The 144,179-nt window shown below is 33.4% G+C and overlaps 1 protein-coding gene across 3 annotated transcripts; it reads right to left on the bottom strand.

The window, feature by feature from the left end:
• Positions 1-35,084: 35,084 nt before the first annotated feature.
• LOC123546718 (uncharacterized) lies at positions 35,085-137,088 on the bottom strand. 3 transcript variants are annotated; one of them, XM_045333216.2, is made up of 5 exons: positions 135,828-137,088; positions 43,509-43,664; positions 42,829-42,980; positions 38,385-38,498; positions 35,085-36,600 (listed from the first exon to the last, which is right to left on the bottom strand). In XM_045333216.2, the coding sequence occupies exons 1-5, from the start codon at positions 136,744-136,746 to the stop codon at positions 36,367-36,369; spliced, it is 1,575 nt and encodes a 524-aa protein (XP_045189151.2). In that variant the 5' UTR covers positions 136,747-137,088; the 3' UTR covers positions 35,085-36,366. The 3 variants fall into 3 exon arrangements, with proteins under 3 accessions (XP_045189151.2, XP_053407002.1, XP_045189152.2); XM_053551027.1 differs by lacking the exon at positions 135,828-137,088 and adding an exon at positions 100,992-102,318; XM_045333217.2 differs by lacking the exon at positions 135,828-137,088 and adding an exon at positions 60,953-61,978.
• Between the last annotated feature and the right edge of the window lie 7,091 nt (positions 137,089-144,179).

Raw genomic sequence — 144,179 nt, 5'->3', positions numbered from 1 at the left:
ATCCCACATAACTCAGATTCAAACCTGACCTAGAAGTCATCAAGACAAACATTCTGATCAATTTTCATAAGTTTCAGACTTAAAATTAGGTTTCTAGAGTGTTAACAAGCTTTACATTTGATTTGAACTGATGATCTAGTTTTTAACCCCACATGGCCTAGATTAGAACGAGCTAAAGATCATCAAGAATAACATTCTGACCAAGTTTCATGAAGATAGGGTTATAAATGTGGCCTCTATAGTGTTAACTAGCTTTTCGTTTGATTTGATCTGGTGACCTAGTTTTTAATTCCACATGACCCAGATTCGAACCTGACCTAAAATCATCAAGATTAACATTCTAACCAAGTTTCATGAAGATAATTCATAAAAGTGGCCTCTAGAGTGTTAACAAGCTTTTCCTTTGATGTTTTGATCTGGTGACCTTATGTTCAATCCCACTTGACTTAGGTTTGAAGCTTACCTAAAGATCATCAATATTAACATTCTGACCAAGGTTCATAGAGATATGGTCATAAATGTGGCCTCTAGAATGTTAACAAGCTTTTCTTTGATTTGACCTGGTGACCAAGTTTCTTTAAGATATTTCATAAATGTGGCCTCTAGAGTGTTAATTAGCTTTTCTTTTGATTTGACCTAGTGACCTAGTTTTTGATTTCACATAACCCAAATTCAAATTTGAACTAAAGATCATTACGATTAACATTCTGACTAAGTTTCATGAAGATATAGTCATCAATGTGGCCTCTAGAATGTAAACAAGCTTATCCTTTGATTTTGTGACCTGGTGACCTTGTTTTTCACCCCACATGACTCAGATTTGAACTTGCCCTAAAGATCATCAAGATTAATACTCTGACTAAGTTTCATGAAGGTATGGTCATAAATGTGTCATCTAGTGTGTAAACTAGCTTTTTCTTTGATTTGACCTGGTGACCTAGTTTTTGACCCCACATGATCCAGATTTGAACTTGCCCTAAAGATTTTCAAGATTAACATTCTCACCAAATTTCATAGAGATATTTCATAAATGTGGCTTCTAGTGTGTTAACAAGCTTTTCATTTGATTTGACCTGTTGACCTAGTTTTTGATCCCACGTAACCCAGATTTAAATTTTACCTAACATTTATCAAGATTAGCATTCTGACCAAGTTTCATTAAGATATGATCATAAATGTGGCCTCTAGGGTGTTAACAATATTTTCCTTTGATTTGACCTGGTGACCTAGCTTTTGATCCCACCTGACCCAGATTTGAACTTGACATAGAAATCATCAATATTAACATTCTGACATAGTTTCATTAAGATATGGTCATAAATGTGGCCTCTATAGTGTTAACTAGCTTTTCCATTGATTTGAACTGATGACCTAGTTTTTGACCCACATTGCACAGATTCAAACTTAACCTTGAGAACACTAAGTTTAACATTCTGACCAAGTTTCATGAAGATACGGTCCTAAATGTGGCCTCTCTGGAGTGTTAACAAGGTTTTCCTTAGATTATTTGGCCTGGTGGCCTAGTTTTTGATCCCACATGACCCTGATTTAAAGTTAATCTAAAGATCATCATGATTAACATTCTGACCAAGTTTCATAGAGATATCATCAAAAATGTGGCCTCTAGTGTGTTAACAAGCTTTTCCTTTGATTTGACCTCGTGACCTATTTCTTGATCCCAGATGACCTAATATCTAATTCGTCCAAGACTTTATTGAAGGTAACATTCATTTGGATTGGATCAAAATTGTGACCTATAGTGTGTAAACAGTCAAATGTTTGACAACAGACGACGGACACAGGGCGATCACAAAAGCTCCTTTGAGCACTTCGTGCTCAGGTGAGCTAAAAACAATATTAAAGAAAGATATACTATGTACTTTAAGGATTCCTGAAAGTAATGCACTGTAATTAAGACCAGACTTTGGAACAAAGAATTCTGAAAATGTTTTATCAGTTACAAATGCATTTTGAAATGTTTATGTTACCTGCAAGTGCGAGAAAACAAAAACAAATAATACAAGAATAATGTGTTTGCGGTATCATTTAGTGTAACATCTACGTCATTCATGAAGTTCATGAAGTGTCTTCAAGCATCAGCCAAAAGAATAGCTATTTTATGGCTTCGTGTATTAAACGCTATATGATACAAGTAAAAGTCAACTAGAAGACAAATGCCAGAAATTAGTTTAAATGAACATTTACGCTAATTATATCATTTATGTTTTATATTTTTACAATGTAGGCATTTACATCGTTAAGGTGTCTATAGGTAATAAAAGCTGAGACAAGAACAACCTGTAGATATCATCAGATTATTTTACACCAGTTTGTAATGCACCTACTAAACTTTGTTCGTCTGTCTACCTTGAAGTCGACCTAAGACATCGTTGACCTCTAAGAATTTGATGTCCGCGGAAGATAGGAGGTATTCTGTGAAAGAGGTACCTAGTAAGGGGGGACCAGTTCACACTATTTTGACAAAGCATTTAGGTCTGTGCTGGGTGGATACCTTATTCATTGACCCATAATCAGAAAAAGGTTAGATTATTCTGTTTAAAACTGAGACCATAGAAAACCATCTAACTTACTTACAGGAGATGAAACATGGATGTATATGTTTAAAAAGAAAAAGATGAAAAACGCCTGGTAATAGAAGAGTATCAAAAAAGCAACAAAAGGTTTTGCATACAATTTTCTTTAATTTTTGTGGCCCAGTTCTGCAGATCCCTTGTCAAACAGGAAAATCTTTCACTAGCAGTTTATACAATAATACAGTACTTAATTCCACCAAGAAATTCTATAAGAAAAACGACCAAGCACTGGTTTGAAAGACATTTTTCTCCTTCATGACAATGCTCTATCCCCAAAAAGTAGTGCTGTCATCAACTTTTTGCACAACGAAAAGGAAAACAATACATCAACACCCACCATATTCTCCAGATTAAAGGTCATGCGACATTTTTCTATTTCCTCGCCCGGAGGAAATGTTGTCTGTAAGACGATATGATAGTAAAAGTGCCATTGGAAACGCAATTCATCAGTGCCTGTAACAGATGACAAGGGCAGACTACCTGACGCTTTTAGACAATGGATATAGCATCTAAAAATGCAATTCTATTAAGGGGAAGTACTTTGAGGGTTGGAATAGGTTTATGTAGGTACATTTTCTCGTTTGCAGTTTTTGGGCCTAGTATCAGAAGTTTTTGAAGCACCCTTGTACCTGTACCACATAGCGCGTTGGAGGCACAGTGACATAGCTGTACCTACCTCTAACAAATCATTTATCTACAACTGATGCCTTTTTTAACTCACGGGATATACACTAAGGTTTTTCTCCGAGGGATAGTTTTTAGCTTCGACAGACGTAATCTCATAAATGTGTTTTTTCTTTTTTCTTTGGTGTCTATTACGTTAAAAAGCCGAACGTTTCAAACACCTTGTACATCATTATTTTGTTTATAAAGAAAACTGTATACGTAACCGACACCAAGACGTCCGCTGCCCTTATGTAAGGATTCAAACAGTATGTTTCTACATCCCAGGAAGGTGCAGAATTTTTGCAAGATTTACCTATACTTTCAGTCAGTTGCCAAAAGTTAGGGAAAATGTATTAACTTTTAAATAATTAATGAAAGCCTTACTTTAGCAGCGCATACACCAATATAAAACAGATAAAAATGACAAAAAGCAACTATTGTCAAGAGAGCACAAAATATAGCGCGCGATGTTGTGATTTAGTTTATTTATCCGACTTCAGCGACTGCTCAAACGTAGGGCAAATATATTCATGTATTTAACAGAAAATTGCCAAACACGCATGAATTAGTAATATAAAACATCAATACGACTGCTAACGCAGATTTTTATCTTTGCATGTTTCTCGTGCTGTACAATTTACTCTGATGTTTTTGAAAATAATAAAATTGTAGGTTAAAGTGCCATTAGCGTTTGTTTATGTACTAGTGCGTTTTTGGAGAGATATTTTATAAAGCAATTTTCGGCTGCGTGGGGCATTAGATCTTAACATGTGTTAAATTAACAAAATGCGCATAGTATTTGAAGTTGAGCTTTAGAAATAAGAATCGGATCTATACAAATTAATACCTTTTTCTCAAGCTTTGAGTAGTGATCTTCCTTTACTATAGGCAGATATTTCTGTAGTGGAAGGGAAGCAACTCCTGCATGCAGTTTGACTTTTCTTAAAAAGACTGTCCCATCCAAAATAAGAACCGTGATGTTTGGAAACTTATTATTTACATTTACAGTTTTGATGGGAGTCGTACTTTTAACAGGAAGAGTCTGGTATATTGAGTTAAAAGCTATAATTTCATCCACCATTTTTACACGCACATCTATTTCAGCTGGATTTTTTACTTGAAAAATGCGCATTTTTCCACTTTAAGTAAAACAACATATGGCGATGCATTTTAAGTGCAAAGCAACCTTATGTTGTGCCAATACATATTACGTTGTATAGATCAGACCAGCTCAGGGAAACATGTTTTTGTTAGATGTCTTCTTTTCTTACCATCGTTTTGCATTAACACAACGATTACCTAGGGGTTTCACAGATATTATGGTGTGTATAATTTCCACCAGCTGTTTTGCTGTCCGGTTTTTATTCATACCTACTTTTCAACCGCGCATATGCCAATGATGATATCATTTAGACTTAGAATCTTGAATGTACACTCAATAAGTTTCTGTACTTTTATTTCATAAAACAGAGCTTTTACTGAAAAACAACACATTTATAAGTTATCTTGCTGTAAAATAAGCGTCTGTTATCCCCTTCCTTTATAGTCAGTATTGTATCAGATAGTCACTTGGTTTGTGTATGTTGCTCTAACAATGTTAGGTGTGTGCAGTTCTTCCGAGAGCAATATTTTGTTTTTTATTCTTATGATACCATCAATGTTTGAAAAAAATGTAAATATGTCAAAATACGATTATTTTAACAGTACCTTGATAATTCTCGAGTGGAACCAACATAGCAAAATCCATGAGAGCTGAATGCATAATTCCAGATCAATATACTTCTTATAGCATTTTTACAATTGTACGTCTACTATTTATAGAATAATGTCAGCCAAAATTCATCATAATTGTTAGTAAATGAAACAAAACGCTGGCTTGAAACGATAAACACTTTGTTGTATGAAATATCAAGACGTCACCATTATATCCTTAATTTTGTAACGTCATACTTGACGTTACGACTGAAGCAAATATACTCACCACTAAGTTCTTTTTCTGTATCCGATAGAAGCTGAGTATATGGTTTTGAATTATTGTGTAAAATGTAACCTATATTTCAGACAAAAATGTTGTAGGCATAAAATAACTTATAATGCCACACTGGTACGATTATTGGGCATTCTCTCTTAATCCCACATAACAAACACTACATTTTACCATTTCTGTACAATTAAGCAATACAGCACATTTAATTTAGTAAATAACATGGAATACATTTTTGTTATACAATATCGATTCTATTCCCTTGTAAGTTAACTTGATACGAAAAGTCAATATTTATCCATACACTGAAGTGAATTTTCATATCAGGGTGCTGAGTAATTAGCGGTGTATTGATCTATTTTTCATTAGTTCATATTGGCACCATATTCAGCTATTGAACATATTTTAGATATTACATATATTTAACGTGAGATGGTATGATAAAATGGTTTTATCTTTGAATCGGAATAAAATGCACTCGTTCTTCAGCGGAAGAATTTTCACTCTAAACGCGCATATCCGCTGAAAATGTGATATTTCCGATAAACTAACATAACCTCATTACTATTAATGGCTTTTGGTTATGTACTACAACTTCACATACAATAAAATTAACCGTAATGTCAATAAAAGCAGCCAATTTGCCAATCACCTCCGTAAGCGTAAAGGACACAGAAGTTCTATCTGAATCACTGTCTCAAGATCCGTTGAATCAAAACATAGGCGATGAGATGTTGGTAAATCTTTTCAAAGCGATATATAGAAATATCTTTTTTAAGATGTCGGCACATTTTTGCCATATATGTGATACGTCAATACGTTTTTAATTTAAAGTTATGGAGCATTAAATATTTGTTCGTAAGGAGAAGAAATAACATAACTTTTACTGATTCCTGCTTTAATTCGAACGGTTAGTGTTCAAGTTTAGAGCTATATACATGTATTTTGAACAAAACTATGATTAAAAACAGCTGTGTACGATGTTCATCCATGCATTCGTGCAATAGCAAGGGTTATACCCTCTAGTCATAAAAATGAAACAAGTGTTTTTTTGTTTCAAAAAATCTCTGTCCGTTGTCTCAGACAAGGACTACTATTACTATATAATGCAGAGAAGCCGTATACGCATTTTTTGGCATTTAGATGTACCAATAAATCTTCAAAAGGCAAATTAATACTTTCAATTAACATTCATAATTACAGTTTTTAAGTGTCAAAATTATCATTTTAATGTTACTTTATCATTATCGAGTGTTGTTTACGCCAGTGGTGGGTTGGGTAGTCATGATTATGGCATACTATATAGTTTCATTCTCTTTCATTATATTACCTTATTCTGAATTTTCTAAAAATCAATTGCGCTGTTGTGCTCAATACTTTCAAAGGATCTTCTTATTAATTTCATTTCGACTTCCTGTCTGAATCAAATATATCTGTAAATTGAAATAGATACATATAATCTAACTGACACAATGAGACAATGAGGTAGGTAAACAACACAAATTCGTAACAAGGTTAGATTTTTGTAAAAGCTTGTCATCGGCCCCTTTAATTTTCTACTGATCAACATAATTGAGACTGAAAGATCTATGAAGTACATACATGTATACTTGTATAACTTCGACCAGTTACGCAAAAAGGAAACAGCTTTCATTTAGAAAAAATTTCTTTGGGTTAATATAATTTATATTGCAGTTACTGGTTCTCGGCTTGCCGTTGCATTGACAAGAGCTCGCGCAGGTATACAAGGTAAAAACAGCCTCCATGGGCTTCCAAAGTTTCGGTGTTTTTCGTTGTTTCAGACAGAAAATCTTATCATACTACGGGTCTGTATATCACTAACAAACCCAATAATTAGTAATATGTCAAATTTCGGGTCCTTTTCAAAGGTTTAGATATTTTTTATTTTCGACATTTTGTATCATATTACTATTTGTATCAAAACTACTAATATTTTAGAATTTTCATTGAGAAATGTATGGAAATATCTGGCTCTTGTTCAAAGCGCAGTAACAATAAATATCATTTCTTGGGACACTAAACACTCGACAACGTAACATGATCTTAGCAATGCAATCAAACCTCAATAACAACACTTAAAATATGTTTTATTATTTAAATTTATACATCAGTTAAATAAAGTGTATTTGGAAAAGCAGTCACGCTTATGTTTTAAACACGTGCGTGTATTAATTAAAATGGGTTGAGGGCTAAGCCGTGCTCTCTGTGGCCAGCCTGCCGGAAAAGACAGCAAACGTCTTCAGTATGAGAGACATTTAAACTTATCATAAAACAGATCATTTGTGCTTATCTATATTATTATAAACTTTACTGTGTTTGAAAATGTCAATAGACCATCTCAAAATGACTGTATTTCAACATCCTTACAATAAAAACCACTGACAAAACCACTGACAAAATATACAGCGAATTTCTTTTAAAGCGTTTATTTTTTGTGTAATAACATATCCGTTGATATATTATATGTGTATTACATACTTTGTAAGCGACGAGGTCAAAACGAGAGGTCTTTGTTACAGATTTGCCGCAATAAATCTTCAGTGTTTAGATATAGATACCTATAATTAAAATGATGATGGCCTGTAAATTGATAGTACGTTTTTACTTGAAATAAACGATATCGTATGGCACTGTATGATAGATGGGGGTACATTATTTTAATGGTGCGAATTCGGTGGTTTTCATTTCATGCTGAAAGATTAAGTTTACGTAGAACAAGATTGGTTTGAACAGCTGGTAACATTTTTTTTCAAACATTTATTTAATTTCATTATTTGAAAATTATCATGTGCATAATACAGCCGAAACATTGATTAAATATGATTTATTTCTTTTTGCACTTTATTCTATTATTGTAATTTGAATGCTTGTGAATTAACAACAGCAACTACGGGGTAACATATGTTGCCTTTAAAGTTCCATAGTGCATTCAGTTCATGTCAAAAATAGATAGAGTAGCTTTCCAAATGGAGAATTATCAGACTATGCATCAATACTGAACATGAACTTGCATAGTTAGAGAGATAAACGGAGGTAATCGATAACAATGGGTTCAGTTATCATTCTTATATGTTAATCAATAGACTTTATGTGAAAATAATTATCAAAATAAAATACTGAGACAGGATTAAAGGAATCGGACTTCACCTTTGAAATTGGACACCTTTCATTTTTTTTTCAAAAATGATATACCTATAACTCATACTTTCTAATTATTTTACTAAAATTTGCAGCAATTGCTGTCAATTTTGTTAGCACACGTATAACAACAATTGTTAGCATGAAATATTTTATCTGCCTAATTTTATAACTGTCTGTTCGAAATTAAAACTTCCGTAAGGATCAATCAATGGTTCAGTAATGTAAAGCAGAATTGTGATACGACAACTATGACAACAGCAATCTTTAAGTGCCGTAAAGTCTCGCCGTACTTGGATTCAGTTGTGTTATATTTTCTGGTCCTTTGGGATCATGGAACTTCCATTCAATAGGTGTGTAATAGAGTTCCGCTTAAGCCGGTGCTAGCGTGCGTGAGAGGTGCTGCACATGTCATTACTTCTCATGAACAGACTCAATCAAACCGAGTCTGTTATTAATCTGCTTGGTTGCATTCTATGCTTCCAAATGATCTTTTTACAGATTTTATTGATAGTACCTTACAAGCTTTTTTTTTGTAGCTGAAACAACTCAGATATATATTTTTTTATTAGACACTGATCGAAATCTGTTCTAAAGGCAATCTGTTCTAAAGGTAAAGTCTAAATACTAACATAGTTTCTGAATTAATTTTGTAACTGTTTAGACTGGTATTTGGAGAGGAGTTTACTTCTAGACAAAATACATATGAGCCGTGTCATGGGAAAACCAACATAGTGGCTTTGCGACCAGCATGGATCCAGACCAGCCTGCGCATCCATGCTGGTCGCAAAACCACTATGTTGGTTTTCCCATGGCACGGCTCATATGCTGCAAAATAGCTTTCATCAAGTGTAAATGCTAATATTATCAAGAAAATGCAGCGGAACACTTCCAATTAACATCGAATAATGTCTAAAACATGCTAAAGATGATCTAGAAATGTTAATCGAGGTCACATCTACGTCATTCGAGAAGTGTCTTTGAGTGTGAGATGAAAAGTAACAGTTGTCATACGAGCTTCTCTCTTACGTACCACAAGTCTTATAGACTGGATGTAAATCTAGATATAATTAAAAATCTCTCTCAGTTAGATAACCTAAACTTTCTGAAAAGTGTTGATTAATATAAACCGTGGTCTCTTCTGTAATCCTGTGTAAATATGAACAGCTTCTTTTGACATGCACTTATCACTCATCAGGGCAAACCTAGAACTATCATCTCTGACAATACCAGTACGGTTTGCTGGAATTTCAGGCATATTGTACCTGAACAAGAGTGCATTGCAAAACGAAATGCAAGAGCATGTAATGTCAGTGCAGGTAATCAATATGCCAGGCTTTTTTGCATTGAACAATGCACTGAATTGCTGTTAAGATTTTTGAATTTTCAGACGCAGAATAAACTATAGACAGTAAACGTGCCCAGATAGCAAATGCAAAATTGCTTTCAAATGCTTGTACATTTTTCTGCTTACTTTTGAATTGACCCAACTTTGTAGGAATAGGATTTTACTATGTTAACATTATACTGAAGTTTTACGTTTTGTTCCGAAGGTTTTAAAGATTTATGTTCAATAAAATCCACACAGATCATGGTTTGTTTTAGTTTGCACCTTCATTTTATGTGTAACAACGGTTACATTTAGTTATATTGATAATATTTGTTAATTCTACAGTATTTCTATTGTTATACATAATAATTGTAGTGTTATCACTTTCATTATCACTTTCATTTTGTAGGGTTAGTGCATCGGTAACTTATAAGGCGATTTGACAAAGTAAAGGCATATGCAGTCAAGAAAACAACATTATAAAAGCTTCGTGTAAGTATGATACCAAAGTAGAAAATGCATATCCTTTTATTTACTACCGTTCGTTTTGTTCATTCGTTGGATGCATAAAAATGTTATAGTATCATATCCAAGAAGTAAACGTATTTTTCCTTTTATTTACTAGCGTTCATTTTGCTCATTCGTGAAATGAATAAAAATGTTAATTGAAAAGTAAATGCTAATCCATCGGACCTAATTCAAGCATTTTACAGCGCAGAATTCTTCTGTGATGTTCAATCTATATTCATTGAGTAGATTTGACCAGACCTTTCTTTCTCCGGAAGTGGGTCTGGTTAACTTTCAAGCAAGGCTGCGTCTGATGCACTTCTCTTAGGCGGAATTCATCCACTGAGATATCACCTTTGTTACACCTCAAAATGGTAGTAACGCATTTTGGTAGTCACTACCAAAATACAGCCGAGTTTTGGTAGCGAAAAAATGCGTTGCAAGGGTACATATGATGCGTTAAGGATCATGGTCTGAACGTACTTTGGTAGTTTTTTCTACATCAGGGGCTGTGCTCATTTTTACATTACGCACAAAAGAGAGAGATAAATGGAGGGAATATCTCCTATTAAAATTGTGGGGAAGGGGTTCGGAGTTCCGCTCCTGAGATATGGTTTTCGTATAAAAACAACCAAAATGTATATTCCTGAGCGTGTGGAAGGGGCCTCAAACGACGCTTCATATGAAAACATTTGTATTGTTTTGTTGTTTTAATGTGCTAGTGTTGTCGTAGGGATGGTCCACCGAGATATTTTGAATTCTGTAAAACGAAGTATAAATGTGAAGATGGCACGTGAGTCTTCCACCTATATATTTTTTAAAAACATCCCAAATAAACATAAATGGTGAATTCTGTGCGTGTTTTAGGGGTATTAGATAAATAATTCCGGCAAAAAAAGATGTTTTCTCTTTAAAGGTGAGGGGTTTCCAGAGTCCACCACAGATATCTTTGAAACACAACGTAAAAGAATGGTAAAATGTGGGCGTGGGCTTACTCGAATAATTTTCCCATAACTGAATTCTCCGGCATTAGATTTATGGATTCTATTTTTGGTGGATAAAGGTTGCATGTCTACCTTGCATTTACTGTTAAAGGTATTATGCAACCCGTCTTATGTGTCCTCCTCTCGTGAATCTCCTGAATATTAATCTCAAACAGTCTATACTTACTTATGGGCGTTTGTGAAACCTGTCACAGGGTCATGCGAACGACACATCAAATAATTGTGGTGAACAGTTGTGCCAAGTTCCTTCAATGTCAGAGTTAAGAGTTGCATTTGACCTCTCTCGCGTGTGTTCCAATGGTCATGCTTGGCTGAATCTAGAGCCGTTATATTTTTAAGGTCAAAAGGGCAAGGCCGGATGAACGACTAAGTTCCATCATGTCTCTCTTTGAAATAATATTATCTATTCGTCACAAAATATTCTTTTGCAAATCATAAGATTAATATTAATACCGTTTTGCGTTGGATGTGTACATATCCAACGCATTTTGGTACTACATTTTTGTAAATAACCAAATTGCGTTGAGTGTAACGCATTTTGGTAGTGACTTTCAAAACTCGGTCGAATTTTGGTAGTGACTACCAAAATGCGTTGCTACCATTTTGAGGTGCATTACTTTCAGTCATTAGCTATGTAACTGTTGAAAACTTAAGATTCAAGAAAGGATATATCAGAACTCTTACTTTTCACACCAATGCCTCAGGTAGTTTATTGATATAGTTTCATGAAGGCACATTCCTCCCAGTAGAACCACCGATATTCTAAAACCTTGCTGGAAAACCTTTGGGCATCTACTACAGTTATTAAGGCGAAAGCCCTTAATTAAAGCTATCAGTCTTGATACCTTGTAAGTTCACACATAAAATGGTCCAGGAAAAGTGTCGTTTTTTTTTCGTATACAGTGATATATTTAATAAAACTCATTAAGCCGATTCTAGATAGTAATTACAAAACGACCGGACGCACTGGTTGAATTGTCAGCAGCTGGACTACTGAAAACAGAGATCGCGAGTACATGTCCCCGTTCTTTGTCTTATGACTTAAATTACTTACATTCCATCTAAAAAAGTCATGTGTATGGGTGTTTTACACCTTCCATGCATAAAAACCTGCGATTTTTTTATAGAAGCATACCATCCTCCAACAAAAGCATTAGCATTACATTATTTAAGTTGGCCATAAGGGTAACCGGTAATGACTACAGATGAATTCTTTAAACTCACTTTACCTCATAATTGCGGCATCTGGGCGTTGCTCATGTGTTTAATCAAAGTTTGGTCAAGAAATTTATTTGTTCGAAAGTTTAACAAATAACAATTTTCTATCATTTGTGTTCACTGACTGCTTAATAGATATTAGATATTCACTTGAGGTACTTTTGAAATTTCATCTTCTTGTCCTGCTTGCCCAACCAAGATCTAGTTACTTTAGCATATGTATAAAGTTAATAAATGAACTTTTCTAATGAATAATATGAATATGTAAAAAAACAATTATTGTATTATTTTTTAAGTAATATATTTCGTCGACATTCAGTAAAGACAAGTTTTTAAACTGTTATAACCTTCCTTCATATATTTTGATTGCGCCACCAGGATAGATTCCAAGCTACAAACAATTAAAAACTTGCCTATTTGTTCAAGTTGTTGAAATATCCCAATATCTATCGTGTACAAATGTAAAACTAAAAATCATATCGAAATATCAAAATAAAACTTGTCGACTTTTTGAATATTTTAATATCAATAATGTCATACAATTTTGCTCCTCCTTTAACAAATGACATGACTACGTTCGGAAATTCATTGGGACTCCATCTAAATAAATCTGCTATCAGTTATGCAGGGTTTCATTAGTTATTTGAAAAAGAAGATAACGTCAAACCGAATAGATGAACTAAACATTTTTTTTCAGTTTAACCAGATGTTTTTTTTCTTGTAGACGAGTATTAGGGTATGAGTGCATTATACATCCGTATAATTTTTTTGTAGATCGTTTATACACTAATTTGATTTTAAATATGTTTGTGGTATCTACTAGTTTTTCAAATTGATTTATGGAAAGTAATTCGAAAAGATTAATGACGAAGTTAACACATCTAAAGAAATTGTTATGTCTTGATTTAATCTTCGACAAAATGATGTCAAAAATATGGTATTTATGTTTATCTAAAACGCATTTCAACTGGTGTTGCCTACAAGGCTTATAATGTTTGGATGTTGTAAATTCCCACGAAACTAAAATCAAAACATAAAAAGTTTAAATGTAACTTACAAACGCGACTGATTTATATCACTGACTTGTTTCTTTTTCCATTTAATTTGATAGATAACCGCTAAGTATTTGAATAATTACGTCAAAAACATAAATTTAATAAAAAAAAAACTGTAAAATTTGCTGAATTTCATTTTCTTTTTCATTAGTAAAGCAACAATCTCTGACTATGCATATGATAATACCATGTCATATTGTGATCCGAACATAACTACTCTCACATCTGCATTAGAAGATGAAAGTGTAATTTTAATCAAAGTTTTTTGAAAATAATTATACAGTCTAATCATTATTTGGTTATTCTAAGCAATAGTATTGGAAAACAATAACTAATATATTGGCTGACACAGAAATTGCTGTGATGAAAATATTAAACTACTTGGTTCTGAAAAAGATCTGTTACTAGACTTTATTTTACGTGCGTCAAAAATTTACAAAACGGCTACCAGACAAATAAACGATTTTAAGACCAAGCAACCCAGGGTTGGGATAGCCAACCGACAACAATAGAATGTAGCGTATATAGGATACTTCAACATAATAAGGGTGGATTCAGTTACAAATGCTCAATGTGCCGTAAACTGTTCATGTTTTCTTACGTTGTATCCCTATTGTTGCTGTATGTTTTGTTTCTTCTGCTGAAAACTGTAATTGCTTCATTATGTTCCGTTTCCAATCCAATTGCATCTTCTTTCATACTTATTTTGCATTTTTGCTGGTTCTGAATGTTTTCTCAAGTTTACTACGGTTTATGTCATGCTATTTAATTATGCAGTGGCTATTGATTCTTCTTTTTTCCGTATTTCGACAGATTTGTGAATGAAAGTAGAAGAAAATGTATATTTTTTTTCAGTCTGATTTCTCAGCTCTGTATGAGAGAATAATGTCTATCAGTTCACAACAAAGCCGATCTGAGGTAATAACGGTTTTATGACAGTTATCATTTCTCTTTCATCACTCATAAACTTCTTCCTACCTATTTTTGAGACTGAATGTCCCCTTATATTCTGTGCTCAATGACGCTCGGGTCCATTGTTTGTAAAAGATTGTCATTAGGTATATTCGCTGACGCTTTGTGGTCTTATTTACGCTGTCTTATAATATGGCAGGGGTTAAAAAGTGAGGTTTTGGCGCTAGTAAACTATTTTAAATTCCCCTGCCCCTGCTGTGCCCTTCAATGCCGCTTCTCACGTATGTCTGTTATTTCTGTGTTACTATTTTTACGTTCGTTTGTGTTATTGTGTCCATGCGCTCGACCGCCCTGTGTACGTGTTTTCATTTGAATTGTTTGCATGCGGAGTGCTCTTCTTTTACTGTAGCATTTCTATTGGACTTCTGCTATTGTTTTTGAAAACGTCTGTTATACATATATGTATTCTAAGTATATACATGTTTTGTTAACATGTTAAAGAATAGTCATGTTTTGACGGAAAATATCTTCTATCAGTTAGTATTTAAATTAAGATTTTTTATCTAATCTTAATGAGGTATAGGTTATAAACACATTTGCTAAAATCTGGGGTTTTTTTTCACGAAATAGATTTGAATGTGATTCAATGCATGCGTAAAAACTACCCTGTTTAAATTGATTCATACTTCTGATCAAAGTATTTCGAAATACTTTTAAATGACTGATGGTGATAGTCAAACATTTAAATACATTTTCGTTGATCTATCCAAAACATGCGCTACGTGCCAATATTGGTCGACTGTTTGTTGTTAATTGCCGTGAACATAAAATTAAAACATCAAAGAATAATTTTTATTTTAACTATGATTATTTGTATAAATGAGTGTATATTTTTAATAATAGTCTAATTTAATTACTCTTTAAAATCACACTTGGGTATATCAGTATTCACAGTTATATGTCAGTGATATTTTTTTCGACATTCAATTTGGTTGTATTTTTTCCCAATTATTCAGTGGCAAAGGCAAAACTATATTTGGTTACCATTCCTTTCATTTGGACAATTTTCGGACAAAAATATGCATAGTCAGTTCAAGAACATTTCGTTCAATATTAGATGTTCCATCAAGATGGCGCATCTAGCAAAAGGTGGACTATTCTAAAGCTAGAAAAGTCAATTTTCGAAGAATAAATTCCAAATTCTATCCCCAATGTTTAACCCTAAGCCTGCTGGCGGCAAATGATTCTGCCTTTGCGACCAGTGCAGACCAAGATCAGACTGCATATCCGTGCAGTCTAAACATGGTCTGCACTGTTCGCCATTCAGTCAGTATCTTATTGGTAAGCACCCCTTCGAACATTATTTGCAACGTCATTGAATATACATCATTACATTATGACTCGTAAATCCTGCTTATCTCAATGGTCAATAAAATTGTCATATGGAGGTTCATAGAAAGTGACATAAATTGCAAGAAGTGATACTCTTGAAACTTGAACGAGCGACTATTTTTCAAAACAAACTCACTTGCTTTTCTAAATATAGATCTGTCAAACACAAGCCAGTTAATTTCTGTTTTCGTGTAATCCAATCAGCAGCCTCGTTCCATTTCAACAAAATTGTGTATACGTAGACAGTTTGTAGACATTTTTCTTATGTACGATATTACCGATAAATTGCTGTTTTTCAGTGAAGTAATAGATAAAACACTTTAATTGGTATAAAGAAATTAAGAAAATAGGCGGCCATAAATCAGAAATTGAAAACATATCTGTTTCGGCTTTTTCACCCTTTGAAATATCGTAGAACAGCAAAAATTACTGCAGAATTGCAAATCCGTATGTTTTGCCTATAAAGCCTGTCATAATGATATACAAATTCAATCTCAGTTACCGTCAAGACACGTGTTTTTACTATGTAAAAGCAGGTTACTGACAGCTAAATTGCTTATCAAACTATGAAAAACTACGTGCAATTATTTGCAATAAATGTTTGCATTTTTGTTTGCCTACGAAAAGTAGGCAAATATTACAGCAAAGTTCAACCTAAAGTTAGATCAGAAATAACAATATATTTTCAATATAACTATATTCATTTTTTTGTTTTTATAATATTGCCATTAACATTCAGGTAGAGTTTGGTTTAGAGGACAGCGATGTTTTTGTACCTTTAAAAATGGAACGGTCTGTTATTTAGGAAGAGTTTACAAATCAATATGATTCGATGATAATAATCATATTTAGCACTACAAAAATGTTATGTCTTAATAGCCGTGAAAGTACAGGTAAGTAAAAAGTATCACAGTCTTTGCATTTTGTGGGTCTGGATTCGATGTCCGCCAGAGTCGCAAATATTGTACTGTAATTTTTCATCCTTAACATAGCGTTATGTAATCCAGATCTTTTCATGAGATGTATAGATAAAATATAATTATATGGAAGTGTGTATACATAATAGATGTGATGTACTGTATATCTGTGCAAATAGCAAATTATAATTGTATCTAATGCTTAGCTAGAAAAAATATACTCTGCACTCTCACTTCAAAAATCCATTGACACAGCTGGCGAGAAACATTATGAATCTTATTTTTAGTTTAAAATAAGATTTACTTGCACATGACAATAATAATGGAAAAATATCATTAAAAGAATGAAATAATATGATTACACATAGAAATTACTTTTTCACTGAAAGAAAAAAGGAATCGTCGGATCGTTTAATCCCAGCCACCTATGTGACAAGCCGAACCATAGTAAGTACTTATGACCAGTAGTTATTTTTATCTAAATAAGGCAAAGCAAGTCATGCTGATTTCTCTAATCAGTAGACTAGTCTAAAACGTCAAAATCAAACTATAGTTGTCTTCAAGATATCATAAGCAACCTTTATAAAAACAGTCACCAATGTAACATGTTTAAAAGTTGTAATTTTATGCAAGTGCATCATAAGCCTCTGTTGGCTGACTGTTTTGTAAAAATGTGTTATTGTACAATGCATCTTTTTGTAATTGATTACACTATAAATCTGTGATAAACTTTAGATAGACAAGGTTCTTTATTTGATATTTCTTAAAACAACATTAGCTTTACAGAGATGTTTATGACTTAACAAAAATGTTTAATCGGACACGTTGAACAAGGAATGCTTCTAAGTAAAGAAATAAATTCTTTTAAGCCATAGCAAGATATACTGGATATATTGCATGTTTGAGTGTCTACCTTGCCTGTGTCATATATTACAATAGGATTTAATTTTGTTTTAAGAAAAGAAAGAAGTTAATGTGCTTCGTCTGATATGCCGCTTAAATAAAGGAGAAATACAGGGAACATACCATTTATCACATGAACTGTAAAATTAGAAGAAAAAAAGTATCCCCCAGTAGTGGACCCTTGATGACAATCGGAAAATAACGAACTCTCCGAAAGCTATTTTACAACATTTTCCTTATTTTACGAAAATCCATGTGCGCATTGAGCTTTACCTCCAAAGAACAGCCTGACGAGAACGCGTGATCATGTAAGTTACAAGAAGTCCAAATATACATAGTCCTAATCTTTCTTCCTTTCCTCGTGCCCTTTCTCAATAGCGTCGTCTTTTCTTTTACTCTATTGCGTTTCAGTATGTATGTGTAGCATTCTATTGAGGCTGATCACTACCAAATAGAATGTAAGCCTCCGCAGGTCTAGTCACAAGTAGTCCAAATATAAATAGTACTAATCTTTTTTCCTTTCCTAGTGCATTTTCTCGGCAGCAACGTGCTTACTTTTACCCTACCGCGTTTCAGTATGTATCACTTTGCATTCTAATGAAATCGGCATGTTCCTATCGCATGCTAGATAAAAATGGCGGCGTAAGAATTTAATGTCACGAAAAGAGAAATTGAAAGAAGCGAAAAGTAGTAAATTCAGCGGGTTGTATTTAACGAACTGTAGTTTTCTTATATAAAAGTTAACACCCCCTTTTCTTTTTGTTTTTCTAAAGTAGCGATCTAGTTCTTTATGGGAATATAAGTCTCTGAAAATCTGATATGCTAGAAAATGTCGAAACACCGTTATGAAGTGAGTGGATTTTATATGAAATAAAGAACAGCTGGATTTAGTGGTGTTCAGCCTATAAAGATCGCATGCTTGTGAAAATGGCGGCGTAAGAATTTTATTCCCGAAAAGGGACAGTGAAAGAAGCGAAAAGGTGTAAATTCAGCAAACTGTAGTTTTCTTATATAAAAATTAACACCCTTTCTTTCTTTTTCTTTAGTAGCGATATAGTCCTATATGGGAATATAATTCTCTGAAAATTGACATGCTAGAAAAAGTTGAAAAAACGTAATCAAGTAAATGGATTTTATATGAAATAAAGAACAACTGGATTTAATTATGTTCAGCCTGCATATTGGCACCGGTACGTTCAGAGACTTGAATTTATCAATTAGTTTATTTTAAGCTTAAATCACATGAATATGTATATATATACGCTGTTCGTGTAACGTTCAAGATACATCACCTTGCATTGCCCTTTTCAGGCTAAGAAATTGTTGGTTGTATTTTTTTTTATAAATCAACATTATTAGTGTTTTCAGACGGGCATATTTCGTAACATGTTTAAAAAGTTATTGTCAAAAGACAAAAACCTTTTTGCGTTTACACCACATATTAATTAGTGCAACTACCTTTAAAATCTTGGTAATTGAGGGTTCGATCTCTTACAAAGAATATTAAATATCCTGGATAAATCAATTGAATATGATGGCACGTTACAATAATATACTAGTAATACAAAATTCAGAATTAGGAGTGTGTCAGCCATGTGTTTAACTCTAAATTTGTTATTGTTAGTATATTATTGTAACGCGTCGTCATATTAATTAAATTTATTTATACAGGAAATTTACTCCTTTTTAGACATATCAGATAAGGGATCAGTTTCATAATTTGTAAATAAGTCATATCATCTATTAGATAGAGCATCATTAAGTTACTAGTTACGCGGTAATTCTAGATTTATACGGCCAGTTAGCATTTTAAATATCGTATAATAGCATCACACATCATATCAAATAAATTATCTTAAACCATTTACGCAAACAGACAGACCACCTTGGTATATATTTTTATTTTGGTACATTCACGCTGACAACATCTAAGACTTTGGGATCATGGAGTCCATTTAATATATGTTTAATAGAGTTCCGCTTAAGCCGGTGCTAGGGGGCGTGAGAGGTGTTGCAAATTTCATTACCTCTCATGAACAGACTCAATCAAACTGAGTCTGCTATTATTCTTCTTGGATGCATTCTATGCTTCCAACGGATCTTTTTACAGATTTTATTATTAAAGTAAAAATATTTTCGATTCATTTCTATTTGTATAGACCATCGGCTTTGAACTTTACCATTAATTAGTCACACAGAAAAGTACATCTTACCTTTGACTTGTGTCAGGATCAAAACAGTTTGAAAATTTGAATTGATGTAGTCCAGTATAAAGAACACGCCGATATATGTAAAACAAAAATAAATCATAAGCATAGTAGGCATAAAGTTATAACCCTGGGTCGAGCATGACATCAGTAAATGTTGCCTACGACGGTTGAGCGAATGATGATGCATGGCTACTTATATAAACAACATAAACAATGGTCTATATCTGAAACAAACCTCACTTTTCATTAAGAACACGAACAGTTATTACCAACCAGTACAATAACTCTTTATTCAAATGTAAGGTCTTTTCAAACTTCAAATTTTCTAATACTGAGGTCAGCCGAATGGCTTCATCACAGAAAGAATTCTATAGTATACTCTCATAACCTCGTTTCAGGTGTTGAATCCATCATTTGAGGAAGGCATCCATCTGGATTACGGAAAGCCAGTGGTTCTATTCAGGTGCCCGCCCATGCTGAAATAATGCACAGAGAAGTACGTTGGATTTTCTTCCACTACCAGAAGCTGATAGAGTCGTTGTATGACCTGAATTGTGTCGGTGTGAGTCCAAACTTAACAAAAATGAAATCAGTTTTCTCGTTTATTTATTTGATACCTATTATAATCGCTTTAAGGTCATGTATTAGAATGTCCATTGGACGCATATAATGCAACTAAGCAAATTGAAAGCAAGCCCTGTTTTATTTAGTCTGTTCATATGAAATAATGAAATGGGTAAAATACTTAACGCCTCCTAGCACCGTTTTAAGCGGAACTTTTTGTTACAGAAACATTGATTAAACTTCATGATCCCAAAGGATAAGAACATATAACCAACGACCAGTAAAAAAGTTTTAAAAGGCTATTCTTTTTATATTTAGGAATTTTGGCAAACAAACTTTTAACATGTGTAATGGGAATATATCTGACTTTTGATTAAAACACAGCAACAGTAAAATTACATTAAGACAACTTACTGAGGGCAAAAATTACACCACAAGTAAAAAACATAAAAATACCAACTTGCTAGAAAATAAGCGTGTGTTGGTTCGGCGGAAAAATATATTGTGATTGCAAAATTCAATATATAGTTGACTTACATTTAGAACTATTTAAAACCAAAAAAAAAAAAAAAAAAAAAAAAAATACAAATGAACATATGGTTTGACTGGTTACCGAAACTTAGCAACACGTGTTTAATAAATGTGGGGGTACTTTTAAACCTCATACGAACGTTATGCTCTGCCTTTTTCGTAAAGACATTTTTGACTATTTGATAAAGAAATACATCAGCAACTTTAAAAGTCTGTGACAGGAACCTGTGCACTTTTGATCAGTAAGGAACATAAAAATCGAAGTAGGAAATTACAAATTTCGGATGTATTTTAAGGGAAGTCTTACAACCTTTACATTTTCAAACAAATGTCCTGATAAAAAAGGATAAGCAGCAAATATTCATTTTTATAATAGTAAGCTATACCCGATGATAAACTATCGGCGTAACATGTCAAAATATTTAAATTTATACGGTTGTAAACAACGAGGTCAAAATGAGACGTATTTGAAACAGATATACCGCAATTAAGATATAAGTACTATATATATCACGTATAATAAAAACGTTAGATACTTGTAAAATGAAAGTACATGAACTTTTCACTTGAAAAAAATAATAATCTTCTGGAAAACTACTTTTAACGTGTGTAAATGTAGAGTTTTGCTCAACTCGGGGCTAGAGGACTTGGACAGTAGCTTGCATTTCCACTACCGTCCACGAACAGGCTCAGTCAAACCGAGCCTGCAACATTTTCGTTTATGTCGTCGTGTTGGGCGGCCTGTGGTTTTCCATTTTTGGTTGCGGATTTATCCCGCTACCAAAGTTAAGTGTATTTCTGACAATCATGTAGCATCTTTATTTGATTCCAAATCACATCCAAAGGAATTTGTTCATGTGCTACACAAAGTAGTCCCATTCATGAACAATGCGGATGAATTATCAATGATCAAGCAGATATTATTCATTCTCTATCCATTCACACTGGCCATTTAGATTATATAAGATCTGTCAATGATTAGGTATTCCAGCCCATGGTTACATCATTGACTACCAGCTGTTCATGTAAGTTTATCTTAGATATGAGGCACATTAGTATTTGTTTCTTATACATGTATATTAATAGGTTGGCATTTAAAATGAAAATAACTCTAACAAAACCCGCAACCATCAGACATCTCAAGGCTTTGATTTCTATTTTGTTAGATTCTCTGAACGGGGTTCATTTTAATCTGAATCGTTTTTCAAGTATTTTATCTCAATTCATTCTTTGTAAGCAGCTTTATGTTGATGTTATTCATTAAGGATAGCACAAAAAACCGGAATGATGGATAAATAACATTCTTTTTGTAAATTGTGACATACTGAGTCAATAGTGAGAAGGGTGCAGCATACAAACAACTCCACGGCTATCACACATTGGCCATCTTTTGGAAGAGACATCGAAAGATTAAAATGTATAATTCAAAGCTTAATCCTGAGAAGTTTTGTGGCAAGGTATATCAAAACCTAATTTTGTCGGGTCATAGCAATTTTCCATGTTACAAAACAAATCTCCTGTTTGCAGTTGGACGCTACGCTTCCCCTTTGAATGTGGCTGATTGAACGAGTGGTAGTTTCCATGACAGACAATTCTTAAAGGCAGTCGAAACTGAACTGCCTTGAGGTTTGGTGCACCGTAAATGGTTTAAACGTTCCAGTGGTGTTTTTGTCACTGAGATCAATCGATGTTCTATGACATAAAACATGCTTTCTTCTCAAAGGATACCTGCTATAACATATAATATTTCAAAAACACATATTATCTGTAATCGTTATATATTTATCTAAAGTTTATAGAACTCTCCCGTGTTTTAATTGTACAAACACGTGCATAACAACAGCTAACATAAAATATTTGCATGCCTTTGTAACTGATTGTCTCATGCGGTGCATCTAACGTAGATGCTTTGAAGTAAACCCTTTTGTATGTGAGAAGTGTTTTAAAGTAGTACAACGCTGCGATATTTAAGTATCTTTTATGCTGAGCTGTATCATTCATATTTAAGTAATTGAAACCGAAAATAGCTTCAGAATTAGTTTTAATGTAGGTAATATTTTGCCTTAAAACCAAAAATCATAATTATGCTGCACCGTAGCTTTCGTCTTGCATAAATGATTTTTATTATCCAGAAAGTGCAAGGAAACGCTTTCGAAATAGCTGAAAATGTGTAACACCTGCCAAAGCTTATGTACAAATAGTTTCCTAGTTTGCATCTACATTTTTGAAGAGTGTCTTTTAGTTTGTGAAAGTGCCACGAAATATTTTCCTGATAACTGTGAAGAGACTATAACATTTGTCAAGGATGATTAAGAAATAATTGATGTCACATCTACGTCATTCAAGAAGTTTTGAAGTGTGTGATGAGATATATACGACCTACAATTGGATGAGCTACCATCCGTTTATAATATCAAAACTCCAGTCATCCTAAGTGAGCAAAGCACGGAAGATGTTAACTAAGAAAACAGCTGATGTCACACAATCGAGCCGCAGTGCATGCACCATCCATACTCGGTGAACCAGATTGTATGATGTAAATATAATCTAATTACAACAGCAAGATAAGTGTTGTTAATATATTTAAAGGAATATCTAAGAAGAACATTTGTATATCATGTATATCATCGTATAACGAAAATACAGAATGACTACGTTCAATTAAGACTGACTGCTCTGAAAGGGCATATAGTATCTCAGGGGAAGCTGACATAAGTTATTCTGATTTTTAGTGTCATTACAGAGATAATATGAATAATACTTTATGACAACACAAACACTTAAACAAGATATTTCTTTGGATCGGGCAACGCTTCTTATCCTATTTCAGTCTGAAACTGGAAAGAAAAAAGCATTTTGTCTGCATGCAAGTAGATACGGTTTGTTACTAGGGAAAGCCCATTGTTGATACTAATTTAAAGCAAGGCACCAACATATTTTAGGTCGACTCCGTGCGCCGAATACTTTATTTCAGATATATTTGTGCACAAAATTTGTTGCAACCCCAGTGTACATTTTTTCCAATTTATTTCGTATGCATTCTAGAAAGAAAACCCTCAAATATGATTCCTTTCTTAACCTATGCTTTTTATTAGAATTTATATCTCTTATATTGTAGAATCTGTTTTGCAACTCTGCATACATCAGCATAAAACACATTTTTTCCTATTTGCAATGTATGCATATTTCGTTACTGATATAAATATAACGAAGGCAAACTTAGGCTGGTTGATTGGGCGTTCACAGTTGAACGTTAGGGAAAGAAAGAAATTTCGCCTATGGAAGAAAAAAAAATAACAAAAAATTCTAGTACAGGTGTCATTGAAATTTGCTGAATTTGCAGGCAAAATGTTATATCACATGTCGTACCTTAGAGATTGTGTATGTGCAGAACAAAAATCCAGTACAAACTGCGATATCGTATGCAAGCTAACCAATATGCCAATCATCTTCGGGTTGAACTGTGCGCATCCTGGATGATATATAAACTCGATCTCAATTACTGTCAAGAGTTCTGTTTTATGATGTAAAACAAGATGCAGGTGGGGAATAGTTTTTTGTAAAACTTGCCATAGTAACCAAATGCATCATTTATTACAAATGATGTTTTTGTTACTGTGTTCCTACTTTTCGACAGTTATATTTTGCTGACATATGAGATTTAGAACACTATATTTCACTATATACTGATTAAAGCCTGAGACCTTGTGGTACGTACATCTGCTCTCTCCCTATCATTGTTTTTCCCTATACGCTCGACCTTAGTAGAATCAGTTCAGTAGAAAGACATTTTGATGCTTGTATCAGTCAAAAATACCCCGAAAGGAAATGTCCAGAAATGCAAAGAAACTTCTCTAGCAACACCCCTAACTATGAAATATTAAATGTCTGTAATTGCAGTCAACGGCAATTTAATAAATGTTAGTACAAAATTGCAAATGTTGTCCTTTCGTTTGCCTGCTAATTATCTTTACTTACGCAAAATAAATACAAAATGATAACAGCCTGTTTAAAATTAAGTAGTTTTGCTTTTTTCTTCTTCATTCGACTTTATTTGCTTTGTACGGAAGCTTATTAGGGCCTCCACTTATCTAAAAGTTTCGCGTCAAGTCAACTTGTGTCTTTTCGTTTTGAACAAAAACATCTGATGGAGGCGTGATAATTAATACGTTATACGTAAATGTTTTTAATCATTACGCATACTTTTTTATCGAATTGCGTGAAATATTTGTCAATGCGATTAACTTCTACACGTCTAACTAGATCTTTCAGCGAAGTCGTCAAGAAACATAACAAGAAGATAAATGTATTTGGTATTTCAACATAATTTACTCGACTTGTTACATCTTTTTCTCGAGAACGTTTACCTTAAGGCGATATAATTATGCATGTCACGTGATATTTAAACACGTCAGGTTCAAAATTGCCTATATTGGTTTTGTCTGCACAGTGATGGTTTCATTATGTCTACCCAAGAAATATTCTAGGGAGACATATTGTTTTTCCCCGAGTTGTCTGTCTGTCCGTCTGTCTGTCCCGACGTGCCCACATGTAAATTTGGGGTTAGCGTTTCTGTTGACTTTGACATTCTCAGATTGTGGTCATTCTGGGGTTAAGTTGGTATTGTGGGGTTAAAAAATAGTATTGTGGGGTTAAAAGGATCAAAGGAAGATAATAGCTAATATAAGGGATTACCCCACAAATCCTGTAAGTTCGTCCGTCTTTCCTTCACAAAAAGGATTTTCAAATTACTTGACACAAATAGTCACTGTAACAAATCATGGAGGCTGGGGGAGACATGTGTTATGTTATAAAAACCCTTCTTGTTTGTGAGTTGATTTTAACTAAACTTGCACGTAACTTTTACCACCAAAAGATCCTGGTTCCTTTCTTGAACCAGGCATATCCCATGATTGACTCCAGAGTTATATTCCCTAAAAGGGCAAAACTTGTCTAATTTGTGGTCTTGTCTACACAGAATTATTGTTTCATTTATGATTTTATTTTTCAGCTATATTTCAATAAAAACATGTGAAATTTCATAATAACACAACAACACTTCCCCCTCTTCCACCCCACCCCAGCATCACAACCCCCTCCCCACACTGAGGTGACCCCCCTCCCCCCCCGCCCACACCCCTTGAAAAATCTATTGTTCAGCTATATTTTCAATATAAACATGTTCCCCGCATCCCGACACCCTGCACCCCCTCCACCAGGGTGACATCCCTCCTCCAGTTATTTTTTTTTATTTTCCGGCTCTATTTCAGTATGAACATGTGAAATTTCAAAAGAGCACTTCCACACGCCCCCGTCCCCTCCCCACCTCCCTCCCATTCAGTTATATATGATTGTCCTTTTTAGCTCGACTAAATATATCAAACACTATCAAAGCTTTGATACTAGCTAGATCAATGTAATTTTGTATGTGAATAGATGGCAATATTGAAATTATGCACAACACTTTGTTAAAATTCATGTTGCTATGGCAACAGAAATAGTCAAAATATAGTTTTCCCATATGGATCCTTTGATAACAAAAAATTATAGTGGCTAGATTAATGTAATTTGGTATGTGAATACATGGAAATATGGAGATTACTATAGGTTTACCCTCCATCTGTCTGTCTGTCCATCCGTCCGTGAGTCAGTTCTTCCGCATCTCCTCTGAAACTACTGAATGAATTTTGATGAAACTTTGCCATAACGATCTCCCAGTGCCTTAGTTGGCCCTAACTGAGAATGAGGTCACTAGGTCAAATGTCATGGTCACGATGACCTTCAACTTAAATTTTTCTCACAATGTTTTTCTCGAAAATCACGATGTATATTTTTTTCAATTAAATATTTGTCGAAAATAGAAAAACATCGAGCATATTGAGAAAAGTTAAGTCGAAAAGCGAAAAACATCGAGCATATCGAGAAAAGTTAAGTTGAAAAGAGAAAAACATAGAACATATCGAGAAAGGTTAAGTTGCATTACCTCTATACTTTTAATCTTTGTCAATAAATTTTATTGACATGTGTAAAACATCTTATCTAGGCGAGTAAATGCAAGTCGACTTAGCACAAAACATCTCACCAACTGTAGGCCCTAATAAGCTTCCGTAGCTTTGTAATTACTATAACATTTCTGAGGTCCACTGCGACAATGATAAAAATACGTGTATTTTAATTATCTCCGATTGTGTTCAAATCATGGTCCCATTCTTTTCGAAAAAAATAAGGCAAGTATATCCATCAAAACAATACAGCTATAAGTACCTAGGTAGGCGCAAACTGGATTTGCAGTCACATACGTGACAGGAAAGTTTGAACTTATACTGTATACGAGCAACTCTATTCCCAGGGCGCAACCCCATTCCCGGTGATTTTTTTATCAATTTTGTCCACATAAGCAGGATTTGAAGCAAATGAATTTTAATATTTTACAGTTGATTTATCGTTAAAAGCGTCATATGTCCTCCTTAAATAAGGCACATGAGGTCAGAATCTGGCACTTTTATTGATTTCATATTTTTACGCTTCGTTTTTGTGATAATAAGGCCGAATTAAAACTTACAAACCAGATGTTTCACACGTATGATGTTTTATCATATTTGTGTCGAAAGAATTATGCTTTTTCCGAGAACATTGATAAGTCTGTCATTCTGAGCAAAAACATAACTTCACTTACCTCACCAACTCCGGATGTCGCGTATTCCCATCGGGAATTGGATTGCGCGTTTTCCACCCGTGACACTGTATTACATCTGTAAACAAATGAAATCGACTACTTTACAGTTGAAAAAATAACAGACTGAACGAAAATGTAGCAAGTGTTATGTACAGTTAGAACATCGGCAAGGGAACGTTGTAACGCACTTATTCATATACATCCCCTGCAGATGTAGACCACAGGACTAGCGCCATCCTCCAGGCTAGCACACATTTTTGTATTACTATTGAATGGAGTTGCTTTGTAAGTATCGTGTCAACAATCAGTTAACCCTTTTACTTTCTAATGCAAATGAAACATGCATAAAATAATTTGAGCAAACGCACAAATAGAACGACAAATAGTCACTTAAGGTGTTTAAATTCGTTCATAATCATGTAATTATAAATGAATTATGCCCTTACACTCGCTGTAGAGCGTAATTCATACTTTGGGCTCATTCAAAAGAGAATTTAAGTACGAAATACATAACTTAAATCGCAGTGCTTTAAATACGAAAAGCATTTTTATGAAAAATTGTCGCAATAAAAATTTTACGCCCAGGTTACCATCTCATTAGTTTGTAATTATGACAAATTATATTTGATTTAATCGGTTACTTAATAACTCAGTTTCGTTAAATATTATCAGAAAGAATGTTTTATTGAATGCCGATTACTGTACTATACCTTTAAATCTATAGATATACTAACTGAAGTTGCAATTTAGACATTTAGTAGTTTATGATATCCATACAATTATGTTTTATCAATACATCTTCAGGATTTTTTTTCTTAATTTCTATAGATTATAAAAAAATACATTACAGTACTATGTTTATGTGAAACGTAGTTGTAATAAATGATAAAACATTATTTTTATTGATAATAAAACATTTAGTAGGCACAAGTACGCATTATCATACACCTGACAAATGTCGCGGCGGAAAATGTTGATAATAAGGACATATGCTTATTAGCAAAAAAACATGGCTTCTAAATCAAACTGAGTCTTGCTATAAATTTGCTTGGTTACTTTGTACTGTAAAAGCACTTATTTTCGCTAGGTCAAAATTTCGCGAACCTGAAAGCCTGAGTTTGTTTGCAATGTTTAATATTCACGAAATTGTTAAAATGGTACTCAACTTGAATTTGAATTACACTAATGGTAAATATTTTCGAGAGGATTAAATTCGCGAGATACAGGGCCTCGCGAATATAGCAAAAATTAAACCCTCGCAAAATTTTCTGCCTTTACCGTATGCTTCAAATGGATCTACTTAAAAATTCATGGCAGCATATCATTGCATTATATCTCTAAAAGCAGTGGAGATAATGTTGGAATATACGGAAGAGGACAGTCCGCCCCATTTGTTCAATAGGGAGAGTGCAGTTCTCGCACAGTATTGAGTTCGATCTCCGAGCGAGGGGTATGTTTTCCGTATTGATTTGATAAAATACACTGTCTGAAGTAATTTCGTCCTCTGTCTCTGATTCATGTGGTGTATATTTCAGTTACTTGCAAGCAATTACCAAAGCGTTTTGCGAACTTAGCACTTCCTTTTAATGTGTTAGCGATATAGTCATCAAATCTGACATAAGCAGTATACTTAATCAAGCTCGACGTTATAACGTCACGCGCAACTTAATTACGTCATTTTTTAGCTCACCTGAACTTTGTTAAGCGTGAGCTATTAGTATAGGTGGATGGTCCGTCGTTCATCGTCCTCAACATTTTTACTTGAACATCTCCTCCTCTAAAACTACTGGACAGAATTACACAAAACTTGGTCAGTAGCATTCTGGCATAGACCTTTATCAAGTTTATATATGGCTCATTTTGGCCTCTTTTTGGGGCCACCAAAGCTAGAAATAGAAAAAACATTTAAAAAAACTTCTTCTCATTAACCTCTAAATAGGTCTTCAACAAAGTTGGTCCGTAATGGTCTGTAGCATCATTATAAGGTCTTCTTACAATTGTGTTCAAATGGGACCACTTGATCCCTTTTACGGGCCGACAGAGCTAAATTTGAAAAAAAAAAAACCCTTAAAACGACTTCTTCCAATGAACCGCTCGATGGATCTTCCTCAAACTTGGTCTGTAGCATTATTATAATGTCCTCTCCCAAGTGTGTTAAACAGGGGTACTTGGCACCTTTTTAGGGCAAAAAGAGCCACAAATAGAAATACCTTGAAACGATTTCTTCTCATGAACCGCTCGATAAATCTTTATCAAACTTGGTCTGTAGCATCATTATAAGGTCCTCTCCTAATTATATACAAATAGGGGCACTTGGCTCCTTTTAGGGACCGCAAGAGCTATAATTAGAAATACATTCAAAAGACTTCTTCTAATGAACTGCTGAATGGATCTGCATCAAACATAGTTGTAGCATCATTATAAGGTCCTTTAACAAATTGATTAATTAGAGACACTTGACCCGTTTTAAGGGCTGCTTGAGTTGAAACTTTAAATAACATCTTTTCATAAACTACTTAATGGATATTTATCAAACCTTGACCGGAGCATCATGATAGGATCCTTGACAAAGTTTGCTGAATTGGGGACAGTTGAGTCCTTTAAGGGGATACTAAAGCTTAAAGCAGGAAAACCTTTAAAGTTCTTCTTCTAATGAACCGCTTGATGGATCTTCATCAATCTTGGTCTGTAGAATCATTATTAGGTCCTCTCCTAAATTTACTCAAACGGGGGCCTTTAGCCCCTTTATGTGGCTGTTATCATCATTATAAGGTCCTTTCCAACATTTGTTCAATTGTCTCTTGCACTTGGTCTCTTTAGGCGCTACAGTTAAAATAGAAATGCTTTTAAATGTCTTCTTCTTGTGAACCGCTCGATGGATCTTCATCAAACTTGGTCTGTAGCATCATTATATGGTTATCTCCTAATTTTATACAAATAGGGACACTTGACTCCTTTTAGGGGCCACAAATGCTAAAATTAAAAATTCAAACGGCTTCTTCCAATGAACTGCTGAATGGATCTGCATCAAACATAGTTGTAGCATCATTGTCATGTCCTCTCCCATTTTTGTTCAAATGGGAACGATTGGCTCTAATTATGGGCTACCCGAGTTAAAAAAAAGAAATACCTTTAAAATACTTCTTCCAATGAACTGATTGATGGATCTTCATCAGTCTTGGTCTGTAACATCATTATAAGGTCCTCTCCCAATTTTACTCAAACAGGGATACTTAGCCCCTTTAAGGGGCCGCCATAATCACTGTAAGTTCCTTTCCAACATTTGTTTAATTGTAGGGCGATTAGGGGTCGATAGAGGTAAAAATAGAAATGCCTTTAAATGACTTCTTCTCATGAACCGGTTAATGTATATTTATCAAACTTGATATGTAGCATCATTATAAGGTCCTTTAACATACTGTTTGACTGGAGACACTTGAGCCCTTTTAGGAGCTGTTAGAGTTTAAAACACAAATACATTTAAATAACTTCTCATGAACTACATGATGGATATTCATGAAACCTTGTCCGGAGCATCATTACAAAGTCCTTGACCAAGTTTGCTTAATTGGGGGGCAGTTGACACCTTTTTTAGGGGCTACCAGAGCTTAAAATAGAAATACCTTTGAAGTATATCTTTTCGTGAACCGCTTGATGGATCTTCATTAAACTTGGTTTGTAACATAATTATAAGGTTTTATGCCAAATGGTCAAATGGGAGCGTTTGAGCCCTTTATTGTGACACTAGAGTTAAAATAGAAATGCCTTTAAACTTATTTCTTCTGATGGTTATGCGTGTTTGGTGCGTGACAGCAAAATATAGAAAAGAAACCCTTCAAACATTGTTTTTTAATGAACAGCTTTAAGGATTTTCACTAAACATAATTAGAAGCAAAGTAATATGTATTAGGTTCTCTTCAGGTGAGCGACTTATGCCCATTTGGGCCTCTTGTCTTTTCGATTTTTCAATTAACATCAATGTGATGGTAAATACAGAAATTACCGCATTCCTGTTCAAGTCGAACGTAGTCCAAGCAAGGATTACTACCTTTCAGTTGTGCAAGCTACTTTGTCTGTTAAGGGGTCTCTGTTGCCGAGTGGTTAAGGTTGCTTACCCTTAACAGACATTGAATCGAAACATCCGCTTTGGATGTAGGAAACTTTCATGCGAGGGAGCCATTAAGGCCGGTGATTCTACCTAGGTGTCCACTCAAGATGAAATAATGCTCGGTGGGGCACCCCCGAGGTCTTCTTCCATCATCAAAAGATGGAATGTTACCTTATGACATATAGTTGTGTTGGTATAACGTTAAGTATAAGTATAGGATATAAGACGAAAACGATCCAATATGTAAAATACAGGACTGTCCGAAGCGCGTTAGCGCTGAGGACCGTCCAGTACTTTACATGTTGGATCGTTTGAGGCTTATATCTTACTTAAAACATTGTTTTAATGAGATAACCAATCAAAAAATTACGTATAAACCATTGACGTAAATATTTTAAAAATAATTCGGTTTTTATTCATTTTACCGCATTTAATAACAGTTGCTATATGATTATAAAATACTCTGTAGATCCTCATGACTATTTTACGCACGTTTTTCTCATAATGCACGACTGCGTTTTTCTCGGGTTTCTCGCCTTCGTAATATTGGACTTTCGTTAGCCCGGGATTCTCGTGATGCTATTTATTGTGTTTACACATGTACACTGATGTACGGAATAAGCAGTAGTATTCTCATGAGTGGCGGCGGGAGGAAAGAAATTTTGTGACATTTTAGAAACAAAAAAAACTGGATTTATTTTAATTCATGGTGATTATGTTCTTTTTATTTAAGTGTGTACAAGGAAACGTTCTTTGTGTTAAAATTTACAAGGGTATGACGGATTAGGATAATGTTTCACTGAAAGCGTAGTTGGAATCGGACAGCTGGAGAAAATGAATGCTGCATGTTCACTAAATGAGAAAATGGGTTGTTTGTTTACACGCCTGGCAATATACTGTTGTGATTTATTAGTTCAATGACAGTTTTTGTTGGGTTGTACTAGTCCTATCAATAAGACCTGACATAACATATTTTAACATTTCGACGTCTATCGGTTATGTCAGGTCTTATCGGATCGCCATGTATAACATGTAGTGAGAAGCGAACACACTTCATGTCGCCTCTAATCTTCAAATTATGAACAACATAACCCAATCCGAAGTGAAAGAACACTACTTACACCGAAAATAATCCTTTTTTCAACTGCACATGTGAATAATTATAAAATAAAAGTTACTTTTCATATATAAATATCGAGTTGTTTCTTTCCAATGTATGTATTGCCGTGTATCTGTATTATGGTGTGCAACATTGCCGGTCTATTCCGAATGTTGTGTAAACACAGTTTATTTTGAGAATCAAAAAAGTTATTTCAATCTTGATGATAAGCATTATATTCCTGTATAATGCTTAATAAATGGACCAAGTTTGAAAGAAATATCTTCATTATTTGTCAAGAAATATTACTTTTTGTGTTGTAAGCCCGATCGGGCAATGTTACCAGCCTGATGGATGCGCAGGCTGGTCTTGATCCATGCTGGTCGCAAACGCACTATGTTGGTTTTCCCACGGCGCGGCTCATATCATTTTCAGGGGTTTACATGAACATTAACGTGTAAGCATTTCTTTAGTTTTTTCTATGTACAGATGTATGGATAAATTCAGAAAATGTGGAATGTGACATAACAAAAAATGAGCTATGTATACGAGGATGCAATGCTTCACTTAATTTTCGTAAATCGTAAATTATTATTACTATTATTTTTACGCTTACCGGAGGGCGAGCATATGGTTGACACTTTGTCCGTCTTTCTGCCGTCCGCCCGTAGTATAACTTGAGAAGTATTAACGGCATTTTATTAAAATTTCACATAATCATAGAGCAATCAAAGAGCAGTGTCAAAGAACCATAACTCTACCTTACCTAGCTTTTGGATTATCTCCCTTTATTATACAAAATAAGGCTTGTCCGGAGCATTACTTGAAAAGTATTAATGACATTTCATTTAAACTTAACAAAATCGTAAAGACTATTGACAGTACGGCCTCAAAGAACTATCATGATTGGTCTTATAAAGCTGCTTTTTAAACAGAGAGCAATAAATTCTTGCACATTTTTTAAAACTGGAAACGTGAACAATATTGAAGAAATTGTTGCTCTAGGAAGTCGTCGTTTAGGGAGTAAGACTACGTTGACGCATGCAAAATACATGTATGTATAATGCTACTTATAAAATTTTGCGATTTTGTCCAGATATATTATGCATCTACATCTATACATAAAATTTAGTTTTGATATTAATTTTCCTTTTTGTTATCAGTACTGTGTTATTTTATTGGACTGTTTTCATTTGATTACAATATTTCTATATGGAATTACGCTACATGTATTGATAAATATTGGACTACACGAAGACATTAATTCTGTATATAAATCGTTTTCCTCGTGCAGTCCAATATTAAAAACACAGTCCAATATTAAAATAATATTGGACTCCACGTGGAAAATACTGTACTAAGTCCCATTGAAAGCAGTCCAATATTAAAAATACAGTACAGCGAGAACAAAGGAGTGACGTCATGACAATGTTTTAAGATAAGATTGTTTCGCCTGATAGAATAACATGACGTTCAATGTATTAACGTACTAGATATGACTGTGCCTCATGCTTTGCTGCTGTCTATGCTTCCAAAAATCTTCTTTATATATTTGATTAACCCTTACCCTGCCCCCGTGGCCGGGTGGTTAAGGTCGCTGACTTCAAATCACTTGCCCCTCATCGATGTGGGTTCGAGCATCACTCGGGACGTTGAATTCTTCACGTGAGGAAGCCATCCAGCTGGCTTACGGAAGGTCGGTGGTTCTACCCAGGTGCCCGCTCGTGATGAAATAATGCACGGAGGGGCACCTGGGGTCTTCCTCCACCATTAAAGCTGGAAAGTCGCCATATGATCTAGCATGTGTCGGTGCGACGTTAAAAAAAAGAACAAAAAAAAACCTGCTAAATTTCTAAAATGGACTGTTCCATAATCCAATTGGACAATGCCATTTATTTTTCGAAGTGGTGTTCACTGAAAATTTACTGACTGAATAGCGAACAGCGCAGACCATGATCTGCACCCGTCGCAAAGGCAAAATCACTTGCCGCCTGCAGGCTAAGGGTTAATGTAATGTGTGTTAGTCCCATATTTGTTTTTCGTTAGTTCTTTATTCTTCCTCTATAATAGAAGTCCAGAAAAAATAATGGGTATTGGAAGGTGTTGCATTTTCAAAATCTACCTTGAACAGGCTAAAACGGAGTCTGTCAATGTTTCGATTTGCCCTATTCGTATGAGTCAGTAGGATCTTCTTACAGATTTTATTACATATCCTGTTTCATATTAAGAAGACAAAAACAAGCATAAAGTCAAACACAGTTTATGAGGGTTTTACTATACTTTAATAATCACCCGCCTTTTTATACGAAATTCCAAATTTCTTAAAAAACATTAACAAAAATATTTTACAAGACTGTTAATTTACTCACATTTGAGCATTTTTGCCATGAGTTTCTTATTTATTAACTCGAAATTTCGAGATAATAACACTATTTCGAGATAAATATATTAAAATGTCGAGTTTCTAATTCGAATTTTTGATATAGTAACTCGAAATTGTGAAAAAAATCCGACTTACTAATTACCATGCTACACGTGGATGTACAGGCTTTGTACACTGCTTTCGATTTTAACAATCCAAGTGTCAATAAAAGTTTTCCAGTAACATTTGTAGTCTTTGACAGACGGACAGACATTAACATTTTGCCGTAAAAAGACAGTTCAGTTAGCATCTCGAAAACTCGAGCTGATAAATAAAACTCTCTTGTCACTAATGCTCTTCCGTATATAACTGAATACGAAATCCAAATGTGTCTACAGTTAGTCTTTTTTGTAGGTATAACAATTATTTACAGTTTAGGAGTAACAAGTGTACTTGTCTCGCCTGGTAATTGTTGTAATAATGTGCTCATTAGGGCACCATACTTCAGCTATCAGATTAACTGTTTGATATCATGGTGCAAATGAAAACCGTCTGCAAAACGTCTTTCAAAAACACAAATTATGTTTAATCAATGTTCACCCATCACTGGTCTTGTCATGGCCGTTTGTAAAGGTTTTTTTTATCGTGCTAGTAAACGTCTCTATAAGGACGTTTGTGTCTCATACCGTACCATTTTGCACCGTAGATGACAAGACCTATGGATTATGTGATAGAAGTGCGACGATACGGTATACTTGCTTCATCTGTTCCACATTTTCTACGATATACTAAAATGTCAAAGCAATACGATATGCTATAAAAGTCAACATTTTGAAGAAGTAAAAACTAAAACTCAATAATACTCAATAATACGTATTATGTACAAATAGATGATTCGAACTACGTAACCCATCCCCCCGGAAGACATATATCTAAACCATTGATGCCGTCGAGTAACGATATACAGCTGTATTGTATTACCCGCTTGCCTTGTACATAAATGAAAATATTCAAGCGAGAAAGCAGTTTTAGTCAAACGACTGTTATACTGCTAAACCAAAACTTTTATGCCAACCCGGTACCTCCCTTGTGACTTTTGTATCTTTGCATGAGAAGAAATACTTCAATATGAGGTAAATGAATGACTACACAGAACCGACAGAAGCCGATGCCATTTATTGTCCTGATGAACGGTCTCTTTCATTTCTCATCCTTTGTCTCCTTCGAAGTATTTTTCTGTAACGTTCAATTTGTTCGTTGAGTAAATATGACCTTTCTTGCTGCGGAAGTGGTTCCGGTTTAATCTCAAGCGAGGCTGCGTCTAATGCACATAGGCCATCTCTTATCCGGAAGTCGTCCATTGAGATATCACCTTCATATCCGGTTTCTGTCTTAGCCTCGAAGATAAGCTGTAAGAAAATTATCCTCTTAAATTATTCTTTTTCATTTCTGACTTTAAAACTTCAACACAGGGCTAGACAAAATATGCCGGCCTGTTTTAAGTTCTGCGACTCAGTAAAATATTAGTTTACTAGTATTTTACCCAAAATACTACAGGTATTTGCTTGATAATCATCATGTTCAAATCCCCAGTGTTACTTAAATTGGGAACAATCTTTGAATAACCGATCAGTATTCTAATGTTGACAGCCTAGCTTCACTACAGTCACATGACTGAAATACTGTTGAAAAACGGCGTTAAACCCAAAACAAACAAACAAACAAAATAGTCACCAACAGCAATTATAAAGGCCAAGTCGCCTTTTTAAAGGTTCTAATAATTTACTTCGAAGCTATATAAGGCAGGGTATGTACAAACACAGATTGCCTCAGCTGGGATCTCTTTGTTCGATTATAATGTGATTTATTCACTAGAACCATTTATTATATTGCAATCCAGTTCAATCCGTAAAGCTTCTCATAAAAGACTGACGCTGTGGTCACGCCAGACTACGAAACCAGCGGTCATGAGTCCGATCCCCTGCTTTTTTGATTTAATTAATGTATCGGAAAAAGAACATAGTGTATGGATGCTTTAAACCTTGCTATGACTTTTGTCCTTTGACCGATGACCGCAAAAGCAATAGGTGTAATCAAATAACCACAGACAATCATCCTGGGACGTTTGAGGCATATAGGCCAAAGCATTCTTCAATTATCTATAAGAAACGCTTGGTTTACACACATACAGACGCAGAGACAAAGGGATAGACGGACGGGCTTTTTTGACACAAACACTACGGTTCTTCATTCATCGATTAAAACTAATGTCCATGTCAAGGTCAATGTCACCGTGACCCTGCCCATGACCTTTGAACAACCGAGTTCAAAATCGATAGGGGTCAGCTGCCAACCACGTTTGAGCTACGTGTGACAGAGCGTTCTTCAATTATCGTTTTCAGTCAGAAGGTCACTGTGACCTTAATTTTTGACCTACATAGGAATCAACTGCTGGTCACAGGAAATTATCCTATGACATTTGACGCCTTGACAACCTTTGACCTAATGTTCCCAAGGAGATACTGGTCAACTACTAACTACAGACAATCATCCTATGAAGTTTAACACCTGTAGGCAAAAGCGTTATTGTATTATCGATCGAAAACCGTTTTAGCCTCAAGGTAACTGTGACCTTGATCCTTGACCTACTGACCTTTAAATCTATATTAGTCTTGTACTGACCACAGGCAATCATCCTATGAAATTTGACGTATGTAGGCCAAAGAGTTCTTCAGTCATCAGTTGAAAACCGTTTTCAGTTTCAAGGTAACTGTGGCCTTGATCATTGTTCTGCTACACCCAAATACAATAGGAGTCTTTTACTGAACACAGACAATCATGCTATGAAGATTGACACCTGTTGGTACGACTGTCTTCAGTTAATGGTCGGAAATCGTTTTCTGTCACAAGGTCACTGTGACCTTGACCCTTGACCTACTGACCATAGAAATAATAACAGTGTTTAAATGTTCGATGGCAATCACCATATGAAGGTTGACGCATGTACGTCCAAGCGTTCTTCAGTTATCGATCGAAAACTAACAAACTGACTGATGGACTGACGGACTACTTTATGCCTCCCCGTTTTAGGGGCATAATAAGGTATTAGTGTATTCAGACAATCAACTTATGAACATTGGTACAACATAAAATATATTTGCTGTAAGATATGCTAAAAGTTGTTAACAACTACCTGGTATCCAGAACGAGCTGTTTCCTCGTCAACAGAGATACCTGCTTTTATCCAGAGGTTGCCTTGGTTACCAAACACCCGCCATACTGCACGGAACTCGTCACTGGTCAGAAGCTACAAACAAAACATAGTTTAATTGTAGGGATGTTCTGTCAAATAACCTGTGGAAGGTTTGCACAATGTGTCATTATAATTTCCAAAAGGAAACTATATAAACAGCGAGTCCAAATACTGGGCGCCATTTATGAGAATTTAAGACATATGCTGAAATAGGTACTAATATCTATAACAAGATCATGGAAGCATTGGACGCAACCGAGCAAAGCAAACAGCTTACCTGGAGAACCCGAGTACGGTCATGAAATGTAATGACACGTGCATCATTCTCAGGCCGCTTAGGACCAGCGTAAACGGAATTCTATTATACCGGTCTCAATGTATCAGAAAAGATTCCAACACTGATTTCTTGCTGGCTATAACTAATTTGTGCACTTTGGACACCTGATATTAATGCATTTTAATCTTTGATTACGCACGTGTTTGTCTTTTCCATAAGCTTAAAAAAGGTAAATAGACGTTGCCACGCTACCTATTGAAATCAATGATCTCTGACTGATAAGTTGTGCCTTATTAGATACATTTTGGGGGATTTTTAAGCCACACCGACATTATTGTGATCAATATTACAACTTTCCATATTGCAGCTTGTGGTGGCACAGAAACACTACTTGAACTTGTCCGGGGATATTTAAGAAACGTTTAGTCACCTAGATAGAACCACCAACCTTCCGTAGGTCAGCTGCATGACTCCCTTACATAATAGAAGTCTATACCCAAAGCAAGGTTCCAAAACCACAGCATTAAGTTACAAATGATTTAAGGTCATTCTGTAACGGAGACACCGCCCACTCCGCTTAATACCGTTGTTTCGGCGGTGATATCCACACGAGTCGTAATTAGAGAGAGGTCCGAATATATGAGCTACATATTCAACTCTTATTTATGAATATTGATATTCCTCTGAATATATTTAAATTAAATAATTTAATGACATTTTTACATGCTCCTGTCTTGCAGTGGAAGAGAGGGGTGGGCATGTATCCTTGTTAAAATTTCGAAAAGAATCACCTCACGCCTCATCTTGCTGTAAACAGTTTTATTACCTTGCTGTATACTTTTTGTTACCTTGTTTTATACTTTTTTGTTATCTTGTTGTATACTGATTTTATTGCCTTGTGATATACTGTTTTGTTACCTTGTTGTATACTGTTTTTATTGTCTTGCTATATACTATTTTGTTATCTTGTTGTATACTGTTTTATTACCTGGCTGTAAACTGTTCATATTACCTTGCTGTATACTGTTTTGTTACCTTGCTGTATACTGTTTATATTGCCTTGCTATATCTATTTTGCTACCTTTTTGTATACTGTTTTTATTACCTGGCTGTAAACTGTTCATATTACCTTGCTGTATACTGTTTTGTTACCTTGTTGTATCCTGTTTTATTACCTTGTTGTATACCGTTTTTACTACCTTGCTATATACTGTATTGTTACCTTGTTGCATACCATTTTATTGCCTTGATGTATACTGTTTTATTACCTTGATGTATACTGTTTTATTACCTTACCATATACAGTTGTTATTACCTTGCTGTTTAATGTTTTTATTGCCTTGCTATATACTGTTTTGTTACCCTGTTGCATACTGTTTTGTTACCTTGTTATATACTGTTTTATTACCTTGCTGTATACTGTTTTCTTACCCTTTTTGTATAGTGTTTTTATTATATTGTTTTTTACTTTTTTACTACCTTGCTGCCTTGCTGTAGACTGTTTGTATTGCCTTGATGTATACTTTTTTTATTACCTTGATGTATACTGTTGTTATAACCTTGCCGTTTACAGTTTTTATTATTTTGTTGTATACAGTTTTTATTACCTTGCTGTATAATGTATTTATTGCCATGCTATATACTGTTTTGTTACATTGGTAAATACTGTTTTATTATCTTTCTGTGTACTGTTTTGTTACCTTGTTTATACTGTTTTAATTATCTTGCTGTATACTGTTTTATTACCTTGCTGTATAATGATTTTATTACCTTGCTGTATACTGTTTTTTATAACCTTGCTGTATACTGTTTTTAATACCTTGATGCATACAGTTTTTATTACCTTGCTGTAAACTGTTTTTATTGCTTTTCTATATATTGTTCTGTTACCTTGTTGTATACTGTTATTATTACCTGGCTGTAAACTGTTTTATTGCCTTGTTGTATATTGTTTTATTACCTTGCTGTATACAGTTATTATTACCTTGTTATATACAGTTATTACTAGTTTGTTTTATACTGTTTTGTTACCTTGTTGTATACCTTTTTTATTACTTTGTGGTATACTGTTTTGTACCGTCTTGTATACTGCTTTTATTAAATGGCTGTATACTGTTTTATTACCTTATGGTATACTGCTTTGTTACCTTGTTGTTGTATACTGCTTTTAATTGCCTTGATGTATACTGTTTTATAACTTTGCTGTATACTGTTTTGTTACCTTGTTGTAAACTGTTTTTTTAATTGCCTTGTTGTATACTGTTTTACTACCTTGCTATATACTGTTTTGTTACCTTGTTGTATACTGTTTCTATTGCCTTGATGTATACTGTTTTATCATCTTGCTGTACACTATTCTGCTACCTTGTTGTATTCTGTTTTTCACTGCTTTGTTGTATACTGTTTTCATTACCTTCCTATATACAGTGTTGTTACCTTGTTGTATACTGCTTTTATTACCTTGCTGTATACCTTTTATTACCTTGCTGTATACTGTTTTTGTTACCTTGTTGTATACTGTTTTTAATTGCCTTGTTGTATACATTTTTATCACCTTGCTGTATACTGTTTTTAAGTGCCTTGTTATATACTGTTTTTACTGCTTTGCTATATACTGTTTTGTTACATTGTTGTATACTGTTTTAATTGCCTTGATATATACTGTTTTATCGCCTTGCTGTATACTGTCTTGTTACCTTGTTGTATACTGTTTTTAATTGCTTTGTTGTATACTGTTTTATTACCTTGCTGTATACTGTCTTGCTACCTTGTTGTATACTGTTGTTATTACCTTGCTGTATACTGTTTTATTACCTTGTTGTATACTGTTTTGTTACATTGCTGTATACTGTTTTGTTACCTTGATGTATACTGTTTTGTTACCTTGTTGTATACTGTTTTATTACCTTGTTGTATACTGTTTTATTACCTTGTTGTATGCTGTTTTATTACCTTGCTGTATACTGTTTTGTTACCTTGTTGTATACTGCTTTTATTACCTGTTGTATACTGTTTTATTACTTTGCTGTATACTGTTTTGTTACCTTGTTGTATACTGTTTTTTAATTGCCTTGTTGTATACTGTTTTACTACCTTGCTATACACTGTTTTGTTACCTTGTTGTATACTGTTTCTATTGCCTTGATGTATACTGTTTTATCATCTTGCTGTATACTATTCTGTTACCTTGTTGTATTCTGTTTTTCACTGCTTTGTTGTATACTGTTTTCACTACCTTCCTATATACAGTGTTGTTACCTTGTTGTATACTGCTTTTATTACCTTGCTGTATACCTTTTTATTACCTTGCTGTATACTGTTTTTGTTACCTTGTTGTATGCTGTTTTTAACTGCCTTGTTGTATACCTTTTTATCACCTTGCTGTAAACTGTTTTTCATTGCCTTGTTATATACTGTTTTTACTGCTTTGCTATATACTGTTTTGTTACATTGTTGTATACTGTTTTAATTGCCTTGATATATACTGTTTTATCACCTTGCTGTATACTGTCTTGTTACCTTGTTGTATACTATTTTTAACTGCTTTGTTGTATACTGTTTTATTACCTTGCTGTATACTGTCTTGTTACCTTGTTGTATACTGTTGTTATTACCTTGCTGTATACTGTTTTATTACCTTGTTGTATACTGTTTTGTTACATTGCTGTATACTGTTTTGTTACCTTGATGTATACTGTTTTGTTACCTTGTTGTATACTGTTTTATTACCTTGCTGTATACTGTTTTATTACCTTGCTGTATACTGTTTTGTTACCTTGTTGTATACTGCTTTTATTACCTGTTGTATACTGTTTTATTACTTTGCTGTATACTGTTTTGTTACCTTGTTTTATACTGTTTTTAATTGCCTTCTTGTATACTGTTTCATTATTACCTTATTGTATACTGTTTTATTACCTTGTTATATACGGTTTTCATTATCTTGTCGTATACGGTTTTCATTACCTTGCCGTATACAGTTTTTATTAACTTTCTGTGTACACCTTTTATAACCATGGTGTATAACGTTTTTATTTCCTTGCTGTAGATAGTTTTATTACCTGCCGTATACAGTTTTATTATCTTGCTGTAAAAAGGTTTTATTACCTTGCTGTATACTGTGAACGTGCCCGTTGTTCGTCCGTGCATGTGATAGAAAAACTCGATACACTGCGGGTTTAAACCTCGATATTTTGGTGTATACATCTTTGCTGTCTGGCCCTTGGATTTACCGGAGGCTTCTATGTACATGTAGTGTCCTGGAGCATAGAAATGATCGATGTCAGATTGCCTCAATATGCGGTCACATTGAAGGAAGAACCCTTAATGTCCCAATGGACAAAACCATATACAATAACAGGTCGTTCGAATGATCTACCATCTAATCATTACCATTTCGACAGAACTTAAATAACCTTTGAGCCGTGCCAGCATGGATCCAGACCAGCCTGCGCATCCGCGCAGTCTGGTCAGGATCCATGCTGTTCGCTTTCAAAGTCTATTGCAATTAGAGAAACTGTTAGCGAACAGCATGGATCCTGACCAGACTGCGCGGATGCGCAGGCTAGTCTGGATCCATGCTGGTCGCAAACCCACTACGTTGGTTTTCCCATGGCACGGCTCCTTTGGTCTTGTACTATACTTGGTACATGTGGCAGTACACATTTTAAAATGTTAGCATCTATGTACGCTATGTATCTTTAATCAGAACCAATATCGGTTTCACGTGTTCTGGTTTAAAGAATCACGACGCTTACATGTATTTAATCTGTAAAATGCTAGCTTACCATTCCTGTCTTTACAAGTGTGGTCATTGTCGGCACCGGTGTTTGCAGAGGGAGTTCGGCCCTGGATTCTCTCCCAGTCGAAGTCATCAGTAACATTCTCCTGTGTGAAGCCACAAAGGTCAGGGTCCTCAAAGCCACAAAACGTCTGAGTCTTCGCTGGAAAGACAAAAAATGAGCCGTGCCATGGGAAAACCAACATAGTGGGTGTGCGACCAGCATGGATCCAGACCAGCCTGCGCATCCGCGCAGTCTGGTCAGGCTCCATGCTGTTCGCTTTTTAAGCCTATTGGAATTGGAGAAACTGTTAGCGAACAGCATGGATCCTGACCAGACTGCGCGGATGCGCAGGCTGGTCTGGATCCATGCTGGTCGCACACCCACTATGTTGGTTTTCCCATGGCACGGCTCAAATGTGGAAGCTGGAATTTCTATCGTCATTTATTAGCCTTACCGTTCTATATCATTTTATTTAATTGAAATCGGAACTTGATACAAAATTATATCTCATTTTAATAAACTACTACCACATGACAATCATGTCAGCAAAATGACAATCATTGTCAACTTAATGACAATAATGTCATTTATAATAACACACGGGTGAGTTTTATATCATAATATACACACATTTCCAATTTATTTCAAACCTTATGGTGTATCTTGCTTTTATACTGACTTCTATACCCCATAAATGCTGTAGAAACTCATCAACAACTATTGTCAAAAAGTAAGTTTACAATCAAAACTGATTTTTGGTGATAATTCGAAACTTACTTTGACATTTCAAAAAAAAAAAAAAGAGAGAATAAAACGGGCTTTTTACAATTTGAAATACCTACATATATTTTAAAATACTTACATATTTAATATACTTTGAAATACTAACATATAAATATGTATATTTTCAGTGCTTTACTGGGTACTTAAAACTAATCAAAGAAATCACAAAACAGATGATTCAAACCATTTTACTGGAAGACATTATCAAAAACTATTTGTGTTGGAAAATTTGTTGCGTGTACATCCGTACAATCGTTTCTGGACCGTTCATACAGTAAGCTGATCTGTTAATATTTGTGTTTGTAGCATCTACAAGATTTTCAAATTGACTGATCAAAGTAATTTTATAAATCATAGATTCATGTAGATGACAAAATTTACAAATTTTAAATGTTGTCTTGTCGGGACTTCATCTTTGAAAAATGCCCGTATTTATATTTACTTAAAACGAATTTACACTGCTATAGAATTCAGAAATTAAGACTTTTTTTGGACGTGGTAAACTGCTTTGAAAACTGATCGAGACATCAAAAGATCGAGTTTAATTTAATATCTATTCATTGTATTAATCAGAATGTCTAAATTACTTCCTAAAATGCTGATTTATTTTCCGAATACTTTATTAATGTCAGTGGCGTTTATGTCGAAAATGTGACTTGTAAAGCAAGGAGTGATTATTTTTTAAAAAAAAGTATGTGTGCGTATTCGTTTCCTAAAACATATCCATGCTGGGTTATCAGCCAAATTTTGTCAGATTACTTGAACAGTCCAAGTTAGAGCTACAAAGAAAAAAAGTCGCTCAAAGTAAATGAGTTCATAATTTGTGCTTATTGTTTATTTAATCAACTGAAACTGTTTCGCACGTGATAGGTTATATGGCGACTTTCCAGCTTAATCAACTGGAACTATTTCGCTTATTTATCTCAATATTACAGCAAATCAAATATAAACTGATTTTTGTATCTAATTAGACATAAGGGAGACTTGTCTCGCGTCCATGTTATAATATATAAATATATTTATTGGTGGTATTGGTGGTATTAATAATATCATCCATTAATTAAGAGGAAAGCATTTTGTTGCGATACTATTTGTTTATTACAATGCATATAGACAATAAAAACGGAACCTTTTTGATGCCAGCTTGCCAGATTAGCATGTAATAATAATAAGAAGAAGAAAAAAATGTGTTCATTAAAGTGACATGTGATATATACAATATAGCAAAACATATAAATAACAAAACAAGAATCACCCGGCCCCATGGACCTATAAGTCACTATCGAAATATAATAGTAATAATACAGTGTAAATTTAAATTAACTATAACGTAAGCATATATATATATTTATGAACAACTTAACTAAGATTATATAGTGGTAAGTCATACACTAAAACCCTGTGTGATCATTTATACATTTAGATAAATAGATTTACGTCTATACAAATATGCTTGAACTAGATATTTTGCAAACTTTCTCACATGGTGTTTTGTCAGAAAAGTAATATTTGTGTTGACTGTTTTTCTACTTGTACCGCTATTTTTTCTTTCAGAACGACTTTTTTATTGACGAAAGCATTCATACATAGCGAGCAGCTATTTCATAGCGAACGCATTTCACATCAGTTATTTAGAAGAACAAATTGTACACTGAGTTTCATGAGCAATGATAAAATGCTTGTAGAAATGAGCAAGGTCTAAAACGGATATAAAAGATGCTTATCACATCACAACATGTCTTTGAAGTATAACATTAAAAGCCAATCAGAAACAAATACAGTAGAACCCCATTAATCCGGAAGACCTTGGGACCCAAGTTTTTTTGTCCAGTTTAGAGGGGTATCTGGTTTAGAAAGGATTAGCATATTGTCAAAAGTGCATCTATTCTCTCAAGTTTATAAATTGTAATTATATTTCATTGACTTTTCTTTAATGTATCTATTTTTATATAACTTTTTTCCTATTTTTATGTGGCAGTGGTTTAGATAGGCTACGGAGAAAAACATTAGCATTGCTGGTGTAATGATTCAGGAGAGGGCAAAGGGGTTTGCCCCTGAACTTGAAATTACAGACTTTAAATGGTTAAATGGCTGGTTAGACGGACGGAAAATGAAATTCTCTGTGAAGTGTTCACAATATGTGGGGTAACGCAAGTGATGGTCTTGAAAGATAGGTTGAGAGATATAAATCACGTCTTCCGAAACTAGTCTGCGACTACAAATGCACAGAAAGTTATAATGGTGAAGAAACACTTTTGGCAGAATGCTTAACCTCTCTAAACAAAAAGCTTGGCCCCAAGACTGTACAGTTTAGAGGGATGCTACTGTACGTAGATAAATCTTGCAGACGATGTAAGCCTAAACGCTTGGAAGTTTATGCAGTTTTTGCATATAAATATTATTTATTGCCGTTTTACAACATATCGCACAATAACAGTTAAAAAATAAAGTCGATAATCCACCAAATTTGTCACACTGAAACATTTACATACAAAAAATGAGTAAGAAATGTATAAAATATACCATTCACATAATCATAAGCTTAGCTGAACTAAAAATAAGACATTCACAACCAGAATTCTCATATATACTGTACTACAAGACCTTTATCACGGACATGGACATGGGAATGTAAACGTACTCTGTACTGCGTTCAAATTTGGGGGGTTTTCTCAAACATATTTTAGGAACTTGTTGTATTAAGAATATATATGATAACAAATAAAAGCCCTGTAAAGTCGCATGTTGTATAGGCTTACAGAAAGCAATCATTATGGTAGAAAAAAATACAGATCGTTCACCTATTTGTTATTGTGTGGGAAAGGGTAGGCTGTAATAAAAAAGAAACGCAAAGAACTGAAATAGAAAGGAATATGAATAAAAATTACAATGAATAACTGAGGATAGGTGTAAAAGTGTATCGGGGGTGGGAGGCTGGGGTAGGGTGATGGGTTTAGGATCTGTGTGTCTGGAAGAATAAAAAAATATTTATTCAAATCTCTCATGTTTTAGTGATCAGCGTGTAAAAGTCAGTGTGTTGGAGGAAAAATAAATCCTTAGAAACAAAATAACCTGCAACACGGCCTGTAAACACTGGCTCTACCTATTTTTGGTGGCAAATGAGGTGAGTCCAAAAAAGAGCTAATGATACTTCAAAGGTGGCGCTAAGTTATAAAGAAAGTCTACTTTTTGTAACAATATGAAACAGAATTTCAGTTAAACGGGTAATTGGTTCAATATATGTAGAGCGATTTGCAGAGATTACTGTCTAACTTTAACGAAACTTGAAATAGTACCGAAATAGTTTGGTAAAGAGGAAGGATACTTATTTAGAAAAATAAATTATGTAGTTTACTGATTGTATTGTTTTGACTTGTCTATTTCCATTTTTGAGATGCCAATGCCACTTGTGTAGGCGTTAAAAATTCGAGGAAATCTTTACCCCTAAACAAAATCAATCCTTAAGTAATGATTTTTGATTAAGAAGGTATCGAGAAGCGTGATATAAATACACTTTGTGAATCCGGGTCCACTGAAACAGAGACACATTTCTTATTAGAGTGCAGCTTATATAATTCTATTAGACATGAACTATTTGAAAATTTACTGACAGGCAATTCTCTCGCTAACTTAACGAATGAGCAAAGACTCGCACACTTGATTGTAAAATTTCCACGAAAAGTGTCCAAATATATTGTTAAGGCATATCTTTGCAGAAGGAACCACATATATTCTTAACACTGATCGCTAGAGCTGATATAATTACGTAAACAAGAAAGATATCAATGTTGTATATGCTATACAATTGATGTATATATTTATCCTATCTATGTTTATTTTATTGAATCGTAGTCCATCCACTAGATTTTCACATGAACCAGAATCCTTTCATTCCGTACTTACTTAAACCATGATTATTATGTTTCATGTTTTGATATGGCTTTTTGTACATACTGATTATCTGATTTGGTGACTTATAGGTCCATTGGGCCGGGTGCTATCATGTTGTATATATAATTATGTGTTATGATGAAATTGTTTATGCACATGTCACAATAATAAACAATTTACTTACTTACTTACTTACTTAAATATCTAACCAATATTATTGCAAAATATGAGATTTGATAATCATAGGGGCAATTGAATGTGAAGTTTAGAAGGTGGCCAACTTTTACCCAACGCCGGTGTGATAACAATATAGCCCTCCTTATTCGCTTAAATTGATTTGGCCAAATAACTGTAAATAAAAAGGAGATATTACGGTAAAACTTTGTTGATAGGAAGTATTTAAGATTGAAAGGCTCGGATATATTGGCAAGTACAGCTAATTTTAACTTATTTGATACTTAAAATAGAGACAAGGGTTTGAGGTTAAACTTAGGATAATACATGCATATAAAAACTCCAGCTTAAGATTCATTTCAGGTTGCTTTGGTCAAGGTTGCTGTGTCTAAAACGATAAATTTTGTTCTCCGAATTACTATACTAATTTGATTGACCTAGTTTGACCAAAATTGGTTATTATGCAGAGGCATAGCTCTGGGCTATTTGAATTGAGGTCAAATTTATTGCACCTTTACAAGAAACAGCCACCGGTAAATGAATTTAATTCTGATTGAGACATATTGACACCAAACTAGTGTATTGCTAATGTATATCAGGACCCAACTTAACTCCCTGAGGCCGATATCGTAACATACCTGCTGCGGCGGGATAAGAATTACCACCTGGCGTCGAAGACATTATCTAACCTTATCATAATCACACCCGCATACAGTCTGTTGAAATCATGCAGAGAAACATTATTAACTTGGGTGTAAATTAAAATATACTTACAAAATACTCGAAGTTTGAACAAATATTTTTATATCCAATTTCGTCCGTAGCTTATATCCAAATAGAACACAATTTTCACTTCGAAATATTCACAATTTTAACACACCTACTGCGTTTAATAGATATTTGAACATTAAAATCCAATAAATAAAAATGCATCACTGAATATTTACATCAGCATTACATAAATTTACACCCGTTTTTGTGTGAATATCAGTGGTTTATTTTGATGTATAATCTATTTCTAAACATGTACACAAATGTTGTGTGTCACGCGCTGAGACAGTTAAGTTGTAATATTTACACCCATCTTTGAATAATTATTAAATTTACAAACATGCGTTTATTTACATATACTTTTTTGTATTTTATGAAACATGCTTTGTTGTGTTATTTTTAATCCATTTGTATCGTATGCGATGTAAGTGTACCAATATTTCAGCCTTCTAAAACTTAACATTTTCCGACCATTCATTTGTCTGATAATGGAATCGCATCGTCGGAATCATCATCCGACGGAACTGATATTTCAGAATCAGCATGATAACAAATAAATATTTTCTTCATTTTAAGGAAGATCTCTGGCCGACGACATTATTTTTAAATTACTCTTTTGAAATACAGTATGAACGAAACACAGCGGAGATTTTATTTCATTTACATTACCGCATAGTTACAGACATTTACTTTAACAAGGGGACTAATTATTAGCATAACTAGTAATTATTACATCAAAGAAATAATAGCCGTATGCAAAGTGATTTTGCTTTTGTCAAACTTATCAAAAATTAACAAGTACTTATCGCAATCATCATGATCTCGGTGCCGCGACTATACTCGTCAATCGCCGTCCTGGGGAGTCCTGATAACGCGCGTATAGTCGCATATCGACGCTACAGGGGTAGAAAATATAACGCCTATAGTCCCATTTCGGCCCCAGGGAGTTAAGAAGATCAACCTTTCAAAATTTGTTTTACTGATTGGGTTAATTGTTGTCAGACTGACAAATTAAATGTCGAGAATTTACAAAACTAGATCTAAAAGAATATTTCATCAAATGGCAGACAACAAGTAAAATTAAAGGAAAGTGACGTTTTATTAAACTGAACCTGGTAATTTTTCGTAAGATGTAGATATATGTGTTCGTCTTTGTTCTTACACGGACAAGATTTATTCACAGTAGAGTATAACACTGTCAAGAATTATAAAAGTATGCTGTGTCTTTATTATTGGGCAAAAACTTTGACTTTGGTGTCTTAGAAAGTAAACGCATCTCTGCGGTTATGTTTTTCGATTTTTATGTTTTGAGAAATCCCCCAGATTTTGACCATAGTACATAGTACGTCTACATTGTCCGTGTTCGTAGTAAAGGTCTAATACCTACAACAGGTACCTGTACAGTGTAAGTGCAAATTATCGTTTCAGTGTTAGATCAACTGAATATATTTCATCTGCAATATTTTCTCTTGTTGCTCAACCAAGAGTTTCGATGCATGAGTGAAAAACGTTTTATATTATTTGTGAAACAAATAAATGCCCTGTATATTTCCCCCAATGGCGGCAAGTGCGCGCGCATGTTACCTTATTTTCATATTCCTTCATTCTACAGATCAAGTTATTCGAAAGTAAAAGCTTCAAATGAATGATGGCTATGTTTTACTTTGTCTACTACATACTTACATTAACAAAGGCGATATGTAAATCTATAGTAAAGCATTGATTTATTATGTTGTAAAGGTGCTGTGAACATAAAATTAAAACATCAAAAGAATTAGTGTTATTTAATATCTATGAAATAGTTTTACTTGTGTTAATGACTGGATACTGTATACCTAACAAAATTAATTTCTCTTCAAATTCACAGTTGCGAATATCAGGTGTCTCGCTTGATGCCTGTGATATCTTCTTGCCATGAAATGTAAAATATGTATTCGTATATTTTGACCTGTTTTCTGCGTCAATAGAATATTTCCGCACGGTTACCATTAATTTAATGTAGATACAAGTGTCAGACTAACTTTAAGTTACCCTCGATAAAAATGATTAAATTCAAGTGAAATACGGATGAGCCTTTAAACATCCGAATGCTAAAATGTTACACGAGGAAAAATATTATAAAAGGCATAACTTCCTCTCACAGATTTCTTCAAGAACTGACCATATTTTAAGGTAAACTTAAAACGAAGAGAATGAACCAATCAAAGCCTTGAAATGTCTGATGGTTGCGGGTTTTTGGTAGATTTATTTTCTGTTTAAATGCCAGTCTATGAATATACATGAATGAGAAACAAATACAAATTTAATGTGCCTCATATCTAAGATGAACTCTGCCTGACCCAGCTTGTGATGTAACCATGGGCTGGAATACCTTATCATTGATAGATCTTATATAATCTAAATGGTCAGTGTGAGTGGATATAGGTTGAATAAGAACTGCTTGTTCATTGATAATTCATCCGCATTGTTCATGAATGGGACTATTTTGTGTAGCGCATGAACATCCTTTGGATGTGATTCGGAATAAAATAAAGATGCTATGATTGTCAGAAATACACTTTAACGTTGGTAGCGGGATAAACCCGCAACCAAAAACAAAAGGAAAAGGACAACTTCAAAGAATACAGTCTTCAACGAATAACATTGTATGTATGGTAGTGTAGATAATGGATATCATGAATATGTACACGTGAATGTATAGACAAATTAAGAAAAATACAGAAAAAGGACAAAACGACCGCATTTGATAGTAAATAGCAAAACATTATAAAAGAGATTTACAGAGTATTGTACACAAGCGAGACAGAGAAGCGTCGGCGTGTCATGAACTCTAATAAACATTTAGTACTATAAATGAATACAGCAGCAAAATACGATGAAACTGAAACTTAAAAGTTTGTAAGTGACGTACACTGCCACAAATCAACTAAGTCACATCCCTTGTAACACATAGAACTATGTATGACGTGAAAAGAATTCTGAAAATCTACGTTTTCCGTTCTGTAATGCCACAATTTTCAAATTAAATGAATATACAGAAATATATTTTGAAAATTTCTGCAGTTCGTTTTTGATTAGCACAACTATATGCCAACGATTTTCCAATCTTCAACAGATATGTATCATAACCATTAACTGAGGCAAACAATTGACTACAAATTTTACTTTTTTATACAACAAAAAATCCCTAAGTGTTATGTCAATAGGTCTATCAATTTGTCAAGCACTTCAATTACGAATAATACACATACGAAACAATAAAGACATTCAGCAATCGTCAGCAATAAAATACCAACAACTACCAGCTGTAAATATAATATTTCTAACAAACATTTTCTTACATTGTTTTGCAATTCTCTAAATGTTTAAATAGCAAAGTTCAACTATGCGAATATTTGTTTTATTTTTGTAATTATAATTTATTCTAAATATTCAAAATATCATAAAAGAAAAATGTTTAATCTGACGACAGACCGTATTAGATTTTAAATTTTAGCAGTCAAAGTTTTTCAGACACATTTTTAAAATTGAAGAAGGTCCTTTTTCTGAAAATTTATAATAAAACACTACTTTTAAACAAAAATGTCATAAAAATACCACATCGCTAAGCAAAAGTCTATTTTATTGACGGAAATGACGAGGTCTAATATCAAAAGCAATTTCTCTCTCTTCAAAGCGGGATAGAATGAATCTGTGGTACAATGTACATTGGCCTCTACCCGTATATATGGATTAAAGAGTTTCAATCTATTCAGAATTTGAAATAAATAGGCATGTATACTTCCATAAAATATGAAAAGGTATTCTATATTTTCACTTCAGCCAGTTGAGCTGATACATAAGTATCTGTAGCACATATTTTGCTTACCTAAGAGCTAAACAGTTAACGTAAAGAAAAACATTTCATAAAATAAGTGAATATAAGTATCATTTGGTTAATCAAAGTCTTTCTGTTTACTACACCATTCAAAATATTACCTGAGAACAAGCAAACGTTTGCACCTGAAGTTTTACATTGCAAATAACTTAAACTTTGTTTTAATATGGAGGGGACAAGAAGTTACGCTATTTTTAGTTTCGACCTCCGAGTGTTACTTTGACCGAGGACCTGTCGAGAAGATATGGAGCGAACACGATAAACGGACGTTAGGACGGGCATGACTTACCTCAATAATGCCTTTATAAAACGTGTACCTTGAGGTAAATTGATGAATACAGAGGTGAACTTGATCTGCTGACCGGTCAAATATGACAGCATGAGTATGATTATTTTCTATCATAAGAATAAATACAATATCAGAGAATTTTAAAAAAAATGGTGATAAACATTCGGCTTTAATAACTTGTTGAGGAGATGGATATTTAAAAGCATTGTCTATTTTTGAAAAACCGTTGAAAAAAAAAAGAAAAAAAAAAAAAAAGAAAACAGAACACACAGTGAAGACATTCAGCCATAAAAAGTTAGCAGAAATCAACTGATATATAAAAATGATATTTTGTGTGTACCTAGGTTTGTTCTGCCAAATGAAGTGCAATGTATAACTTTATGCGAGTCACTACAATCACAGTGACAATAAACATCAAATAGAAAGTCTACATAAATCTATTTATAGGTCTTTGATCCCTTTTCTATCTTATACCTCTTGGCACATATAATTAGATTTTTATAGCCCAGAGTTTATTCAAATTATACTAACGGTTGTTAGATACTTACTGCATTATATGAGACATTTTTAGCAACGTAAGTTTACTCGAAAGTAAGCATTTATCTGTCTCACTCAAAGTTCCACAAATCATACACATTAACGCATTTACACTGCAGTCGTACCAATATTTACAAAGATCATGCCAAACATCGTGCGCTGTGCTTTTATTGCATAAACACGTGCGAAACGGTTGCTAACAGGAAAAATCCTATCTGCACTACTTTGTAACTGTGTGTCTCGTGTGATGTAACCTACCCTGGTGCTTTAAAATAAAAACCTTTTGTTAGTGAAAATAACAGTATCATGTAAATGTGATACAGAGAATAAAGGAAAGGAGGATTGCTAAAGACAACATAATTCTATCTGAACAAGACGGCCATGATCGCCCTATATCGCTCACCAGAGTTGATCTGGCCTACTGACCAAGTTTTTGACTCCATTCTCATGAGTTTCAATCTTAAACTATGGACTCTAGAGTGTCAACAGAATTTTCCTTTTATCTGGCCTACTGACCTATGTTTTGACTCCACACGACCCAGTTTCAAACTTGACCTAGAAATCATTAAGACAGACATTCTGATCAAGTTTCATAAAGATAGGGTCAAAACTGTGACCTCTAGAGTATTAACAAGTTTTTCCTTTGATTTGACCGGGTGACCTAGTTTTTCACCTCACATAACCCAGATTCCAAACTGACCTTGAGGGGACAAGAAGTTACGCTGTTTCAGTTTTGACCTCCGAGTCTACATAAATCTATTTATAGGTCTTTGATCCCTTTTCTTTGATCCCAGGTCATCAAGACAAACATTCTGACCAATTCTCATGAGTTTCAAGACAAACATTCTGGCCCATTCTTATGAGTTTCAAACACAAATCATGGACTCCCTTTGATTTGGCCTACTGACATAGTTTTTGACTCCACATGACCCAGTTTCAAACTTGACATAGAAATCATCAAGACAAACATTCTGACCAAGTTTCACCTAACTAGAAAGATAGGGTCATAACTGTGGCCTTTGAGTGTTAACAAGTTTTTCTTTTGATTTGACCGGGTGACCTAGTTTTTGACCCCATATGATCTAGATTCCAAATTAACCTAAAGGTCATCAAGACAAACATTCTGACCAATTCTCATGAGTTTCAAACTTAAACCATGGACTCTAGAGGGTTAACAAGATTTTCTTTTGATCTTGCCTACTGACCTAGTTTTTTATCCCACATAACCCAGTTTCAAACCTGACCTAGAGATTATCAAGGAAAACATTTTGACCAAGTTTCATAAAGATAGGGTCTCAACTGTGGCCTCTAGAATGTTCACAAGCTTTCCCTTTGATTTGACCGGGTGACCTAGATTTTGACCCCAAATAACCCAGATTCAAAGGTAACCTAGAGATCATTAAGACAAACATTCTGACCAAGCTTCATACAGATTGAGTCACAGTTCACAAGCTTTTCCTTTGATCTGACCTACTGACCTAGTTTTTTAACCCACATAACCCAGTTTCAAACTTGGCCTAGGGATCACGAAGACAAACATTCTGGCCAAGTTTCATAGATACTGGGTCACAACTGTGGCCTCTAGAGTGTTCACAAGGCAAATGTTAACGGACGACGGACGACGCATGACTGACACCGATGGACGCTGGACAATGACTGGTCACAATAGCTCACCTTGAACATTTAGTGCTCTGGTGAGCTAAAGAAAACCATCATGTTATGAACCTATCGTACAGTATACACCACATGTGCACATGGTCCAATTAATCTCATTCCTCTCAGATTAGAGTTGGGGGGGGGGGGGGGCGTAAAAATGTTGCAAAACGATTTTGTTCTAGCAAATAGTGGTCTAAATACTGGGGTAATGATAATCTAGGAATAATCTTTATACAGGGTTCTACTGGAGGTAATTAACTGAACATAAGTGACGCAAAACTAGAGTAATATTTATTTAAAGATATGCGTCTAATTAGCCTGAACTATGTCACCCAGCTTCTATAGTAGTGTGAGAAATTAAAAAAAATTAATGATTATATCGTCAAGGTTTATATCATTTCTAAAATTGCCTACAGGGAATACCGATTATATCTTACTTCGGTTTATAAATGAGCCGCACCATGAGAAAACCAATTTAGTGCGTTTGCGACCCGCATGGATCCAGACCAGCTTGCGCATCCGCATCATTTGGGAAAATGTCTTTTCAATAAATGTTGTTCTTTTTAAAATGAAAATAATTCACTCAGGACACTTATCACGATTTACTTCTGACTGTGTTATTGGTCTATGATTAATAAAAAACAAAACATTATATAGTTTCTTTTCTGACAACTTGAAAATCTCATTGGATCCATGAATCCTGCATAAGTTGTACAATTTTATGAAATTTTATGACTGTGTTAAATCGTGTAATGAGGTTGTATTTTATGTACTAAATCCTCTGGATTTCAGTAGATATGGTGCAGTAACAGGTGATGTGACTTTGTAAATGCACGGTTAGGCCCGCGTGTCCTACACAAGCTCATTCTATACATAAGATCAATAAAAGTATTGCCAGTGCCTCCGTGGCCGAGTGGTTAAAGTCGCCCACCCCTGATCGCTGTGGGTTTGGAACCTTGCTTGTGTTGAAGAATTACTTATGTGAGAAAATAGAAAAAGTGGAAACTCAACAGGTCGCTCCACACAACAAAAACGAAAATGTTGCAGGCTCGGTTTGATTGAGCCTGTTCATGGACGGTAGTTAAAATGCATGCTACCGTCCACGCCCTCTAGCCCCGGGTTGAGCAGAACTCAACATTTACACATGCTAAAAGATAAAAAAACAATTTAGAGACATCCGCATGTTCATACGGCGGTGCATATGGAACCTTCAATGCTACACTAGCGTGTAATTCCACGAAAAGCGGCGTATTGTCCCCAGTTAAAATAGAGGGGTTTGCCCTAAACGAGAAATCAATGAGCAGAATTAAACAAACTGTAATTTAGAAAGGGGATCTGAGGTTATGGAGCCTGCATATCACAGGAACTGCCAAAAGACAAAATTAAAAATCAGGCACCATATCCAAGGGGTGATTAAACAACACCCAAAGCTATGAAAGCGGGAGTATTTGAACCACCCATGCCGAAATGTTCATGCTGAGAAACTAAACAGTACCAGTAACACGACATAAAAGTCGTGCTGAACGATCTGAGAAGATCGAAATATAACAGCCCTGGCCAAAAGGTCGATGGTTCTACCCAGTCGCCCGCCCATGTCTGAAACAACGATCAAAGGAAAACTATGGTCTTCTTATACATCAAATGCTAGAAAACTCACCATGTAACCTTAATTGTGTTGGTGTGACCAAGAGAAAATGTAGTATTGTGAAGTATTGCCGCAATATCTTTAACAACATTTTCTGTGTTAATCTCGTGCAGTCTTTTATAAATTATGCCCTCGCATGCAATAATACTTATGCACGCTACAGCTGATTGATTTTGCAGTAATATGCATAATTTCGAGATGTTTTCTATCTGCAATACCTAAGATAATCTGAACATTATTGATACAACATAGCTAAAACCTAGATTAGTCTATCGGGCGTTCACTGTTGAACTCACTGAGAAAGTACAAAATTTCGCGTATTTGAACAAAAGCCTAGTTTAAGAAATATCATTATATCACCGATTAGCAGTTAGACAATTTTTAGAAGATAGGAAATGTTACAAAACTGCGAAAATCATAAATACTGCCAACAAAACTAACTAGTATGTCAATCATCTTTACAGTGAACAATGCACATCCAGGATGTAACAGACACTCAATCTCAATAATTACAGTCATGTTTCATGTTTTTAGGATGCAGAACAAGATAAAGATATTAAAAAATGCTGGTGAAATTTGCCAAATTAACAAATCAAAATTTCTTTTAAGTGCTTGTACAGTTTTCTTACTTTTTAAAAATCATGCTTTTGTTGAACTATGATACTTAGAAGAAAATACACCGCCATGTTTTCATAATATGGAAGTTCAACTTTTTGTTCAAAAGAACCGTTTTATATTTACGGTTCATTTTCAAGAAAATTGTAGACATTTCAATTTTGCAAAATAGCTTTCATACTAGAATAGAATTCATTATATCAATTTATATTCTTTATACGTTTGAAGTATCAAAGTAAAAACAAGGTAGAATCCCTCTAATATATAAACACACACCAAAAAAATAATTAACTTCCTGAAGTTTTCAGCTTTTTTCTCCATTTAAAGATAAAATATTGAAAAAAAAAAATGATTAAAAATATCCAATTATCATTACCCTTATTAGACCCAATGAAATAATTATAACCCGTGAAGTTATAAAATAAAGACGAAATTAAGAAAACCCTATCAGCGATTTGGTGGACCAAACAATAGGTTCTGAGACAGTTACCCGCATGTAACTATAGTATTCTGTGAAAGCCACAGAACGTAATGGCCTGATTTATTTTCAAGAGTCAAGAGTCGAGTCAGCAGTTACACATCCATTTAAGCGACTTGACCCAGTATTCCACGTGAAAGCGCAAGATAAAAGGGTGTAATGTTAACAAATCACGGGATGTTTATCGTCTTTGTACCACAGTTTACCGTTAAAAATGCTACATCTACCTCTCAATAAACTGAAAATCATGTAAAGAGTGGCATTGTTTATCATTAGCAAACATTAACCATACTGTTATTGTAGTTGCATCTGGGTTTTCCCGCCATATTTATGCACGTTATTCACCGGTACAGCATACATAAATGCATTCTCGCGACCACACTATCGTCCAGTGTGTAAACGCCTTCCATTCATTTACAAATTATCTCAGTCTCTTTCTCTTTATCAAAACTTTATGACTTGAAAATCTTGGCTTCTGTTACACACTCAATATTGTTCCTAACCAGTCATGTAGTTTATTCATGCACTATTTGTTTTAAATAAAAAAAGAAACATTTTTTTTTTCAATGTACACAGGAAACAAATCAGCTGTTAAACAGAAGATTTACTGGCTTCACTCCTATGCATAAATTCACAAAGTCAGTAGCAGCACAGTCTCTTAATGCAAATTTCGGTAATTTAGAGAAGAGGGTTCCCTTAGACGCTATAAAGTCGACCCTCCCAAGAAGACTAGTTACTAAACTTTTACTCCGACAAAAACAAACGCAACACACGCTGTTACAGAACAACACAGAAAAACAAGCACTACACGACAGAAATGTCTCAGATCTACACAGATCAAGAAACTCTGCACAACAAACAAGGGCCATACAACCTGACACAGAACAACACAGACCAACAAATACTACAGGACAAACACAGAACATGGAGACTGTCACAGAACAACATAGACAAAAATACTAAACCACAAACACAGAACACACAAAAAGTCACAGAACAATTCAAAACAACAAGGACTACACGACAAACACGTAACACATAAATTGTCACTGCGTAACCTATGCCAAGGAATCAAAATACTTGTCGGTACAGCCTTGTAAAGCAAAATAACTTGCTCTGTGCTTTTATAGACTGCAATGAAATGATGTTAATATACCAGAAGCTGATGCATGCAACAAGGACACAATCGAATTTTACAATCTATCAATTTATAATGATTCGTAGCAGAGTCAACTGTGCCTTTAAAAAAAAATAATTAGTTTTTACTATATAAGTATATTATTACTAGCACATATAAGGCCGCACCTAGCAGTTCAGTGTCCTATATTCAAACAAGATAAAGACTGCTTACACTGTTACAGAAATAACGTGATACATGTAATTTTCAAATATCAACCAACACTTAAGACTGTCAAGATTGTACAAATAATTATCGCGAATACGGTCAATATAAACCTGTATATCTTCACTTTATTCATGAATGTGTTAAGAAAGTCATTTTGCATTGCTGATAAGTAAATACTATTTAATTTAAGTGACCAAAAAGTGTGAACTAGATTTAAACTGGCATTAGTTGTTGGAGTATTTAAATATCAATCCTCTATAATAGCACATTCTGAAAACTTACAATATCTCTGATTTTAACTTTGAGATAAGCCACAGTAAAGGGGGTGTGGCAGGGTGTGGGTGGGTGCCTATTGACATAGTTTTTCTTAGATAGAATGAGAAATGTTTATTCTCACTGTGGAAGGCTAGATTCAAAGAAGACTGCCTACAAGCTTACTATCGGAGAATGATCATTTCAGTTTGCAGTTAAGGAAGTGGCAATCCGGTTAAGTATTCTGCGTATATGATTTCGGTATGTTTTGGTTGTTATGAAGATTGCCGAAGGATGGCGGAACGAAAACAAATCATGTCAGGGAAATTGCCGATTGTCATTACGAGTCCCACTACGTTAAATATGATAACATGATGGGTCAAACAAATGAAGTTTTAATCTTCCTGCAGTTTGTGCTTTGCTCTGTAAACGTTGTAACTTAAGTACTAAGTTGATAAAAAACATGCCTCAATCCTACCCTGATACGGCGAAATCAACGGATCACAGAAAGACGAGTATAGCTACGTCACCAGTTAGCTTTCATTGCACAGTTTTAGTTTCAGTTACATATTTCAAAACATAAACTAAATTTCGCTTAGCCATATTAAATTTTAATTTTTAAATACATGCGCTAAATCCATTTGTAAGATGTTATCAACACTACATTCTCAACAGTTTACGTGATTGCATGTGATTATACGTGACTGTATAAAACTGCAATCGTGCTATAAACGTTTGAGAATGTACAAGACTGAATACTCTTTCTACAATAATATCCGTGATAGAACTATACGTTATATTACCGTTGTTTGATTCAACTGTGATGAAGACCTGTTTTGGCATCCGCAACAAACGCCGGTAAACATACATTTTTAAGCCTCTATCAAAAAAAGATAAAAACCCTCCGCGACTTAATATTATTATAGAGGAGAGGCAGAATAAATATTTAAGAGAACACATGCTTAGAATAATTTTTATATTATTATGTTAGAGAACCCATATGTTAGACTGGCTATAGCCAAATATGTTATCCTCTTTAAATGAAGTTATTATTATTATTATTAATAGTAGTAGTATTATTATTATCAGACAGTGTATATACGAACATCGAAATTGTTACTAGAAATAACATACCCTCAAAACAGTCCTGCAGATCGGCCTCTCGTAATCGTAGCGTTATTTCTGTTTTTCTGTACAACGCATCTAGTTCAGTATTATTATTCCTTAGTTCTTCTATTTCTTGCTTCGAAGAGCTGAACTCGAGCTTCAGCGTTGCTAATTCTTCTTTGAGAGTTGATTCAGACCTTACCACATCATATAACTGATTTTCAACATTAATTAGATTAAATTCAGTAGAATTGAGTTTTTCTTGTACATGTTCTAAATGTTCAGACTTGTGTTTCAGCTTACTTTTCATAATTCTATTTTCGCGTTCTAGAACGGTTGATTTAGTTTCAAAACTTACAAGTTTACTATTGGAATCAAATGCTTGCTTTTGAGCAGCATTGAGTAAATCCGTTGTTTCATTAAGTTTATTTCGAGTCTCCAGTAAATCTGCGGTTCTTTCACTTAAAGACTTCCGTAAGGTATTAAATTGATGTTGTAGTTGAAAAAGAAGTATATTTCCACCAGATTCTCGAGTAACAGGTTGGGCGTCAGAGACACGGTCTATAAATACCTCTCTTGATCTACCACGGTTTTGATATGGTATAGCATTCCTAAGTAACTTTTGAATAGACACTTCAAGCTCTTTAATCCTCGATTCATGTTCAGATTTTACTGTGTTAAAATCTTTTTGCATATCATGAATCTTCCCGTGTTCTTTTTCTAAATTGTCTTCCCTATTTGAACTTGGTAGTATTTCCGACGCCTGCGTTTCACAAAATCCCATTGTATTGAGGTTGACGTGATATGTACACTGTCCATTCCTAAGCTCACAGCTTGTCTGTGTGAATGTAGACTTAATAAAAATTCCATAGAATATCCAAATTTGGAAAAATACTTTTAAGAATTTTGATGATATTTTCATATGTGTGTGTCTCATAATAAACTTAAAGGCTTAAAGGTGTACTAATTAAACAAAATATATTTTATTTTATTTTTAACGTATAGTCAATGAGTATCATTTAATCTTTTTGTTCTTTTCGACCGGCTAAACGTTTTTCGCTCCAATACTAAATATATCCGTATTTTTTCCTTTTGCTTCTCATTGACTACACAGGTATAATAGTGCACACTGAGTGCTTTAAAACCTTATTAATAATTTCTCCCTTATACCTAAGATATGTAACACCGTGTAATCTCGCAGATTTCATTAACATTCGTTTAATAGGAACCAAGGGTAATAACATAATAATGATTATTGCTAACAGGTGCGCGAAGCTAATGATTAAAACTTACTTTTTCACAAGGCATCTAGTGCAAGAATCGTATTTTTGATAAACACTTACAACTTTATTTCACTTTTGCTAATTCATTAAATTGCTGTAAATTTAGAAAATATGTTCTGTATTTAATACAAGTTCTTAAGATTTAATCATTTAACGTATCTTAAAATGCATGAAAAGATGTCAAGTTTCAGTTTGTCGTGACTGGAGGATTTTGCAATTGAGTTCACTCGATTACATGTATTAAAACAAACTAAATTTACCAAATATTTTTGTAAAAGAAATGATTTTATTGTGGCAAATTCAAGATTTCTATACAGTCTAGACCTTCAATTTTATCCATACATTTGATTTTTATTCAAAGGGGCAAAGGTTAAAGAGAAAGGGAAAATGTTTACTGGTTTTGTTTATAGTATGGCTGTCAAATCTTTTGCCATGAATTGATCATATTTTTTCTATTGTTTTCATTCCGAATTTCAGTAAATGTCATCTAAGGCATTTGTAAGAGGCCTGAATGTTTTATTCAGACCATAACATTTTGTTCTTCATTACCCCCTTTTATGGTTCCGATTGTATATATTTATTTGCAGCATTAATAGTAGAGCTTTTCTAACTGTGTCAGTCTCTATTTGGACATTTTATCTATCCATCTATCTATCGTTTACATGAAACGAACATAGGGTAACCGAAGACAAAAAATATCTGTAGCCAATGATATAGTAATTTAAGGTATAATATAAATTAACATGAAAGTTCACGTGATAAAAACCTTATACGACAGTCATGTTAATTGATCCAAAATGACCTTAATATATATACGTATATAATGAATGGAAAAAAAGAATCGAGGTTACAAGGATATTTTTGACAGGTTAATATGACATTTACAATGCTCTAATTTATCTACCGCCTTTCAAGTAGAACTAAAACGATGAAATTCAACTCCGGAAATTGAATTTAGTATCAGGGTGGCCTTAAATTCGCACGTAAAGTTAAATAAAGCTTAACTGGCAAAAATTTACCTTTTACACGATGGCTGTACTCGTTGCATGCCTTTGATGATCAAACACCTGGAATAATTAACCTGATTGCATGGTGACGTGGTTCCTGTTAATTGCATCTTATAATGTTATAAACATACCGGTACTTGCATTAATTAACTGGAATCAAGTTCTTTCATACCAACGCGAAAAAGCAAAAATGTCACAATTTAATTTTTTATTGAAGGTAGAATATTTCATACAGTAATAAAAATGTTATACATATTCTCAAATAAAATTATTTTATTACATCAAGGAATATCAGCAATATAGCTGTGATTTTATGACGTAAGACTCTTGACTTATTTTCAGGCAAGTTACATGCTATTGGCACAGGACTTTGTTTCATCGCGCTATATTTACTTTCATAATTGTGAAGTTGGAAGGGAAACATATTTTTTTCAGAGTGGTATTAGACGAAAACAGTTGGCGTCATCAACTGAAGAAGCCATACGACAGAGTTCACTACTTTCTGTCAATGTCAAATGCCAACTGACATAGTATATTAATTCAACCTTGACGCCATCACATGGTTATTAAGTAGTAAAACCTGATATAAACAATAATTCCTTTTCTCTCCATCATTATAGACACCCTGCTACTTCAAGACCTCTTTTAGATAAAGACCACTTCTTTATTGTCTGCATATTATCGCTTACTTAAAATCAAGGCCTATAAACAATGCGATTTTGACTGCTATGAGAGATCAAATTCAAACAATAGACCGCTTTGGTGACCTTTACAGTCATAAGTTTGAGTGTACATATTTTCCTTGTATCAATCTCTTACCACAACAGTCAGCTGTACGTTTAACGAAACATTATTCACATTAATAAGAATATTAATGAATTAATGAAACATTCTACAATTGATTGTGGCTTAAGGCTGCAATAAAACAATTATTATATTATTCATATGTACGAAGTTACTATAACCGCAAGAAATATTCCCGCTTTATACCATAACTTAGATATTTTCGAGTTGTACCTGATGGCATAGAAAAGAGATACTTGGTTAACTAAGAGCTGTCATGGAAGCACTATTTATTCTGTTTAAATCATTGAATAATGACAGCTACTCAAATATTTATGACGTCAGATCCGTCGTTTTGGCAGCTGCATTTAGACGTTATAAATATATCGTTCGAATATTTTCATATCTGCTTCTAATAATACTTTGTTACGTAGATACTTCGTATCTGACGACTATTTCCACTTCAAGCAATTACCTCCACTTCAATGTGTCTATGTATTTTTCCACACAAAAGACAAGTGTACAGGTAAATGACCAATTTGTCTAGTAGGATGAATTTACTTTTTACTGTGATAGAGACGTTCTCTACCCCTTCTTCCAGAATTGGATTCCACATCAAAACATTGGGCTTTTGGCCACTTGGGCACTGTCTACAAAAATACACACCTACTCATCTGTTTTTGTTTTCAAGCTTGTCATTTGTTAAAATGATTGCTTTTGTGACAGAAAAAGAGAAGGAGAAAGGGGAGGGGACTTTTGGTATGGAGGAGACACTAGGACAAGGCAAAGAGATGTCAAAGAAGCCTGTATGTTATTATTTTATCTGGGAAAATCTATTAGATTCTGCTTGAACTTACTCTTTTATATTGTTACTTTAATCATCACATAGCAGTATTCGGTACATTGTAGAAGGGCTTCTATTCTTTAGCAATGGAAACATTTGCGCTAAGTCCGCAAATATAGCAAGATGCTCTTACGAGGGATGATTCAAAATGACGTAGACTTTCGCTGTCAAAAGCCACTTGTTGTTCACATAGATGTCATCATGTCTTTGTATTATGTTAGAACACAGTTTTTCACAAAATGTTCACTGACAAGTGAATCATATAGAACGTATTATTTACCATGGCTATGCATAAGTGAGGCTGTCACATTTTGATTTTATTTTTTAAATGGCCTATCAGCTTACTAATATTTTTACTGTCAGTCAATGTCGCAAAATGTATGCTAATAAGGGTAAGGGGTAAATAATTCTTTCTGTGGACACATTTGTGTCAGATTCATTTAATTTCTGCACTTAGTTTCTAGTATATATAAGAAAAAATTACTTTTGCAATTTTAACCTTCTAAACAATGAGAAAAAAGCCATTTGGTGGTCAACCATTCATTAATTATAAAAAAAAACTTAAGCTTCCTGGCGTTTTCTGATCTGAAAACAAATCTACTTCTTACAGGATTCAACATTCCTTTGGCTTTGCAATACAATCAACAATCTATGCCTATGTAATTAACAGATACATAACTTTAAGCCCAAGGAGACATTTTTTTCATCCTAAATTACTGATTGATGATTACAAAAATCATAAAAATATCCGATTTATTTTGATAACTTTCTTTTATCTATGTAACCTATATTCATTATTACAGTTGCAACGTCTTCAAGTTCGTAATCGGACGTAATCAAACGAGCACCTGTAATGATGATACCATTGATAACGTTGTGATGAGGCATTCAGCTCGTTAATGTTTGTGTAAGCAGTATTAAACAGTATTACAGATGGGTGTGTCGGTGTTCATCGTTACAGGAGATTGATGCACCAAACATTTCAAGCGAGATGTTCTAGAAAATCTAAAATGAAAGAATATGCCGAAGGAAATAGTTTTATGAAACTGGTTAATTTAGAGTTCAGAAAAAAATGCATAAAAGTATTCGTTTAATGAATTTCAGTGTGATACAGACAATAGATAGTTCACTAAAATAAAGAGTAAGTGCATATCTTACGCTCCGATAGAAAATGAGAGAACGCTTACAAACGTTTTAATTTCCTAACGAAGAGAAGATATAAAACACAGTGAAAAGCAAGTCCAACAGAAAAGAAATACATTTGTATGTGTAAATTGTCGTTTTATACAAATATGCTTGAAAGCGTATGAAAATTTCCTGTATTATATAGAAACAAAATCAAAGTGTAGTGATATTCTCAGTTGTTAGAGGAGCAAGAATTGAATGCTTCTAACTTCACATGTCAGTGGACGTGGACAGCCGACAACTTACTTCGGACACCATTGAATAGGTGTCTCAAAACGATTTGACAATGTGTAGTTAGGATGATGGTTAGTCGCTTAAAATATGCAAGTTATGTTCTTTAACAAACCATAATCTGTTCACAAGACAATCTACGTACGATCACCCCGTAATAAAGTAAGTCACCGATAAAATATCTAAAATACATATAATTATTTATCTCGAGTTGCGAAAAAATGTAGACAAAACTTAAACGACATTGCAATTCAAAAGGATTAATAATTGAATAAAGTACATAACACACAATATTCACGATATTGGAAGAAAACATAATTCATAGTACTCGAAGCCAAGTCATTGGCTGAAATGGAAATTCCAAGTTAAATTTTAAAAACGTGTGTGACTTCTTGCTAATAAAAATGTCGAAATTTTGGTCAGGTGTAGGGACTGCTTTTATCTTTGAAATTACCATAATTAACGAGGAAAGATTAATCCCGAAAAGGATCCCATTGTCACTTGTTAAAAGGAACACATCATGCAAGAAGCACGTCGAAGAGATTTACAAACGTAAACTTAACATGTATGAGTTCCTGGGTGGACGATTCTTTGCAGAGAAGTAGTTCAATGCTATTAAAATGAAGACTTTAATGCCCAGCAGCAAGAGCAAAAGTAGAACTGTCTTGTCTGTTACTTTTAGATTGAATATTTTACTTAGAATATTTGTGTCGCTTAAGGTATTCCGAATTTATTCTAGCATCTGCCAGAATAGAATTACAACACATTGATAGCAAGTTCTTTGAATTTGTAACTTTATACAAACTAGAGGATAAACAAGACATGCAACAATAATGTCACAGATTTCATTGCGAGAATTGTCTAGATACCAAAAATAATCTATCAATTTCAACAAAATTGTTTTGAATAAAAAACGATATTCGTTATGTCAAGATGCCGAATTCTAGCGCCTCTTCTACATGAAAAGATTAGCGGCTTTACTTAGCAAGTGCAGAGGTAATCAAAATATCTAACACATTAACAATATCCCAAATTGCAGACTGGAAAATAAAATATCAGACGGAAACATACAGGAATGATAATCATAAATTTATAACCTAGAATAAATATAATCTTTATTATGCAGTTAATTAAAACTAATACTAACAATTATATAAGCTTTAGATCATACTGTTTTATTTTAGGCCGATTTAGAAGTACATTCTGCAATTTATCGCTCCCGACATCTCATTCCTGATGGATTACATCACCACGAGGGTATGGGAGAAGAGAAGCCAGTTTCCTTTTAAATAGGATCTGCTAGCACCATTTTTCACGTCTTAAGTCGTGAAAATTATGAAAATGTACTTTATCTACAGTTTTATAATTACGCAAATGAAATGCTGTTAAAATTAATGAGTCTACAAAATTGAAGAGTTGAACATTTGCTTCGTTCCGCACCATTAAAAAAATCCTAAGTAGCGTTAATTTTGAACTTTAAGATGTTATTTCTCTATAAACTGACTTAATTTATTGCCTAATCATTAGAGATGTAATTCGCAGATCAGTTAACTGCTAGAACAAAACATTTGTTTTAAACTGGGGATTGGTATTTTGCTTGTATCAATGCTGTACAGAACAGGGTCATGTGTGGGACGATACACTCCAAACTCTGCAGTCAGCGGGGAAACGGGATAGACACCACTAAATGTTAGACTTTGGGGATCTGTTTTCAGACAATATTTTAGAGTTATGAATATGGAGAACTCCAGAATAAATAAGTAGATATTTCTATGGTCAAGAGATGTCAAAGTTAAGAATGGATACTACAAAAAAAAAAATACTGCAAAACATTGTACACATTTACTAGATAGTAAGGTAAAAATTGTTAAACCGTTTCAGCTTTTACAAGGTTTTACAAAATTTAGATGTTGCGTTGCACCCCTGAGATATGAGACAGTGAGATAACTCAGAATTGAATAGAAGATACTGTTTTAACTGTCAGGGTGTTATTGAAGATGAAAAACATGTTTTATTCCATTGTCCAATATACAATGACATGGTAAGATTTAATATCTGCAATCGACGACTTACCAAATTTGACTTAAGCTCTAATGTCTGATAATGAAAGATTGATAAACACTTTTAGCGAAGGGAATGTGGTATTTATACTTAATGAAAGAAGAAAACGTCTTTATTCTAGGTCATAGCTTCCTACTATTGATTGTTTTACCCTTTTCTTTTATTAATTTAAAGGTCCATTACTAAGGGAAAGTGAGTTGGCAATTTTTTTCATAGCCAGTGCATAGACTTCTGCAAGACACTAAATAATGAAGATTGGCAGGTCAAAATTTACAGAAGGTCTTTGGAACTCAAAGAAATGTATGTGTATTATGTTGAAATTTCAATGAATCGACAAAATGACCCCCCAGGTCTTTTTAACTTTCTTCATACTTCATAGAAAAATAATTGTACATATACTGCGATTTATTTCGAATTTCTACATACCAACTTTCATTTTCCAATAAAATGAAATAGTTTCTGTGCTTTTTAAAAGAAATTAAAATGTTCACTTTCCTTAGTATTGGACCTTTAAATAGCATGGTATTAACAACTTTTATCAGTAATTCAGTCGCAAGATCATGGCATCATTTTGATTCATATCTTTTTATGTGAACTTGAAATGTTTTATTAATGTATTTTTACATGTATAGTCTCTTACAAATCTGACCCGCCCGCTTAGCTCAGTAGGTAAGAGCGTTGGGCTACGGATCGCAGGGGCGCGAGTTCGATACTCGGGCGGGGCGTATGTTCTCCGTGACTATTTGATAAACGACATTGTGTCTGAAATCATAAGTCTTCCACCTCTGATTCATGTGGGGCAGTTGGCAGTTTCTTGCGGAGAACAGGTTTGTACTGGTACAGAATCCAGGAACACTGGTTAGGTTAACTACCCGCCGTTATATGACTGAAATACTGTTGAAAAACGGCGTTAAACCCAAAACAAACAAACAAAAACTTACAAATCTGTAAGACTGGCTTTGTGTTTCATACACTGTACATATTATATATGTTCATGTATACACTAAGATGAAACTTGAATAAAATGTTTGAATTAAATTGAATATAACTGAACTGTTATTATTATTATTATTATTTACCAGATTTTTATAGCGCTCTTTTCATCTATAAAATAAACGTTCAAAAGCGCTGTACAAACTACATATCACAGAATGATATGGACATACAATACAACACACACACACACACACACACACACACACACGCGCGCGCGCGCGCGCACACACACACACACAAAATAATAAATCAACAATTAAAGGTATTTAGCCTGAATCAGGTTTTACTCTACATTTTAATTGTTCTGAATATTTTTTAAAGAACAATTAACAATAGGAAATAATTTCCATTGCAAAGCTTGTTTTCCAGTGCAAAGTGAGTTTCAATAAATCTTGAAGAAAAAGTGTGTTTTCAATGATCGTTTGAAAGCATCCAAGCTTTTAGCGTATCTAATGGTAGCCGGAAGAGCATTCCATAACTTCGGTGCAGCTGATGAAAAACTACGATCACCGTACCTCACAGTTTTGCTTTTTGGAACAACTAGTTGTTTTGAGTTGTTCTTGGATCTCAAATTTCTTGCTGGCTGATAGACTGTTCCATATACCTGCTGAGTATGTCGTTTGGAGTTATTCAGTTTACACTCATGTATTTCTAATTTGGGCATTATAACGGTTATCACAATAAACAATTGCTTTCTAGGTCTCTTACCGAGAATTACAACTCAAGTTATTGTATAATACAAGTTCAGTTTAACTGGCATCTGCATAAACACAATGTTGAATCCTAGCATCAATAATGAACATGCCTACGGGTTTGTGGTACAAATTTACTCTCACGTTCGAACACCTTTTATTTACAGTTGAACCTTCTATGCGTCGAAAGATTTTGACATAAACCTGGAAGCTTAACCCTTTAGAGGAACTTTTATTTGTACCCCAGGAAAACGCCCAGTTATACTTTTAATATGAACCAGGTTGAATCTGTACAATAACCATTTTATTTATTTTGGCTAAGATCATTCATTAAAATCATTAAAAGAAATATAACGCAGTGGCCTTTGAGAAACAGAACACAGTTTTGAATGGAATAACATTGTTCTTCAATACGGTATGTAACAAAATATATAATTAGTAATCATAGTAATTACTGCTTTGATGTTTTAACAAGGAAATAAATGTTTGGAGAATACAATCGAGTTCAAAGAAAAAACGTAATCATTAGACTTAATTTAGATAAACACAAGTGCATCTAGGCACACATATGAGGTCAGCTGCTATCAAATAACAAGCTCTTAGCGTAACTGCCGTATAAAAGCTCACCAAGTAATACTGTACGCTCTTAAAGACCAAACATATATATTATCGTGGTCTCCCTTTATTTCTGAAAAGGTGCCCGCAAGAGTTTCAGACCAGGACCATTGTGATGGGTCCTTCTACAAAGACAAAAACAACAAGAGCTGTCTCCATAGGATGACATATGCCCCCGATGGCACTTTGAATGAGTAGTTATGGCCGATGTTAGAGTTTAGGACCTTTGACCTACGGAGCTGGGTCTTGCGCGCGACACGTCGTCTTACTGTGTCACACATTCATGCGTAGTTATTTTAAAATCCATGCATGAATGACAAAGATATGGACCGGACATGCCTATCAATGCACTATCATGAAAAATGACCTTTAACGTCTGTGACCTTGACCTTTGAGCTACGGACCTGGATCTTGCGCACGACACGTCGTCTTACTGTGGTACACATTCATGCCAAGTTATTTGAAAATCCATCCATTGATGACAAAGATATGGACCGGACACGCCCATCAATGCACTATCCTTTAACGTCTAAGTGTGACCTTGACCTTTGAGCTACGGACCTGGGTCTTGCGCGCGACACGTCGTCTTACTGTGGTACACATTCATGCCAAGTTATTTGAAAATCCATCCATCGATGACAAAGATATGGACCGGACACGAAAATTGCGGACAGACCGACAGACTGACAGACCGACAGACAGACAGACGGTTCAAAAACTATATGCCTCCCTTCGGGGGCATAAAAACAGGTCCGAATATGGTACCGAAACGAATCATATTCCAGTACCATTCTAGCAATAAAGAGTAGGTGATATTTGAAACGTTGGTGCAAAAAGTTGGGGCTACGTAAGGAATAATTGTTTACAGCCAGGTCATTCAGTGTTTTAGTTTAACTCTACTTTTACAACATTAGTTAACAATCTAGCATCGAGTTAAAACTTCCATATTACAGTTATTTCCTACAAGACAACATAAATTTACACCGATGTAGGGATTACATTATAACATCTGCTGAATTCCGACGAATATACTGTTATATCATGAAACAAACACTTATTAACGCTTTTCTAGCATAAAACATGTAAACAACAACAAAAAATAAATAAATGTTGTATAGCAAAGTCATTATTTCTTTATGAAATACACGAGAATATTAGCGTTGTTTGACCACGTTGACGTATTTTAATTTTGAATTATGCGTTATAGGAACTCATACGTTTACGCTTTGCCAGAGAACACGAAAACGTAATAAAGGGTGTTATAGCACGTGAGCGCAATAATCTATCTGTTAACAAACGTTTATTCTGTTGAGACATCCAGTAAAAACAACAACAAAAACGGCAGTTGAAAAATTAGCATAGACTATATTAAAACTTTTAATAAAAACAATGATTTCAGTATACATAGTTGTCGAGATCTATATGTAGTAATGACAACAATATTGGTCGAAATAAAGACACGACCAAACTGAAGCATGCATAATATTTAGATATAATTAAATGCAATGCAGGTGATAGATTGCCAAGCGATGAAAGCATATATTTCTTTACTTATTTACAATGTTTTTTTTTTATCTTGTTGACTTTAAAAACCTTACGATAACGTGACATCTTTTATTGACTTTGTGATCACAACATGTATGAAAAAGATAAAATCGCTTTGAAACTTTTTATTGTGCATATCGAATTAAAATGAAATAATTTTAAATATCTTTACATATACTTAACCCTTAGCCTGCTGGCGGCAAGTGATTCTGTCTTTGCGATCAAGTCAGCCAGCACATCCGTGTATTCTGATCATGGTCTGCACTGTTCGCCATTCAGTCAGTATCTGTTTGGTAAGCATACCTTTTAACAGTTAATGGTACTGTCCAAATTGAAAGATGGATAAGTTCATTAAGGAACCATAATAGGCCAGGAACCGGATTAGAGATCATTTCTAATAAGCCAATTTCATCAATATTCAGTGACGAGTTCTAAAAAGATCATAATTCTGTGTCAAAAATACAAGATTCAATTTAAAAGAAAACTATTTTGATAGCAAATTGTGTATACAATTTTCAGTCCCTTGTGAACCTTGAATCAACATCATATTTGATGTAATTTACATTTCCAAAATACGTCTGCTGTACATTATAAACTTTGGTAATTTAAACACAATTTATTTGACAAGAAAATTAAAATTAGGGGTATGATTTAGGGGCATTTCGAGCAAATTAAATGTTTTCAACAGTAAGATATAATGCTGTAATTACTTTAAACAGTGAAAATGTTCTTGAACGCAACGGAATGCAGATGTGGCAGTTACAAACATCTTAAATAATTCGATACAAGAAGTGTTTTTGTATGTAAAATATGCAGAAACGTCACAGTTAGGTAATAATAAATCAGTAAATACTGCACATACATTTTCAACTTTCTCTTTCACAAAATAATATTTCACATATGAAAGTCATTACATTAAAAACAAGACTGATTTACTGATTAATCTACTAAAACTGGTCATGCACATGAAGTTCCTTCCTCTTATATTTTTTCTGTATAATGTTAACGACTTTATTTCAGTAAATAAATACACAGTCACAAAACCGACGACTAATTCTAAACCTGATTCAGTGCGAAACATGGAGAACATATGTAATTCGGCACAATATATTCACACTATTTTTGAGCATAACGTAAATGAAAAAACCCAATTTTCAAAGAATCTTTAGATGTGATAGACAGCAATAAGTCTTCAAAGAGATTTTAATATATCTTTTTACCAGAAAATATAACAACACTGAATCCAAGTACAGGAAGACATTCTCATGTTGTGATAGCTAATAAAAGCTGTAGGAATATCCTTTGGAAAACAACCATGCAACATAATTGCAGACTTAGGTTGGTTGAGTCTGTTAATTATCAACAATAACCAAAATTTTATTCACCTTACCATGTCTTAAAAAGGAGGTAAATTATTCCGGTATGTTATCTATTTATTCAAAATAATCAGAATAGCATTTCAGCAATGAAAATCGGACTCTTGATCTTAAGTTTGGAGTTAATATGAATATTTCAGCTCTTGTTATCGCATTATTAATTGCAATGTGAATATTTCTCTTCATGCAATGTCCCCGGAGGTATATTCAAATTGCCTTTTGATGCAAGTTGATTTGTGTTACAGGTAATTATATGTTCAAACGGACAAGAACAGGTGGTTATAAAAGTTGAACAATATGCTAGCAATTAAGTTTTGAGTTTGTTTTATGCTTGATAGATGATTAAAGTTGAATAAATTGTTTTAAAAAGAGAACGACATTTAATATTTCTGCATAAAACACAGATGTACTTTATCTTGATAACTTAACGTATTTGAAGGTAATCATTATGATACTTGCCAATGCAATCTTAAAATGTTTTTTATAGATCTAGACAACTTCACGGGAAGATAATGCATAAGTACGTGATAATGACATATATTCAGTAATTCATTTATCTTCTAAACAATGCAAACCCATGAAAATAAAACTGTGGAACACATTCTAGTTTTGAAATATTTGCAATTTATCATCATTTTAACCCCATCAAACAAGCGTAGTCTATCATTGTAATGTTTGAGCTGATTATAATACATGGTTCACTTATTATGGTATCTCATGAACCTAAAGCATTACAACTTCATCAACTATTTTCAAAACCAAACAGTAATACATTTCACTGATTTTTGCAATATACACGAAAATTGTTCCTATTTTATATTTTTGCACCACCGAGATCTTTAACAAGACAGCTACGGGAATGTTTCTCAATTTACGTGTGAAACCGACCAAAGACCCGCCACGAACTGATGTAACAATTTGTTTCCCCCTAAGCCCACACCAGGTGTCATATGCATCGCCAAGCATTCAGTCTAGATCTATGAAATCTTTAAAAATAATGAGTTACATGCGGTAAAAGTTTTCTATTTTGCCTTCCTTCTTTAGATTACATATTGTGGAAGAAATGTAGGTAGGTTTTACTTCTGCCCCAAAGTTATTTTTGCATGAAGTGAGCAAAATTCAAAACAGACCCACAGGATTCGACCTTAATTTTCCAATGCTGGAGTTAGAATTCAGTCTCATTAAATCCGTTTACTTGAGGCACCCTAGAAAAAATGATATTAACATTTTTATTTTGTGTTTTATAATTGTTTTCCAATAGTTTGATGGTCCTTTTTTTATCAAAAAATGACGCTATAATGAATTATCTGCAAATGTTTTAGATAGTGTCCATCACATTGAAATTTGTTCCTACTTGAGCTTGAGGAAATACCATACATAATACAAAATTTACAAAAAACGACACGGTAAAAGTTGTTTAAAGTTTGCAACACAGTGCGAAACACGGTTAACTTTAGGAATATACCAAGCAAATGCTATTTTATAAAGGAATTTATGTTCTCTTGAGAAATAAATCTATGTTATTTTTCAGTAGGTACGCATGAGCTATAATTTCTGCCTCTGTTACTCTAATCCAGTCCATATAATATAACGTGCCTCGATTAATCACTTTCACGCACAAGTGGTTCACAGGTTAGGTCGTCTTGGTCAGTTTTATATTTCAAACCGGTTCATTCCTTCACAAATAACTAAGCAGGCAAGTCGACACTTCGTGTATAAAAATACCCACCCTCCTCATCCTAACAATTTTTGGAAAAAATTATGCTGTCGTGTTATATATTTTTCAGCGTCAGTACACCAGGTCATGCCACATACTGCCACACCGGTATACAGTGCCTTTTATGGATAAAGACAATTATTCCTTCCAAGAAGTCAAAAGTTCGCCACCATGTATATGAAGATTCATTATGGATTGTTTAAGATATTGCTCATGCATGTGAAAGTGTTTCATCTACGAAATTCAGCGGTTTTTTTTCAGTTTATTTAAGTATTTATCTGTATATTTAATTTGTCTAAATGTTAAGACCTGTATCATATCCAATTTTCATTTAATACCAGAAAAACGAATGTTATAGATCAAGGAAGTCGGGGGGTGGAGACACCTATCTGTTTGCAGCATTTGGATATCACTACCCCCCTCCCCTCTCCGCCCTCCAAATTAAGATAAATAACTAAAAGATGAGGGTAAAAAAGATATATAAATAGGAGTTAGGGGTTAGGCAGCCGGCTCGCAGTTTCCCGACTTCGCTTTGAAATAGTCCAGTTAACAAAATGAAATAGATTCAGCGAAACTTTAAGGTTGTGTAACAAAAGAAACTTGTTTGTTTTAATTCAGTAAAGAAAATATTTTATTTTGTAGAATATGATAATTATGTTGTATCAAGTAAACACGCGGGCAGCAGCGGACTTGTTTATTTTGCTGCAAAATATCAAAAAAAATTATCATTTTAAAGACTTAAGTTTTAATTGTTAGTCGTGACTTTTGTTCACATCGTGGTTGACATATTGCTGCATAAACATGGCAAAAATATGTTATTTATTTGGCAGTTTTATTCTATATATCCTCTTGTACATGCACTGGATTCATATTTTTGTTTCCTTTAAATCCATTATCATGATGTTGAGAATTCGTTGAGCATCTTGGCCTCGGAAATTCGGCAGCTGGATTTGCTAGCAGAATTTGCAATTTTGCGTTCTCCTTCCATTGTCTAGTACATGTGTACTTATCATAAATTTAGAGCTTCAGCATCATAGCGTTGCCTATTTTGTTTCTATGCAATCTGGCTAGAAATCTCTCATTTCATGCTTCATTTCATGATACTTCTATCTCATACAATATGCCATGATATTTCATTAATTTTCTGTAATGATATTATAATAATAAAAGTCACGGCCTTATCCCATTCAATCAGCATTTGTTATTTATTGTCAATAGTCAGAAGCGACAGACTGCTCTTACTGATATATGGTTAAAATCTAGGTCAGTTCTCGTCATGATTAAAACAACATGTCTCTCAGAGTGCGGGCGAGTCTGCCGCTTCTTATTTTCATGTCCTATGGATAAAATAAACATTACTGTTAGGGGTCCAATACCTTAAAGTCTTCATATATCTGCTTTAAAGAAAATGAAAGCATATTGTAGATTCTACATTATCATTTAATTTTGTTAACGAAGTAGTTAACAACACGCTTCTGAAAATTGATGAACCTCCATTGCTTATAAATAACAATTAGAGCAGAGCATGTTAATCAAATCCGAGATAAAATATGATGGATAATGCACCTACCTAACTTTTATTTATGTATATTGTAAAACGTACATGTCAAAACTGTAAACTAAAAAAAACCTTTAATGATAGGTTTGTACTGCAACTTACATATACCGTTGGGTTATTCCATTTATAAAACGCAGACTATGGGTTGTTCAATTTAATGCAAAATATAATCTTACTTATTCACAAGAGAGTTAACTGCAATAACTGAATTTCCAATCAACAATTATTTGCATGGTGTTTTACCAGGAAATACCGCTCAGGTAACTTATGTTCAGTTCTTTGTAAGCATAATTCTTCGATATTTACGCAACTGACGTCAATCGACAAGTTCTCAATGAAAATGTTTTACGCACTGATGTTATGTGGTTAAGTACACAACTGAACGTTTGATTATGTTTTTATAGAAGTATGTCTTTTCTAAGTTTCCAAAGACGTTGCTATAAATGTGTTCGTTTCCTGTCTTAGCTTAACATGTTGTGAACTCTTTAGCTTTCAAATTATTATCCACTATCAAGTTTTGTCTGTAGCATTCTGGTGCAACAACATTAACCTTAACGTGTTACTTACTTTGTGAGCAGTTTATTACAAAAGGTGTGTGCCATTTGCATTGCATATAATCAAAATACACTTTATCTGTATCTTATAATTACTTAAAAGGGAATCTTGTTCAAAATACTGAAACTCAGAATGTTTAACAGTTATTTCGTTCAAATCAATAAAAAAAGAACACTTGCAACAACTGCTCCACTACAATTAATCAAAAATAGGCTCTGAGCATCGCTAATGGAAATGCATTTCGACATGTGGTACATGATAAATTTGAACTCTGCATCTATAGTTTTTGATTTTTTTTGAAGTTACAAGAATATACTTTCTATGCATCGAAAGATATAAAATAAATGTTCAGGCATGTACCTTTTAAAAATCCTTTGTTTTTTTCGCAGTAGGATATTCTGTATTGTTTTTGCTGTTTTACAACTAATGGAAAATTAACGAGCTGGCTTATTACTTTTATGTATTATTAAGCTTGTCATAATAACAATGTTACTGGGAGGTACTTATTTTTTGCTTGTAACATTCTCAAAGTGCAACACTCTATTGTCAGACATATTTATTTAGATTAATGCAGGGTGCACATTTGAAATGCATACTTTACGAGAAGTATCGTACAAAGGATGTATGTCATTAACCGCGATGTCTTTGATACAGTTCAAGTTACTTACAACATTTTTATTCACCAGAAGTTTAATTTAGTTATAATCGTAATCTCGTTCAAACTAGAGCTGATTTTGAGAAAAGCGCATGTCTCCCACAGCTGCCTAATTATCTGAAAAGTAAGCCTGTCTTTGCATACTGTTTGAGGCCTGTTGGAATAACCGGTCTACAACGCTGTACCGGTAGTGTCGGTAATTGTGCTTAAGGGCCATAATTCCGAACTGCCTGGACCGAGTTGGCTAGTTATCGAACTTGGCGGAGGACTTATTAGCAAACACATCTTGTTCAAGTTTGGTGAAGATCGGATGTGTAATATTCGACATCGGACAAGCTTTGTCACAGACAGACAGACAGACACACACACACACGCACACACACACACAGAGGAGTAAATCAATATGTTTCTCACACCACTCTGTGGTGGGAGACATAAATATTCAAGAAATTGTATTGTACAAAAGGTTTGACTTTTACAACTTCATTACTTTATTAATAAACTTAACTGACGGAAAATGTAATTTGCAACATTTTGGAATTATTTGTATAGAAGTTATATTTGTGAAACAAATACTCAATTTGTATTATTTGTTTGTATTAAGTTGCAAAGTTTTTAGGACATCCTTATTCACTAGTTGCAGAATATTGAAGTAATGAAAGTATCACTCTTCGTTAATGCATAACGGAAGGTATCACTCTTAATAAATGTTTGACGGATACAGAAATAGTACTATTTGCAAACTTACCTCCCTTGTTCTTATTACGTCATTTGTATTAGGAATATACAATAGACAATATAAATTTCAATAACAGCTAGTTAAGAATGTTGAAAAAAGGTTAAACGTATTTCACTACAGTTATTTAACTAACATGTGATTAAGAAAGAAACGCTAACAGTTTACTTTTTAACTTATTTTTATGTCTATTTTTGAATTTTAAGAAGGCAATGTAAAAGAGTTACAGACTTCCTTTGCATACCTACATTTTTACGCAAAGCATATTCCCAAAAAATATCATGCAAAGGGCAATACATTTATCATCTAACACTGATAAAAATAATAAAAAATTTATAATAGTTATAATATATTAATTTTGATATAGAGGGAATAAGTTTGAAAATATCTGGAAATTGCAAGAAGTAGTAATGCGGAATTACTTGAATATCTGACATAGTGGGTATGCGACCAGCATGGATCCAGACCAGCCTGCGCATCCGCGCAGTCTGGTCAGGATCCATGCTGTTCGCTTTTAAAGCCTATTGGAATTGGAGAAACTGTTAGCGAACAGCATGGATCCTGACCAGACTGCGCGGATGCGCAGGCTGGTCTGGATTCATGCTGGTCGCAAAGCCACTATGTTGGTTTTCCCATGGCACGGCTCATCTATTAAAGCATAGTAAAAGATATTTACCAGACACGAAAAATGACCCCAAATGTTCGACTTTTTAGTGTATCATACCTGAAAGACAGGGGTCTGGGTTTTGCTACGAAACGTCGTCTATTCTGGGGATTATTTTGCGAAGTAATTTTTGATCCCTTATATACAGTGGTGTTATAGACCAACACGATTTGTGATGGGAACGCTGTCTTCTTCTATTATCTATTTCTTTTGGAAACGACTTGAGGCAAAAACTATCGAAATAAACAATTTAAATTGTAAGCATAAACCAAATCTGTACATTCTTTGTGACAGACTAATGTTTATAATCAACGTAGGTGTCAAGATTTACACGTAATTAAGACATTATACGAAGGCAAGCAGTCGTGATCGTCATACAATCTTGCTCATTATGACGCAAGCATAACACTTAGACAAAATAAAATGCAATGCGGGTGATATATTAACTAAATATAAAAGAATGTTTTATTGCATACATTATGCATGTTTTATCCTCTTGGCTTTGGAATAGATATTCATATTGTATGATGTATACATTCACTGTTTGTAATACAGCAATATTTAAATTGGGAAAGAAGTGTACAAGCAAAACTGAAACCATCTATTTTTCTTGTTATACAAAGGAATTATGTAAAACTCTTGCCCATTAAAGAAGTTCCCAACGTTGACAGATTTTTTTTTTTTTTTTTTTTTTTTTTTTGGGGGGGGGGGGGGGGGGGGGTGTTGATGCCATTTTCAAGGGCAGGTAACTCTTTCAATACTGGTGACTTATGACTTTTATTGAATATCTTTGTTTCTTAGAAGATTGTTCTTCAATATCCAAAGTTTGAAGAAATTCTATTATTGAGAAAAATTTCGCCCATCTCATATAGAGAGACTCTAGCGTACGCCTTAAAAAATACCCATTTTGATAGCAAATTGTGTATAAATTTTTCAGGCCGTTGCGAACCTCGACCTTGTCTGTCAGAATCAACATCATATTTGATGTAATTTACATTTCCAAAATACGTCTGCTGTACATTATACACTTTAGTAATTTAAACACAATTTATTTGACAAGAAACTTAAAATTATGGTTATGATAGTATATCGAGTAATTTAAATGTTTCAACAGTATGATATAATGCTGTAATTACTTTAAACAGTGAAAATGTTCTTGAACGCAACGAAATGCAGATGTGGCTGTTACAAAAAGCCTTAAATAATTCGACACAAGAAGTATTTTTGTATGTAAAATATGCAGAAACTTCACAGTTAGCACTTTGGTAATAATAAAGCTGTAAATACTGCACATAACTGATTCTACACATTTTCAGCTTTCTCTTTAACAAAATAATATTTCACATATGAAAGTCCTAACATTAACAACAAGACAGATTTACTGATTCACTTACTAAACCATACCATGAACATGAAATTCCTTCCCCTTATGTTTGTTTCTGTTTAATGTAAACGACAGTCTTCATTTTGAACAGTAAGTAAATCAATAGTCACAAAACCGACGACTTATTCTAAACCTGATTCAGTGTGAAATATAATCACACTAATATTGAGCATAACGTAAATGAAAAGTCTATTTTCAAAGAAGTTTCTAGATGTGAAAGAGAACAATAGGCCTTCAAAGAGATTTAAATATGAAGTTTTAGCAGATATTACAACACTGAATCCAAGTACAGGAAGATATTTTACAGCTTGAAGACTCCTATTGTGATACTTAATAAAAGATGTCAGAATATCCTTTGGAGAACAACCAAACACCCGGGTTGGTTAAGTCTGTTAATTATCAACACCAGGGATATTTCAAGGACCAAAATTTTATTCACCTTACCATGTCTTAAAAAGAAGTTAAATTGTTCCGGTATGTTATCTATTTATTCAAAATAATCAGAACAGCATTTTAGCAATGAAAATCGGACTCTTGATCTTAGTTTGGTGTTAATATGAATATTTCGGCTCTTGTTATCGCATTATTAATTGCAGGTGAATATTTCTCTTCATGCAATGTCCCCGAGGGTATATTAAAATTGCCTTTTGATGCAAGCTGTTTGTGTTACAGGTAATTACGTGTTCAGACGGACAAGAACAGGTGGTTGTAAATGTTAAACAATATGCTAGCAATTAAGTTTGAGTTTGTTTTATGATTGATAGATGATTAAAGTTAAATAAATTGATTTAAAAAGAGAAAGACACTTTGTATTTCTGAATAAAACACAGATGCACTTTATCTTGATTACTTAACGTATTTGAAGGTAATCAGTATGATACTTGCTCATGAAATCTTAAAATGTTTTGAATAGATCTAGACAACTTCACGGGAAGATAGGGCACATGTGTGCAATATCATATTAGTTTTCATGCCATATAGTCAGTAGTTCATTTATCCTCTTAACTATGCACCCATGAAAATGAAATTGTGGAACACATTCTAGTTTTGAAATATTTGCAGTTTATCATCAGACAAGCGTAATCTATCATTGTTATGTTTGGGACTGATCATGATACACGGTTCACTTATTATGATATCTAATGAACCTAAAGCATTACAACTTATCAACTATTTTCAAAATCAAACAGTAATACATTTCATTGATTTAAATATTCCTATTTTATATTTTTGCATCACCGAGATCTTTAACACAACTACATGAATGTTTCTCAATTTACTTTGGAAGCCGACCAAAGACCCGTCACGAACTGATGTGACAGTTTATTTCCCCCTGAGCCAACGCCAGGTGTCATATGCATAGCCAAGCATTCAGTCTAGATCTATGCTGCTGAAGGCAATGCAATTTCAAGTACAAGTAATCACCAAAACTATATGTATGTGAACATTATAGAATTACCAAATCCACATGGCAGTTGACAAATTAACCTGTTATGATCTTTCCTTTCTCCAGATGGTAATACTGACAACATGTGTATTGAAGTTGCAAACTAAGAGTGTGAAATAAGTGGAGGAAAGGGACTAGTATCATTCTATGCATTTTGTTTTTTAAATTATAAGATTAAACTCAGAACACTTCATTATTCTCTGCAATTTCAATTCATTCTACAATAATATGTCAAGTGAGAACATATTTAGAATGGAACTGGTGGATATCCCTAACATTTGTCGATTCCATGACGGATGATTAGATCAGGAAGGTAATGGACAAAGGACAAAGTTCTCTTAAGCCTTATATAGCTTACACAATTTGGAAAAGTTTCCAATTGGTAATAGTTGAAAAAAAAAACCCATACATTATTGGTTACCGGAATGCTTATATTCTATAGTGAATTTTGCTTTATCGAAACAAATGTATCACATTGTTCAATACATGTCACTGAATTTTGCTGAAATGTGGGAAAATGGGCATTTGTCATATTTAGGTCAAATAGGAAAGTTTTTGTAGTGTGCACAGTGAAGGACCACCAAAAACAATGCTACCCTTCTTCATGGCGGTGTTTTGACCCAGAGTGGCGAGCTGCCACTCATATGGCGAGCTGCCACTCATAAGAAATCATCATTTTAATCATTTTTCCTCGTATAACACTACAAACAGGTTATTATTGCATATTGTCATAGTTAACAGAGAGAAAATATAGTATTAATAAAGTTATAAAATGAACTGAATATTCAAAATATTCCTTAACAAACATCGTAGATGATGTTTCAATATACAGTTACTATAGTAAAATAGATTCCGAATTCTGTTTTCACAAACACATTTCATGTCATGTCTCAGCAGGACTTTGTACATGTCTTCATATATCTACTAAGAAAATGAAAGCATATCGGAGATACTACATTATCATTTAATTATGTTAATGTATTTATTATGAAGAACAGCACGCTTCTGAAAAATTGATGAACCTCCCTTGCTTATAGGTAACAATTAGAGCAGAACATGTTAATCAAATCCGAGATAAAATATGATGGATAATGCATCTACTTATCTTTTATTTATTTATATTGTTTAAACGTACATGTCAAAATTGTAAACTGAAAAAAAAAAAAAAACTTTATTGATAGGTTTGTACCGTAATTTACATATACCGTTGGGTTTTTCAATTTATTAAACGCAGACTATGGGTTGTGCAATTTAAAGCAATAGATATTTCACTTATTCACAAGATAGTTAACTGCAATAACTGAAATTCCAATCAACAATTATTTGCATGGTGTTTTACCAGGAATTACCGCTCAGGTAACTTACGTTCAGTTCTTTGTAACCATAATTCTTAAAACAAACAACATTTACACAATTGACGTCAACTGACAATGATCTCAATGAAAATGTTTTACGCACTGATGCTGTGTGGTTAAGTACACAACTGAACGTTTGATTATGTTTTTATTTACGCTTATTAAGAGAAGTATGTCCTTTCTAATTTTCAAAAGAAGTTGCTATAAACGTGTTTGTTTCCTGTCGCAGTTTGTGATCATTCTCTTTAGCTTTCAAATTATTATCCAAAATAATCGGCTTAGTTATCACAAATAAACGGTAGAGAAATTTTTGTATGTAGCATTCTGGTGCAACAGCATTACCCTTAACGCGTTACCTACTTTGTGAGCAGTTTATTTCAATAGGTGTGTGCCATTTGCATTGTATATTATCGAAATACACTTTATCTGTATTTTATAATTACTAAAAGGGAATCTTGTTCAAAGTACTGAAACTCGGAATGTTTAACAGTTATTTTGTTCAAATCATTAAAAAACACATGCAACAAATGCTCCATTACAATATAAATTACGTAATTATAGTGCCTAATTCTATATAAACATAAAAACGTAAACGCAGAATAGTTTAATTTGAAAACATTTTACTGCAGAAATATGAAGGAACAAAGGATTGGTATTGAACTATACCTTTTACCAATAGGAATGATTCATTTTTATAACTTCCATTTTACGCTGGTGTAATGTTTTGAATAATTACGGTTTTCTAAAGAAATATCTGCCTTTTTGGTATCTTATCAAGAACAGCCATCCAAGAATTTTGTGTTAAGTTTTATAATAATTAGAGTTCGATCAAAATATACACATATGACGTCAACTGGCGGCTGTATTAACATCTCATTCTCACAAAAATAGGCTCTGGGCATCGCTTTGGCATGTGGCGCAGTGTAAATCTGAACTCTACATATCTTGATTTAGATCTTTTTTGCATTTACAAGAACTGACAATACTTAATATGCATCGAAAGATTTGACATAAGTGTTCAATTATGTTCCTTTTAAAAACCCTTTGTTTTTTTTCTTTTATCGCAGTAGGATATTCTGTATTGTTTTTGCTATATTTAACAACTAATGGAAAATTAACGAGCTGTCTTATTACTTTTATGCATTATTAAGCTTGTCATAATAACAATATTACTAGGAGGTACTTAATTTTTGCTTGTAACATTCTCAAAGTGCAACACTGTATTGCCAGACATATTTATTTAGATTAATACAGGATGCAACATTTAAATACCTATACTTTACGAGAAGTACCGTACAAAGGATGTATGTCAATAACCGAGATTTTTCTGATAGAGTTCAAGCTACATGTACCTACAATTTTTATCAGGAGAGGTTTAATTTAGTTTTATTCTTAATCTCGTCAAACATTATACAAGAATTTATATTGTACGAAAAGAATGTAATTCGCAACATTTTGGAATTATTTGTACAGCAGTAACTTTTGAGAAACAAATCATCAACTTGTATTCTTTGTTAGTATTCAGTTGCATAGCTTTTAGGGTATCCTTATACACGAGTTGCAGAATATTAAAGTAATGAATGTATTACTCTTAGTAAATGTTTGATCTACGTAAACGGTTGACAGATACAGGATAGTATTACTTGCAAAGTTACCTCCCTTGTTCTTATTTCACCATTTGTATAGAATATGAATTTCAATAACAGCAGGTTAAAAACGTTGAAAATAGGTTAAACCTATCGTATTTTTTCTAAAGTCATTTAATCAACATGCGTCTAAGAAATAAAAGCTAATAGTTTACTTTTTAATGTTTCTTAACTATGCTTATTTTTGAATTTTAAGAATACAATAAAAGAGTTACCGACTGCCTAGCAACATTTTTACGCAAAACATATTGCCAGACAATATCATGCAACAGACAATACATTTATCACCCAATACTGATAAAAATAAAAAAAGGATAATAATAATAATAATTACAATGATAATGATATATTTGATAAAGAGAGAGTCAGTTTGAAAATATTGCGGAATTACTTGAATATCTATCCATTCATGCATAGCAAAAGTAAATTAACCGGACATGAAAAACTTACCTAAAATCTTTGACCTTTACGTGTATCCTATCTGAAAGACAGGGGCTGGGTCTTGCACGGGAAGCGTAGTTTATTATGGGATATACTTTTTTGGGAAGTAATTTTAGATCTCTTAATTTATGGCAGTTTTGTAGACCAACTTGATGTGTGACGGACGGAAGGACAGATGAATGCAGTGTACTTCTATGATCTATTTCTTTTTGAAACGACTTGAGACAAAAACTATCGAAATAAACAATTTAAATTGTAAGCATAAACCACATCTGTACATTCTTTGTGACAAACTAATGTTTATAATCAACGTAGGTGTCAAGATTTACATGTAATTAAGACATTATACGAAGGCAAGCAATCGTGATCGTCATACAGTCTTGCTCATTATGACGCATGCATAACACTTAGACAAAATAAAATGCAATGCGGGTGATATATTAACTAAATATAAAAGAATGCTTTATTGCATAGATTATGGATGTTTTATCTTCTTGGCTTGGGAATAGATATTTATATTGTATGATGTTTACATTTAAATGCAGCAATATTTAAATTAGGAACTGACAGTGTACAAGCAAAACTGAAACCATTTATTTTTCCATGTAAACCCTTGCCCATGCAAGAAGTTCCCAACGTTGACAGATATTTGCTAACTGACGAGCAAAAAACATTTTGCCGAATATATTGCATAAATAATCAAAACTTCCAACGTGAGTTTAAATATTGATTTTCCTGTAAATCCAAGAATAAAATGTCTTTTTTAAGTTTTAAATTTGATATTAATCTAAACATTAGTTTCATGACTTTATGTTAATACAAATGTACGAGTTCAATAAATTTACAATATCCCACATCCTTCTATGAATTTTATTATTTTACCGTGATTCCACATCTATAAATTCCGTAAATTTGTTATCGTGTTAGCCAGTCGTCAATTAAATCATTGGTTCGAACCCCACAGGAGGCATACATTTTCCTACCTCATAAGAGTAGGACACCCGACACATTTTTTTGTACAATCTTGCAAGGCATACGTATGTTTCTGACAACACAGAAAATGGTGTCAGGCGACCTTCGGCTTTTCCCGAAAGTGAAGAAAACGAAAGTTGCAATTGTATTGGTCTACATTCAGGGTTCACGTGCAGTGACCAACCCGTCCAAAAGTATGCGCTTGGACATAGTTTTGCTAGTGAGGACTCAATTTTCAGCACTTTCTTACGAGGCTTTAGCCCGACATGTGTGCTTTCATATACCTGTATGAACAAATACTTGCACGCGGAAAAAGCACAAATCTCACAGTGGTCTTCAACGAAACAAGGGTATACGGTTTGCCAAATTGTTCAAAAGGCCCCTATGTTGACACTCGATGAACGTGGTGTTGCGCGTGTAAATTTGAACATCTTAAAACAAAAAGAAAATTTGCTTTTTGATATAATTATAAGATTGAAATATATTCCACTCGCAAACACCATAAGTCACATTTTCACCAGTGGCTGCGACACTCGTAAAGGTATTGCATATGGTGTTCACTCGGTGAAATATACTTTAATCGTGCACCGAATCAATGATGTAAACGTAACCTTTTCAGCTTACAAATACAACCCATTATTCAAACAATTTATTTGAAAGGGAAATGAAAATGATTCGTAAAATGGCATGCTGATTATTCATGAAATTTAACAGTATTCATATTTATTCAACTGTGTGATATAATGCTGATTTTTTTTTTTGTAAAGAAGTTGGATTATTATTTTTAGCATAACAGCCGACGCAGATATGACAGAATAAAACAAATATTTCGACACTGACATAGTGAAATTAGGTAATGCTTATAATTGGATTAAATATATGTTATTCCTTTCACAAAATTAAACTCGATAAATGGGGGAAAATTTATATATTTATTTTTGAAACTGATTAGTTTACTGCATATTATTACGAACATGCAATGCACCTGTTAATGTTGATTTTGTTTGTAAAATTATAATTATAGTTATTAGATATACGAAGGTATATCAACAGATAAATGAAAAAAGACGAAATATTCTAATTGTGATCCAACATGAAATACGGCGTTGGTAGAAATATCTTCGCACACATTGTTTCGCACTCATAGAAATACAGCATTATTACTTCATGATAACTCAGGCCTGTAACAATTCGAATATATTTGTATAGTGAGATTTAGCTGTACTCGTTTATAAGGAAGAATCCATTTAAAACCTTTTCTATTGACGTATTGCGACGCAACCGTAACATGGAGTGAACTGTTTTAGAGGAAACATCCAATATATACTAGTAACTCTAAAAGTACATGTAGTTAAGATTATGTCCAGCTATATTTCATGGTCCCAACATTTGCAGTCTAATGGAACAAACTGTCGTTCACCTTACCCTCTCTTACAAACAAAGCGAATGACATCAGGAAATTTCTTTGCGGCATTTTAAATGAATAAAAGAGCCTCTTGATCTTAACTTTATCCCTTGCAGCTAGAGACGTTCAATTCTTGTTATCGTACTCCTAATCCTCTTGGTGTCCCCGTAGTTTTTTCAAATTACCTCTTGGTGTGTGTTACTGTATGTTGCTGCTGATTACAGGCTCAAATGCACATGAACAGGTGGTTGTAGATGCAAGATAAATTACAAGCAATTACATTTAATACGTAAAAAGCATTTGTTTTTTCCTCTCCGCATTTTATAGATTATTCAAGTGGATAATTTGATTTTAAGACAGTGGAAGACGCTTTATAACATACAAAATATCTCGAATAATTTAACGGATCAATGTGAGGAAGACTATTGACGGTAGGCCTATAAATGTTGTACTTTTTAAATTTTTTGTGCAGCTGCAGAAATGTAATATAAAAGCACAGCGTGATAATATACATGCAGGCCAAAAAAATACGTTTTTTTTTCTCTCAATGTTACATACTTAATTACTTCAGCTTTCATCTTTATCCTTTTTTTTTAAACAGATATTAAACAAATCACTTTTTCATATAGAGTATTTATATCTTATTTTCTTTGGAAGTTTATATTTTGCATTTATTAGCATTTTAACATCATCTATCAGGAGGCTTATTACAGTAATATGTTTACTGTTTAACATAATTTATCAATTTTAGACATAGTTAACTTACCGTTATCCAAAATTAAACAACAATGTGATATTCATTAATTTTACACCATATTATACACATTAATTTGATTTAAATATATACCTGATCTTGTTCAGGTACACATTTGTTTGGAGTTTGTATTATTTGATAGTCACTAAGGGAAAATGTTTACGCGATACTTGCATTGAGAAAGAGTGCTTCCACATTCGATCAATTACTTTATATAAAAAGAGAATAAATTAACAGATGGTTTTACATTTCATTCACAAATACTGTATTATTTTTGGTGCATACAATAATTCATAGATGTCTACGCACTCCTACGTTATTCCGCGGGACGTGCTACTTTCCGTATTGTAACGCGTTGACGTCACGTCGACCTACTATATTTGGCGCCATACATACTAGTAAGCTATCAAATAGTGATTCCCTATTTCTTCTTCTTGTTTACATAAAAACATATTTAGAATCAAAATAATGCATAGCAGAACACTGTTTTAACATATCTCAACAATACGAATCGGTTATACGCCGCATGTATAACAATGAGTATAAGAGATGTCTTACAAACTGTGACCATGAAAAGCAACAGTTTTCGAGGAACTACGACTAAAGCTAAACACAACTTCGGATGACATTATGCGAAACATATGAAGATTCTGGTTTTCTGACAACTTCAAATCTAGACACAAACATGTATCTGAAGAACTCGTTATTTCAACGCGTATGATAAGGTTTATCGTAAAAACATGTCAATGTATTTTCCTGAAGTGTTTTTATTATTCAATACAGGTTTTAACTCATACCATTAAACGTTAGACTTTTATAACACAAAAGGAAGCTTTAAGCCTGAAACTCTTTGATTCACTGTTTTGTTTTTCAAAGGGATTAACATGCACTAATTAGCTTCAGGGTGCATTCACAAGGCACTGAATTAATATTTCATTTGTGAGTTTACTGCCTGTAAATCTTTTGCACAGATAGTGATACTGAGTTTGCTACCAAACGAATGTAATCAGTAGTAAACATGACATAAAACGTGAATCTAAATCTTCTTTGTTTTTTTCGTCTATTTAGTTACTTTTGATTTAGGAATTGTTCAAATATCATCTAGATGAAAATTCACCAAGATGTTTTTAACAAATCTACTTTGATACGCAAAGAACCACCCAAAAATATCAACAGCTGTTCACTTCACAGACCGCGTGTCTGCAATTTATGGCTGCTTTCTAGTACCAAATATATGTATGTGTTTAACTGATTCAAATGTAAAAACTATAACATTACTGAGAAATATACAGTTGTACATGAGATAATAATGCACATTGTCATATATGTTTAAATAATTTTATTTTGTGCCTGTCTGAAGAGTGACCCGTTATAAATTCTTTTACATAATGAAAGCGCTTAACCATCATTCAAATAATGCATAACAAAAATTGGTTCATACTTTTGCATAAAAATCAATTTGATAGCATTGAAAGCATTTAAATCGAAACGCTACGTTCCAATAGCGCAGCCTCGCCAAACCAAACCCTGCATCTGTGTATGTATGCATGTGTAAATGCTTAGACAATGTTATTCATGTTTTCAACAAGGAGATAACGAACACAATTGTTTCGATATTTTTTTTAATTTCACATTCCGAGTACCCTCCAAACATTATCTCATGCGGGCTGCCGGGTAGAAACACTTTTGTTAGTAAAGCGTCTATTTCGTAAGTCAGATAGATGACTAACCCACAGGAAAGAATCTGCATCTCAGGCGAGGTTTCGTACTCAAAGCGTTGACGAGCTGGCATTTAGACAGTAACCTTGACCATTTTGTCTACACGGTCTCTACAATACTTAAGTGACACGTAAATATGTCTCATCTTTGCAAGGCCTTGGAGAGGTACATAGCAAAACACACATTGAGAATTTAAAACAAATTGTCTGCATCCAAAACCTCATTTAAATCCACGCAAATGTTCCAGTAAATGCGCATTAAATGTTATTCTCTTACACACGCAGACAGCAGACACGACATTTAAAGCACAACAATAATCGTGCAAAATACAGATCACATAGAGTACGCATGTACTCATTGCCTTCGAAGAAGGTATAGTAACAAGAGAGACACCACTACAGGTCAGACAAAACACGACAGAAGACAAATATTAAAGCTGCTCAGCCCAGCAAAATTTCATTAGAAGGCATAACGCCAAGCTGCACAAGGATGTGGATCCAAATTTTCGGATCATAATGTGTCATTCTGAATTTAATAGTAAACTTGCAATGGCCCAGAATGTTAGCATCTTATAATAGTAACCCATAAAAGTAAGATGGTGACAAGGCTTGTGTAGTGTCTTAAATTACTACTTAATTCAAAGACGATAGTTAAAATTAATTAACTATTTATTTGGCTTTTGAAAACGGTAGCCCCGATGAAAGAGTTTTTGGTACATAATTATATTTTGATATGTTTATTGAAGTCCTTTATAACATGTCCTCGTAAAAATTAGAGAAATTTACAATAACGAATTAGAAAAACATCCCTTTTGTCTTCATTGTTCTTATAGATAGTACCATATATATGAAGAGAATGTGATAGTATCAATTTGTTAATTCCATTGAACTCTGGATCCATATTAAGAATATTACCCAGATGTCCTGGTAGAGATAACGTCTTTCTGTTAATTAGTAGAAAAAGCACATCAAATATAATCTCTCATAATAATACAAAAACAAACGTGCGATAAGTTGTGCACAATTAGTTCTCATGTGAATACCAATTACTTGTATTACCTGTTTGAAACCTGCATCTCCAAATTTGACATAATTACATGTTTTTCTATATTAAACTTTGAATTAAGCGTTATTGCGTACCTTCTTAAACATTTCAATGGATCATTATTTTCATGTAAACATGAACATAAATGATGCATGCACACTGCAGGAGCATAATTTATTGCACAGTGGGTGTTTCAAACACATAAACCATTTATGATAGAACGTTAAATACGCTGCTTAAAATCATTAAACTGTCAGATCTAATATAATACTTAATTTTCTTACCTGACGAATACTCTCGTTTGCACCTTGCAATAGCATTTAAAGGAATTTATTAATAATAAAATTTAACTGAACAAAATAAATTGTAACAACAGATACATGACCCAATATGATATAACATTTGGAGAAAATTCGTTCGAAAGTATAATAATATATGTCATGTGTTTACGAATCGGATAGAAATATCCGTCCCGAGGGCACCTGCGCATTGGGCGGTAACGAGGCTAGCCGAGTTACAGCCCATGCGCAGGTGGCCGAGGGACGGATATTTCTATGAGTCATCTCGGTGAGGGAAACTCAAAACATTGAAGAGGTACATTTTTGCTATTTTGTGAAAAAAACGAGATGGCTAGACGGACATTCCGTTCATATCCTGTAGTTCAGTAGGGACTATTAAATTATGAAATGCAAAAAATGGAAATTGATGATTTTGGCGTGTTATTTTTAATGGGTGGGTTACAACTTTCGTTTTTATAACTTACAAGTGTACCCTGCTACCGAAATACACACTGTTAGAGACAAATTTGTTTGTGGTTTATAATACCGCCAACTGCGAGATCACGTGCAAAATAACAACACCTGTAATGCTGGACTCGGTTGTTTTACAATATTGGGCGTATTTAACATATTTATGCTAAACATGTTAACAATGTAAATAGGATAAATTACTAACGAGATATCTAAAACAGAAAAGAAGTCTGGAAAAGTCTACACTTATAGATTTTTAGGGTTTGTAATAGTAATTTTCGTAATGTGCCACTATTGATAAAAAAGTGTATTTCATTTCAGAAAAGGTTAGTGCTGATGATAGCAAAACATATCTGCCATATAGAATGTTTACGACACACAGATGTTCATCAAGAACTTTTTATGCAATTAAAACAAGGTTTATTTGACAATAAAAGTATGTGTTATAAGCAAATTAAAATGTCGTTTAAATTTTAATTCAAATGCAATTATGTTCAGTATATAATTTTAATTTATTATAAATCATGCTATAGTTATAAAATAACATAACAATAGATACTGCTTTGCAATGCAGATAAAGATGGCACTTTACGACGCGTTTCTACCATAAAGTAGAGCGAATGAGTGACATTTAAATGGTTGCTCTATACACGATTTGACAGTAGCGTTTAATGTACGTCGGATACGCAAAACGATTGATGGTGCAACTAAAGTAGATTTACATAAATATGACATATTCATAACTTCTCTTATATAAAATTATATAAAAATCTTTAATTTGTATTTCATTTCAGTTACACGTGTCTTTAACGACTGATGCTGGCATAAAAATTATCTAGAAGCAATGTCTGTCACTTCTTCATTACAAAGAATAATACTGATACAACCTATTCTTAGAATTCACAAAAGTTAAAAAGCTATAAATTCTTTTCAATGGCTATTTTGTTGCACCGGTAAGTATGGAACATTTTACGAATGTAAAACAAGAAAGGCAACTGTAAAAGTGTGGTCCTCAGACGTAACAGGAGCAAGAAAATCGCCGAACAGGCCTAAACAAAGACAACGACAAAGAGAAGCGCAGCACCTTCAGAACGAAAGCATAAAATTGTGAGTATACGGGTGTGTACACGATTCAGCTATACATAAAAATAGCCCTGTTAAATTATGTAGAAAACGAGAAAAAATCAGACGAAGTAATAAAGTCGGGCAAAGCCTTGGAATTTGTAGTAGCAAAACACCGCGACAACAATAATATTTTTGTTGATACTGGTGAAAACACTTTAACCTTCGCACTTTATTATGGAGGTTAACTACGTTAACTAACTTAAAATTATCTTCCTCCGAGCTTGCAATCGAACCCGGTCCGATATGTCGACAGAGCTTTGCCCGGAGTCGAAACCGGTTCGATATGTCGACATAAAGATGCTATGAGTGGAACCCGGTTTGATATGTAGAAAGACCTTGCAATGACAAGTCCGACCACTCCACTAACTGCGCTATCATAACAACAACCAAAACAAGTGTGCCCGTAATGCTGAAATTGATTGTTTAACATAGTCGTTATTTTATTAGTGATATGGACCGATTAATGCTTACCTGACCAATGCGTTTTGTGTAATCAGGAAACCCGATGGAAGTCTTCGCTTCCATCGTACGGAAATGCTTTGGATGATGAGTTCTGAGTTCCTTAACCGTTACGAAAAGTATACTTGAAATACCGGTATTTTTCTGTAGTGTGTGTGTGTGTGAACAGAGAATATTGTATTCAAGTGTCTAAGGTGATAGCATATTTTGAAGAATGCTATAAAGTTCTTGTTGACCCTTTTTCATTCTCCTTTCATGTGATTGAAATATTTTGGCTAAATTCATTAAATGTGTATCTATATCTTTAATAAGATTTTTAAGTATACGGATACCATCATGAAAGACTTCATTATAAAGAAATTGAAACACTTTACAAATGCATATATGATGCTGCAATTCAACAGCTAAACTGTCAATTGTCATTTCCTATCTCCACAGCCTACCTGATACATCTGTTTGAGGCATTCATTTGTCCGCAATCTTTGGTTTTAATTACTAGATTTGTCAAATCTCTGTCTGTCAAATATTTAATAAATGTTTATTGAATGTTGGATAAGATTTCGTTTGAAATGTATCTATATAGGATTCGCAGTGCCTTCTGGGTTTGTTCAAATTGCTTTTTGATTGATATAATTGACATAATTAGTGATATGTTTTTTCTGAAACAGAACAGGTGGTATTAAAGTTTCGATTGTCAATGATTAAAAGTAACAAATCAATGGGTTATATTTTAGTTTCCTTTAGCAGAAAAAAATAGTTAATGATCCTTACAACCTTAATAATAAATACTGATTCGAAACTAATTTTAATAAGGTAATAAATTAGGCGATACATTTAATTTCAAAGATATATGTGTATTTTCATACCTTATTGCAAATAACATAGCATGACTGCCTAAAGCAACTACAGAATTCGCTAAGAAAATCCTTAAGAGATGAATAAATAACTCAAGACTGATTTATGTTAATGTAAGTATGTGTTTTTGTAACACCTGTCAAAGCAATGTTTATACGAAAAGCAGCAGCAATGCTTACTTTCTTCATTATTGTAAAACAAGACGATGACATAACCCTAACTCATTTATCATTTCTTTCGAAATGAATACTAACATTTTGAACAACTTGGAAATGATTACTTAAATAACAAGTCAGACCACTCTAACAACTGCGCTATCCCAACACTCAAAGTAAGTGTGCACGTTATACTAAAATTTATTGTTTAACATATTCGTTAGTTCTAACTGAATTAACTGTTGATTAGTGATATGGCCCGCGGGATGTTTACCTAAACAAAGTGTTTATTGTAAACCGGAAACCCGATGAAAATCTCCAAGCTTCCATCATGAGGCCGAAAAGTGTACTTGAAATACCGATATTTCTCTGCAGTGTGCGGACAGGGTATATATTATTCAAATATTTAAGGCGACAGATATATATTTAAAAAAGTGCAAAATTCTTTGAGGAATGCTATAAATTTCTTGTTGACCCCTTTTCGTTCTCCTTACAACACATTTGAGAAGTGCTCTAATAATGTTTTAGCACAAAATTACTTAATAAATTCATTAAAAGTCTATATTTTTAACGAGATTGTATGTATATGGATACTATAAATACCCTATCAACATGAAAATCTTCAATATAAAGAAATTAAAACGCTTTGAATATATTTATCTGATGCCGTCATTCAACATGAAAACTAATTGTATCCAGAACTAAACTGATAATTTGCCATCTCTACTAGTATGTCCGATATATCAGCTTGAGGTACCACTTGTTTTTATGTTACATTATTGTCTCTGTTAATTATTGATAAAGTTGACTGAAAATTGGGCACAATTACGTCTACATTTTAAAATAATTATGTGATTTTTAGCTTCTTCAGGGTTCGTTCAAATTGCTTGATTATAAGCTTACGAGATACATCAGAATAGAGGGCTTTTCAATGTTTAAGTTGTCAAAATCCAAGTAACAAGTTAATTGGCTATACAGGAAATAATTTGATTAAGTATCTTCTAAAACAAAATATATTTCATGATACTTACAAACTTAATTAGAAATATTGATTGAATCTATCTTAAAAGGGCGACCTTTCATTTCAAAGATATAGGTGTATTTGTGTACCTTATTGCAAATTAAATATAGCAACTAGATAAGTAGCTAAGGAGATGAATAAAAACCCAACATTGAATTTGCAGATTTTGAAAGGTTAATATTATGATGTCCTTTTTGCTCCTGTCCAAGGAATGCAGCAGCAGGACTTACTTTCTTCAGTATTGCAAAACAAGACGATGACATGGCACTAACTTATTTATCTTTTCTTTCGCAGTGAATGCTTATTTTTTTTATACGGTTTGGAACCGATTGCTTGAATAGTTTAATTATTGAATAATAAATACATGGTTCTTGTTTAACCAAATGTTTGACGAGTTTTGGTCAGGTATGCTTCATCTAAATCTTTCTAACTACAAATGAGCCGCGCCATGAGAAAACCAACATAGTGCATTTGCGACCAGCATGGATCCAGACCAGCCTGCGCATCCGCGCAGTCTGTTCAGGGTCCATGTTGTTCGCTTTCAAAGCCTATTGCAATTAGAGAAACCGTTAGCGAACAACATGGATCCTGACCAGACTGCGCGGATGCGCAGGCTGGTCTGGATCCATGCTGGTCGCAAAGCCACTATGTTGGTTTTCACATGGCGCGGCTCCAATGGTACTTTCCTTTGGTATTAACACTACATCAGCATCATATAAAATATTCAGACGTTAACATTTTGTTATCTATATAACCATAATATATCTAAGATAAACAAGTGAATGAAGTATTGCCATGCAATACAAAGTCCCCTACTGGAAGGCACCTAATTTTCTCTACTGCAGTATAACATAATGAACTGGTATCTGTCAATGATGTATAAACAATATTGTACTACATATACAATATGTTATAACAACACACTTGGATTAAAATGTGAAATATTTAAAAACCCACAGTTGTTTTCAATTGAATTTTTTTGGCTGATTATAAAAATGTTATCATGTAAGTTTTTTATAGTAACAACAAAGGGAAATTAATCTTTAAAAAAAAAAAAAAAAAAAAAAAAAATAAATATAATATAATCCCCCAAGAAACTCTTTACCAGGAGAAATAGGTCAAAAAACACCTAAAATTGGATGAAACATGCATGCGGTACCACAGAAAGGGTCTCGATTTTTCTTACGCCGGGAAATAAAAAAGTACAATTAAAATTATTTAGTAACAACAAAGGACGTAATTCTAAAACAAGGTGCCTCATGGTGGTGAACATTTGGCCCAAGTTACATCAAAATCCCTCTGCATGAAGAAGAAATGTTCCGTAAAAATTTCATTCTTGAATTTGACCTTTGCCCTCTAAATATGACCTTGACCTTAGACCTAGGGACCTGGTTCTTGCGCATGCATGTTGTCTCATCCGGGGGAATATTTGTGCCAACTGATATCTAAATCCTGCTTTGCATGACAAAGTTATGACCGGACAGGAAAAAAATCCCTTGACCTTTGATCTCAAATTTGTGACCTTGACCTTTAAGCTAGGGTACCGGGTGTTGCGCACGACATGTTGTCTAAATCATGGGAAACATTTGTGCCAAGTAAAAATTAAATCCCTTCAGGGATGGCAAGTTATGGACGGGACAGGAAAAAAACTCTGTTGACCTTTGACCCCCAATTGTGACCTTGACCTTTGAGCTAGGGTCCGGGATTTGCGCATGACACGTCGTCTCATCATGGGGAACACTTGTGCTAAGTGAATTAAATCCCTTAATGAATGTCAGAGTTATGGACCGGACACGAAACGACCCTGTTCATGCTTTGTTAACATTTGACTGCTAGTGTGACCTTGACCTTTGAGCTAGGGGTCTAAAAATTTGTGCATGACACATGTTTATTATGAGGTACATTTGGCCAAGTAATATTAAAATCCCTTCATAGCTGGGAGAGTTATGGACCGGACAGGAAAAAAGCCTTGTTGGGCCTTGACCTCCAATTGTGACCTTGACCTTTAAGCTAGGGGCCAGGTTTTGCGCACGACACGTCGTCCCCTCATGGGGAACATTTGTGCCAAGTAAATATTAAAATCTCTTCATGGATGGGAGAGTTATGGACCGGACAGGAAAAAAAGCCCTGTTTGACCTTTGACCCCCCAATTGTGACCTTGACCTTTGAGCTAGGGGTCCGGGATTTGGGCCCCATGACACATCTCTCTCTTTGGGGAACATTTGTGCCAAGTAATACTAAAATCCCTTCAGGATGGGAGAGTTGTGGACCGGACAGGAAAAAAACCCTGTTGACCTTTGACCTCCATTGTGACCTTGACCTTTGAGCAGGGGTCGGGTTTGCGCAAGACACGTCGTCTCATCATGGGGAACATTTGGGCCAAGTAATATTAAAATCCCTTCATGGATGACAGAGTTATGGACCGGACACGAAATTGCGGACGGACGGACGGACGGACAGACGGACGGACGGAATGACGGAAAAGTGCATTCCTATAGTCCCCGAAACTGGTTTTCAACCAGTAGGGGACTAATAACAACGATATCGATAACTACTCCATCACAAAGATAACTGCTCCATCACAAAGATAACTGCTCCATCACAAAGAAAAAAATGTAATTGAATAGGATGATATTATTTGCTTGATGTCGTAGGGTAACTTATATCTCTGATTTCAAAAATAAACTCTTAATACTCCAATCTACAAGATACAAATAAAAATAAATGCATTATTATAATAACATCAATATGAAGTAAGTTTGGGTTTTACGGCGAATCGACACAAAATTGTCATATATCGCCGAAACATCAATGTGAAATGTCTGTTTCTGGGGAACTATATGCGTATTAAACGAAACATAAATAGTCACCGCCTTAGACGGCTGTTGTTCTTTTTGAAAACTGGGGGACATGTAACTAATCACACACTTGTCCCAGACTCAACTTGCCTGTCAAGTATTTTCTGATAGTTGTCGTCTTCGGACAAAAAAGCAACAGAGGTGTTGAAAAGAATGACTTTTAATCTGATCATTTTGAAGCAGTGACAACTCAAGTATTCAAGTTAACAAACACACTAATAGTTATTTCGATAAGAATTTAGCTACGCCGAGTTCCTTAAACAAAAGACAATTAAACAAGTTACTTTGTCTTTCCAGTTTTGATTTAAATATTTTAAACAAGACGATGGTTTTTAAGTGTTACATCTCTACATCTGGTATTGATGTGTTTATGAATTTTATTTAGAATTTGTACCTTATAATAAGTAAGGTCATGTACATATATTTTATACTTACTAAATGCTTCAACACGTACGTAATTAAGATGGAGTGTAAATTATATTTTCATCTACAAAATTATAGTAATAAACTGTAATTCTTGGCATAATTTAAATTATAAAACAAAACAATCATCTCTCCATTCAAAGCTTTATAACAATAAATTAACTTTGATCAGCGCAATCTGATCTGGATCCATGCTGGTCGCAAACGCACTATGTTGGTTTTTTCATGGTGCGGCTCAATCTACTGGTTTAGATTGAGGGCATAATAGCAAAACCGTGTTTTAAAACTATTTATGCACTCAAGTGGTAATACGTTGTACAAATGATTTCACTCTGGCTGCGTCCTCGTGAAATTATTACGCCCGATGTATAACCGCCCATCGTGCATAAATAGTGTTAAAACATTCTTTTGCTATAAATTATTTCTTAATCAAGATAATCATATTCCAAGCTTTTCACTACTCTGAAACATTTACTGCCTCCTAAACAAAACAGGCCAAACAAGTGAAAAGTTAATACCTTAAAAATTAACTTCTTATCTACCCGATGTTTTTGAATAACAAAAAATCTTTTAACATATTGCATGTTCATAGAACTTTTAAATAAACCAAATCTTATTTAAACAAATCAGTGAGGAAAGGTCTCCTTATACTCCTGGTTATCTAAAATATCATTCCTCAGTAGTTGTATCTTGATACATATTAATAACTTTGTATTGACTGTAGTTGTTTGAGTTTTGATACCTGTGCCTTACAAATACATTTTTTTCATTCAATCTGAAGCTATTAATCTGATAGGATTTACAAAAAATTTTTAGTATGTCCTTATATGTACACCACTGCACTTGGTAAAACGTGATAACACATCAAAGTTACATTACCAAAGCAGGTTCAATTAGGATAGCAAGTATTAAAGAAGATTTTCAGATCGGAATTATCAAACAAATCAGAAGTAAATCTTCGTTAAACGATTGACCGCTATGTTCCAGTCATGTAACACTTAATCAGTATAGAAACAGAAGATGTATTTACTTTTGTTGTCCACTTTTGACCAAGGACATAGATTGAAATTAAACCTATAGACAAGAACGATATGTTCTTCCATTTCATTTTCCGCAATGAAAAAGTGACAATGTGTGTGTGTGTGTGTGTGTGTTCGGGCCATTCTCAACAATTTTTCAGTCATATGAACGACGGGAAAAGGTGATAAATCACAATGAAACTAAACATTTATTTCAGGCAAAGCAATGCCAAAATGTGAAAATTTCTAATTTTCAAGTTTGTTTCTTTTGCATATTATCGCTTGGTTCAATACTTATTCGTATCGTCAGCTCCTAATTTCATTTCAGACACTCCCGCTACTTGACAAGCTTGTCAGGTTAGAGTAAAATAACTATGTAATTATTGTAAATTTATATAATTTTTGTTGAACACTTTTTAGTTCATGAAACAATCTGTGAAAACTTATTACTATTTATATGCGGTATAATAATATTTCGAATTAAGTTTCAGCAATGAAATTATATAAAATCCTGCTCAATTTCGTTTTTTATATATAAATCACTATTGGTCTCATAGTTTTGATATATTTCAATACAGTACGGATATTTGGTCAGATTTGCGAATTGACAGCCATCATTCAAGATCTTGCCCGCGATGTCATTTTGTGTTGTAGAAGGTATATGACGATTGGTATCATGGCAGATACTACTAAACTTAAAACCAAGCAAAGTTTGCAGTAGAGTAAGCCTACCTGTGTAACATTCCATAAGTTCTTCTTCCCTTATCTTCAAAGTCACCATCGCTTTTTTATATTTCGCTTGTAATTCCGTATGATTCTTTTGTAAATCCTGTAACTTCAGTTGTGTTTCTCGAAGCAAATGTTTAACTGTTTCTAATTCTTCCTTTAACGTTGCTTCAGACCGCACAACATCATATAATTGATTTTCAATAGTGATTAATTTAGTTTCAGTTGCATTTAATTTCTCGTTTGCATACTCCAAACGTTCCGTTTTGTCTTTTACTTTATTTTTAAGAATTCTGCTCTCACGTTCTAGAACCGCTGATTTCGTTTCTAGACTAACTAGTTTTGAATTCGATTCAAATGATTGTTTTTGTGCAGCTTGTAACAAATCTGTTGTTTCGTTTATCTTGTTTCTAGCTTCCAATAAATCTGCTGTCCTTTGACTTAGCGATGTCCGTAAAGTGTTAAATTGATTCTGTAATTTTAGAAGTAGAGTATTTCCCGACCCTTCTTGATTTGGTGACCTAGTTCCAATCGCGTTAACATGTCGGGAAGTTGTATCCAAACGTACCCGGTTTACTGAGTACTCAACTGGTGCCGACGAAATTGCATTTCTCAACACTTTCTGTATAGAATTTTCAAGTTCTTTAATTCTGTTTTCATGATCGGACCTCACAACGTCAAAATCCTTTTGCATTTTAGTCATCTTTTCATCAGCCGGAAGACGGATTTCTTCAGGCTTAGAGTTAAAGTAAAATTCTTCCAAATTTTTCGTCGACTTGGAACACGAACCCACCTGATTTAGGTTGATATTATAAGTGCATTTGCCATTTTGCAACTGGCACCTAGCGTTAGAAGAGGCAGATTTACCAAATATTATTCCAAGAATACAAACGACAAGAAGCAACTTGTATGTCAATAATGATGTAGCACGTGACATATTATTAATAAAATGCATTAAGTCATTCATGTTGGAAAAAGATAATATCCCTTTTTTTGAAAAGACATAACTTAACTAAACACCGATTTGAGTTTAAGAACGTTGTATTATAACTAGAAACCTTCCATGTAAATTCTCCTGGCGTCCAATTCTGTCATGGCTTGCCGTGATAAAATAATCATATGTTCACAATTTATAACGCGAGATGTGCATGTTGCACCTTAGGTGTTGATCACTAGCAGCTATTGACTGCAGATTATGAATAACATACGAATAAAACACAGTCGTTTATGTCGCTTACCATTTTTTAAAGTAAAGTAATTTATCTTCAAACACGCATCGGTGATTAGTCTTAATAAAGGATTGCTCTTATTGAATGCAACCTGGCAGTAAAGGATATTTTTGGAGTGAAGGCAAGAAAATTATTACACTATCTAACGACTGTCGATTTAACAAAGTTATTACGTTGATAAATTATTTTACCTTCCATTAAATCGCGTGTTTACATATGAATATCAGATAATGTAGTATATATATCTAGTTTCAATCTAGCTGATGTCATTTATCATTCAATACTTACAGTGAATCGGACTTTAAATGTTAATATAACAAACGCATAGATTCAAGGATACCAATTTTAATAATGGCGAGTGTTTGTTAAAGGAAGTTGATTAAACACGCACACACACAAGCACACACAGAGAGAGAGAGAGAGAGAGAGAGAGAGAGAGAGACAGACAGACAGAGACAGAGAGAGAGAGTGTGTGTGCAATTGCGTGTGCATGGCGTGTGTGAAAATTTCCACTAGTGTGATATGTGTGATGTGCATCGGCAGGAATTTACCTTTAGAAAGAATGTAATTTACTTAATTTTACACATTATTTATTGAATTTAAGGTGTCATTTGTTGCTCTCAGATAAGACGTAAAACAACATTATGGGAGGAGAAATTTTGAAGAGAAAAAAATCTTTATTGAATCCAACCACACGAAAATGTCACCTATAGATAAAATGCCTGAATCCTGTTTTAGAACCACTGTTTAGAGAAACACGACAAAAACACATATGAAGTATGAGGTACACAAGGCACAGACCATTAAGATTGAAACATGTTGATATTATGATAGAACAATCAGGACAGAAGTTGAAAATTGTTTATGGATTATATGCAATGTATACAGCGTATTCCAACCAAGATATCGATTTAAACGATGATATATAATTAGCGTCGATTTGAAAATGCACAATCAATTTAATATCCATATGAATTTTGTCTAAATGTATTTTCAAACTTAATCGTATTACGACCTAATTTTAAAGATTTATTAAATCTACTGTAATCGAATAAAGTCCTTAGTTCTTGCCATTTCACAACATGGGTTAAAATAATCACAATTATAATTTACACTGTGTGAAAGCAAAATCAATCATAGGTGACAAACATTAAAAATTTGCATTCTGTAAATGATCATACATAATTCTCTTTAAAAAAACAACATGACGTCCGTAAACCACAAAATATGTACAACCATAAAACTAAAAAATCGGACACCAAAGTATAATATCTTTCAAAAAGAATAAAAAAGAACTAAATTATTAGTACTTTCAAAACATTTTGACATTCTTACCGGTAGTTAATGTCTTCGTAAGACATAAAATATTTTATTCAGATCAGACAATAATGCCTGCCTGAACAGCATATCATACCCGCGAGTTTCGTGCAGAGCCAGGAATATGCTACAGCTAATTACATTCTTTTTTTTCTTTGCAAGCTTGCATTGCAGAGACTTATTGGCATCAACTATTGTAAAAAAAAACAAAAGAAACACTGACAATTTTATCTGTACTTGTTTTTATTTCTCACCAATAGCTGGTTACTTTCCAGAGGAAACCATCAGCAGAGAGATACGAAGAAAATGATACTGATCCATTACTTTAATAAAATAGACAAAGATGTCGATTCAGGAGCAAAATATTCAGACTTTTTTGTGTTTACGTAACTGAGAACAAACCATATGAGCCGTGACATAAGAAAACCAACATAGTGGGTTTGCGACCAGCATGGATCCAGACCAGCCTGCGCATCCGCGCAGTCTGGTCAGGATCCATGCTATTCGCTTTCAAAGCCTATTGCAATTAGAGAAACCATTAGCGAACAGCATGGATCCTGACCAGACTGCGCGGATGCGCAGGCTGGTCAGGATCCATACTGGTCGCAAACCCACTATGTTGGTTTTCCCACGGCACGATTATTATAAGTTAGATACTAAGAAATGACAACAATTACACAGCGCATCGGACATTGTGCGCATTGTCAAAATCAAATTTCCTTTTGTGAAAAGTTGAAAAATGCAGTCACGCGAGCATATCCCGTTACGAAAGTCAATTTTTAAGTCTTGACATAGTTCATTGTCTCAAGTCCAGCAGACGTCAACCGAAAATGTCAAATTTGCTAGTGCTTCTGCTTTTATCATGTAAGCTGGGATGGCATATTTGATGCTCCTAGCGTACTAATTGTTAATATTAGGGTCTTACGTCACGTGTACGAAACATATAATACATGTATAATCCTTGTGAAGCTATTAGAACATAAAACAATATATTCAAGAAATCGTGAAATTATTACGAAACATTCAAAATATTTAGGAACTCTACAGTTCATTTTCAATGTTTACAATCAAATAAATTGTACCCACTTTGCTGTTTAGTTCTCGTTGTAACATTCTTTAAAGTAAGTGGAGTATCTCTCTATTGTAACCATACAAGTTTCTAGTTACAAGGGGTAAATGGGTAGAAAAAGTTAAAGCAAACAACGTAACGAATACATGTATTGCGTTCCTATTTGGCGCCATTCCACCAAAGAAGTGCAAAAACATACTAATTTCAGTTCTATATGACAATGCAAATCAAAATATTTCGCAGCTCTTCAGCTGAAAACTATAAACAAAAAGGTTAGATTTTAGTCAAACATGAGCGTACGTCATGTGTGACATATTTACTACAATAGGCTAATTACATGTTATTACTGTTACAACAGTTGCATATTAATCTTACGAAGGCAGCTGAAGATAAAATATTTGAAAAACAGAAGATGCTATCCATTGCTAGTATTTGTAACGACTATACAGCGTCTCTCTGATATCAGTAGGGATCTCTTTCGAAGCGTTCATAATTCTCCATCATTGCATTATATTCAGGGGTATCCCACACTATTTACCTAAAGAATATTGCCATGGAACGTTCAACTATGCAACAGCGTTGTACTTAATTCAACGTTAACTCATATCTTGGCTGAATAGTCAAAACTGGGTTTTGCGAAACAACTTACAGGTTCTAACCTTGTCTTAGGGGGCGTGAGTGATGTTGCACATTTCATTACCTCTCATGAACAGACGCAATCAAACCGAGTCTGCTATTATTCTTCTTGGTTGCATTCTTTGCTTCTAAAGGATCTTTTTACAGATTTTATTAACAGGCTTCGTTAAACGGGACCAATATCTTTTGTTCCCTACAGTTGCATACACACATAGACACTAGCACGGAGAAGACATCTTTAAAAATCAGTAAAGATTTTATAGTTCCAAAACACATTTGCAGTATTTTTGAAAAAAGTTAAATGTAATAAAACAGGTTTTCAAATGAGACCGAAATAGTTCCATTTGAAAATTTATTTCGTGAGCAGAGTATTGTTATCACATATTTGAAAAGAAACACACATATAGACTTTTTTCATTCTTAAATCTATGATCTGTAAGTGTTACTTCAAATATCAAGATGATAAAACTGAAAGAGACACCAGTAAATAAAAAAAAAAAACGACATTCCCCATACACACATATACTAAATAAACATAAAAACGGTCAGCCTTTTACTTTTATGGCATATGGGTAACCTGTTGGATTTCAATATTTTATTTATCTGCATTTCATTAATATATTTAAGGGCAATGGCAACAATGATCTCAGATTACTGTTCAACCAAACATAAAATTACACTCTATATTTGATAAACGATAGGGTAAAACTATATGTATTGGATGTAAGAGTTAATTGAGACCTTAAAGTAACAGACTGAATCAGATAAGAATGAACACAGCGTAATACAAAAGCTACGAGAGGCACACACCGCAAGCTAAATCATCAACAAAAGAGAGGCACACACCGCAAGCTAAGTCATCAACATACGAGGGGCACACACCGCAAGCTAAATCATCAACAAACTGACATTCACATGAAAAAACATAGTTCTTCATTTACGCACCGAAAAATACACATTGCAAGAATGTATATCTGTTTTTATGCATCTATCAAATATGCAATATCACGTACAAAGTGATAGAGTGCATGAATGAAGCACGGGTGCCTTGTACTTCCAAGAAACATACAACTGTAAAACTGAACTACATCACACTTCAATACTTACGCTATCAGTAGATATAATCAGACGCTACAGTGTTTTTTGTTGCATTTTTAGTTTGGAATGTTGTTTCCAGACACTATTTAAGCATTAATAATTAATATGGGGGTCTAAGGCATTCATTTGCTAAACTAGCATTGCCTTTTCAAAAGCGTAAAGCATGTATTAATTTCGAAATCTAGAGGACAGCTCTTCCATTAAAAAATTAAATCCGAGTATGATCATACAATCACCTTTTAAATTGCCAGTGCTGGAACGCCAAGGATAACAGCTGTTGATCAACTGTGCAGTCCAAGAACATAATTTTATTTGAAAAGACCCCATTGATCACTTCAAAGGACTTTACTGTTGTTATTTTTACTTTTATAGTTCCTAAAAAGTAAATGGAGTGTCTTGAATGAATGATACATCCGATTATGTCGGCCACTTTGTTTTTCCGTTGAACAACACTGCGCATTCTATCTGCTTGGCGTTTTCTGTGGGTATCGGATAAGTCTATGTTTGTCGGAGTGTTGTTAACGATAATGTTGGATCAGTAAGCAATTTTTATTTTGAAGGTATGTATATTCCTGAACTGCAACTTATTTTGAACCGTGTAATATTAAATTGCTGTGAAATTAAAAATGTCTGATCAAACAAAATAAAACCTCTTTTGCTTGGGTTTTAAATGACAATAATATATCTTGGTAAACATTAATGAAAGAAAAGAGAACTATAATGCTGAAAGAATTTTATTAAAATATATAAGGTCACTTCTTATGACTTTAACTAAATAATAAAGTCTGTAAGAAGCATGGAAGTGTTATAATTCTTGGTATATTGTAAACTTGCTTTGTTTATATGCCATGAGATAAAATTGTTTGAAAATTGGTAACATACTAGTATGCCACCTTCGTCTTAACTTCAGACTTACTTCAGATCATTAAATGAGCCGCACCATGAGAAAACCAGCATAGTGCATTTGCGACCAGCATGGATCCAGACCAGCCTGCGCATCCGCTGTTCGCGAACTGTTTCTCTAATTGCAATAGGCTTTGAAAAGCGAACCACACTATGTTGGTTTTCTCATGGTGAGGCTCAAATTTTTTTACATTATCTCTCGTCTTAATTGGCAATCGAAAAAGGGACGTTTTATTTTATACTCAACTATTTTAAAAGGTGTTGATCATGAAAATTGTCTTTATCAGTTAATCGTAAAAAACCACGACTTTTGTTTCTAAAACATTGGCAAATGGGGGCCTTAAATTTAAATTAAAATTTAAACTAGTACTTTTTTCCAATTTAGTTTTTTTTTTTTTGCGAAAATAGGGTTGATTTTGATTTTAAAAAATATTCACTTTCAAAATCAATTTAAGAATACAATTTGACTTGGTAAAGGTCCCCGAAATTGTCTGCATTAAAATTTTGGGACAAAGGAAATTAGTGGAAGAAATTTAAAAGTCTTTTTTCTTGAAAAATTTTGGTTTTTCCCAATTTTGGGTTTTTTATTATGAAAAACATCTTATTTTTTTGGGTATTTAAAATAAAACCCTTTTTTTCAGAAAAATTTGTGAATCCCCCTTTTTTGGGGACATTTGTTTATACAAAAATTAAATTTTTTTAAAATTTTTTACAGTCGTCCCTAAAAAATAAAGTAAAAAGGGACTATTTATCTAAACGAATGTGGGGGGTTTGGAAATAACAGTCTGTTTAGGGTAAAAATTAAATATGTTTTAAAATTTAGGCATTTTTGTGATTTGTTCATGATGGTAACAAATAAAAAAACGAACCCACGACGTCTTTTTTGCCTAATTTCTTTTTTTTCTTCAAAATAATGTGGTAACTAAAACCCAAAACCCAAACAATTTTTTGCGGGGAAAGGTTTTTTAACATATTCAAAATTTAAAATTTATAAATATCTTTTAAAAAAATTGTCTCTAAAATCCTTCTTTAAAAGGCTTTTTCGTCCCTTGAATTAAGGGTTGAATATTTTTAAATTTTTAAAACAGGATTTTGTTTGTTTTTTAAAAATTCTTTTAATTCTTTCTTTATGTTTTTTCCTTAGGACTTTCCGCCATATGCAATTATTTCTGTCAACTTTTAAAATTAAAATTTGGTATGTTATACGTTTTTTGTTACAATTTCAAATTTTTTTGGGGGGTCCCCAATTTTTGTAAATTTCCTAAATTTTTTTTTAAATTTTCCGTTTATCTTTAAAGTATAAAACCTTTTACACTAAGTCTAATTCTGCTGATGATTTCCGGGTTTTTTTGTTTGAAAGTTTTATTTTGTAATTGTATTTTTTTTTTTTTTTTTAATTCGGCCTCGTGAGTTTTTTAACATATATATTTTTTGTACATCGCAAAAAAAAAATTGAAAAAGGGAGCAGTTTTTTTGGGTTTTGGGGGTTTAACGTGGGGGTTTTTAACAGTTTTTTAAGTAAGTTCGGGGGCCCATTTATCAAACCCATTTTCCCTGTTTTCTAAAAACCCGTTCCCCGAAAGTAACTTAAAACTTCCCCCGGGAATCAGAGGTGGAGGACAAATTAAATTTCAAAACACAATGTTTTTTATCAAATGGGGTTAGGGAAAACCTTTCCGTCCCGCCTGGGGGTAAAATCCCCCCCCCCCGATCCCGCGATCCGTAGATCTGCGCTCTCCCTATTGCGCTAAGCGGGCGGATATAAAATGAGCGGAAAATTCATTTATAAAATTTTTTAAAAACCCGAAAAAATCATTTTGAAATTTATTTGAAACACATTTGGTTTTAAAAAACCGCAGGCAATTTTTTAAATGGGTTATAAAAATTTAAACCCGGTGTTTAGCAAAATTCCCCCTTTGGTTGTTTTGTTTTCCGTGGTGTTATTTTGTTTCCCCTACAAACAATTATGAGAATTTTCAAACGGGGTTCCTTTCCCCAAAACTTGGTTTTTACAAAAATTTTTTCTTTATGAAAAAATAAGGGGGGGAAAGTTCATTGAATTTACAACAAAAACGTTTGTAATGAACAAAACCAAAACCTGGGGAAAAATTTCCATAATTTCCTAATCCCGGATCTTAAAAAGTCCGTTGGTTTTTTTTTTATACTTAAATTGTATTTCCCTTTATGTTCTTCTGAAATTCCCTTTATTTTGTTTGTGTTTTTTTTCAGCAAATTTTTTTAACTGTTTTTGGGTTTTTCCTTTTAAAACGTTGCTTCAGCCCGCACAAAAATTTAATGATTTTCAATGCTTATAAAATTTAGTTTCAGTTGTTTTAAATCCCCTGGGTTTTAGGTACCCCAAAACTTTTCCTTTTTCCCTTTTATTTTGTTTTTAAGAATTCTGTTTTCAGGGTTTTTAGAACAGTAGATTTTGTTTCAAGATTTTAAATAGTTTGGAATTAGATTCAAATATTGTTTTTGCGCAGCTTTTAAAAAGTCTCCCGTTTTTCAATTTTAAATTGTTTCTTGCTTCAAATTAAATCTGCTGTCCTTTGATTGCGAGGGTCCCGAAAAGAAAAAAATTTTGATTTTGTGTTAAAAAAGGGAGGATATTTCCTGCCCCTTTTGATTTGAGGGCCCTTGATTCATGGTTTTAAACTTTTTGGGAAACTGTAGCAAAAAGGGAACCCGGTTGATTTGTTATTCAACGGGTTTCCCGTCGGAATTGTATTTCTCAAAAACTTTTTTTTATTAAAAGGGTTCCCCGCTTTTTTGATTCTATTTTCATAAATCGGACTTTACAATATCAAAACCCTTTTTGCATTTTATTTTTTTTTAACCGCCAGAAGTCAAATGTCTTCAGGTTGGAAATTAAAAAAAAAATTTCTTCCAAGTTTTTCGTCGGGGGAAAAAACCGAACCCGCCTGATTTAAAATTGTATTTATGTACATTTGCCTTTTTTGAAACGGGAAAGGGCGCCCCCAAAAGGTTTGCAGTTTTACCAGAAAATTTTTCCCAAAACAACAAAAACCACAACGAGAAACCCTGCGTGTACTTGTGATATTTGAGTCGCATATTACAAATGTAATAACTTTTTTCCATTAATGTGGGGAAAAAAGATAATATTCCTGTGTTTAAAATTAAATCGTTACTTCCTAACGGGAAACTTAAAGTGAAGATCTAGAAATCAGTAGGTACTTTCTTTTTAATTTCTCCTGGGGGTTTAATTCCGTCTTTGCCTGGCGTGATAAAAAAGGGAAAAGCTTATTTTCCCCAATTTTTCTAGCGGATGTTTACACCTTAATTGTTTATCCCAACAGAAAAGGAAGTGGAGTTTTGAATAACAAACGAAAAAAAATAGTTTTTTAATTGTTGTTTTCCCAAATGTAAAAAAATTAAAGTAAAAAACGCTTGGTGATTATTTTTTAAAAAGGTTGCGACGGACACCCAAGGATTTTTGTCATGCAAGTATACGAAAAGGGTTAAGTTCAAATTATTTTTGCTTTTATTTGTAGAAAAAAAAATTTTTCCGTTGATTTTTTTTCCCGTTTTTTCCCTTGCATATTTTAGAAATTTTTGTTTGGATTTCCCTTATCGTTTTTGTTTTCCCAAGTTGTTTTTTGTTCGGAGGCTATTTATTTTTGTCCCAGAAAGTAAAACCGTTTTTAGAGGGAAATTTAAATATGAAAAAAAGCTTTTTTTTCCCGTTTTTACAAAAATTTTGGGGAAAAGAAAAAAAAATTAAAAAAAATTTGTTTAGCGCATGCGCGTTAAGAGTTAAATCAGATACAAGGTATTTAAATAATAATAAAACAACTTAACTGAAACAATTATGAGTTTCGCAATAAATCTAACTTCCAATTAATTTTGACCAGCGTATTTTTTAAACATGTTTTTAATTTTAGATAGTTTTTTAAACTAATTTCAAATTTTTTTTAAAATGTGTTTTCAAACCACGGCCCTAATTTTCTCTTTTTGGTATTTTTTTTAGTGAAATAAACCCTTTTGGGAAAATTTTAAATTTAAAATAAAATCACCCAAAATTGAAACAATTTTTTAGTGATCGAAACAAAGTATAAAACTTTTTTAATTTTAAAACAACGAAGGTTTCAAATCCAAAAAAATTTTACCCAAAAAAAAAGGGGTAGGCTGACTAAAGGGAAAATGTTTTTTTACTAGTTATAGTAAAATTTATGAAAAAAAAATTTCCCATTTTATTTTTTAAAAATTTTTAGCCCATTTGAAAATTTAAATTTTTGAAGTAAATATTATGAAATTTGGTTTGGAGGGAAAAATACGGTATTGATTGATACCTTAATATGCCCCGGATGCCCCCTACGGTTAAAAGTCGGGCCCATTATTCCCCAAAAAGTTTTTTGGGACAAGCAGAAAAAAGAAATATGCAATAAGGGATTAAAAGATAAGAAAGCTTTTTAAAAATGGGGGCCCAGAAAACATTTAAAATTAGAGTAAAATTGATTTTTTTATCTTTATACTCTCCCCAAAGACGTTGATTTTTTTGGTTTTTTTGAAAATTTTCAAATTTTAAAAAATTAAAAAAGCGCCCAGAAAATTCTTTCTTGACTCTGCTTTTTTGATTTACCAATGCCACATATCCCACAAAATTAAATGACTTTTAAGGTTTTTTTTAAAAGTTGTTGTTTTTGGTTAAACCCTTTTTTCATTTTTTTGTCCCGCGATATATAGACCGAAACTTTTAAAATTTTCCCAAAAAAAACTTTTTTAAAGGGAAAAATTAAAAAATTTACCCCTAATAAAACAAAAAAAATAGTCAATAAAAATCGTCAACAATTGCTCAGCAAAAAAATTTTTACAAAAAAATTATTCCGAAAAAATAAGAAAAATATAGTTTTTTCTACGTTTTCAGAAAAAATTTTGGATAAGAAAAAAATTTTTAAGGGAATTTCTTCCCTCCCCGTTGTTTTTTATTTAGTTTTGGGTTTTTTTTTCCCGCGGAAAAACTGTCAAAATAAACATTTCTTTGTAAAAGTTTTTTTTGGGAAAAAATAAGAGCTCATGTATTCTTCGTTTAAAATTATTTTTTTCTAGTGGAAAAAAATTTTGTATGTTTTTTTCTTTAAAAATTTGATGTTTAATTTTCAATGCATTTTTGCTTTCAAAAGGGTTTAAAACCCTTTTTGGGTCGGGCCCTTTTTGAAATTTTTATGTCCGTTTAAATTAAGATTAAAGGGTTTTCAAAGTTTATTTCTTGTAAATTTTTAATGAAGTATTTTTTTAAAAAATTGTATTAACTTTTAAAACGTGACACTTTTCAAAATAACACGCACAAGTACGCAAGCACGCACGCGGGGCGCGCGCGCACCCCACACACCATATATTTTAAATTTACACAAGCGTACTTTTTAGTTACACTCGACCAAAAACTTAAAAAAAAATTTATAATGTTTTTGTTTATTGCTTGTGAAAAGTTTTTTCGTTAAATTTTTAAATAGAGGGAAAGAACAATTTTCAGGGAAACATTTTTACCCAATTGACGGAAAAAAACCGAAGGAGGTTTTTTTGACTTTGGGGGTAAACAAAAAATTTGGGAAAACAAATGTATCAATATTATGAACAAAAACGAATTTATAATAAAAGACTATACTTTTTTTTTTAAAAAAATTATAAAGTCAAAATATTTTTTGGCAAAAATTTTATATAAGGTTTTTCCCCAAAAACTTTTCATTTGGGGGTTTTGGGTTAACAAAAGTAGATTAAAAAAGCATGAAAATTTTTTTTACAAAAGTGGAAAATTTTTGTCTTTGAATTAAAAAAAATGAAATATAAAAAATGAAAGTATCGTTTTAAACACTTTAAATTTAAAAATTTCTTTAAAAACATTAAACTGCATCCTAAAATACAGTAAAAAAAATTTTTTACAGTATATAATATTTTTAAAAAATCAATTTACATCAAAAAATTTTTAATTTTAGCCCTTTTGAAAGGAAACCCCAAACTTCGCAAGTTTCCCACTAAAACAATTTTTTGATGTGGGACACAGTTTTCTAAATTTCAACCCAATTTTGGCCAGTATAATAATATCTTTCAAAAAAAAGGGGATCTTCGATCTCTGTTTTAAAGGAAACAAATAAAAAATTTAAAAAATCGGGATTCAACTGGTTTTAAAATTTACACGACTACATACTCTTTCGATCTAAAAAACATTTTTTTTAAGCCCTTCTTTTTTCTCTAGATTATAAAGAGGGGAAAATTTTTAATCTTCCCAAAAGGGGTTTTTTATGAGTTTTATTATTTATTATGCTTAAAAAATTTTTCTTAAAAAAAATTTTAATTTAAAATTTTTTTTATAATTTAGTTTAGTGAGGGAATCAAGTTCACCCCAAACCATTGTTTGTTAAAAAAATGGTCATAGATCCTCTGAAAAATGCTTTAACATTTGTTCGGGATTTTCTATAATAAAAAAACAAAAAGGGAAAAAATCCAAGTTTCATTGAAAAGTTTTAACATTAACTGGCAGTTTTTTCAATGTTTTTTTTATGTTTTGGTGTCATCCTTTTAATTTGGGCTTTAAAGGAAATTGGGAAATTTCCCTTAATTTTTTTTCCCAGTTTTTTTTAATTCAAATTTTTTCGTTTACTTTACATAGGAAATACCCCCAAATTTTCTCCATAAAACTGCACTGCTACATGTTTGGGCTAACCCCAAAGAATTTTTTTAAGAAAATTTAGGTAAAACCGTTCTATTTTGGGGAGATTTATAAAAACCCCCATATTCAGACCCCGAAAAAAAATATGGGTTTTAATACCTTAGAATTAAAAAGTTTTTTTTAAGAAAAATTTAAAAAAAACGTTATCAAAAAAGGAGTTTGAAAAAAAAAGGGGCTTTTTAATGCCTGAGTAGATAATGCCTTTTTAAGGGCTGTTAGAAACTACCATTAAAAAAAAAAAAGTAACCCCAAGATATGTAAAAGTTTAACTTTTTTCAAAAATTTTTTTAAAATTTGTTTTAAATACCCCCCCCCCCCGAAAAAATTTGTTGGCCTTTTCCCCTTTGTCAAAAAAACCAAAACAACTGTTTTATCTGCATTTCTTCTTTTTCCCCCATTTATGATTTAATTTTATAATCTGTCTAAAATTTTTGGGAAGCCTTCCTCAAAATACGAAAATAAAGGGTTTCATCAGCAAATAATAAATAAATTTGTATTTCGTCAAATATTTAAAGCTTCAATGTTGTCCCAGTTAAATTTTTCTTGCATATCATTGACAAAAAATTATAAATTAAAAAGGGGGGTTTAATGGCTCCCCCCGTTTTAACCCCATATAGCTATAAAAAAATTCCCGGGAAAGGGAAAACCCTTTGGCCTTTACCCCATTTTTTTAAACCTTTCATAAATACTTCTAAAAATTTTTAAGAATTTTAGAAGAAAACCAATATCTACTTACTTAAACCAAATCCCCATTTCTATTTTTTTTAAATAAAAGGGCCCCTTAGGGAAAAAATTTTACAAATTTGCGGTGTACCTTCTTTTTTTCTCTTTTTAATCCCTTTATTTTAATAGAGTTTTGTAAAATTAATACAGTAAAGGCCACCCTTAAAAAATTTGTTTTTTTGGGCAGTAACCGACCCAAAATTTTTTATTTGTGGTAGGTGGTGGGTTTTTTTTTTTTTAAAGTTTTTTTTTTTTTTTATGCTAATTGTAAAACCCCCCCTGTTTTTTTTTAACCCCTCTGGGTTTTAAACCCCTTCTGGGTACTAACCTTCTCTTTTAAAATTGCTAACTTGATTTTTTAACTATCTGCAAGGGGGGTTGTTTTTTTTGAAAGGAATACTAATATTATTTTTAATATCACCTTTTTAAAAAACTTTTAAAAAACTGTAGCCTAAAACCCCAGTCAGAAACAGAGCTTTTTATCTCCATTGAACTTAAATTTTTAAAGATTTTCAATTTTTAAACAAAAAAATTTGGCCCAGCCCTTTTTAAATTGCCCTTTGACGGGCCCTTAGGGTAATAAAAAAAATTTAAAACCCCTTTTAGATTTTCAGCATTGAAAAGTACATTGAAAAAATCTTTGATATTTTAATACCCTTTTAGACCTGAGTTGTTTATGGGCCAGGGCACCCCTTTTCAAACCTTTTGTATCATGAAATTTTTAAAGGAAATTTCAAAAATTGTTTTACTTTGGTTTACTCGGGTTTAAACCCAATGTTAATATTTTGGGGGGGAAAGTCATTTCTTCCTCAGCTAAGTTTTTATAGAAAAGTGGGAGATTTTGGGGGAGAGGTGGGGGAAAAATTTTTTAAGGGAAACGCAGAAAAGATTTTTTATTAGCGCCATGCAGCAATTTTTTTAAATGGCTAAAATTTTCAAAATAAATGTAAACCTAATTTTTTTTCCCTTGTGAATTTTAAGGGTGTTTAAAAACTGAAAATTTAATTTTTTTTTTTCTCTCTTGAAATTGATTCCCTTTAAACCAAAAGAAACCCCTAATCTAAATTTGGTTTTCAATTAAAAAAAAACTTGGGTTTTTCTTATCAAAAAAAATTTTTTAAATAAAGCTTCCATTGTTGCATTTCAGCCCAAAAACAAAAAAACCAAAAAAAGCTTTTTCCTGTCACTTTTTGGGAATTTTTTTTAATGTAAATTGAGTGACTCACTAGGACATCACACATAATCCCTGTCTTCTTTGATCTGCTTCTGTCGGAAACCAAAAAAAAAGCCCAGTTGTCAAAAAAATTTTAAAAACCCGGGTTTCTGATGGCAGGTGTAAAAAAATTTGGTGAATTTCATTTTCCCTTTATTTAAGTCACAGAAAGTTTCAGTAATAAAAAATTTAAAATTTTTTTCTAAATTTGGGGTTTTTAAAAAAATGGGGAAAAAGGGGGCCCCAGGGGTTTTTTAATTTATGCAAATGGGAAAAATTTATAGAAATGTAAACTTTATGGTTTTTTTCGCTGGTTTTAAAGGCATTGCATTGAAAGGATTTTTAACTTTTATAAATAAATTTTCGGAAAAAAATTTTGTTTTCTAAAAATTTTTGACGTTTTTTGTGCTCTTTCCAAGGGGGAATTTGTGCGGTCACTGCAGTTTTATCCTGGGGCAAAATTTTAAAAAAAGATTATGAAAAGGGACAAAAGATCGAAAAAAAAATTATTACTTGTTTGCAAAATTTTTTGAGAAATTATGACAAAAAGATGTTGTTCTTTTTTTCGTGTGAGTTCGAAAGAACTGCCCCCTTGTAAAATAAAAATTTCCCGGGGAATTTCGAATATTTTTTCCCCCCCCCCCCCCCCCCCGCCATAAGGGGAAGTTTGGCGGGTAGGGGGCTTGGTATATTAATCAGCTTTGGGCAGAGGGCAATCAGGGCCCGCCCCGACTGCACGGGGCTTTCGGGGTTTGTATTTGGTAAAATTAATGTCCGTCATTGAAAAAAGGAAATTTATTGATCAATGTGTAAAAGTTAATTTTTAAACAATGCATGGGAAGGGGCGGGCCTATTATCTTTATTTGTTTTCACTTTTTAATTTTGGGTTTACAAAAAGGGCGAAAAACTTTCACATATTTTGTTTCTTTTCGGTCATATCGACCCTTTTCATGTATTTAAAAACCCTCAACAAAAACATGTTAGGAAAACTTTAAATAAAAATTAAATTGTTCCCCCAAAAGAAATAACAAAAACGGAAAAGAAAAAAAACCCTTGGCCCCGATAAAAAAAAACCCGATTTTTGGGTTTTTAAAAAATTGTTTGAGTCGCGGCGTTTTTCGTGAGCCCGGTTGCGTTACGCAAACAAAAATTTTTTTTAAGGAGGGCCCTTTCCCCCGGTGCTTTTATTTTTTTCAAAACCCAAATTTTTGGTTTTATTTTTAATTTGTTTTATTTATCAGCCCCACTGGTAATCTATTATAAAGGGATTATCGAAAATTTTTTTTGGAAAAAACCCCCCCCCCCCCCCCGGGTCAGAGTTTTTTTCCTCTAAAATTTTTGTCTCTGGGGAATCCCCCTTTTTGGAAAACGGGAAACTAAAAATTGTTTTGTCCATAAAATCGGAAAATTTCCCACTAGAAAAAATTTAGGGGAAAAAAGTCTACCCCAAAGTTGGTGTTTTAAAAAATTATTGCTTTAAATTAAAATATCTCAGGAAAAGTAGATCATAGAAAAATTTTAAACATATAAATTTAAAAAAGAACTATTTCTTTTAATTTTTTATACCACAAATTTTTATGGGGTTTTAATTTTATTTTAACAAAAAAATACTGCAAAAGCATTAGCACTTGCGGCAACAATAAAATATTATTTTTAATAAACATTTTATGGAAAAGCAACCTTTTTAATCTTTTTTGGTTTTTCCCTTTTGAATGCTCTTGGGATGCACCAAAATTCGAAAAAAGATTTTTTTTTGTGTTGGGGTTTTAAATTTCCCCAAGACACAATTTTATGCTTTATGCATTTGATGGTTTATCACCTTTGTTGTTTGGGGAAGGGCACCAAGGGGCCACTCCCGGGGTTTTTTTTCTGGCCGTCAGGGCCAAAGGGGAGTAGATCCCCTATTTTTCCGGGAAAACCACTGGACGGTTATTTCTTTTTGAAAGAATTCTTAAACCCGAAGCGGGTTTCAAAAAAACCGGGGTTGGGTTAAGTGAACCCAAAAATCAGTGAAAAAAAACTCCAAAAAGGGCGCGAGGCCAAAAAAAGGAAAAAAATTTTTCCCAAAATACGGGGCCCCTTCTTCACTAAAGATTTAAAAAATTTTTCCGGGGTTTTTGAAAATTGCTCTGGGCTTTTTAAAAAATTTAAAACTGATGTTCCGATTAATTTTTTTGCAATTAAAACAAGTTTTATTTGAAGGAAAATAAGTTTTTTTCAATATACAAATTGTACGTCGTTATGTTCTCATATCCGCAAAAAATTTGGGTATTCGTATTTTAAAGTGGAAAATTTATTTATTTGAATGAAAATTTAAATTTTCTCCAGAAAAAAAAAAATGTTTCTATTCAAAAATCAGGGTTTTTGTTTTATTTAAAAATTTCATTCCCCGAAAGTTAAAAAAATTTTAAGGGGTTGAAGCATTGAAAATTTTTTTTGCACAATTATGCCGGCAACGTAACCCAAAACAATTAAAGCCGTTAAATTTTAAAAATGAAAATTTTTTACGTAAAACTTGTTAAAATAAAAGTTAAAAATTTGCTCACCAAAGGGAAAATATAAAAAATTTTGATTTTCCCTTTAATTGGGTTTTTATGGGGACGCTTTTAAGGGACTGAGACAAAAAAAGGCGTTTTTAAAATATCTTGAGCTTTTAAAGCACTATAAATCTATCTTTTGACTTTTTTTTTTTTTTCATGTAAAGTTTAAACTGTAACCTTCATTTCAAATAAACATTTTGGGTAATATTTACAAAATACAGTAGTTGATTTTAATTCCCTTTGATGAAAAAATTCTTTTGAGCATTAAAAACCCCCCCTCCTTTATTTCTGGATTTTATACCATAAATAGTTTTATTGGGAAACCCGCCAAACCCCGTCCCAAATTTGGGCTTGAAATTTAACACCGTGGGGGGAAAAAATTTCTCATTTTTCCCCTATAAATCCAATCCAAGGAAAAGTTGTTGATTATGAGCTTTAAAATGTAAAATTTTAATTTTTAAATTTAAAGGGGTGTTCCCTGTTAAAAATTTTTTTTTAAAGGAGTTACTTTTTGAAAAAAATACATAGAAAGTTACACCTTTGCAAAAAATTCGGGAAATATTGTTATTAGGCTTTGCGGCCCAAAAAATTCACATGGACGTTTGACCCAAATTTTTGTGGGAAAAACATTTTTAAAAAAACCCTATGCAAACGTTGGAAGTAGGCAGAAAAAGCAAATTTTACCCTTAACCCAAAAGAAAAGACAAAAAAAAAATAGTCCCTATCTCTGCGATTAAAAATGCGTTTTTTATTCCCTTTAAAAAGTTTTAAATCCCTTTTATGAAGTTTACGTTTTCTATGCATTAAATTTTTGATGAAAGGGATATTTAAAAAAAATTAAAAAATACATTTATTTCATAAGGGTTGGGACATACAGTGGAAATGGCAGTTGATATTTAAAAAAAAATAAAATGATATCCCCTAATGAAACAGATTAGAAAGCCCGGAAGGGGAAAAAAGCACTTTTAAAAGGGTCGAAAATTGCACATTTTGGTCAACAATGTTAAAGGGGCCTTTTGGGGGAAAGGGTTTTTTTAAATAAAGTTTATTAAGAACAAAAAAAGCCAGATTTTCACAATTTTTTTTGTACTGCAGGTTTAATCATATACAAAATATCCAAAAACCCAATTTAATTTAAAAGGGTTTTTCATATTTTTCCGTATTTTTTTACTTTCTTTTGCCTGGAAACAAAAAACCATTTGAGCCGCCATGAGAAACCAAAAAATAGGGGGCTTTGATCCCCCGAGTCTGGTCCGGGGTCCTTTTCTGTTCGCTTTTAAAAATCTATTGTAATTTGAGAAAAATGTTTTGCGAAAAGCATGGAAACCTGACCAGAGGGCCCGGATGGACATGGTGGGGTTGGGGGTCCTGTGGTCCCCCAAAAACCTCATGTTGGGGTTTTTTCATGGGGGACGGGTCATATATGCTTCCCAAATTTCCAAAAAAAAGATTCTACTGATTTCAAAATTTAATTACCTCAACCCCAAAAATATTACGTTTCGGGAAAATTTTTGTTGTAAAACCCGAAACCCTATTTACATTTTTCCCATTTTAAATTTTTTTTGTTAGGGAAATTACCTTCTTTGAAATATTTATTAGCAATATGAGAAACTAGGGATCAAAATGTAGGGTCAAATTTTCCCAAATTAATTAATTTTCCCTTTTCAGAAAAAAGGGAAGTTGAAAGGATGAAAATTTTTTTTTCTAAATTGTAGAATGAACAAATTCTATTTTTAAAAAAAATTTTTTAAATTAAAAGTTTTAAATTATATCATTTCCCTTTTTAAAAGTTTGTTTTAAAATTTAAAATTTTTAAAAAAAAATTAACCCTTTATTTTCCCACGTTATTCCATTTGAAAAAACTTTCTGGGCATTCGAAATAAAGGGAAGGGTTGCATTAAGCCCTCTTTTTTTTGTAAATACATTCACATTTGATTTATTTCAGCCCCCAAACCCAGGAAAATTCTTGCAACATTTTTTTTTTTTAGTTTAATGCAGGCCAAAAATTTGGATCCCCTGGTCTCTGCTATTGGAGTGATAAACAAACAGACCCGTAGAAATAAATGCGTATGTATTTCCTATTACTTAAATCCCTAAAAAAACAATAAATATATTTATATCAAATTATAAAAAATGTATACAAAGATTATGTTGTTATTTATTGGAAAAGGAAATGTTAGTTTTAAAAACATTTTTTGTAATGTAAACGTTATTGTTTGTGATGGTTAAAATTCTTTTTTTTCCAAAAATTTCCCTTATACAAAATATATTCGCAAAATCATGCTTAATTTTTTTTCAAACACTTTTAAAAAACCTTCAAAATATTTCACGCCCAAGCAAAAAGCACAAGATTGCAAAAAACCCATAAAACACTTTAAAAAAAGCGGCATTTTTAAAATGCACCCTGTGCATATTTGCGTTTTTAAAGCCCCATTCCCAAAATTTTTCCATCAAATAAATGTTTATATATTTTTAAATTTGTTGTAAATTTGCACTTAAAAAAACCATTGAAATTTAAATGCAGGTGATGTTTCGTTATAAAACCCAATTTTTGGAGGGGAAAAAAACTTCCCTTTCACGACCGTATTTTTAAAAAAGGGGTGAGAATAAATCATTTTATCCCAAAAAAATTTGGTTTAAAAAAACTTACATTAAAATTTTTGTTGTAAAATTTCAAAAAGAAAAGTTTTTGGTCAAAAAATTTTTTCCCAAAGGGGAGAATTTTTCCGGGTGGGGGGAAATTAAAACGTGGTCGTTTGGAGATTTTCCCTTGGGAAAAGCATTTTTTTCTTTAATTTTGGTGATTTTTACTCGAAATTACATTGAATTTATCAATTTAAACTTTTTTGAACTTTTTTTTCCAAAAAAATTTTTTTAAATTTTTTCTCAAATTGTCAAGATGGGATCCCCTTTGTTTTATTAAAATATTTCATTTGTTTATTTAAAATTTTTAAAAAAAGCGCATTTTAAATTTCTCTCATTGGGTCAAAAAACCCGTGTGCCCTTTTCCCCGTGACTTTTCCTCATTTTATGGGAAGCCGGCCCAAACCCAAAATTTCCCTCGGGTTCGATTCTTGAAAATGGCGTTTGTTTTTTTATTTCTTGTTTAAATATGACCAAATCAAGCGCAGGAAAAGGGAAAAAAGTGAGTACCCTTTACTCAAAAAGTAAAAGGTTTTTTATAAAAGAAAGAACAGTTTTTTGGGCCCGAAAAAAGGGAGGGGGAAAAAATGTTTTGTTTAGAGAAAAAAGAGCATGGGGTTAAAAACGGCAAACAAGAGCCCTTTTTTTACAAAAAAAAACGGTGATTGTACCATCAAAGAAGTCGAAGTATTAAAGATTCCAAAGGGAAATTTTAAAGCTTTGGGTCTGTGGGGGCCTTAATTGACAAAAATGTTCCCAAAATTTTTTAAAACCTTTTTTAAAAAACCAAAAAATGCTAAGGGCGGCAAAATCCGCTTTGCCCCCGGGCCCCCAAAATCATTTTTTTTAAAGGGGTATACCCGGGGTTTCCCCCTTACGTTTTCAACACTTCCGTGGTTACAGGCCGTATTTTCTATAATTTCCCTCCGTTTTAAAAACATTTTGCGTATGGTTTTTCAATGCTTGTGATTAAAAAAAGAGAAAAAAAGTGGAAATTTTTCAGATCGCCCAACACCCACAAAAACGAAAATGTTGGGGGATCGGTTTTTTTGAGCCTTTCATGGAGGCAGGGGGAAATTTCATGCCACCCTCCCCCGCCTCTAGCCCCGGGGTTGGGGGCAGAAACCCCAACTTTACACGTGCTAAAAGTTTCAAAAAAGCAATTTGGGGGAAACCCAGATGTAAATTCCCAAAAGGCGGTGAACCCTGGAACCTTTTAAGAACCCCTTACATAAAAAGTTCAGTGAAAATTAAATTTATCATTTTCATCTTCTCCTTAAATCACTAGTGCTGGGCCCAAAAGTATTTGAACGGTTTATATCCCCTGTTTCCCCATTAAGTAAAACAATTTTTTTTAATTTAATTTTTGGGCCATACACCGTTTTGGTGGAATTTTCACCCCTTCATTGGGAAAATTCCCTCTGCATCGCCCGGTGAAAAAACTTTATCGGATGTTGCAAATTGATTTTTTTTTGGGGGGAAACCCCCAAAAAAAAAGGGGTTTAGACCCATAAATTCCGTTACCGAAAATTTTCCCAAAAAAATCCGGCCCAACCCTTTTTTCCCGAAAGACAGATTTAAACCGCCCGTTTAAAGGGTTTTTTCCCGTTTTTTCGGGCTAATCGACAGATTTTCTTTTTGGTGGTTTTTGAACCTTTTTTCTACAGTCGGTTGATATTTTCATTTCATTGTAAATCCCAAAAAGGTTAAAAAAAGCGTCTTTTTGTATTAAAATTTTGATTTTTAAATTTTGTTGATTTCCCTCGAGCACGACTAAGTTGAAAAAACGAAGGTGTTTCCCTTTTAAAAAAAATTCAAAAAAACCCCAGCGTGACCGAAACGCATTTAAAAATATGCCATTTAAAAAAAATAGTTAAAAAACGTTATCCCGAAAGATTTCTCAGTTTATCCCTTTAAACATTTTGCACTCGTCAGTAAAAAAAACGCAAATGTTGATCTGAATTTATTTTTTTAGTTGTATTGGTATAGATCTGGGATGCGTTTTTTTTACCTGCCCGATTCGAATGACAAGGGAGATCACTGTGGGATAGTAAGTTAAAAAATAAAAAAGCTTTTTTAAAATTTTAAAAAAAGATTTTTTTTCCCGAATTTCTTCCCTTTATTTTTTTTTTGCCCTTATTTTTGTTTCGCTTTTTTTAACGACTGATTATATTAGTTATTATTTAAACCCTTTTGCTTTACGTTTTAAAATCTCTGTAAGGGTGGTCAAAATATTTGTTTAAAATTTTCCCTTTTTTAAATTTAAATTTTAAAATGTAGTATATTAATTGCTACAGGCTCCACTGTTAAATTTGAAAGCTACACGGGTTTCGGTAAAAACCCGCTCCCCCGGTATTCAAATTCTTTTGGTTATGCAACCCATGATTTCAATAGGGAACAGTTAACGGCCAAATGCCCAAACCTTTAAACCCCCGCAAAACCACCCGGTATTTCATTATAGAATTTCATATACAATGACTCTATTTTTTTACAGACGTCACTGTTCATGTAAAGGGTTTTTTTGCTTTTTTGTGCAATTCAAGTTTAAAAAGGGAGGAAGGGGGCAGGGCTTTAAGGAAAATTTGGGCGTGATGCAAATACCCGTTTGGTTAAATTTCCTATTGGGCTCCCATTTTTTAAAGTAATAAAACCAAAATTAATACTTACAAAATTTAAAAAATTGAAATTTTCCTTTTCAAATACTGAAAACTTTTGTTTAGGGGTACTTTACTATGACTTTTAACCCAAAACCCTTAAACGTCCCCCCGGGTTATTTTTAATTGTTAACCCAAATTGAAAAATTTTTCAAAGAAAATTGTCTTTTTTATAAAAAGTTAATAAAAAAAGGTAAAAAACTACAGAGTTTTAAAATAGTTTTTGAAGCAAAAAAGAAACATTAAAAGTACATAACGAGAAATTCCCAGTCGGTTAAAAAACTCATCAGAGCTAATGTTTCTTGTAATTTTTTTGACTTTCCCGACTCCCTTTAAAAAATTTATTTAGTATATCAAATGTTGTTTTTTGCCCCATGTGGGGTTTCTAAAAATGTGTGCCCGATAAATGAAAACTGTTTGATTTTTTTTTTAAGCAAAATTGAATTTAAAACATTTAAGGGGCCTTTTGGGCTCCTCCCGGATTTTCTGTGTTTTGGGTTTTTTTTTTTATCTCAAAACTGCACGGGGAAATCGAAAAAAGCAGGATCTTGGGGGGAGTTTCCGTTTGGCGGACCCCCCTGACTTTTTAAATGTTGTTGAAACGGGTTGGGCGTTTTTACAAACATTTTTTAAAAAGGTAGTGGGTTTAAAGCCCAAAAACCCCTGAATTTAAAAAGAAGTTGGGTTGAAACTTTTTAAAGTTTTTGGTTTTTCAAAATTACTTTTAAAAAAGAAAAAGGGGGGAAAAATTCATTTGGGGCGTTTTAAATCGTGCATCGTTTCCCTTTTTTTTTTATTAGGCGGCTAAAAAGTAGTTTTATTTTGCGAAATTTTGGGAGAAATTGATACAACCCCTTTTTTCCCCAAGAATTTGAAAAGTTGGGGTAAATTTTTGGGTGGTTCCAATACTCGCCCCATAGCCTTGGGGATTGGGTTTTAAACACCCCTTGGGGTATGGTGTCTGCTTTTTAATTTTGTTTTTGACTGTTCCTGTGAACGCGGGTTTCCCTTAAACCCCAGATCCCCCTTTCCAAATTTAGTTTGTTTAGTTTGCCCTTGTTTTTTTCGTTTGGGGCCAAAAAACCCCCATTTTATCCCGGGGGGCCAATCGCCGCCTTTATGGAAATTTCACGCCTCAACACGTGTATCACGTGAAGGTTCCATGTTTATCACGTTTGATACCTTGCGGATGTTTTCTAAAAGGGGTTTTTTTACTTTTGCATGTTTTAAAAGTTTTAGCTCTGGTCAAGGCCCGGGGGGGGAGGGGTGGACGGTAGCATGCCCTTTCCTTTCCATCCCGAACAGGCTCAAAACAAAACCTAGCCTTTCAACATTTTCGTTTTTGTTGGGTTGAGCGGGCCTGTGGAGTTTCCATTTCTATTTTATTGTGTTTTAAGTGTTTTAAAATTTTTGGGGAAAAAAAAAAGATTTTTCTTTTTACTCCTTTTTTTTGAACACAAATTCATAGGAATTTCTTTTTAAAACATGTTTCTGCTTATAGACTGAGTTAAGCATAAGATTCTTTTTTTGTCAAAAAATTATTATTTTTATCTTTTTAAAAATTTTGTTTTTTATTTTTGGAAGTCGAAAAGAATGGCTGTTCTTTAAAAAGTAGCCTTATTTTTTTAAAACCCCTAACGTTTGTCAAGAAAACATTCACGCAAAACTTGTACAAAAGACTTGGAAACAAAATAAAGTTTGTATTGATTAGGTCCCAAAAAAGTGTATTATTTGTTGTTCCCCCGCTGCCCTTTTGGGATAATTTTTTCTTTTGTTTTCGAACCGCTTTAAAACTTTTCTTAAAGACCGACACGAGGGTAATTCCCAAAAAGGTTTTTAATGTGTAGCTTTTTAATTCTTAAACCCTTTTTAGAACGTTCTCCCTTTTATGCCCAAACCTGTAGGAAATTTTATTTTTTTGTTTAAAATTTTTCTATTTAAACCTCCCCAATTTAGCAAATGTACAAAAAAAAAAAAAAAAAAAAAAGCAAAATAAGGGGAGTTCAAAACTTTTTATGGGCTTCAATTATATAAAGGTTTTTTTTTGTTTACCTTTTAGTTTTTTACAAGAAAAAAAGGGAAAGATTATATTGGTTAAAAATATGTGACCCGCCCTTTAGGGGAAGTGCGACTCCCTAGCGATATTACTATAAAAAAGACTTTCCGTCTTAGGGGACCCCTTTCCGTTTAGCATATTTTGGATTTTTTAAAAAATTTTTTTTAAAAAAAATTTGGCTCATTTTTTTCCCAATTTAAAGGCCCCCCAAAAAGAGCCGGCATTAAATTCCTGTTTAATCGGTTTAAAACGTGCGTCACCTCTGTGGGGTTAAAACATCCGTTTTTCCCGGCAAAAAGGGCTTTTTGCTAGCCGTTCCCTTTTTATGCTCATTTTCTCCCAATCCCAAAAAAGTTTTCCCTTTTCAGGCCAAAAAAAATTCATCTGTTTATAAAAACGTTTTCTTGGAGGAAGTTGTACTCACTTTTTTCCTTAGCCTGCCCCTTGATGTGGTATATTTGATCAAGAAATAAAAAAACTTAGCCACTTTGAAAAAATCGAATCGACCCGGGAATTTTGGCCCTTTCCGTCTTGAAAAAAATTCCCTTTAAAAATCACGTGGTTTGGGCACAGATAAAGGTAATTTATTTTGCATTAAAATTTTAGGTTCGTTAAGATCATGCGTAGTCTGATTGATCCGGGAAAAACGCTTTTCCCGGGACTATCGGTTGATTATACGTTTTTTCTTTACTTCGTAAAAGATTTGATTTTATAGATTTGTGCAAAATTAAAAAATAAATGTTTTGCATGTGGTTTTGTAATACCCCCCTGGGGGAAACGACAGTTTTGAAAAATTTTTTTTAGTTAGTACAACGCTTACATAAAACAAATTAGAGTGTTTTCCCATGTTAAATTTTAAATTTAAAATTGTTTGTTTTTTTTTTTAAAATACAAGTAATCAATGAAAGAGTTTTAAAGGAAAAGATTTATTTCATTTTCTTATCAAAAAAAAAAAAAATAAATAAATAAAAAAATAAAATAGATAATTCATGTTAATGTAAATTTTATTACAAGTATTTATAGTGAGACATCATATTACAAATCAAATTATATACATATATATAACAATATTTATTAAGAGAGGATATATTCACACTACACGCGAAGATATACAACAATTTACTCTCAAATCCTGTTAAGTGTTTTAAAATAATTATAGCATAGCTTTAACAATAAGTGTTTTTGTTTCGCAATTTATATCCTAGACATTGAATAATTGGATTATTGAATTCATCAAGCATTGAGAGGCCACTGCAAATGGTATGTTAGCTTCCTTGGCCGAGTGGTTAATGCCACGGACTCTTGGCACCCCACTGAAGTGGGTTCGAGGTACAGAGGTCTTCATTTGAGGAAGAAACCTATCTGGCTTACGAAAGGTCGGTGGTTTTACCCAGTTGCCCGCTCATGCATAAAAAAATCATAACAGGGTTATCCGGGGGTTTTCCTCCACCATCAAACTTTTTAAGACAGAGTAATGCAATATGACCTAAATTGCTCCGTGTGGTTCTAATAAAAAGTAACATTTTTATTTTAAGATATGATTATTGGTCGTCAAATATTCACACGCATACATGTAAATGCACTTTTAATGTCAATATTTAAAACTATTATCTAAACAATATTTTGACAATACCCTATACTGCTATACGAAAACGATATTCCCCTCTGATACAGAAACTATATCAGCAAAATAAAACTGTCAGTTTTTATTTTTATGGTATACTGTTACCATAAACATATCTCAGCATTTACAACGATCTCAGGTTTCTGCTCCACCACAAATGAAATTCATGAATAAAATATCTATAAAATATCTGCGGATAACTAATGTCTTTTTTTTTCAACAATGCAATAAAACCTTGATATAATGAAAATAAGTTAGTGCGGACTTTAACATGAGCAGCCAACATCCTTCAGACAGGCATTAAAAAGTCAAAACACATTGAACTGAACTACCGGATGCAAATCAGTTCATCTGCAAAAATGACACAAATTTTCGTACGCACATAGAAATACGCATAATCAAAATTGCAATAAAAATACGTATGTTGCAAGATAACACGACAACACCATTAAAAAATCCAATAAAACGGCACGGATAAAAAACAACAGGATAGCCACCTGTGAAAGATAATAAATTAATGAACAGGAAACTATCTAACCTCATATTAACCAAGAATTATTTTCTATGTGACCATTAATTCCATCTAATGCTTCTTTAAAAGGACAAGGCGATACACCAAGAAAAATTATAGCAGACTCATTTGTTTTTACGTGAGAAGTGTGACACTCTGATCGTACTTCCTAGCACCGACTTCGATGGAATTCCTTTATCAAAGAAGCAATTGACTGATAGTTACAAAAGACCAAATCTATCATATTTTTGAGTGTGGTGAAATTTTTTACGGTCGGTATATGGCATATTAGTGACTGTTGTCGTGAAGGTAAGTGAAACCAATTCCTTTAGAAATATTACACACGGTTAAACAATATAATATTACACTTGATTTAACTGCATCTGTTCATTACAGGTAATAAAAATCAGTAACAACCCCCATGCTATCTTGCACCGGCTTAAACAGAGCTCTGTTTCATGATAAATGATGAATGTTGGCGATTCTACCAAGATGCTTGTCTGTGGTAACATAATGCATAGTTGGGCACATAGGGTCTTCCGCCACCTTCAAAGCTGGAAGTCGCCATATGACCTAAACTGTGCCGTCCGACCAAAAATTTCAAAGAGTCTTCGAGTTTCTACTGATTTGATATCATATGATAATACTGACAAAGTCACTGAAAAAGATCACATTATATCAATGATAACAAGAATAATAACTAGAAGACAAAATATAATGTTTCAGTTGGAAGTTTCTTCAATAAATTATTGCCGACAGCCAAGCTAGACTGTTATAGAAATAGCTTAATTCCAATATTACATTTAGACTGATGTTTTTCTAGGTAGCTATAGTTTTTGGATACCGATTTAATCTATTTTTATAGAATACCACAACGATACCATCTGACTGATGGCAACTAAAATACTTTTGAATCTATAAATAATTCCAAAATTAAAACAGGCGGATCGTTAATCTCCTTTTTAAAATATTTGCAGCTGCTACGTGCAAACACTATTTTCAAACAGATAAACGAACAAATAGTAATGTTTTATCAGTGGAAGTTCCGAGACTCTTTGAAATGTATGGTCGGATTAACAAAGCAAACTAACAGTTACTCTGTTGCTTTTGTGTGTGTGTGTGGGTGTGGGTGGTGGTGGGGGGGGGGGGGATGGGGTTAACGTCACACCGACACAATTTAGGTCATATGACGACTTTGAGGTTGCGGAAGACCCCAGGTGCCCCTCTGTGCATTATTTCATCACAGGCGGGCCTTTGGGTAAAATCAACGACATTCCAATGGCTTCCTCACATGAAGAATTTAACGCCGTTCCGTGTGAGGCTCGAACTCGTATAGATGAGGGGCTATCGATTCACAGTCGGCGACCTTAAATCCTCATCAAATATTTTAAGCTTTACAAATTATATGAATATAATGTGTATGCGAAGCTATAAGCATAATTGAATGTCGTGCAGTAACAGTCAATTATAAAAAAAGCATCTAGTAGTTCTAGTGGTAGTACCCACTTTTAACTGTTTTTATTCACATCTTTTACAATATTATTATGTTTGCAGGAGATATTTCAACACAGACCTATGTACATTTTTACATGGATGATATTAGATATGCTTTACATTTTTACATAAATGATTTTAGATATGCTTTATATTTTATATGCTTTACATTTTTACATAAATGATTTTAGATATGCTTTACATTTTTACGTGAATGATTTAAGGTATGCTTTACAATTGGCGTTTTCAACATAACTTCTTCTCGGCGATATATGACCATTTTGTGTCGATTCGCCGTAAAATCCAACTCACTCACTCACTTATACTGTGTTTATTATACATGTTTTACGTAGCAATGTCTAAACCTAATACATAATATCATTAGCATACATAAACTAGAATTTTCATGGGTTTATATAAACTATATGTAGCACTTGTATGAAATTTGATTTTTGTTTACCTTTAACATGAACCATTCATTTCAAAATATTTCATACTATACTACACGTTTTCAATTTAATATAAAATTCATGATGTCTTAATATTGCTTCCTTAGATAACCTCAGGTTAATAACATAGCTGAAATAGAGAAATGCATTTAAATATTAACAAAACTAGAACTCAATTTACATTGGTTTAACTGTTTAAGGTTTTTATTATACCGTTTCAGTACAGCATTTTGACATGATATCTGGCCAATGGGCATTATTGTCTTCTTTACAATGCCGGAAAATTCACCTTTTATCTTTATATGCATGAAAACGTTTCAGTAAATAAGACTAAAGTTTGCTTGTAACGATATGCAAGTTCGATTTTGAAGTAACAGAAGTAAACCCCGTAGAATGCGAATTCAAATGTTGTTTAAATATAGATTTCTTTATTGTTCTTTTTCAATTTTGCATTGCGTTTGACACATTTATAAGAAATAAACTTGGATACAAATTTATAAGTAGTAAAATTGTAACAATGTTAAAATCCACAAAGTTAACGAAAAAAAAAATGTTATTTTGTGTTATGGTGCATACGAATTGTCTGATTTGTAAAATAAATTCGATAAAAACAACGTGGCCCACTCTCGACCATACATTTTATAAATGATATTACAATTAATGTAAACATGTCATTTGCGAACTAATTACAATATTCTCTTCGCTGCAATCTAAAGACAAGTCTTCATAAAACAAACGTCCGTGTGAATTCTCCTGTGTTTGTTATTCCAAACGTTCCAATAGTTTTATTTACAGTTGAGATAAATATTTCATTTTACCTAGCCCCGAACTATCAAAATAAAAAAATAACTTCAAGGTAGTAGCAGAATGGTCTTCACCCGTTTATTTTTTTCTGTAGAATATAAGAAAACGTCATTCAACGTGCCTGTTATATTTGAGTTTTAGTTTAACACTGGCACAATTATATCATATGTCAACTTTCCAGCATTTGGTGGTAGAGGAAGATCCCAGGTTCCCCTTTGTGTTTTATGTCAGGCACGATGGGTCACTTGGATAGGTCCATTGATCTTCCATAAGCCAGTCTGATGGCCTCCACACATGATAGCACGCAATACCCATAGAGAGTTTTTGAACGTACAGCGAAAACGCGGAAGTGACTTGAAGCCAGCAGCCTTAACCACTTTGCCATGGAGGTCCCTTTTTTTATAAGTTTGCACTGTTATCTACTAAATATTGATTTTGTTAGTAATGGATCTATCATTTACTTTTATTTTGAAGTTAACTATAATTACCGAAATATCTACTCTTTTGAAGCGTTCAATATTTTCTTACCAAATAGGATCTGAAAGCTAAAAGATATCACCAAGCCTCAAAAGAAGAAAACAATAAACCTCTTGTTTTATTTGGGCTTAGGAGTAAGAAAGAGAGATATATCTTGACAAATATTGCTGAATGATGTATGAATGTATGTATGAATATATAAGGTTTATTTGATTCAACTTGATTAAAAGAACAGTAATAACATCTCATATTTAAAAGTTGATATATTGTAGATTTGTACTGATTATATGCATTGACAGACACATTTGGATATTTGTACATATGCATTAAAAGCAAAAGCGAATTTTTTAGTCTAAAGTTATTTATCTGATTACATTTGCCCTAAATGTGTATCATCCCAACGTTTTTACAGATCTAATTAAAATATCGAGCAACGCACATTCACATTAATCTCTGGCGGCTATAAATCATTGTATTTTATTTCAACATGTCGCCATTTCAATCTTTCTTATTACTAAAAACATTTAGTGCCCTAAACACATATTACTTTCAAAGGAATAGTTATCAAAAATAATCTCTAGTCTGAAAAGAATGCTTTGTTATTGGGCATACAACATGTCAATTAGTGTAATGTTACCTAATATGCAGTCTAAAAGCGTGCTATACCTAAAATGCGATTTTGCAGTACTCATTTTATGTTATACGCTCAATTTTCTGTTTGTTATATGCTTACAAATGCATGTAAGACCGACACTATTTATAGGTTATTAGCTTTGTATCGGGAAATATTGATTATATTGCGCGACTTTAGGAGCGCAATATTCTTAGCTTGAAGAACGAGTGCATATTTCCCGATGCAAAGATAATAACCTTTTTATTACATACGTATCTACGTATAAATATTATGTAAATATCATAAATATGTTCAATAGCCTGAATAGGATTGATAATACTGAACTAAAATGAAAAAAAAATTGTGCAAGAACAAACACTGAATTACGTCACGCACCCAATATGAAATTCAGACGTCAGTATATGGAAAAATATTGACGTTTCCGGTACCAGTGTAACTTAACGGGGAATAGAAACGAGTATGTAATAAGAGAACATACGGAATTATGTAGGATGTCGTCCTGCGTTATTCATGCGCTAAAGATAACCATATAAACTATCGAGCAGTGGTATAGAATATTGAGTCATTTTGTTTAAAAACAATTTTTGCCAATAGAAGACTTACTCAACACGCATTCAAGATTTACGGCAATTAGACAATGATTTCGCTATACCAAATATATTTTTATAACTTTTCGGCGCAATGTCGATATTTTGTTTAATGTAATCGGAAAATCACTTCAGATTAAAACACGAAAAATGTAAACAATCGATATGCGTAAATGATTTGACAACTGCAGAATTATATGTTTCGATTGACAAGGAAAAATTAGTTAGCCTAGCTTAAACTATGATTGAGATTTTCTGCAGTTACTGTGTACATGCAACAAGAACATTTTACGAGTTTCATAAAGACGACCCACAAAGTGAAATACATATGTATATAGGGAAATATTTCTCTGTTAAGTGTCAGAAATTTCATCAATTAGAAAAAAAATCTCTTTTGAACCGTGAAACTTTACAATCATTTTGGTACATTTCAGTGATTTACCATTAAGCAGGATACAACTTTTTCAATAAAACTTCATTATTCTTCTGATATGCATATTTATGAATAGCAAATCATACCATTAATCGCAAAAGACATGTCAGCTAGAAAAAAACAAACAACATGTGTTAAAAAGATGCTATGGAAGAGGTATTTCTGTATGTCTTAGAAGGAATATTATGTTTTATTACGAAAACACGCAGACAAAAGTTCTTTTTGACTTATCATTTAATCTTCTTTCTCTTTGGCCACACCAAATTAATTACCTTTTCGACGGATTTATAGTAAAAATGGAGGGAATTAAATAGTTTAAGTTTTTGAAGAGTGAGTGAAAAATACAAAAATAATAAAAAGTTACATTCCTTAATGTGATGACCTGATAAAATACGGTTACCATTGTATTACATAAGCAACAATTAGAATGTATCTCCTTTTTACTCATGATAACAATACTAAATACTTGATTTAATTAGAAAATGCCATACATAAAGAAGCTTGTTTTGTTCGGCAGTAAGTCCAAAAATATGTTAATATATCTTAAACTGAATACAAAATATATCACTATTCAGGTATCCAAGCTTTTTGAATTTTTAAGATATATTTTATCAACCTTACTTTATCATTATAGGAATTATGGTCTCAAGATAAGCATATGAAACACTGACTGTTTTTGTCAAAAATTTATAATATGTAAACGAACATGCAACCTTAAAGTTCATATATCATTAAACTAGTGTAGGGTTCTAACATCAAATGAAGTAATTAACATTAAAAAGATGCTTTAGAACATAAAACATAGAACGCAACCAAACGAAATGAAATTAAATTCCAGCTGATTGATTCTGTCTCTGAGAGGCAATGAAATGTGCAATGCCAGTCAAACCGAAAATTGGCACAGGCTCAAGCTGAAATGTATTTTTCAGATACATTGGTTAGACTCAGTGACCCCAAAGAGCCAGAAAAATAAACGAAACCGTGTCCAGATACGTCGAGATGTTTTGCAACCGACAGAGGATACCTAAAGACTTCTTATGTGATAATTAATGACATATTTGAAAAGATAAGAATATGAGAATTGCAATTCTATCACCCCGTCCTATCCACACCCAGGGGCCTCCGTGGCAGAGTGGTTAATGTCGCTGACTTCAAATCACTTGCCCCTCATCGATGTGGGCTCGAGTATCACTCGGGGCGTTGAATTTTTCATGTGAGGAAGCCATCCAGCTGGCTTACGGAAGGTCGGTGGTTCTACCCAGTTGCCCGCTCGTGATGAAATAATGAAATTTTTTGCTTTTTCTATCAATTTTGGTGCGGGGAATCCAACGAAAGGAACATCATCTTTAACCCTTACCCTGCTATATTTCTGTAATGGACTGGTCCATCTTCCGATTTGGGCAGTACCATTTATCATTTGAAGGGGTGTTTAATAAAAATTTACTGACTGAATAGCGAACAGTGCAGACCATGATCAGACTGCACGGATGTGCAGGCTGATCTTGGTCTGCACTGGTCGCAAAGGCAGAATCACTTGCCGCCAGCAAGCTAAGAGTTAAGCGGTCTTATGTATAAAAGCAAACCCTCTACAATATTAACCAATATTTGAGAGACAGTAATCTAAACATTTACAATATTATCTCTTTATGATATTATCTGTTATTTAGTTTTTAACAATTTCATCATTTAATCACAATACCGTCTCATTTACTTCCGCTTGACACGCTTATTAACATTCAAAATAGACCGGTATTACAGTGAAAACTCGATTACTATAAATAAATCATACACTTTTGCTGGGTATTGAATCTCAAATTCTCTTTTTGTTGAATTTTAATATCTCATCATATGTAAGGTAACATAATATTACGGATACGCAGTCGATATTAAACTATTAAAGTGTTTGTACTTTTTGTACATTTTCTTACGTTTTAGAGGGTATGTTTCATATATTTATATACTTCGATAACGGCTGAAATTACCTAACGTTGTGTTAAGCCAGACGCATGGGAAGTCACCCTAAAGTCGAAGACCCAACATGAATTATTATAGCCAAGTTCAAAGATCGCAGTATCCAAAAAGCAAAACCCTACAACAGTGTTTGTATGATTGTGTTGACTACAGGAAATAAAACAGACAAGAAGAAGAAGCAAGAGGAAGACAAAAACGTACAGAAATACATCAGGACACCGCCTTTGAACAGTCAGTGATATAATCATTGATGGTAAGCTTAGTCCTATCAGTTACGCGCATACCCTCAAGGTTAATATCCACCGTGTTAAAAAATTACTATATGGTGGAAATAAAAGAAATTTCCTATGAATCCCTTACACACGTTACACTCACAGAATGGATGTAATGTTAAACACAATATGACGCTGTAAAATGTATAAATACACGGATGTACACAATACCTTTGCAAAAAGCAAAGCAAAAAAAAAGAGACAACATTAAAGGCCCAACAAAACCAGAAGATCAAAGCAACAATAGATGTCTATCATGAAGTGGTCCACCTTTACCTTCAGACACAAAGAGGAAACTACAACTTTCAACTGTCATATACTCTTAATTAAATTATTTTGCTTAAACCTACTGCAAATTATTCATGAAACTGAGTCTCATGAATTCTTTGAATACTTTTCCCTTAAAAGTCTGATTTTGATACCCTTTTCGCAGAGGTGTTTTCAAATTATTATCAAATAACAAATTCGACGGTAAAATTCATATAAATATTAGTTAGCGCTATCTCTGTTGGGGGAGATTTCTTTTCTTAATGCGATGATTGCATTCATGGAAGTCTGATTAACTTAGAAATATATATCTCGTAAGATGTTATGCTTGGTACTTCTCATCTAGTTTACGGTAATTTAAAATGCTCAAACTGAAATCGTTTAGTCATTATTCTGCTGAAGAGGAGCTGATTATCATCAGCCACAAAACAGGCATTTTGTCAGTTTTATTGTGGAACATAATTATGGCAATAGTAAAATTAGCAGTTAGGCAGTTAACTTCAATGAACTAGAAAAAGAAAGCAATGTTTGCAAAGGGAAAATAACCTACCTGTGTAGCATTCCATAAGTTCTTCATTCCGGATCTTTAAAGTCCGCCTTGCTTTTTTATATTTCACATGTAATTCCGTATGATTCTTCTGTAATTCCTCTAATTTTGTTTGTGTTTCTTTCAGCATATGTTTAACTGTTTCTAATTCTTCCTTTAGCGTTGCTTCCGATCGCACAACATCATATAACTGATTTTCAATACTTACCAATTTAGTTTCAGTTGTATTTAATGTCTCGGTAGCGTACTCCAACCGTTCTGTTTTGTCTTTTAGTTTGTTTTTAAGAATTCTGTTCTCACGTTCTAGAACCGCAGATTTTGTTTCTAGACTAACTAGTTTCGAATTCGATTCAAATGATTGTTTTTGTGCAGCTTTTAACAAATCTGTTGTTTCATTCAGCTTATTTCTGGCTTCTAATAAATCTGCTGTCCTTTGACTTAGCGATGTCCGTAAAGTATTGAATTGGTTTTGTAGTTGAAGAAGTAGGATATTTCCAGACCCGTCTTTATTTGGTGACCTTGAATCAATGGTGTTAATACGTCGGGAAGTAGTAGAAACATGCAACTGATTTGTAGAGTACTGAACTGGTGCCGGCGAAATAGCATTTCTCAACACTTTTTGTATCGAATTTTCAAGTTCTTTGATTCTGTTTTCATGATCGGATTTCACAACGTCAAAATCTTCTTGCATTTTATTCATTTTTTCATCAGCCGGCATTCGGAACTCTTCAGGCTTAGGGTATAAGTCTTCCAAACTTTTCGTGGGCGGCGAACATGTGCCCCCCTGATTAAGGTTGATATTATACGTACATTTACCATTTTCCAACTGACACTGAGCCTTAGAAGAGGCCGATTTGCCAACAATTAAGACACAAACTACAAAATGCAGCGCGTATGTCCCTAATGGTGTAGCACGTGACATATTATAATGCAATGACCTAATCCATTCACGTTGGAAAAAGGTAATATTCCTTGTTTTGAAAATACATATCACAGCTCCACACTGATTGGAATTTAAAATGTTCTATTCATTACACTTTTTAATTTATTTATTTATCCTGGCGTTAAATTCCGTCATGCATTGCAGTGTTACAAAAGCATTTGTTCCAGCGATATATTTCACGTACAATATTTATCGCCAACATCTACTGACTGTAGAGTATGAATAAAAATAGTCGTTTTTATCACTTACATTTAATGTAAGGTAATATATCTAACAACACGCCTCGGTGATTAGTTTTAAAAATGACTTCTGTTATGAAATGCAGACTGACAGTGAAGAATTTTTTGGTCATGCAAGCATGCATAATGTAAGATGGTGATCAAATTATCAAGCTTTTTTGTCGATTTAAAGTATGCTTTAATGTTGGTAATATCCGTATGCATACATAGAAATATACGATACTGTATCTTACTGATTTACATATCTTCCTTTATTGTATATAGTTTTGATTTCGTTCATTTTTTTATTTTTAAATATTTAACACTAAACGTTAAACGTTATAATAAATGTTAATAGTCTGTATCATACACATAAATGAATGTCGGTATTTAGCTAAAATGGGAAAGACTTTAATGTCTGGTCCGTACGTGTTAAAACAGCTAAATAAGGTACAAAGAAATTGAAAAATAAGGACAGTGCATGTTAAACCAAAGTAGCATGCATTACTGTATTTACTAGCGTAAATTTGTTGTCTATCTAATAACAGTGATTTTTTTCTGTACATTTACTAACTCTAAAATGATCTGCATAATTAACACTGAAAATAATCACAAGTTGTGTGAATGTATACAATAAAAAATGAAACTGTTATTTGCATTCAAAGAGAATGTCTCATATATTTACTATGTTACCTGATATTGTTAGACGAACAAATTTGTATAATTGTTGGCGTTTTGTTGGTTGAATCGTGCACAGTCTGTGCTTTCACTTCTACCTTTAAAGTTTGCTATTACAAATGTTTATTTTCAATTACCGGTAAGGTTTTTATTGCATATTGCCACTAAATTTCAAATTAGAAAAAACTTTCACAAATGTAAGTAATTTGCATATGCTAAAGTAGAAGTGATTCAGTATGCGGAATATTTAAAAAGCGGTAAAATATTTGTGCAACATAGCAGCTTCTTATCAGTGTACTTTTAATAAAATCGATTAACGATTTTTTTTTATATTTCATTGTTCTTACTTTTTGTTTTAAAAGTTTTCAACATTTTGATGTCCATCTGAAAGTATAAACACTATAAGACAAATGCATTAAATTTAACTAATTATGTTTATTGAAACCAAGTGCCATTTAACCTACCTTCTGGAAGTAAATATATTACGTTGCTGGTGTGGAAAGAAAAAGGAAGGTCTTCATTGGAACCTAATAATTTTTCAAGACTTCCATAAATGGATACAGCGTCTGAAGCAAATTTTTCAAACCAATGTTTTTTTAAAAAAGCAAAACAAACAAATATACAATAGGGGCTTTACGGGCACATATATGTAAATATCATTTAAACATACATTGTGAATACATTGAAAGTATGACAGAGCAGTTAGAATTGAAGTTGTGTATACCTTTTTACACAGGTTATACTTCACATCTTTTACAATGTTTAAACTTTGTTAAATTTGTTAAGTCTGCCTCAGTCGAATAAAGTTATACATCATTCGCATTGTTCTGTAAAAATATCTATATAATCTTTCGTTATAAAAAACATAAACTCAAATTTCTGTTAATAAAAATCGAAATTAGCTACTACACAATACTGTACCATGTAATCAGATGTAAATAACATCGCAATTAACAAAGATACTAAGAGCTTAAAACATCCGAAAAAAATAAACAAATTATAATTTTGTCAAATATTAAAAGTTAAAGAAGGCAAAGTCATGAATATTTTCTTCAAGTTGATGATAATTTATTTCGTATATCAGTAGTGCCTGGGTAGGGCGTAACAAGTTCTGTTTATTGGTGTTAAGAACATATACCACCCGTAAGTTTTCGTACAGTGATAAGAAAATGTTAGAACAAATGCGTTTTTGTAAGCTTACGAGTAGTGGTTTTAGGCACTTCCCTGGATCATATAAATCGTATCCTGACATACACATCAGCTAAAGGAGAAACTTCTGATATTTTCGAGAAATAATTGTTTTTCTGTAAATCACAAAAGAAGATGTACCGGTACAATATCTCTTATTGAACGTAGTAGAAACCAGCAGGAAAGACCAAGTTCGATGCAGTGGTGGCAATGTAAAATTACTAAGCAACCATATTTTTATGCAGCAGCTGTGGAGTAAAAACAATAAAAAATGATGTTACTTTTTTAATACAGCATGTTACTTTAGAAAAACATAATGTACACTTCATGTGTGACATATTTACTAATGTAAGCTAGTAGCTTCCTATAAATGTCGTAACAGTCTTAAATTAATTGCCTGACGACGAATTTAACGTGCGATGAGGATAACACATATTATTTTAAAAATCCCATTGCTTTTTATGTAACAGATACGCAGATAATACAGTAGCTGAACGTCATATACGTTATGTCTTACTTTTCCTGCGCCCTGGTGAAATCGTTCTGCAGACGTTTAGCATCTTCGAATTTTTTCAATATATTACAACACTTGACAAACATGTTTCCGGTACGTTCTACCGTGCTGTTGGAAACAATGATGCTTATAAACGACATTACGTTATTGAAGCAAGTTGTAAACGTTCGTTGTTATAAACAGACTGAAGTTCGAACAGTTGGCCTTTTTCTTGACATTAAAAAGAATCTATTGTTTCTATAAATGATTCCCCTTCACTCCTTGTTCTCCAGTTTTAACGCTATGACTCAGTTGCAACATGTTTAATTATCTTTGTAGACATGTTTTCACAACACTACGGTGTAATAAATCTTTAATTTCAATTGTTCCATTTTAAATGCAAAATGTGCGTGACAATATAATTATAGTAATGTTTCGTGCCCGTAATATTAAATACAAAACAATCCAACTGTATATACACTGCAAATGCATGCCTCGGATACATATTGCGGAAAGATTGTTTTCTGGTGCTGTACTCTAAGAAACGATAAGAATTTAACCAGTGCCTACATTTTGTTCTCATAACAAACACATTTAAGAAGTACCCAAATCAATATATATATATCTTACAGTGTAAAGTTCGTAACTTGGCGATTTTTTTCTTGACCCCGCTTGCTGTGTATGTATGTAATAAATATATTTATATATTGTGTTTATTTCAACATATTCAGCAATGAAGATTATACTTTGGAGGAAGAACTTTTGATAAACAGAACAAAATAAAACACGTAGTTATCCATTTAAGGAACAAGTCCGAAAAACTCTTATTCCACACACACACGCACGCACACATACACCAGTATTATATTAGGTCTGTATATATCATTCGCACATAAATAAATGTGAAGTACATAATATTGAACTTTTAGTACATACATAACCATACATTTGTATTATATAACAAGAGCTGTCAGAGGACAGCAACGATCGACTATTCAACAGCCTTGACGATTGAATGAATACAAAAGTCGGAAAAAGAGCATAATATTGTAAAGATGGGAAAAGGTGTTATGGAACCTTCGCAGTGCTTATCAGCTCATGACAGTGAACAAGTGTGTGAAGTTTCAATCCTTTCAAATTAGTGGGTACTGAAATACCAGCTTACATACAAAACTTAACCAAAAACTGCTAAGTTGAAAAAGGGGCATAATTTTGAAAAAATGCAAAGTAGAGTTATGGGACCTACACAGTGCATGTCAGATTATGACACTAAACAAGTATGTGAAATTTCAATCCATTCCCATTAATGGGTACTGAGATACCAGCTTACATACAAAACCTTAACAAGAATTTCCAAGTCGAAAAAGGGGCATACTTTTGTAAAACAGCAAACTAGAGTTAATGAACCTATGCAGTGTAGGTCAGTTTATGACAGTGAATAAGTGTGTGAAGTTTCAATCCATTCCCACAAGTGATTACTGAGATACCAGCTTACATACAAAACCTTAACCAAGAATTTCTAGTTCGAAAAAGGGGCATAATTTTGTAAAAAAGCAAAATAGAGTATGGAATCCGTGCGGTTTAGGTCAGTTTATCACAGTGAATAAGTGTGTGAAGTTTCAATCCATTCCCACAAGTGGTTACTGAGATACCAGCTTACATAAAAAACTTTACCAAATCGGGACGCGGACGCCGACGCCGACGCTGACGCATGAGTGAGTTCAATAGCTGTACTATTCTTTGAATAATCGAGCTAAAAACCACACAAACCAGTCTAAAAACCTAATACTTGAATTGCTTTTTACTTGATGAACAGATTACAAAAAAGTGAGAAAGTAACGAGAAACGTAATCATGTAAATTCGTTACGGCATGAAATAGAAATATCTTGCGCAAAAATGGCAATATGCACAAACAGTAGAGGGAACAAGTAAAAAAGGTCTAAATCAATTTAACTGTTTTGTACTTAGCTAAATAATCAAATCACCTACATGTCATATGCCTGTGATAATTATCTTTCAGTTGTAAAATATTTAAATATCTTGAAAATTGACAACAAAAAATAGCAAAACCTAAATATTGATAAATCTTATTTTTGTGCAATCTTTTGTCTAGGTCCTTTCCTATCTGTCTTGTGAAATTGTTTATTGGTATGAGCAGAACTCGTAATGTTAATGTGAACTACATTTGCATGTGGATACAAATTAGAAGTTGTTTAGAATATATAAAAGATATAATACTTTACTGAAAAAATAAATCAATATTTAGTCGTTACGTCCAGTTTGCTTCATATTACATGAGCACGTACACATAGAATTAAAGTACGAATGGAATTTGTGCAGATTGGACTGAAAATGGTCTTAATTTCTAATGTTGTAATCAGAAATATATGCTGAAGGTAAACATGAAGTAAATTTTAATTGGTTGTTCAAATGATTTATAAATGAACTTTTATCTCTATTGCATTGTTACGCCTACCAAACATATTTTAATCAAACAGAAGCATGCATTTCAACATGGCATTGCCGCTGTTTTAACTGCAAATATCTAATGGACTCCCAAGTGCTCTTTAAATTTATATGAAAAAAAAATCGATGTAATGGTACTTCTTGTTACTAGGAATTACATTAAAAGACATTAAGCTACTTGAAAACATTACATTTTGCGCACACTGTGTACTTAATTCTTTAAAACAATGATTCCTAAAGTTTGAAATGTATGTACTTTTAGCATATATTGCGAACGTCATCTAGAAAGTAAGCATGAAAGATATTTACTTAACAAAAACATGACGAAGAGATATATAAGTACAAAACAATGAATTTCTGAATTTCTCTCTGTCTTACATTCTACATAGTTTTCTTGAAAGTAGCAAATGGTGTTCATAGAAGCCTTGAACTCACTATAAAACCAACGCGTTATAGCAATGCTTAACATCATTAACTCTAAAACACACCCACCATTATCTTAATTCAGTCAGCTACCTGGAAGTAATGGTACCCGTGGTTTTGCATATAATTAAAATGTACTTGTTGGATTTTTGAGGCAACCCGTCTACAATATTTTTCCGTACAGCATCTTTTTGTTGTGGGCCTACTTTGCGATGCATGGCTCTATGGCTGTGTTTGTGGTGTTCTGTGCTTCCGAGAAATCTACCCTTACCTTTTATCTTTTAATTAATGTAACTTCGCGTGGCAAGCTATACTTAAACTTACCATATAGTCGGTTTGATGAGAACAACAGTGTGAACAAGTGAATGAAGTATTGCCATGCAATACAAAGTCCCCTACTGGAAGGCACCTAATTTTCTCTACTGCAGTATAACATAATGAAGTGATATCTGTCAATGATGTATAAACAATGTTGTACTATATATACAATATGTAATAACAAAACACTTGGATTAAAATTTATATATATAAAAACCTATAGTTGTTTTCATATTGAATTTTTTTGGCTGATTATAAAAATGTTATCATGTAAGTTATTTATAGTAACAACAAAGGGAAATTAATCTTTAAAAAAAAAAAAAAAAAAAAAAAAAAAATCTGTATAATAAAAGTCCACAAGAAACTCTTTACCAGGTAGAGATAGGTCAAAATACACCTAAAAATTGGATGTAACATACATGCTGTACCACAGAAAAGTGGTCACGATTTTTCTCTACCGCCAGTAATAAAAAAGTTACAATAAAATCTATTTATAGTAACAACAAAGGGACGTAATTCTAAAAACAAGGGTGCCTCATGGTGGTGAACATTTGGTCCAAGTTACATCAAAATCCCTCCATGCATGAAGAAGAAATGTTCCGTACAAAGTCATTCTTGAATTTGACCTTTGACCTCTAAATATGACCTTGACCTTAGACCTAGGGACCTGGTTCTTGCACATGACATGTTGTCTCATCCAGGGGAATATTTGTGCCAACTGATATCTAAATCCTGCTTTGCATGACAAAGTTATAGACCGGACAAGAAAAAAATCCTCTTGACCTTTGATCTCAAAGTGTGACCTTGACCTTTAAGCTAGGGTACTGGGTGTTGCGCATGACACGTCGTCTCATCATGGGAAACATTTATGCCAAGTAATATTGTAATCCCTTGATGGATGACAGAGTTCTGGATCGGACAGGGAAAAAACCTTATTGACCTTTGACCCCCAATTGTGACCTTGACCTTTGAGCTAGGGGTCTGGGATTTGCGCACGACACGTCGTCTCATCATGGGGAACACTTGTGCTAAGTGATATTAAAATTCCTTAATGAATGTCAGAGTTATGGACCGGACACGAAACAGACCCTGTTCATGCTATGTTAACATTTGACTGCTAAGTGTGACCTTGACCTTTGAGCTAGGGGTTTGAAAGTTGTGCACGACACATCGTCTTATTATGAGGTACATTTGTGCCAAGTAATATTAAAATCCCTTCATAGATGGGAGAGTTATGGACCGGACAGGAAAAAAGCCTTGTTGACCTTTGACCTCAAATTGTGACCTTGACCTTTAAGCTAGGTGTCTAGGTTTTGCGCATGACACGTCGTCTTCTCATGGGAAACATTTGTGCCAAGTAATATTAAAATCCCTTCATGGATGGGAGAGTTATGGACCGGACAGGAAAAAAGCCCTGTTGACCTTTGACCTCCAACTGTGACCTTGACCTTTGAGCTAGGGGTCCGGGTTTTGCGCATGACACGTCGTCTCATCATGGGGAACATTTATGCCAAGTAATATTAAAATCCCTTCATGGATGGGAGAGTTATGGACCGGACAGGAAAAAAGCCCTGTTGACCTTTGACCTCCAATTGTGACCTTGACCTTTGAGCTAGGGGTCCGGGTT

The sequence above is a fragment of the Mercenaria mercenaria genome, chromosome 9 (assembly GCF_021730395.1).
Source record: "Mercenaria mercenaria strain notata chromosome 9, MADL_Memer_1, whole genome shotgun sequence".
NCBI classification, from domain to species: Eukaryota; Metazoa; Mollusca; class Bivalvia; order Venerida; family Veneridae; genus Mercenaria; species Mercenaria mercenaria.
The sequence above is the reverse complement of the archived record's forward strand: the minus strand, read 5'-3'. Positions and strand labels throughout refer to the sequence as shown.

Excerpts from the sequence above, each read along its gene's own strand:
- LOC123546718 (XM_053551027.1), bottom strand. The coding sequence starts at position 101,952 with ATGAATGACTTAATGCATTTTATTAATAATATGTCACGTGCTACATCA. Across the intron at positions 43,665-100,991 it reads ACTTATGGAATGTTACACAG|CGAAGACTCAGACGTTTTGT; the intron begins GTAGGCTTACTC and ends TTGTCTTTCCAG. Across the intron at positions 42,981-43,508 it reads CACTTGTAAAGACAGGAATG|GACACTACATGTACATAGAA; the intron begins GTAAGCTAGCAT and ends TCTATGCTCCAG.